The sequence below is a fragment of the Primulina eburnea genome, chromosome 9 (assembly GCF_022965805.1).
Source record: "Primulina eburnea isolate SZY01 chromosome 9, ASM2296580v1, whole genome shotgun sequence".
Lineage (NCBI taxonomy): Eukaryota > Viridiplantae > Streptophyta > Magnoliopsida > Lamiales > Gesneriaceae > Primulina > Primulina eburnea.
The window spans coordinates 28,268,007-28,412,185 of record NC_133109.1 but is presented as its reverse complement, the minus strand read 5'-3'; the positions used below and the strand labels follow the sequence as shown (position 1 = coordinate 28,412,185).

Genomic DNA, 144,179 nt, shown 5'->3' with positions numbered 1-144,179 from the left:
TATCAACAAAGATATGCTTACACGAGAAGTCTTGGAAGGTGCTCCTTCATCGTCCGCACCGATCCTCTTAGGATTCTTTTGCAATTCATCATCAACCTTCTTTTGCACCCCTTCATGAGCTCGTTTTTTTGCCTCTCCTCCTCCCCCATTTGCAGGACTAATCTCCAAAGTTTTGCTTGATGGTGAATAGTTAGTTTTCTTTTGCGAGTTAGAACCCGACCCACGGACAGGCTCAGAACGTGCCTGAGGGATACCCCTACGGATAGGGTCGCGAAAGTCATGAACAGTCCGATTCGCAGTCGCTCTACTATCACCAACAAGCGGGGAACGCCTCCCCACAGTGGCCTTGCGAGCCCAGATCATCGCCGAATCAAATCTATCACTTGCACATATACAGTTGGCCGAAAAGTTCATATAAAAGAGAGAGAATCAGCTAATTCTAGTGCGAAATAATATGGAGAATGAAGGAATAACCAACACAGAGTACAAAAAAATAAAATTAATACCAGCGGTCATTAAATTCCTAGGATTAAAAAGTTCTTCAAAAAGACCTAAATCACGATATTGAAGTTGAAGTGTGCGGTCAGCCCCTCTCATCGCAATAACTCGAACTCCCAAACTTCAAACCACAGGTATCCCCCACCCGCAGTCCTTAACATAAAAAATTGAGATTTCCAAAAGCTTCTAGGTAGTAGTGTATATATATATATATCATATATATATATACATATATAATACCTACAAGCAATACTTAGTCGAGCAAATCCAGAATTATATCGAAAAGACATATTCCGTGATGGTGGGGATGGTGATGTTCTTTTGAATCAATACAGTCAGGATACCGCCAGCAATCTCACGACCAAGGGAGAGAGGAATGACATTCAGAAGCAAACGATCATGCGCCTTCTCGTTACGTTTTGTACATTTTCTGAACAAATCCACGATTGAGTTCTGCGAATCAGTCGCATGTAATGGTGGAGTAGAAATCAATACCCTCATGGAGCGAGTGAGTCGATCTCAATAAGTGAGCTGCCTTGTCACGTGATTTTCCTGGAAACTCAAGCTCAATAGCCTTGGAAATCATCATTTTTAGTGATTAGGTCTTGTTAGTGATACATCCTCGTACTTTCGGAATTTTCGCATTCATCAAACATGTGAAGCCTGAAAATCGTTTGAGTTCCTCCGAGTACAAGATTCTTGGTGTCTTTGGTCGGATCCATTGTGTTTCCATCTCCGCTGAGTAATAACGGTGAAAGTCTGGATTATTCGTCTTCGCTTTCGCCCTAACCGATCTCTTCCTTGTGCTTTCCCTCGGCACCGCACGTGCTGCTCGCCCATGGCCCCGCTTGGGCCATCACCTCGGACAACAACATCGCTCAAAGCCCAAACACATAAATATATATTTTTTTAAATAATAATAAAACCAGAGAGGAGGAGCCTCCGAATTTTGTTCCAACCATGAGCAAAGACAAATGATTATCGGTAGCATACTAAAAAATACGAGCAGAAAAAATAAAAGATACAGTAATAATGAGACAGAAAAAAGTGCAAGCTTGAAAGCTATAAAACGACCGAAGGTAATGAAAGGAGGGAGAAGACAATGCATACCCATTTCTTCAATTAAGTTGACTCACTGCTTTTTGTTATTGTTTTCTATTCTTTTATTTTAATTCATACCTACTCGTATTTATGAGTACACGGACAAGTTTTCATCTCAATTCTATGGAAGGAGGTAATCAGTCCATTTATATATATATATATATAATATATATAAACCCCGCCGACAGATATGAGTTGCATCACGTGGAATGCCCGGGGGCTTGGGAACCAACGGGCATTCCGGGAACTTAAGCGGTTGGTTACCGAAAAGAGGCCCTCGTTACTCTTCCTTAGTGAAACACGGAGGAGAAAAATAAATAGTGTGCAATGGAAAATGCTGCTCGGTTTCATGGGATGCTTTACGGTGGATTGCGTAGGACGGAGCGGGGGAATACACACACACATGCAACTCAATCCCGAGGAAAGATAATCATTCCATTTATATAATATATATATATATATATATATATATATTTGACTAAATTAAAAGTGTACGTATGTACTATTTTGTAATACTATTCAACATTGATTTCAAAAAATCAAAATAAGGGAAAGATAAAAAACGATAAAATCAAGGGGTCACTATTTACGGTTGTTTCAATTACGCAGTCAGTATTTTCAACTGATATTCTATATAATTATAGTACGAAATCTTAGTAATAATATTTGCAAGGAAGATAAATTGAAATATAAAACAAAAATCCTGCAATATATTTCTCAAGATCTCCAAATCAACGACACTCTTGTACCAAAGTCTTGATATTTGATTGCGTGACTTTCTTATGAATTTTATACTCTCCATCACCTCCATTTATCTGTAGCTGTTCGAGAGTGGGGGGCCTGTGATGGGTATAAGACCAATTATTTGTTGGGTTAATAAAATCAATTGGGTTTAGCTCAATTGTCCAAAATATTAATTATACTTACAGAAGCCCCAGCCCATTAGATTCTCTTAAAAATTTATAAATAGAGGAGTTTCCGGAGAATTGAAGGTATGCTCTCATTTTCATAAAAGTTCTTTAGTTCTCTGAGTTTTCTTTGGACTGCTTACAAACTTGAGCGTCGGAGTGTCTACGTCGGGAACCCTCCCGACGCCCACTTGACGAGTGTTTGTGACGCAGGTGACGCCCAGCAAATTAACGATATATTGCCTACGTGGATCCGTTTACCATCCCGGTGAGCCAATTTACGGGCCCAGTAGACCAGTTTACTAATCAGTCGGATTTCGCGTGCACAGTCTACTCGACTCATTTATTTTAGCTGCATCACTAATTTCATCCTTCTCTATTTCATTAAATTAAACGAGATAATGACATATATCACCGTGGTCAGAATAAAAATAAATAAAATCCCATTTATTAAATTAGTACTCTTTTACATCCATGCTTTTTTTTAAAGCAAAAAACAAAAATATTTGCAAATAAAATGTCTGTAAATAAGTGTGATGTGTATGATCTCTTACTAATGATCATGCGCACATGATGTGTGCTATATGATTTTTGGTTTTTGGAAAAACTATTTTGGAACTTACACGATGAATATTAAACTAAATTAGTGGAAGAAGAAGAAGTTTTCCTCCTTTAAAGTTGATGATGCAAAGAAATTTACATACATAGAGTTCGGTCTGGAGAGTAAAATCGGATCTGCAAGATGCTGGTCTGGAATAGCCTGAGGCAAATCGGAATATCGCCGAGGTCCTATCTAATGTCTGCACATGCGAACGAACGTTAGAGGGGGTCGAAAGTATTTTCGACATAGCCCCTCCAATTTTATGTCAGTTCTGGATAGCAAGCTTAAGCGTGCAAAATATAGTAGTGCTTGTGTGAAGCCATCCCCCTAAATCGTAACATGTACTTGGTATTTATAGAGTTGAAACTAGGTACTTTGTATGGAAAAAACTCTAATATAGTAAGATTCCTAGTATGACAAGAATTCTAAGATTGCACGAACCCTTGCTGGGTAAGTCTCCCAAAAATACTAGATTGCATTGATTTTTGCTTTATCTCACATATTCGAACAACATATCCGTGTTCTTTTGTGATTCTTTCCTTATCATCAAATAGTCTTTCGAGAGTTCTTATATGGCTAGGACTCCGCATACTACCGAACTGATTCATACTTATCTTGGTTATTTTTAGCTTGGAACCCTTGTACTCGGCCAGTCGGATGATTATGCTCGGAAGTACATGTGATCAATTTGAAATGGACTCGGCCATTGGGGCCCATCATCTAATGTTGAGTCCACGCAGTGATGGGCTCAGACCAAAATATATCCGGGCTGGGTTGAAAATCATGGGGATATCAATAGTACATCTCTCTTTTTTGTTTAAAAGAAGTATGAAGTTTAAAACATTTAGAGTCACAACCGACCCGAACAAGAATGACATTTAATTGTGTCATCCCTGATTCTATGTTTGTTTAGACCTCATCCGATCGGTTGAAATTGGCGGGAGAGGATCCTGACCAGAATGATTCAGCAAGCACTTGGATATGTGTGTGATTTTTTGTGCTTTCGCGGTTCTCTTCCAGTTCGTACAAGTGGCCGAACACGATTTCAACACGTAACCAATTTGTTCCAACCATCCTATTTAGAACGGATGATACATATTTTCTGACCGCTGCACTTCCCGAGGCAACTACTTAGCTATCTGGCTGCATCGAGACTGCCCCTTAACTTTTGATCGTATAGCTGTGATAATTTTTCCCCCTATAAATAGAGCTTGTTTTTTCTTTATTCACATTTTATTCACTTTCACATCGTTATTCTGCCAAATTTGCTATCTGTCCCCACAAAAATTCCCATTTGAATCACCATTTGACCAGTAAATATTCTCTTAGCCAAATTTATAATGTCAAGCCCTGATCATACCATATTTGAAGTGGTGACCTAGAAAATAGATGCCCAGCAAATAGAGGTGTGGATGTCCGAGGTGAAAGGGTAGACATAACCGATCCGAAAGCCAGTTCCTCGGTCTCTGAGGATTTTGATGAGGATAGAGCTCATAGACATAGGTCGGTCGATGACCGTTAAGGCCATAGAGCACCTCCTTAAGAAAAGACAGGGACTAAAATGGTATGAGGTAGTCGGATCCTACCTTAATTATAGTAGATGTGACGTAATTTGCGAGGGCTCAAGCATGCCTGTTGGTTATGACCTGGCCATGCTCGAGGCCGAGGACCAAGCCCATACTCCACCTCCTGGTTATCACACTTTCTATACTGACCACGTGGATATGGGCCTCCGTTTCCCCATTCCCCTCGCTATCCAAGAGTCATGCAAGTACTATGGCATTTCCCTAAATCAACTCTTCCCGAACTCTTATGCCACCTTTTTATCCTAAGGAGGTATTATTAAGTTCTTCGCCATATAGATCTTAGTAGGCCTTCTTCTTATGTTTGTTTTTATTAAGAAAATGGGTCTGGGTAAATTTTACATCAGCCCTAAGATCGAACGCAAGTTTCTGGGCGACAACCTGACCTCCCATAAAGGATGGTCCAACCGATTCTTCTATGTTCGAGCTCCCGAGTCCGAGCAATGAGTATGTGACATGGGTTGGGCTAATGAAATCGCCTCTCGATCTCCTCATCCCCTTACATGAGCCCAAGTTCTCGAACTTCTTGGCCATCATGTCAGCTAAATGCTTCCGAACCACTACGTTGGTTCAAGACAATTTACTGTGTCGGTTCGGGTTTTGCAGAAAAATGGTTCCAATATATGGAGATTTAGGTAAGGTCAGGGCTTTTACCTAATCGCTTATTTATTATTATTATTATTATTATTATTATTATTATTATTATTATTATTATTATTTATTTTTACTGACCTGAATCATGATTTATTTTTCCCGTGCAGACGACAGGATGACCAAAGACGAAATGATGAATCTATGCAAGCGGAAGAAAAGTGAGGTGGAGGCTTCCGAACTAGGCTTCTTCCGAGATGGTCGAGAAACTATCTTGGAAGAGGACGACACCATCTCAAATTGTGCCGAGGCCAGAGATCATATTCTCTGTGTCTGAGGGCCGGGCATTTCAGCTTAGGGTGAAGGCTCTGCTTCGAGGGATCGAGGAAAAACCTAATTGACCTGCTGGATTCTCCAACACAAATCCCGGTTCTTGACCCCTGACCCCTCTTTGCCCCGTAGTCTCTCTAATTCAGGATGACTCGAGGCTGAACTACCCTGTACATGCTCCCGAGGTGGACCTGTTAGCCGTGCAAACGGTCACCGATCGAGAAGTGGATGAGAAGATGGCTCTTGGTCTTCTTAAGGTAAGACTTTAACATGCTTCTTTACTTTCCCGGACTTTATCTCAACTCGCTTCGGGTTGCCAAATCCCAGGCCTTGGTCCAATCCAAAATGAAAGAACTAAAGGAAGTCTGGCCCGGGATGAGTAGTTGATGGAACTACTTCGACACCTGGAGAGCCAGTCAGCAGAGGAGAGAGTTGTTTAGGGGGCCGAGCTCAAAGCATTTCGGAAAAGAGCCGAGATGGCAGAGGCAAAGGCCAATGCAAGAGCTGAGCGGGCCGGACAAGAGAGGGCCCGATGTTTTAATGAGAACTTGGCCCTGGAGAGAATTTCTGGGCCATAGGCAAGAGGCCGAGGCCTAATGGGCAAGCAAGAAAGAAGAATTCCTAAAGTCCCAATAAGAAGCCTCTGCTTATAAATTTACATGGCTCTAAACTTGTCCATCTCCAGAGGGGTATAAGTGGCAAATTGACCGAGCTGTCCAATCCGAGTGGATTATGTTAAAGGCATGGTCTCCCTAGCCAAACTTCTTTATGAGGTCGAGGCATGGACTTGGGCTTTCAATCCGTGATGTCTGCGCTTCTTCCATGTTGATGTATTTTTCATCTTTTGCCAAGAGTCAATCGAAATTTGCGGGATATTTTTTACCAATGAGTTGAAAAGATCCCCTGGTTGTAAACCTTGAGTAAAAGTATTCACAAGTAAATTAGGGGTGGCAGAGGAAACTTCCATTGCCTTAACATTGAATCTGTGAGTGTATGCCCGCAAGATTTCTTGTTCCAATTGCTTCATGCTATACAAGCTCAAAGTGGTTAAGGGTTGCCTTTTACTGCTTGCAAAGCAATAAAAGAACGTCCGACTAAAGTCTTGGAAAGTGCGGATGTTGCCGAGCTCGATCGTATTGAACCAAAGCTGAGCTGGTACTCCTAGATTATTAACTAAAACTTTGCACTTGATGTGATCAGCATATTGATGTAACAAAGAAGTATTCTCGAACCAAGCAAGATATTATTCCGGATCTCTCTTCCTAGTGTATTCCCCGATGTTAGAATATATGAAATGTTGAGGGGGTTCGGCGGCTAGGAATTCAGGGTGAGAAAGGAACATCTTAGGGTGAAGGGGATAGTGTCACCCGAACTGTCCTCAGTTGCTCCTTCTCTTCCCGCAACCTTCAAACCTCCTCGGCCTGGCCATTTGGTCCTTGTGGAGGTGATGGTGGATTATTTGCATCTCTTTGGGCTATCACATCTTCCACCGCAGAGTCACCATGAAAGTTGGTCCTCAGGGAATCCGACCAACCTTTTGTGGCTGAAATTGTTGTTTATCTGCATTGGAACATACTTTGACATAGTGCCCAATCTGACCATAGATATAACAAGACCCCTTAACTCCTATACATTGTGCACTGAAATGTATTTCACCTCATCAGTCACAGTACACAACATTGGATAACCCAACTGCACCTCCCCCTTTAGTACTGCCTGAACTGTAGGAGTTAGATTGATATTTTTTTCTTAAATTACTTGTCTTTTGCTTTGAATCATTGTTGTTTGGGTTTCTGGTATGACTATAGAGACTGGTAAGGAGGTAAACCCGCTAGCATCAGCATGTTACTTGCAGATCCTTGAGAAACAAAAACTAGAACTGGCTGTGGTTCTCCCCTAAGCAGACTTGCCTCTATTTTCTCCGCCTTCTCCACGGCTTGAACATAGGTGTTGGGCGGTCCAGTCATCACCAGAGCATGAATATTTCTTTGCATTCCATGTAGAAAACTTGAAATTTTGGACTTATCATTTTTTGCAACATGTGGTACATATGGTAAAAGAGCAGAAAACCGAGAAGCATATCCAACCATTGATTTATTGCCCTACACCAACTGGTTAAACTCATATTCCTTGGAAGAATAATATGATGGTGATGCATATTCCTGTGTAGCTAAGCACGGAATTCTTCCCAAGTAATTATTTCACCATATTCCTTGAGTGCTTCTGTGACGAACCGTGTCTTAAAATACTACTGCTTTAATATTTGTGAGAAATTTTAAAATTTCTTATTAAATAATTTATTATAAATATAACTCATAAAATAAAATACGGTCACCACTCATACAAAAATAAAGTAAATATTAAACTTCAACATTTGAAACCACAACCATAAAAATCCAAGTTTAAAAACATCCATCATAATTTGAAAATTCCAACGTACTATAAAAAGTTCAGCATACTAGTCACCAAAACCGATGCAATAAAATCAGAGTAAATAATTTTTAAAATGTGCATAAATAAATCTCGTAAGCTACAAGGTACTCGGGTTTGCACTACCACTAGCCCGAGCCTACTCACTGGTCACCACCTCTCGTCTCCTCAACAACATCATCTGCATTGATCAAGTCTAGTGAGTCTAATGACTCAGCATGCATAAACCGCGAATAACAAGTTGTACATAATAAAAATTCATGCAATTTAAACATAGATCATACATAGCATAATATAAGCATAAATAAGTATAACACGCCTTTCCTGCAAAAACATTTTCATAAAATCATATTTTCGTGCTCATCATAGTAATCATAATCATAATTGTGAATCATTTTGTATAGAGTTCTGCTCAATGCAAGTGACTTATAACATAAATCATTTTATCAAACTAACCACAGTTCTGTTCAATCGCATACCTCAAAAATAATTATTTTGCACGTCAAACATACTTACAAATATCGTAAATCTCGTTGGATTGTCCTTGGAAATGCTGCCCTAACATACTAAAATTTATAACAAAAACAGCCCCTAAGGTGCATTCGGACACGTACGACTCCCGAATTAAATAAAATCACTTAGGACGTACCAATCGACTCGGGACACGACCTATATATAAAATACATCCTAACGTACTGCCCATGGCCCCAAACGATCCGCAAACCATAACCAAACCCCGTACCATGCTCAAAGAACAATATATACACAAGTTGCCCCAAAAGCGACACTTTGGCACTTATGCGTTCCGTACAAATTCCTATGATTCCAACTCGAATCAAACCCAAACCAAGCTCTAGACTCAACCCTTAGACATAACTTAAGACTCTAGTCCAGCTCGTTATAGCCATACAAATGAACAACCCCTAAACCACACCAAAAACGAGAGCCCTAGTCGCGCATAAGCCTACCCGCACAAGTTGGTATTCACGACTCCAGCAGCTATTTCCATCCAACCGGAACCTAACCAACCCATAGTGTGTGTTATTGTGCGTTTTGTGTGTGCATGAGTTTGCTTATGATTAGGGTACGACTCTTCTTGTGTTTAAATAGAGATATTAACTAGGTGTTTAAGTTGATTAAATCACAATTTAAATTACTAATTAAGCCCTCCAACTTTCTACAATTTTTCAAATTAAGAGTCCTAAAAACTTCAAATTCTACCCTTAATTAACTACTACCTAATTTAATTAATTAAATCATAAAAATAATTATTAAAATATTTTATTTGGAGTGGACGTATTTAAATTTTTTATTTTCGAATTTTTCTAATTAAAATGCTTAATGTTTTTGTTTCACTCGATAAATTAAATTAAGCCCTTAAATGCTGAAATTTATAAATCCTTTAAAAATATTTCGTTTCTTGACTTAAAATAAAATTTAACTTTAAATTTTAACACTTTAATCGTCTCATGTCTTCTTTCTCGGTTCATCATCGAATATTTGTCTGAAACTTAAAATTCAAGTAAACATTTTAAATTGCATTATAAAATAAATATATATACATTTAAAATAATTTAACATAAAGCATGTTTCACCTAAATTATTAATTAAATAAATAAATTATTTTAATCATGCACGAGGTTTACGTGTATCGGTTTTTGGGCACTACAGCTTCTTCTGTGGCTGCCCACAGAGTTTTGCTTGGTCTTTTAGTTGATAGATGGCCAGCTTCAGTCTGACAATTTGGGAATACTCTAGCAAATTGAACGGATGGTTTATACACTTCAACAATCATGCTGCTATTTCACGACTTTCGTTGCCAAAGAATTTATGAGGAGATAATTCTTGAAATTGAGAAATTATCAACTGCATCCCTCCCACTTTTTGAGCCAACTATTCCACTTCTTGATTCATCTCCTCTTCCACATTTCTAGCGACATGGCATGTAGGACGACCACGTTTACATCTAACATTATAATTAAGTCCTCTCACATTCTGTTCTTCAAACTCTTGTACACCTTTTTCTCTTTTTTGCCTATTCCTTCAAGTTTCATTATATAAGACACATGATTTAATACCCAGACAAAATAATTTAATAAGCACGAAACAGTTAAAGAAAAACTGAAACTTAGTCTAATAGACAGTTTTTAAACTAAGTTCAAAGTCTAGTCAACTAGTAGTTCTAACTCAGGCAAGTTCAAATAAATCATAGCAAATAATTCAAATAAGAGTAAGTAGTCAAACACATACGCAATCATTTTATTTGTGTCTAGACCCAAGTGCCATAGGCTCTAATTCGAGCATATCCCAGTTACAGTCTGATACCAACTATGGGGGCTCGTGCTCCTGATTAGCGTTTAATGACCAAACAATCAGGATTCGTTAATCTAAATAGTGAAATTGATTAAAAAAAATTCTTTTGGGTCAAAAAAAATTTCGGCATGACCTCCTCGTAAGTAAGACATCCCAAAAATTTCCAAACAACACAAAAAACATTTATATACTTGAAATAAAGTCATAACATCAATTCACAAACATATAGCGGCATTGACCACGACTAACACATGCAAAGCCGACAAGGCTCGATCACACAACTATCAATCCAAGACACCGTAAAAGTAACAGTACAGCTACACATGGCATCCCTTAGTAAATGTATGACTTGATGATATAATACACACATATATATACTTATATGTTTGGGAACTCTCAACAACAACCCAACTACTGGACACCACTATCTAACACTCTACCAGACGCGTCAAAGCCTTCTGGATAACCTGCTATGACATCAAAAAATTATGAATAATATAACTGACATGAAATAAAATAAAGTAAAAAAAATGAATACAATGCGTGTCGGTAACAACGACATAACGGATACCAAAACGGAGTCCAAATGAATCGCATCAGCAACAAGAACAGTGGCAACCCGTGCCAGGAATGCTGCAACGCAACATAAAGCCGCCGCTCATCCACGCACGTACCATTGTTTGTCGGTAGCGACCCGATCAATCCTCATGCAGTCATCAGAAATGTGCTAATCTTATTACTCACTCCATCAATGGGATGTTAGGAGTGATCTAATCCTATCACTGGCTCCATCGATTACTCAACATCTCAATAAATTATTAACAATAGCAATCAACAGAGTCAAGATTCGAAATGCTATGCATGGATAATTAATATGACTAGTCGACAAATATCCCAAATATTCCTTTCAAATTAAACATATTTTTATTTGATTATTTACAAAGGATAAAAATATGAATTATTTATCAGCCTAAGCATATAAACTCAAAAAAATACGTAAATGCAATCACATTATTCACAAAAGCATATAAAGCACGCTACAACTCATTGTAAAATACTTAACGTCATCCTACGTCATTATAGATGTTATAATGAAACATTTGATGCGTATTAGAACTGATACTTAATTTACCACTTTACCACTGAAATTTCCTAAAGATTTTCCCGAAGAATATGATCATGTGGCAAGTAATTCATTTAACATCAACATCTATTTATTTTTTCAATATTCAACAATTTAGCAAAAAATTCCAAAAATCCATAATTTAGGTTTTAATATTTCTAAAATTAATATACGACAATTTTTATAGCCTCTAAACATTTAATTATTAAACACTAAAATTCGAAAACTCAATTAAATAAACCCGAATTTTTGAAATTATGCTCAAATAATTTTGAAATTTATTAATACCTCCAATCAATTCAAATATAACACCTACAATCAACAATATAACATTTATTAATTGTTGGAATTTAAAAGAATCAAATACCCAAAATCCGAAACCCTAAAATATGAATTTTTACTCAATAATTCAAATTTCGAGTACAACTACAAAATCGGTTGTCCAAACTCTAAAGAACACAAAATAGACGGCGAAGAGAAAAATCGATCGAGTCACGGTCGACCGGTTCGAACAGGGTCGCGAGAAATCCTTGCAAAATGGGTATCAATTGATATCCTTTGTTGAGAGCTTTCCAAAATGGGGGCTCAGTTTAAAATTCTGTCAAATAACGGATGAGATATCTTCGGTCAAAGTTTGACAATTGTGTTGAATTTTTTGAGACGGTGATTACAGAAAGAGATGAAAGAGGAAGATAAAGTTGATATTATTATTATTATTATTTTAAAACTTACTTATTCAAATAACTGGTCTTGGGTATATTGGCTGAGCTCTCACGTAAAATCTACAAAAATTATTAAAAATAGACTTTAAAAGTAAGGCAAAAACTTGTGTGAGACGGTCTTACGGGTATTATTTGTGAGACGGATCTTTTATTTGGGTCATCCATGAAAAAGTATCACTTTTTATGCTAAGAGTATTACTTTTTATTGTGAATATGGGTAGGGTTGACCCGTCTCACAGATTATGATCCGTGAGACGGTCTCACATGAGACTCACTCTAAAAGTAATTCGCCACTTGACAAGGAAAGTGTTGATAAAATTAATATGGGAAGGTTGATGCAATATTTCCTAAATAAAACTATATCAACATAGCTAACTCCAAGAATCAGTCTTCCTTTCGGTAGGTTCGATCTTGGGTGTGGGGGCAGTGCCCACACCCCATATGAGTGGTTGAGATTCCACTTCATGGAAAAAAAAATTTTAAAAAGAAATTAGACCATAAAAAATTCTGACCCTTGGATGTAGGATCGAATTATCCCTTACTTTTCAACTTCATTGTGGAATCTGACAGAATCCAACTTTATTTTTACAGTCGTAAGTTTCTTATTTCTCCCCTTTAGCGGCCAAATCCCAAGGACTCACCCCTCTCCTCATCCGTCGATTTATATACATCAATAACAATGAGAAACCCTTCGCTAGGGTGGACTCCATTGAGAATGCAAGTCCAAAGACACGAGCCGAAGAAAATATGGTAAGACTCTTGTTACTTAGTATTCTCATCCATCATGTGTGACGGGCCTCTTCTTGATCCACTTTGAGTCCATTCAAAGGGCTTTGGATTCCATTAGAGGAAGTATTCTTGTTTCTTGTTTTCCCTTTTGTAATACTGGTTTGTCAGTGGTCATATCTCCCCATTTGTTGATGAATCTTGGTCTTTCCCTTTTGAAGAGTGTCTTTTTTTATTGGCGCAAGGGTTGGATTTGTTGTTGAATCTTGATTTTAGTGAGTGTTGTGGTTGTTTTGATGTGGGATTTAAAAATGGTTGACTTAAGTATGCTACTTCAGTTCTCATAATCTCATTGTTTTATGAATCTTGATTTGGGAATTTGTTGGTGACCCGTTTGGCTTTTATTTTCTTTGTAGTTATTTTGCTATTTTACCCCTTTGGGTTGTAGAAATAGGAATACATATATGTTAGGCTCAGGAATGAATCTGATTACCACGATTGTTGGATTTGGTACTAGTGCAACTTTCATTATTTTTGTGTGCACTAGAATGATTTGTAAGAGGCTCCGGCGTAAGAACAAGCATTTGAGCTCGGCCCGAGAATCGATCTTCAGCTGGTATGTTTCGCACTAGTGCTTTGAGAGATACTATACAGGAATAATTTTCCATAATTGGATTTGCAGCCTATTATGTATTATGCCTATCTGGTTTTCCTAAAATCTTAAAAGAAGAGCACTGATGTCTGCCAATTGGCTGGGTAGTTTTTGGGGTAGTTCATAGAGAATAAAAATATCATCGACGTAAGCGATGTGTTTAGCAATTTGTACAACTTTATAAATGAAAGCAAGCACTGATTTTTGCTAGTGTTTTGAAATCTACAGTGTGCTTCATAAGGTAAGCTGCATGTCTTTGGTAAAGTTAAATGTTCATAAATGGCAACTGGATATAAAAGACAAGAATTCTTTTGATTTTCTACTTTGCAAGTGCCAAATGAGGCAGGAGGTTTTTCATTGTTTACCGTGAATAAAATAATAACTTAAATAAGTAACGCATACGAATAGAAATTAATAATCATCCGTATCACGCCAATGGAAAGGGCGTGATACACTTTCTTTTAGGAAAAAAATTAAAGTCACGCCGTCTTAGACGGCATGACTTGCTGTTTTTTTTTTAAAAATATTCAATGGCGTGACTTGTTGATTTTTTTTATGACGTGACTTATTTTTAAAATTTTTTTTACACGGAATTGTGGTGACAGAGTGATAGGATGTATCATGTGCAGCACAAAACACGCGAACCAATTACCACGCCCTGTTAAATGGCGTGTTTTTGACCGAATATCGAAAATTTGCTTATATAATTGGTGAACGTTTAGAGAACATTTGCTATAATTATTCTTCGTTAGTCTAAATTTTTTTTGAAGTGTATCATTCGTTTGCTTTTATCATTCTTCGAATTATTTTGGCTGATTGAAGTGATACATTTTCTTTTAGTGTTCGAATATATTTAATTGTTGGAGCAGCTCAATATCAATTTTCACTTCAACACATGAGGTAATTATGCTCTAAATTAAGTTCTTTTCAAGTTTTATTGAAATCGATAATTTATTTATTTGTGATTATTTTTTTGCAGAGAAAATTTTGATTTTGAACTTCGAGGTAAGTATTAATATAAATTATGTGAATTTAATTTGTGAATATATATTATTGTTTAATCATTATATTACATATCAAATTTATGATTAAAACGGTTAATTATGTTTCAATATATTATTATAATTACTGATTTCTTCCTTTATTTCGAAATCAAGTTGTTATTATTATTGTTTTATATTATTCAAAAACTATATATAAAAAAGTATTATTATTATTATTTTATTTCACATACATAGTATCGAAACTTATTATTATAAAAATTATTTTTTTATTATTTGTATTATTATCAACTTATAAGATACAAATAAAAAATAAGATTTTTTTATTTTAAAATGGTAATAATACTTATAATTATAATTATTATTGTTGTTGTTTTATATAGATAGTATATAAATAAAGTATTATTACAATTAAATTTTTTTGCACAAATAATATAAAATATTGTTATTTTTTAACTTATTATTACATATAAGTATTTCAATTAATTTATTTTATTTTACATACATGGTATCTAAACTTATTATTATAAAAATTATGATTTTATTATTATTAGTATTATTATTTAACTTATAAGATATAAATAAGAAATACGATTTTTTATTTTATAATAATAATTGTTGTTTTATATATGTAGTACATAAAAAAATTTAGTATTAATAGTTAATTTATTTTAGACAAATAATATAAAATTATTATTATAAAGATTGTTATTTTTGTTTTTAACTTATTAAATACATATAAGTAGTAAAATTAATTTATTTTATTATTATTGTTGTTGTTGCTTTATGTAGTATTATGTAAAAAAAAAAGCATTACTATTAATTTGTTTTGTCTATAATGTATGAAATTTATCAACATAATTATTTATATTATTATTAATTTATTAAATACAAATAAATATTATTATTATTATTAGTATTATTATCATTATTATTATTATTATTATTATTATTATTATTATTATTATTGATAGTAGTAGTATCATTAGACAATTTTATCATTATCATTATTGATAGTAGTAGTATCATTAGACAATTTTATCATTATCATTATTGACAGTAGTAGTATCATTAAACAATTTTATCATTATCATTATTGACAGTAGTAGTATCATTAGACAATTTTATCATGATCATTTGTATTATTATAATCATTAATCAGAATAAAAATCAAAGCATATGTAAACAAATTTTAGTATGTATTATTTATTATATTCCATTTGTTATGCAATTGTAATTTAAACAATTTACTATCAACTTTTTATTTTTTATGATCTATTAATATCTGTGTAAGAATGGATACAATGCCAGTTCTTTTATTGGTAGGTGGTAATGTTATGATAGGACACCACACTGTAAAATATAGTGCCACCGCGTTGAGGGAAACACGAATCTTATGATCTATCAATTTTCGTGAATGGAAGGAAATAGTGTACCAGTTGACAAATATTGAAAGTTCAAAATTTAACTTAAAATTGTCAACAAATATTCTTCAATGGACAACTCACGTTGTGTAGAAGTGCATCTTGACATCAATGATGACAACAATTTACAGTTTATGTTGGATTATAGTAACAAAATGCAGTGTGTTGAATTGTATATTGAAACGGATTCCATCAAGCATAATGTATATGTTGAGGTTCCTGAATCATAAATTCCATGTATAACTGAAGGGTTCAATCCAATGGGATTTAATGATGAAGCTGGTACTTCTACTGCTGCTTTCTCGGAACAATAGATGAAAATCATTCTAATTCGGAGTATTGTACTGGGGATTGGGATCGGTATATTATGAACACCGTAGAAGAAAATGTTTGCTAGCCGATTTCCACACGAGGATGGGATTCTGGTGCAAGAGGATGGTACTCGGTTGGCACAAATCATGCAGGTATTGATTGTTTACTTAATGCACATACTAGTGGATCGGGTCATGTATTGACACCTTTCGCGTCTGAAGAACAAAGAATGCGTGAGTTGTCATTAGATATCAGCTTGACGCCACCGAGATAGTTACTGAACCTGATACAACTGCAAGTGAAACAGATGAAGACAAGCGTGATGACGAGAATGCAAAATTTTCTGATATTGTTCAATCTGTCCCGCCTGTTGGTCCATATTTATGTGATGTATATGATGAGCAATTCCCTGATTCTGTTGGAATGTCATCTACGTCGAATTTGAGTTATTACGACGTAGATAAAGGAGAACTTTGCACGAACATGGTTTTTAAAGATAAGAAGCATTTGATTACAGCAGTTAACGACTTCTCAGTTAGAGTTGCTCGACGTGAATACCAAATTGTGGAGAGTACAAAGACTTTGTGGAAAGTTCGTTGTAAGAATAAATATTCAAATATAAACTATAGGTGGGGTTTTCGTGCATCGTCAAAATCCAAATTAGGCTATATCAAGATGACGAAATATGGTGATCCACATACATGTATGTCTAGCCAGGTGGGGTTAGACCACCATAACTTGGGCAAAAATATGATTGCACAAACACTTACCAGTATTGTTAAGTGTAATCCTTCATGTGAGATTAAATATGTCATCCAACTTGTTAAAGATCGATATAATTATCAAATCTCATATGGTAAGATATGGTATTGTTTAAAGCGAGCGGTGAAAAATGTATATGGTACGTGGGAGAGTTCAACACGTCTTTTGCCAAGATATATATGGGTGCCCTTGTAAAGTATAATCCGGGAAGTATTGTAGAGTGGAACCATTTACCCAAACAATTATGCATTCAAGGTTCCGACCATGTATAGATGGGTTCCGACATTGTCGAAAAATAATTGGTGTTGATGGTGCTCATTTGTACATGAAGTATAAGCACAAAATGCTTATAGCTGTGGATTTAGATGCAAACAACCAAATATTACCTTTATCATTTGCAATTGTCAATGAGGAAACATAAGAGTTCTGGAAATGGTTTTTGGAACTTCTATGCAAGCATGTGGTCCGAGGATCCACATGTCTGTGCTTTATCTCCGACATTGTGGCATCATAAATGATGTTGAAGAGATACCTGATTTTAGACCCACGTGGAGTACATCATTTTTGTCTTAGACATGTATGTTCCAATTTCAATACACATTTCAAAAATGTGCATCTAAAGAATCTTTGTTGGAAAGCAGGCACACAACATCAAATACGCAAATTTGATGCCATCATGGATGAAATTAAAAATCTCGACTCTGCTCTCTCTGAAATTGATAAACACAAGTGGACTCTTGCTAACGATGGGGGATGACGACGTGGAGTTATGAATACCAACATGTCTGAATGTCTTAATTCTGTTCTGAAGTGTGATCGTCGACTTCATGTGTCGGCGTCAGTTCAGTTGACATTCAATCGTTGCGTGTAGTATTTCATCGATCGTATCACACGAAGTCAGCGTATGACTTAGGGTAATCAGCCTTGGTCTGATTATGCATTTCGACTTTTTGAGAAATGGTCTGTGAGATCTAGTGAACACAGTATTGCTCGTACTGAGATAAGAGACCAATCAGCATCTGTTGTCACGGGGGGCGACAAGGTCGGGGTGAACGCGTTCAGGTTGTGACCCTTAGTCTAAATGAATGCTCAGGCAGAAAATGGACTATTTTTGGAATTTCGTTTTCACATGCAATATGTACTGCCAAATGGTATGGATTAGTTCCTACACAACATTGCAATGTTGGTTTCAGATTAGTGAATACATAGATACTACGAGGGAATATTTTGCTCGATCGCCGACAAGGAATATTGGGATGCATTGACATTTGAATTGTGCCACAACGCAAATAGGCGTCAAAGATGGAGAAAGGGAAGGGACCGAACTACAGAATGAAAAATGAGATGGACCAGCCTTCAACTCGAGAAAGGCAACGCATCCAGCGAGAAAGCTCGTGACAACAACGCCGTAATCAGAACATGTAAAAAGGTAAAGGTAAAGTTAGAAATCCTTGATCAATTATAGGTAAAGTTATATGAAAAACTGTCTATACAATTTATTTGATTTTTAATTTTGTATTTCATTCATATTGCAAATATAATCTTATATTTAAGTGTTTATGTATTTATGTTTGCATGTTTGAAGGAACACTAGAAGATTCAATATGTTACAATTATGATTGTATGCTTTTCTCTGTATTTAGTAAGTAACCGATCAGTTTGTTTTGGTTTTTATTTGATTGTATTTCATTGTTTCGCGGGCGGGTAGATTTTTATGTATTTTTATGTTCTCTATTGTGTAAAATCATTTCGTTTTGTTTTTTATTTGATAATATCACCATTGTTTCCTAATTTTAGATTATGTATAGCGACACATTTAATTAATTTTTTAATATTTAAGTTTATGTATATTTGAAGTTAATAATGAAAGTAACAACATTAGCCCTAGAGAGAGAATTTTTTGAAAAATGCTCTCCCCCTCTTGGAACTCTCAACCATTCGGGCCCTTGCATTATCCTATCAGTAACTTCATCATATAAGCCTCGCCGACTGGAACTCCCCTCCGACGCCGGTCGTCGGCCGTCGGCGGCTCCTTTTTTCACTATTTTTCTTCTTTTCGGGTTGACTGGTACGTTTCGACAATGCTTCCCAGATATCGCAACAATGTTAGGAACGCGCCTATGGGTTTCAGGTCAGATTTTCGCGATGAAGTGATTAGGATAGAACACAAGATTTTCACGCTGAGACTGGGTAATGAAGGAAGGTCTATTTGGTGGTCTGAAAGAACAAGGAACTCGACCTACATGCTGGACTTCGGGATAGAGGAAGCTTACTGGATTCAACTGAGAATCTTAGACGCCATTTCGACTTCTCCGTTTGACTCGCCTTTTTTCAGACTCCGAGGAAGGAATGCGGTGTTCACAGTGCAGATTTTTTCTAACAAGCGGGGCAGATTTCTAGAATTGTCCAAATACAATCAAAAAGGCAGGAAGCTCACTACCATCGTGCCCAGCGGCTACAAGTCGGAGGGATGGAGGAACATAGCTTCTATTTTGGGGAAGTTGAGGTCGGGGTTTAATCAGAGGGGCGTTTCATCAGGGCATTGGGGCTCAGACCAGAAAAATTTCAATAGTGTCATCAAAGAAGGGAGGCTGGGTATGAGGGACTTATTTCGAGAGGGGCTGAAATCCTTTGACAACGGAGGACTACTAACTGCTGAGAGGAACTGGGAAGAAGCTCTTATAGTTACAAAAAGAAGGGTCAACACAACTTGGGAATCTATCCAGAATGCTCTTGGGAAATCAACTAAATCGAGTGCAACTCTTTTTCCTTTTGAAGCGAACAGAGCAGTGTGGTGGCCCCCTACTGCAGCTGAGTTCTCCTACTATTTGAAATTGAAAAAAGGATTCTTTGATGATGGGATTTCGCTGGATTTTGAGGGATGGAGAAAAGACATCAACAAGCCATTTATAGTTCAAGAGTGCTGTAATAGCTGGATTAGTTTATTCGGTTTATCTTGGAATCTTTGGAGGGCGGATATTTTCAAGATTATTGGGGATCATTGCGGAGGTTTGTTGGAAATAAGTGCTGATACTATAGCAATGCGTGATCTACATGCAGCAAGAATCAGGGTCAAAGGTACTGAAGGTGGGTTTCTACAGAGCAGATTGCAAATTCATTTACAAGGAGAATTGACAGATTTAGGTATTAGGGTTGATACTTTTGACCCTCAAGCTTATCATCGGTATGAAAAGCTGACGTATGCTCAAGTGGTGGTGAATGGCAAGAGAACTGTGGCGGGGTGGGGCAACAACAACATTCAAAGGAAATTATCTCTTCAGAATGGGATCAAAGGAGGAGCCACCGAAGGGTTTCGAGAGAAGAATGATTCAACTGCCCATGCTTTAGATAAGGACTCATCGGAGATGCAAACCAGATCGGGTTCAAAATCAAGGCAGAAGGAGGATGGGCTTGATCCAAACACTCTGGAGTTAAAGCCATCCTCATCACTCACTAAGGGTGCTGACAAGATTACAGGTTCTGATTGCAAGGCGATCAAAATCCTATCGAGAGTCGTACCTAAAGAACCGTTAAGATTTCATAGTTCTCAAGTCTTCTCAACAAATTACACGCAGACGACGGGAAATATCAGCGTAGAGGGTGATGCAACATCTAAAAGACCAATGCCGACTTACGAAAAGACTTATTACAGACGCTCAAAACAAGATGCTGTTGAGCAGGGAGAGTTGATTATGGAAGAGGAAGATGACTGTTTGTTCAATGACTCACAAGATGATTTTTTAGAGGAAGAGTCCGACTCAGAAGACACTGCCAGCTTCTTCTCCGGAAAATCTAATGCTTCGGCTAAATCGTTAGGAGTGTTGGGCGATATCCAAGAGCTTTTCTCTAAGGAATCTGAGCAGCCACATCTTCCAGCGCAATCTCCACTGAGCAATGCAACTCCACCAGTGTTACAGGATGAAGAGAATGCCTTATCTCATAATTCCGCTGAAGATAAAGATGTTTTGTTCCAAATTCTGAAAGAGCCGCTCTCTTCAACAATTATGAATGTGACTCCTGCAGAGTTAGATCCTAAGGATTATGCGACATCTGCTGTGGGACAGGTACTTATCAATTTTCATTCTTCGCTCATCAATCATCCCTTCAAGTTTCATTCCAACTTTCCTGCGTCTTTCAATGCTTTGGGCTTGTCTAGAGGTCTTTTAGGAGGGGGGGGTGAGAGGAGGTTTGAATTGTCGGGTTACGGGAAAGATCTTTTCAAAGGATTACAGGAGGTAAGGACAGGGGGACAAGCGACGGATAGATTGGCAGTTTGTGATGTTGGCTTATGTGGGGTGGAGGAGAGGGGTCCAACAAACTCTTTGAAAAGAGAGTTGAACAGATTGAAGTGTGGTATCAATTATGAGAGAGGTTCATCCTCTAAGGGGCCTCGCATTTCTTTATGAAAATTTTCTCATGGAATATAAGGGGTGGAGGGACGTCGAGGAGAAGAGAATTGGTTCGTAGGATGATACGTAAGGAAAATCCCGATATTGTGGTACTTCAGGAAACTAAAAAACAGATTGTCGACAGGTGGTTTGTGACGAGTATGTGGAAATCCAGATTTGTTGATTGGGTTAGTCTTCCGTCGGATGGGCGTTCGGGGGTATCCTTGTCATGTGGGATCCAAGGGTGGTGGTGGTCGGTAGTAATTTGATAGGCGAATTTTCAGTGTCAGTTGAAATAAAGCAAAACAATGATGTCAGGTGGTGGTTCACAGCAATTTATGGGCCAGTCAAACCGGGAGAGAGGGAAAAATTTTGGGATGAATTGGCTGGGTTGAGTTCTATTTGCGGGGATAAGTGGTGCTTAGGGGGAGACTTCAATGTCGTCAGAAACACGGGAGAAAAGATGAATAGCATTTCAAACACTACTAGCATGCTCTGTTTTGATATGCTGATAGGTGAGTTGGGCCTTTATGATCCTCCTCTCTTGAATGCTCAATACACGTGGTCAAACTTCAGGGACGAACCGATTTGTTGCCGGTTAGACAGATTCTTATTTTCGATTGGATGGGGGGACTTTTTTCCAAATTTCAGACAAAATGTATTACCAAGGATTACTTCGGATCATTTTCCACTGGTACTTGACACCACGAAGGTAAAATGGGGACCAACACCGTTCAGATTCGAAAATGCTTGGTTGTCAAATCATATATTTAAAGATTTGGTCCGGACGTGGTGGGTTGAGGGGGAGGAACAAGGGTGAGAGGGTTACAAGTTTATGAGAAAACTCAAAAGATTGAAAGCTAATATCATAATCTGGAACAAAGAAGTTTTTGGCAATGTGGGTGTTAGATTGGAGGAGTTGAAGCTTAGGGTTAAGCTTTTGGACGAGCTGGAAGCCGAGGGACGATGGACTGAAGTTTTAAATTCAGAAAGAAGAGACGTGAAATGTGAGTTGGCAACTTTGAATTTTAATAAGTGGCAGTTGGATAGTCAGAAAGCGAAAGTGAAGTGGTTGAGGGAAGGTGATCAAAACTCTAGGTTCTTTCATTCATTGTTGAGCAACAGAAGAAATAAGTCCATTATAGACAAGATGGAGTTGGAAGATGGTACAGTGGTCACGGGGGAGAGAGAGATCGAGGAAAACATTGTCAGTTTCTATAAGCATTTGTATAGGAAATCGGAAGGGGAAGGTGGCGGGTTGGAGGATATGGAGTGGTGCCCCTTGGATAGCAGTGCAAGAGATGAACTGGAAGTTTCCTTTACCGAGGAAGAAATTAAAAAAGCAGTGTTTCACAGTGAAGGGTCGAAAGCGCCGGGTCCGGATGGTTTCACTTTAGCATTTTTCCAAAAGAATTGGGTTACAGTTAAGGAAGACTTAGTTAAGGTGTTGGCTGAATTCCATGGTGGGGGAGTGGTGAACGGCATCACTAATGAAACTTACATCTGCCTTATTCCCAAGAAACAAGACGCGGTTAAGATCACTGACTTCAGACCTATCAGTCTGACGACGAGTTTGTACAAAATCATTGCGAAAGTATTGGCTAACAGACTTCAAAGGGTGATGAGCTTCACAATAGCAAACAATCAATGTGCTTTTATCAAGGGAAGACAGATTTTGGATTGTTGTCTTGTTGCAAATGAAGTGGTCGAAGATTACCGAAATAAGAAAAAAAAGGGGTGGGTGCTGAAAGTTGATTTGGAAAAGGCGTATGACAATGTTGATTGGAGATTTCTGGATTTTGTGTTGGAGAAAAAATGATTCGGATTAAGATGGAGAAGGTGGATAAAAGGGTGTGTGTCTAACATATCGTTCTCGATTTTTATTAACGGTAAACCGAGGGGGAAATTTAGAGGGGAACGAGGACTTCGTCAAGGAGATCCTCTGTCCCCTTTTCTTTTTAACTTGGTCATCGATGCACTGGGTAGGATGGTTGACAGAGCTAAGGCTTTGAATGAAGTAAGAGGTTTGGTGGTCGGGAGGGGTAGTGTGGAAGTCTCGCACATTCAATTTGCCGATGACACGTTGTTCTTAGTTCAAAAGGAAACTCATGTGCGGAGACTTGTGGAAATAATCAATTTGTTTGGATTGAAATCGGGTTTGAAGATCAATTTTAATAAGAGTGTAGTCCTGGGGATCTGTTGTGAGGAAGAGGAAGTGCTTTCTTTGGCCCAGACAATTGGGTGCAAAAAAGATGACTGGCCGATTAAGTATCTAGGGCTACCTTTGGGAGGAAAACCGATGGCTATTGATTTTTGGGAGCCGGTCCTTACTAAGATGTCCAAAAAATTGTCAAGCTGGAAGAAATCGTACTTATCTAGAGGTGGACGATTGACCCTCATAAAAGCTGTGTTAGGCGCCATGCCTTCTTTTTACATGTCTCTCTTTAAAGTGCCAACAAAAGTAGCGAAAATAATGGAAAAAATTATGAGAGACTTCTTGTGGGATGGAACGGACGGGGAAAAGAGATGTCACGTCGTGGGTTGGGAAATGGTTTGCAGACCGAAGGATAGGGGAGGGCTTGGAGTGGGGAATATTGGTTTGAGAAACAAAGCGTTGTTAGGGAAATGGTGGTGGCGTGGTGTAGAGGAGAAGGGACAGTTGTGGATAAGTGTTTTTCAAAGCATTTACGGTTTTCAAGAAAATGGATGGGACTTGGGATTGGCTAGGAACACGACTTCTCGTAGCCCTTGGAAAGGTATTTCTCGTTCTTTCCCGGCAATTCAGCAGCTGAGTGGGTTGGTGTTGAGAGGGGGAAACTCCATTAGGTTTTGGGAGGATGTTTGGGGGGGAGAGGAACCTTGTTTCAAAGTGAGATTTCCTTCTTTGTTTTCGATTTGTACAGTCATCAATAAACCTATTCGTAATTTTTATGAGGTCTTCGAGTCGGGTGAGAGTCGTAACTATCGCTGGGACGTGCGTTTTAGGAGACACCTTAGTGACAGAGAGTTGGGGGAGTTTGGGAATTTGTTGGGAGTACTTCATTCGGTCAGGATCGAGTTGAATTCGGAGGATAGGAGGGTTTGGTTGGGTGACTCTTCGGGTCGGTTCTCGGTCAGTTCTTTTTACGAGTCTTTCTTCCCTTTTAATTTATTTCCTGCATTTCACCCTCATAATCAAATATGGAAAGTGCCTGTCCCACATAAGATTCAAGTTTTCTCGTGGATCGTCGCTCTGGGCAAGTTACAAACCTCGGATTCAGTGCAAAGAAGATGGCCATCTTGTGCTTTGAGGCCACAGTGGTGCTGCTTATGTCACGACCATGAAGAGGATCAGGATCATTTACTGGTGCACTGTGTGTTCTCAAGAAGTATTTGGATAAAGGTGCTGCAAGAGTTCGGATTAATTTGGATTTTTCCAAAGAGGGCCAAAGACATGTTTATCATAGATCCGGGATTTGGAAATGATCCAGTCGTCAATACTTTCTGGTATACGGTAGTTCATTACACATTCTGGACTATATGGCTTGAGAGAAATAACAGAATCTTCAATGACTTAGCAACCTCGGAGGACAGAGTGTGGGATTTGTTGAAATTCAGGGTGGCGCAGTCAATCAGAATTATCAGAGGCCTAGGTCATTTAGCTATTTCAGATGTGGTTAGGGATTGGAAGTTCGTAATGTTGTAATTTTATTTTGGTCGTTTTTATTTTTCAGCTGTTTTTATGGCGGAAAACTCTTTCGCTTATTTTGTATCAGACTATTTTACAGATTCTATATATTATTAGTTTCCTATCAAAAAAAAAAAGTTAATAATGAAAGTTCTTACATTTGAAAATCTTAAAGCTTTGTCACATTTTGAATAAATATTGAATCTTATTAATTGTGTAGTGTATATATAAATATATATCATCACATATTTATCACATATTTATCTTGGCTCATGTATCAGTATAATATAATGCAAATATTTAAAAACAAATGCAAAATTTGAAAATAAAACAAGTAAATTTACATAAATTCATAATACATAACTTATAAATTAATATATTATAATGCAAGTCAGCATTGAAATAGTTTACATTTTTTCCTGCACAAATGATGTCCAGTCCCACAATCACGTAGTTTTGGGACTCGTTTGCTTTTACGCACCAATTGTGGGGCTTGAAGTTCTTTTCTTCTTCTTCTTCTTCTTCTTCTTCTTCTTCTTCGTTAACATTTAGTCTAGCGCTGGAACCCACATCATATCAACGTTTGGAGGAACCTCGCTTGACGATAGAGGATGAGAATATCCCATGTATGAAATTGGTGATATGTTATAATTTGGGCGGATTTCCTTATTCTGATGGCGATGTCCGTCAAATAAGAGTTCCGTAAAAGAAGGTTCATAAGCATGCTGTGGAGTTTGAAATTCATGATGCGTGTGTGAAGTACCTAATCCAAAAGGTACATTAAAATCAAACCTATGTGCCCATTCAGTATACGAGGAAGGCACGGAATAATGATCATATGGAGTTCGAAATATAAATCTTGATGCAAAGTACCCTCTCCTGAAAGTTGATATATTGTTGAATAAGAACATGAAGGTGAATATAAACAAAGTACTTCGATAATAAAAACATGTACCATGTGAGGTATGAGGCCACATAAGAGTCGTGGGAGATTGTGTAGACGTACTTTGTCGGCAGTCAGTAGTCGAGAGTGATGGTTCATCATCTACATCATCATCTCTCTGTCGTCGCCTTCTATTTGCAGACCTTGCATGGCGATGATGTTGCTCCTGTTCTGAAGGACATTTCATACAATAAGTCATCGGTCTAGATAGTATTTTTTAACAACTTAAGGTAACGCATCACGCGGTTGATCGTCAACAGAAAGTCCTCGAAACAAATTCCTTAAAATTGATGCTTCATCTCTCTAAAATAAAATAAAAATAAAAAAACTTAACACATTAATAGTAAATTATAATAGTATAACGAAAAGTGTTGGAAATAAATGGTTTAACAAGCATTTACCACAACACGCATGAAATATGTATCACCAGGCTGATAACTATAATCCATTTGTTGAGGCTCGATAAAAGATATGAAACGTCGAGTTATAGAATCATACCATATCTCATAATTATATTTCATGCTGAAATTTTCTATCAATTCACTCTCAACAATCAAATTATGACGATTTTATCATGCATCCACCATTAATCTATGATGTTTGACCAAATCGTAATTTTTGCGCCTCCGCCTTGAACATTCATGTAACTGATTTACATCAAGTGCTGGTATTGGAATGTTTTGTGACATTCCAAATTGCCGTAGAACTCTATTTGGACGATGCATTTCCATAATGTGAAAACATATCAGTGGGCACACACTTCGCTAGAGAGTGAGATGTGTACATTCTAAGGGCAATGACAAAACATCCACGGGTTCGAGGTCGTATACGAGCCATTTAAACTACAATTAATGAACAAAAAGAATATGTACAAAAGTGATAATATCTGTCATATTTGAAATTTTATATTTTATACAATATAAATACATGACCATCTCCCATCTTTTCAAATACACACGAATGATCCACACAGAGTGTGTAGGTGTATGTGTCCAAGTGAATACCTGTTTCCATCTGCATGTACATTAAATTCGTAAGACTTTAAAATAAAATGACTTATAAATTTCATATCATATGTTGCAATTATTACCTTGCTCCATATGGTGGAATTGGAAGAATATTATCACCGCTGTTTTGATTTTCAGGTCGCGTAATTAGGTTGTATCCTAAGCGGTCAGGAGATAGAGGAGTCATTCTAGACCATGCCCAAATCTATAAAACAATTGAGTTTAATAAATGTGTACCAAAGAATAGTATATATTCAAATAAAAAATTGTAATAAATATACCTCTAAAATGTATGAAGGACCTGCGATTTCTTGTTTTCACGATCCAGATGTGGAATACAACTCGTGGTATAAATATGCAAGTACATCGCTTGCCCAGCTATAACTACGAACCTTATGCAAATCTTGCAGAAAATGTAAGTACAACAGTTTGACCGCGCAACCTTCAGAATCAGGTAGCATACAACCATCAACAACCAACAACGCAACACATCGGGAGTATTGTGTCACTTCTACGTATGTACTGTTTTCATCAATGACTGTTTGTGTACAGTGTAAGTACAAGTAGTCAACTTTAAACTGTTGGATCTGAAGTCTGTCTGAAGTGGCACGAAACCTAACCAATCATAACAATAAACCTGTCATACAATAAATTTGCGGAATACATCAGTCCCGATGATAGGATAATCATCAACATTAAGCCCCAAAATTATCGCAACATCTTGTAGCGTGATTATTGCCTCGCCAACTCGAAGGTGGAAAGTATGAGTTTCTCGGTGCTATGTTTCCACAAGAGCAGTTATCAAATGATTATCGTGAACACAATCATCACAACAGAGGATGTCGTAAAAGCCCATTTCGTGTAGACATGACCGAACACGATGGTGTATTATACAACTTTTCTACAATTCCCAAATTAAATTATCTGATCTACGCACTCTTAAGGTGTTATCCAAGTTGTTAGGTGTAATAAAACTAGATATATGTGTTTGTTGCTGATAAAGAACATTAACATCAACATGTCCAACATGTAATGATATCCTGTAATTAATAACAAGAATAATATATTGTTATCTAGCACAATATTGTCTAAAAAAACAACTACAACATCAATTAACAAAATAATTATAATATATAAACATTAACTATAAGTAAACCAATTTTAAAAAAATTAAAAATAATAAATAAACTAAAAATAATATATTTACAATCTACGAGTTTTGAAAATACAAAGTTATTTTAATAATAAAAATTTATATACATACCTCGATTGAAATTTTTATAATGAAATTTTAATTGCATGAAAAAATAAAAAAACAATCACGTTGAATTTATTATTAAATTCATTAATAAAAAATCACGCTGAATCAAAAAACAATCATGCTGAATCACGCTGAATTTATTATTAAATTCATTTATAAAGAATATATTATTCTTGTTATTAATTATAGCATGTCCTTACATGCTGAACCTGTTGATGCTACTGTTCTTTATCAGCAATAAACACATATATCTAGTTTTATTACACCTAACAACTTGGATAACATCCTAAGGGTGCGTATATCATATAATTTAATTTGGGAATTGTGGAAAAGTGGTATAATACATGATCGTGTTGGGTCATGTCGACATGAAATGAGCTTTTACGGCATCCTTTGTTGTGGTGATGGTGTTTACGGTAATCATTTGATAACTGATCTTGTGGAAAGATGACCGAGAAACTCATATTTTCCACCTTCTGGTTGGCGAGGCAACAATTACGCTACAAGATATTGCGATAATTTGGTGGATTAATGTTGACAGTGACTTTATCATCCAGACTGATGTATCCCGCAAGTTTACTGTGTGACAGGTTTATTGTTAATGTTGGCTAGGTTTTGTGCCACTTCAGACAGACTTCAGATCCAACAGTTTAAAGTTGACTACTTGTACTTACACTGTACACAAACAGTAATTGATGAAAACAATACAGACATAGAAGTGGCACAATACTCCCGATATGTTGCGCTGTTGGTTATTGGTGGTTGTATACTACCTGATTCTCAAGGTTGCACAGTCAAACTATTGTACTTACTTATTCTGCAAGATTTGCATAAGGTTCGTAGTTATAGTTGGGCAAGTGTTGTACTTGCATTTTTATATCACGAGATTTGTTTCGCATCTGGATAAGGAAAACAAGAAATCGCTGGTCCTTTACACATTTTACAGGTATATTTATTACAATTTTTTATTTGAATATATACTATTCTTTGGTACACATTTATTAACTCATTTGTTTTATAAATTTGGGCATGGTCTAGAATGACTCCTCTATGTCCTGACCGCTTAGGATACAACCTAATCACACGACCTGAAAATAAAAATAGCGGTGATAATATTCTTCAAATTCCACCATATGGAGCAAGGTAATAATTGCAACATATGATATAAAATTGATAAAGTCATTTTTATTTTAAAGTCTTACGAATTTAATGTACATGCATATGGAAACAGGTATTCACTTGGACACAGATCTACACACTCTGTACGGATCATTCGTGATGTACTTGACAAGATGGGACATAGTCAGGTATTTACATTGTATAAAATTTCAAAGATGTCAGATACTATCACATTTGTACATGATTCCTTTTGTCCATTAATTTTAGTTTAAATGTCTCGTATACGACCTCGAAGTTTTGTATGTTTTTTCATTGCCCTTAGAATGTAGACATCTCAATCTCTGGCTAAGTGTGTGTCCACTAATATTTTTCACATTGTGGAGATGCATCGCCTAAATCGAGTTCTTCGGCAAATTTGGAATGTCACAAAACATTCCAATACCAGCACTCAATGGAGATCAGTTACATGAATGCTCAAGGCGGGGGCGCAAAAATTACGATTGGGTCAACCATCATAGACTAATGGTGGCTGTGTGGAAAATCATCATAATTTGATTGTTGAGATTGAATTGATTGAAAATTTCACCATGAAATATGATTACGAGACAATATATGATTCTATAAGTTGACGTTTCATATCTTCTATCGAGCCTCGACAAAAGGATTTTGGTTATCAGCCCGATAATTCATATTTCAGGCGTGTTGTGGTAATTGCTTGTTAAACTATTTATTTCCAACACTTTTATACTATTATAATTTACTATTAATGTGTTTGATAAGCTTTTATTTTTATTTTATTTTAGAGAGATGAAACATCAATTTTAAGGAATTTGTTTAGAGGACTTCCTGTTGATGATCAACCACGTGAAACGTTAGCCGAAATTGTTAAAAAAACTATCCAGACCGGTGATTTATTGTATGAAATGTCCTTCAGAACATGAGCAACATCATCACCACGAAAGGTCTGCAAATAGAAGGCGACGACAGAGAGATAATGATGTAGATGAGGAACCATAACTCTCGACTCCTGACTGGAGACAAAGTATGTCTACACAATCTCCCACGACTCCTGTGTGGCCTCATACCTCCCAAGGTACATGTTTTTATTATCAAAGTATTTTGTTTATATTCACTTTCATGTTCTTATTCAACAAATGTATTAACTTTCAGGATAGGGTATTCGCATCAAGATTATATATTTCGAACTCCACGTGATCATTATTTTGTGTCTTCCTCGTATACTGAATTGCCACATAGGTTTGATTTTATTGTACTTTTTGGGTTAGGTACTTTGCACAGTGTGTTCACTAGATCTCACAGACAATTTCTCATAAATTCGAGATGCATAATCATGCCAACTGAACTAACGCTGATACAGGAAGTAAACGAGCACCCTTCAGAATAGAATTAAAATACTCAAACATGTTGGTCGTCATAACTCCACGTCTCCGTTCCCCATCGTGAGCAAGAGTACACTTTTGTTTATCAATTTCAGAGAGAAAAAAGCTCTCAAGTCGAGATTTTGAATTTAATCCATGATGACAACAAATTTGCGTATTTGATGTTATGTGCCTGTTTTCCAACATAGATCCTTTAGGTGCACATTTTTGAAATGTGTATTGAAATTAGAACATATGTGTCTTTAGATACACTTGAAACCGTAGTTAAGATAAATCAATCCCGTTGTTAGTGTAGCCCTCGGGGTGAGCGCTGGGATTGTGATATCCAGTTCTGGTTGTTTGTGTCATTCCTGTTATATATCGTTACAGTGGAGGCCGAGTTGGGGGTTTTGATTAGCACAACCTGACATATCTTGCATACTTGGCAGGGCGGTTTAGCTGGATGACGATGTAGCTCTCCTTGTGTTGCTCGAGCATTATTCTTGTTGATCATATCGTTCGTTTTGCTCTGTTTACCCCGTTGATATTGAGCCATGTTCATGCATTTCATATTTCATCTACATATATATATTGATGCATTATTTATGTTATTGCTATGTTTGTTGAACTGTTTCATACCAGAATCCTAATATCAGTTGTTTACTGGGGGGCTACTGTGGTTGCTTTTGGGCACCATGGTAGATCTCCCGAGTGGTTTTGCAGCACCATTCGGAGGTTCCGCTGACGGAGCTCGTGGTTGAGGTTGGATTGTTTGGTTTTGGTTCGTTGGAGTCTTCCAGCTAGTCTTTATGGATGTCTTGGAGTTTGTGTCAGTTTTATGTTGTATTTTGTTTTTGCCGGGGGATGCCCCGAGTATCCGTATGGGTATTTGATTTGTTATTATTTAATTTTGATCAGTTTTAGTATGTTTTAAAGCCTTGCTGGCTTAGTTGAATTGATGCTTGGGAATTGTTGACGTGCGTCTGGTCGGCACTTGCATGTAATTGTTTAAGTTTATCGTAGCGTCAGTTTTGACTCATTTTACTATTTTCTGATGCTTGAGTTTTTCGGGATGTCCTACTTACGAGGAGGTCATGCCGAAATTTTTCTAGGCCTGAGGTCTGTTTTAAAGTATTATAAATCATTTTCTGCTTCTGCTACAAAATTACTTCAAATCATTATTATTTGATCATTAATTGTCGTCAGAATAAATGAGCCTCACAGTCTTTGTATCAGAACGTAAATTGGGATACACACGGACTAGAGTCTATGACACTTGAGTTTTGGCACTAAATTGGTGTTGTTGCGCCTGTGTTTGCTACTTGACAGTGTGCTTATGTGATTATATGATTTGTTTATTTTTATTGTAATTGTTATAAATGTTATATTGTGTAGAATGGAAGGAGATGGTGAGATTCCGGTTGTTAGAGGTCGTGGTGGTGGACATGGTAGACCTCGTACCCGTGTTGATGATACTAATGCTGAGCAAGCTGATGATCAGTTAGAGCAGCTTAGAATAAATGAGTTAGATGCCCGTTTTCACTCTAAGCACCCACCTCGATTCAGTGGTTCTGAGGGAGTTGAGAAAGCTGAACTATGGATTTCTGAGATTGAGGAATTGTTTGATCTGATTGAGTATCCTTCAGAGCATCGATTAAGATTAGCTGTACATCAGTTGAAAGATCGTGCCAAAATGTGGTGGTCTACTACCTTGATGACCTTAGATGCTCAGAGAATTGTTCCATCATAGGATATATTTAAGCTGAAGTTTAAGGAGAGTTACTGTCCTCCATTGTTTTACAGCCCAAGGCTTCGGAGTTTCATAACTTGAAAGAGGGTGATATGTCGGTTGAGGAGTATGCTGATAAGTTCAATGTTATGCTGAGATATGCTCCTCATGTTGCTGCAAGTCAGCTAGCTGTTGTTGAAAATTTCATTGAAGTTTTGAACGATCTTTTGCACTCTTTTGTTTCTACTGGTAAGCCATGGAATTATCTTGAAGTAGTGGAGATAGCAAAAAAGGCCGAGGCTAGTCTAAAGAGGAGTAGTAAATGAGTTTCTACCCTACACCATCAGTCTGGGTGGCAGCAGTTAAGTCAATCTGGTTCTACATATCTCCGTCCACGTGGCAAGCAATTCAAGAAGTCTGGTTCTAGTTCTTTGAGTTCTGGGAGTTCTAGAAAGCGTGTTGGACATCGTTATAGTAGAAACTATTGTGATCTCTGTGGAGCCCAGCATTTCAGTAACCAGTATGTGGGAGTTCATGGGGTTTGCAATATTTGTGATCGCCCGGGTCATTTTGCTAAAGTCTGTCCTAATCAAACTAGGAAGTCTGCCCAGGTAGGTAGCGGAAGCTCAAGGTAATAGATTCCCAGCAGCATCTCAGTCTTTCCACCAGTCTAGTCGCCATTCACATCAGTCCAGAGGGCAGGGTGGTCAGCAGAATCAGCCACATGTTCATGTATTTGCCTTGACTGAGGATGAGGCTCAGGCAGCTCCAGGTACTGTCACTGATAATGTGGTGTTCAATGCGGTGTTGTTTCATGATGAAAATGTATTGTATCTGAATCTCATAGTACTACATATGCATGACTTTGATTGTATCGTTGGTATAAATGTTTTGACTGCAAATCGTGCCACTGTTGATTGTTATCGAGGAATAGTTCGTTTCAGGCCTAATTGCTCCTAAATGGAATTTTTATGGTCATGGTTCTCAAGCTAAAATTCCTCTAGTTTCTTCTATAGAGATGACTAGATTGTTAGATTCTGGTCATGAAGGCTTTCTTGTCTACGCTGTTGATCTATCGCAAGATAAACGACATATATATGTATCCCTCTTGTCTGTGAATTTCTTGGCGTGTTCCCAAAGGAAATTCTTGGTTTTCCACCAGATCGAGAAGTCGAGTTCAGCATTGAGTTAATGCCAGGAACTGAGCCTATATCTCGAGCACCATATCGTTTAGCTCCAGTTGAGCTAAAAGAACTGAAAGAACAATTGCAGGACCTGTTAAGTAAAGGTTATATCCGTCCGAGTTTGTCACCTTGGGGTGCTATTGTTCTATCTGTTAAGAAGAATGATGGTACTATGAGGATGTGTATTGACTATCGACAATTGAATAAGTTTATTGTCAAGAATAAATATCCACTTCCTAGGTACTTCAGTGTATTCTAAGATTGATCTTTGTTCATGGTATTATAAACTGAGAGTTAGACAAGAAGATGTCCCAAGACAGCTTTTCGCACCAGATATGGACATTTTGAATTTTTGGTTATGCCTTTTGGTCTGACCAATACTCCTTCTGTGTTTATGGACTTGATGAATCGACTATTTTGTGAATATCTCGATCGTTTTGTGATTATCTTCACCGATGATATTCTTGTTTATTCTAAGTCTGAGGAAGAGCATGTCAAACACTTGAGGATAGTTCTTCAAATTTTTCAAAAGAAGCAGTTGTACACCAAGCTATCCAAGTGTGAGTTTTGGTTAGATAGAGTTGTGTTTCTGGGCCATGTCATATCTCAACATGGTATCTCTGTCGATCTGAGTAAAGTGGAGGCAGTTCTTAACTGGGCACGACCGACTAATGTGCCAGAGATTCGTAGTTTCGTGGGTTTAACAGGTTATTACTGGAGACTTATCGAGAATTTCTCAAAGATTGCTAGACCTATCACTCAACTGACTTAGAAAAATCAGAAATTCATTTGGTTTGATGAATGTGAGTCAGGTTTTGTTCAGTTGAAGAAGAAATTGATCTATGCACCAGTTCTTACCATTCCAAGTGGTTCTGGAGGATTTGTTGTTTGTACCGACATCAAATAGAGGACTAGGTTGTGTAATGATGCAGCATGGTAGAGTTATGGCCTATAGTTCTCGTCAGTTGAAACCGCATGAGTCTAAGTGTCACGTACACGACTTGGAATTAGCTGCTATCGTTTTTGCTTTCAAGATTTAGAGACATTATTTGTTTGTTGAGCAATTTGTAATATATCCAGATCACAAAAGCTTGAAGTATCTGTCTCTCAATTAGATCTGAATATGAGATAGAGACGTTGGATGGATCTTTTGAAAGATTATGATTGTGAGATCCAGTATCAGCCGGAGAAAGTGAATGTCATTGCCGATGCTTTGAGTCGTAAGGTTGTTGAATGTTAATTTATCTTCGATGCATGTTTCTAAGTTACGTGAGGATATTTGTACTTCTGCCTGGGATTTTCAAATCCAAGGTAATGTTGTTTGTGTGTCACATATTTCTATTGAGCCAGAGTTGATTCAGATTGTCAAATCAGCTCAGAAAACTGATGATCGAGTTCTGAAATCTTATGAGTTAGTATCTCAAGGACATCAATCTGGTTTCTCAATTCACTCTCAGATGATTCTCTTCGGTTGAATGGTAGATTGGTTGTTCGTGATATTTCTAACTTGCGTACTGCCATCCTCAAAGAAGCCCATTGTGTAATCATTATAGTATCCACCCTGGAGGTAGGAAAATGTATCATATTCTACGGTCTCAGTTTTGGTTGAAGAATATGAAAAAGGATATGGCTGAGTTTGTGTCTCGTTGTATGATTTGTCAGCAGGTCAAAGCGGAACGTATGAGACCGAGAGGATTACTGCACATTTTTGAAGTTCCTTAGTGGAATTGGGAGCATGTGGCTATGGATTTTGTCACACATTTGCCCCGTACTTCTCATCACTTCGATGCCATTTGGGTAGTGGTCGATAGATTGTCTAAATCGGCACATTTTATTCCTTATGAGAGGACATATTCGTACAAGAAGATGACTCGTTTGTATATAGAAAATGTAGTGAGACTACATGGAGTCCCAGTTGCAATAGTTTTTTATCGTGACCCTAGATTCACATCCAAGTTTTGGACTAGTTTCCAAAAAGAAATGAGTACACATCTTGCAATGAGTACTGCGTACCATCCTAAGACAGATGGTCAGACAGAGCGTACGATTCAGACATTGGTGGATCTGCTTCGAGCAGTGGTTATAGATTTCAAGGACAGTTGGCAAGAAGCTTTACCACTAGTAGAATTTTCATATAATAACAGTTTCCATGTGACTATTAGTATGGCTCCTTTCGAAGCTTTGTACGGCAGACGATGTCGATCACCTCTCTGTTGAGATGAATTTGGTGAGAGACACTTGACTGGACCTAAAATTGTTCAGGAAGTGCATGATAAAGTCCAATTGATTCGTCAGAGAATGAAAGCTGCTTAGGATCGGCAAGCTAGTTATGTTAACGAACGTCGTCGACCTCTAGAATTTCAAGTTGGAGATTTTGTGTTTCTAAGAATCTCTCCGTTTAGAAGTGATGTTCGTTTTGGTATGAGAGGTAAGTTGTCACTCGTTTCGTTGGTCCCTATAAGATTGTTGAATGTATTGGGAATTGTGCCTATCGGCTAGAGTTGCCACAGTCATTGTCTGGCAGCCACGATGTTTTTCATTTTCTATGTTGCGTAAGTATGAACCCCATCCATCTCATGCAATTCAGCCTGACGAGGTTAAACTTGACCCTTCTCTATATCGTATACTAAGTATCCTGTTTGTATCTTGGATAGTAAAGATAAAGTTTTACGTAATAAAATTATATCATTTGTGCGAGTTCAGTGGTCGATGCATGCTGTAGAAGAATTAATGTAAAGCCCATGGGCCTACCTTTTTGGGTCATGCAATCACAACCCTCGTCATAGCCCACGGCAATTTACTCAAGAACTCTCCAAACCTGTCTGTGGAGTACGTGCCTGAGCCTCATGCTCAGTCAAGGCAAATACACGAACATGTGGTTGATTCTGCTGACCACCCTGCCCTCTGGACTGATGTGAAGGGTGACTAGGTTGGTGGGAAGACTGAGATGCTGCTGGGAATCTATTACCTTGAGCTTTCCTACCTGTCTGGGCTGACTTCCAAGTTTGATTAGGACAGACCTTAACAAAATGACCCGGACGACCACAAATATTGCAAATCCCATGAATTCTCACACACTGGTTACTGAAATGCTTGCCTCCACAGAGATCACAATAATTTCCACTATAAAGATGTCCAACACGTTTCTAGAACTCCCAGAACTCGAAGAACTAGAACCAGACTTCTTGAATTGCTTGTCACGTGGACGGAGAGATGTAGAACCAAATTGACTGAACTGCTGCCTCCCAGACTGATGGTGTTGGGTAAAAACTCAGTTACTAATCCTCTTTAGACTAGCCTCGGCCTTTTTTGCTATCTCCACTACTTCAAGATAATTCAATGGCTTACCAGTAGAAACAAAAGAGTGCAAACGATCGTTCAAAACTTCAATGAAACTTTCAACAACAGCTAGCTGACTTGCAGCAACATGAGGAGCATATCTCAGCATAACATAGAGCTTATCAGCATACTCCTCAACCGACATATCACCCTCTTTCAAGTTATGAAACTCCGAAGCCTTAGGCTGTAAAACGATGGAAGACAGTAACTCTCCTTAAACTTTAGCTTAAATATATTCTACGATGGAACAATTCTCTGAGCATCTAAGGTCATCAAGGTAGTAGACCACCACATTTTGGCACGATCTTTCAACTGATGTACAGCTAATCTTAATCGATGCTCTGAAGGATACTCAATCAGATCAAACAATTCCTCAATCTCAGAAATCCATAGTTCGGCTTTCTCAGCTCCCTCAGAACCACTGAATCGAGGTGGATGCATAGAGTGAAAACGGACATCTAACTCATTCATTCTAAGCTGCTCTAACTGATCATCAGCTTGCTCAGCATTAGTATCATCAACACGGGTACGAGGTCTACCACGTCCACCACCACGACCTCTAACAACCGGAATCTCACCATCTCCTTCCATTCTACACAATATAACATTTATAACAATTACAATGGAAATAAACAAATCATATAATCACATAAGCACACTGTCAAGTAGCAAACACAGGCGCAACAACCAATTTAGTGCCAAGACTCAAGTGTCCTAGACTCTAGTTCGAGCGTATCCCAGTTTACGCTCTGATACAAAGATGTGAGGCTCATTTATTCTGACGACAATTAATGATCAAATAATAATGATTTGATTTAATTTTGTAGCGGAAAATGATTTAAAATACTTTAAAACGGACCTCAGGGCCTAGAAAAATTTCGTCATGACCTCCCCCGTAAGTAGGACATCCCGAAAAACTCAAGCATCAGAAAATAGTAAAATGAATCAAGACTGACGCTACGATAAACTTAAACAATTACATGCAAGTGCCGACCAGACGCACGTCAACAATTCCCAAGCATCAATTCAACTAAGCCAGCAAGGCTTTAAAACATACTAAAACTGATCCAAAATAAATAATAACAAGTCAAACACTCGTACAGATACTCGGGCCATCTCCCCGGCAAATAAAATACGACATAGAACTGACACAAACTCCAAGACATCCATAAAGACTAGCTGGGAGACTCCAACAAATCAAAACCAAACAATCCAACCTCAACCACGAGCTCCGCCAGCGGAACCTCCGTTTGGTGCTGCAAAACCACTCGGGAGATCTACCATGGTGCCCAAAAGCAACCATAGTAGTCCCCCAGTAAACAACTGAGGTTAGGATTCTGGTATGAAACAGTTCAACAAACATAGCAATAACATAAATCATGCATCAATATATATATATATATAGATGTAATATGAAATGCATGAATAATGCTCATTATCAACAGGGCAAACGGAGCCAAACGAACGAAACAATCAAGAAGAATAATGCTCGAGCAACACACAGGAGAGCTACATCGTCATGCAGCTAAACTGCCCTGCCAAGTATGCGATGTATGTCAGGCTGTGCTAATCAACACCCCCAACTCGGCCTCCATACAGCTGTAACGATATATAACAAGAATGACACAAACAACCAGAACTGGATATCACAATCCCAGCGCTCACCCCGAGAGATACACTAACAACGGGATTTATCCATCTTAACTACGATTTCAGGTGTATCAATATAGGCCTATCAGCCTCACCCTGATCCCAAATTATACAACAGTGCGCAACGGATATCAACAACGGGCTAACAAAACGATAGGCTCAACATGAATGACGTAATTTCATGACCTATACTAGATGCCATAGGATATGCCACATAATGACCATATAAAAAACGAGGCATTTAGCAACACACATAACCCGTATAAGCACGTAAACAACAATAAAAACACGTATTTATGTTTAAAACTTAATTTATGTGTTACCAAACTGTAATATACCTATACAAACTTGACAATTCCAATTATCAACTTTACTTCAAGATTCTCGGCCTAAAACACATAACAATAAGGAGAATAATACCTCATTTTCTACGGAAGAAATCAATAAGAATTCAATCATCTAGACATGATTAAATGTCCAAAAACAAAAACCATGAAACTACATTTTGTTATAGTTCCAGATTCGACACTTCATAGCATAAAATTCATCTCCTTCAATATTGACTCAAATCAATATCCGTCAATTGGAAATGAAAGAAAATCAATTATCTAATTTTGTCAAGTTGAAATGGTATTCAAATTCTCAATCGATTGAGCCCAACATTTCATTTAATACACTATATCCAATCTGTTCTCGGACATAACATGGCAGCTGAGCAGTTTCACAAAAAAGTGCATAACTCTCTCAATTCTTGATAGATTTAACAATTCAAGTCTCATTTCGAAGATAACACATAGATCTACACTTTTTATTTGAACCAAAATTTCAGAATCCAAGTGTATAAAGGTCATAACCTTGAATTATAGTAGTCTTTCTACACAGTTCAATTGCGAATCCGGTTTTGACACATTTTTGTAGAAAAATCATATCGAATCCGTTTGTAACTGGAATTCGATGATTCCAGTGCTCAATGATAGCCAACACAAAGATTACTATATTTATTTATGTCATTTCTACAAATTCAAGCTGTAAAAATCGCAGCAACAAGAAGAACAGCTCACCAAATTGGTCAAGAAATCGCGCAGAAACAGAGCACAAGAACAGCAGCTTCGATATAACCGAATCCTTGCTCAAAATGACTTATTTATAGCTTGAATCGAAACTTAGGATGTTGGGAAGACAACCCTTCAAGAATTTTTGGGTTTCAACTTCGGTCGGAAGAGATACGACAATTCTACCGCAACCGCTACAAGGGTGACGGGAAAACAGGGAAGGGCGTGGGTCTTCTTTCTTCTTTTATTTTCTTTTGATGGGTCTGTGTGTAATATATATATATATATATATATATATATATATATATATATATATGTGTGTGTGTGTGTTAATATTAAAGGTTTACTAAAAATAGTAACTCCAGCCAATTTATCCCGGTTTTGAATTTATTTTGCTCTCTTGTGTTATTTAAACTTTATATGTATTTAAATATCGTCTATAATTCTCCGATATTCTAAAATACATATTTTTAACACACCTTCAAAAATTATTTGGCATAAATAATTATTTTAATTTAGAACTCAATAATTATTCTAATTATGCCAAATTTTCGGATAATATACTCTATGGTCTTACAATTAACGTGGGAAACAGAAGAGAAGATGAGAGCATCTTATCTATATCTGTTTGATTCGTAGTATTGAATAGTGGTATTCGCATCATGTGTAAGATGTATGTGTATAAACATAAATTTTGAGGACGAAATTTGTTTTAAGGGGTGGAGAAATGTAAGACCCTAGAATATATTATCCGGTAATTTTGCATAATTTGAATAATTATTAAGTTGTAAATTAAAATAATTATTCATGCCAAATAATTTTTGAAGGTGTGTTAAAAATATGTATTTTAGAATATCAGAGTTAATACGATATAAAATACATATAGAGATTGAAATAACACACGAGAGAAAAAAATAAATGCAAAACCGGAATAAAAAAAGAATGAGTTTCTATTCTTATAAATTAAATTTCTCTACATTATTTACATATACATACACGCCCAACTTACCTTAAGATGAAGAAAAAAGAAAAGGAAGAAGCCATTCTCGCAGCTACAGTAGCAGCCGCCGAAAAATCGTCGTAACTTCTTCGTCCGTTGTCGAAATCTCGAAATTCTTGATGGGTTTTGTTCCTCACATCCTAAGCTTCGATGCAAGCCATAAATCTTAGTTTTTGAGCAAGTTTTCAGCTGGATCGAAGCTGCTGGTTTCAGCTCATTTTTGCACAGATCTTGTACGATTCGGTGAGCTTTTGCTTCGGATTTTCGGGTTTATGTGTATTGTGCACAAAAAAATTCGACTTGTGGTTCAAAGAGAACTTGTAGATCTATTTGTTTGCTTTCTAGAGCTGAAAATGGAATTCCAATTAGAAACGGATTTGATATGATTTTTCTACCAAATTGTGTCATAATCGAATTTTGTGTTTGAACTGTGTAGAATGGCTAATGTAATTCAAGTTTTTGACCTTTTTACAGTTGGATTCTGGATCTTTGGTTAAAATGAAAGTTGTAGACCTACATGTTATCTTTGGAATGAGACTTGAATCGTTAATTTTCATTAAGAATTGAATGAGTAATGCACGTTTTACTGAAACTGCTCATTTGTATATTTATGTCCTCGAATTTCGTGAGTAGCAGCGTGTTCTTGCTAATTCTGGGATTAATCTACTGAGATTCTGAAAATGGTTTCTTCTAGGAAAACTTAGATAATTGAGTTTTCTTTCAATTCCAATTGGCGGATATTGATTTTAGTGGATATTGAGGGAGATGTGAATTTAATGCTCTGGAACTGTAAACGAAGGTAGTTTCATGGTTTCTGTTTTTGGACAGTTAATTGCGTCAAATTGATCAAACTCCTTGTTGATTTCTTCCGGTGAAATGTGGGATTATTCGGGTTATTGTTATGTGTTTTAGGCCGAAGAGCTTTAAAGATGTGCATTGATCGTCATTAGTTGGTGTACATACAACGGTAACACTTAAATTTTGTGTTAAGCATATTTATGTGTTATTATTATTGTTTATGAGATTATGTGAATTGTTTAAGTTGTTAAATGCCTTATTGATTTATATGTTCAGTTATATGGCATTCAGTCTAGGGCATACTGTTATGATATACATCTTGAGCTTCATCGTTCTTGTTGACCAGTTACTGTTATTCATTGTTATTTGGCACTGGTGGTTGTATAACTCGGGATCAGGGTGTGGCTGATAGGCCTATATTGATATACCCGAAATCGTAGTTAAGATGGATAAATCTTGTTGTAAGTGTAGCCCTCGGGGTGAGCGCTGTGATTGTGATATCTAGTTCTGGTTGTTTGTGTCATTCCTGTTATATATCAGCTGTATGGAGATCGAGTTGGGGGTGCTGATTAGCACAGACTGGCATATCTCGCATTCTCAACAGGGCGGTTTAGCTGCATGACGATGTAGCTCTCCTGTGTGTTGTTCGAACATTATTCTTGTTGATCGTATCGTTCGTTTGGCTCCGTTTACCCTGTTCATATTGAACCATGTTCATGCTTTTCATATTTCATCCACATGTATATTGATGCATGATTTATGTTATTGTTATGTTTGTTGAACTGTTTCATACCAGAATACTAACCTCAGTAGTTTTGCAGCACCAGGCGGAGGTTCCGCTGGCGGAGCTCGAGGTTGAGGTTGGATTGTTTGGTTTTGGTTCGTTGGAGTCTCCCAGCTAGTCTTTATGGATGTCTTGGAAGTTTGTGTCAGTTCTATTTCGTATTTTATTTGCCGGGGATGCCCCGAGTATCTGTATGGGTGTTTGACTTGTTATTATTTAATTTGGATCAGTTTTAGTATGTTTTAAAAGCCTTGTCGGCTTAGTTGAACTGATCTTGAGAATTGTTGACGTGTGTCTGGTCGGCAGTTGCATGTGATTGTTTACGTTTATCGCAGCGTCAATCTTGAGTCATTTTACTATTTTCTTATGCTTGAGTTTTTTGGGATGTCCAACTTACGGCGAGGTCATGCCGAAATTTTTCTAGGTCTTGAGATCTGTTTTAAAGTATTTTAAACCATTTTCCACTGCAGAATTAAATCAAATCGTTATTGTTTGATCATTAATTGTCATTAGAATAAATGAACTCACAAAAAGTATCACTTCAATCAGCCGAAACAATTCGAAGAATGATAAAAGCAAACAAATGATACATTTCAAAAAAAAAAATTTTAGACCAACGAAGAATAATGATAGCAAATGTTCTTTAGACGTTCACCAATTATATAAGCAAATTTTCAATATTCGGTCAAAAACATTTAACAAGGCGTGGTAATTTGTGTTGTTCGTGATACATTCTATCACTATGTCACCACAATTCTAATTATTATTTTTAATAATTTACATATAAAAAAAATTAAAAAAATCAAGTCACGTCATAAAAAAATCAAAGAGTCACGCCGTTGATTTTTTTTTAAAAAAAACTGTGACTTTAATTTTTTTTCCAAAAAAAAAAGTATCGCGCCCTTTCCATTGGCGTGATACGGTAGATTATTAATTTCTATTCGTCTGTGTTATTTATTTAAGTTATTATTTTATTCATGGTAAACAATGAAAAAGCCCCTGCCTCATTTGGCACTTGCAAAGCAGAAAATCAAAAGAATTCTTGTCTTTTGTATCAAGTTGCCATTCATGAACATTTAACTTTACCAAAGACACTGCAGCTTATCTTATGAAGCACACTGTAGATTTCAAAACACTAGCAAAAATCATTGCTTGCTTTCATTTATAAAGTTGTACAAATTGCTAAACACATCGCTTACGTCGATGATATTTTTATTCTCTATGAACTACCCCAAAAACTACCCAGCCAATTGGCAGACATCAGTGCTCTTCTTGTAAGATTTGAGGAAAACCAGCTAGGCATAATGCATAATAGGCTGCAAATCCAATTATGGAAAATTCTTACTGTATAGTATCTCTCAAAGGCCAAAGCACTAGTGCGAAACATACAAGCTGAAGATCGATTCTCGGCCGAGCTCAAATGCTTGTTCTTACGCCGGAGCCTCTTACAAATCATTCTAGTGCACACAAAAATAATGAAAGTTGCACTAGCACCAAAGCCAACAATCGTGGTAATCAGATTCATTCCTGAGCCTAACATATATGTATTCCTATTTCTACAACCCAAAGGGGTAAAATAGCAAAATAGCTACAAAGAAAATAAAAGCCAAACGGGTCACCAACAAATTCCCAAATCAAGATTCATAAAACAATGAGATTATGAGAACTGAAGTAGCATACTTAAGTCAACCATTTTTAAATACCACATCAAAACAACCACAATACTCACTAAAATCAAGATTCAACAAACAAAACCAACGCTTACGCCAATAAAAATATGCTACTTTAGTTCTTATAATCTCATTGTTTTACTTTTAAGGTCTATTTTTAATAATTTTTGTAGATTTTATGTGAGAGCTCAGCCCAAATTCCCAAGCCCGCTTATTTGAGTAAGTTTTTTCAAAAATAAAAATAAAACTAATAATAGTAATTATATCTTCCTCCTCCATATCTTTCTATAATCACTGTCCCAAAAAATTCAAATATCTTTCTATATTCTAACCCCACCTGGCTAGACATACATGTATGTGGACCACTATATTTCGTCATCATGAAATAGCCCAATTTGGATTTTAATGATGCACGAAGACCCCACCTACAATTGACAGTTGAATATTTATTCTTACAATGAACTTTGCACAAAGTCTTTGTACTCTCCACAACTTGGTATTAACATCGAGCAACTATAACTGAAAAGTCCTTACCTGCTGAAATCAAATTCTTCTTTTCTTTAAAAATCATGTTCGTGCAAAGTTCTCTGTATGTAATAACTCAAATTCGAAGTATATGGGATTCCAACAAAATCAGGGCATTGCTCATCATATATTGTATTAAATAATTGAAGCACATCATATGAGGATGGACCAACATGCGGGACAGATTGACCAATATCGGAAAATGTCGCATTCTCGTCATCACGCTCATATTCATCTGTTTCACTTGCAGTTGTATCAGGTTCAGTAACTATCTCGGTAGTGCCAAGGTGAATATCTAATGACAACGCACACGATCTTTGTTCTTCAGGCATGAAATGTGTCAATACATGTATGTGCATGCAATGAACAATCGATACCTGCATGATTTGTGTCAACAGAGTACCATAATCTTGCCCCAAAATCCCATCCTCGTGTGGAAATCGGCCAGCAAACATTTTCTTCTACGGTGCCCATAATATACTGATCTCATTCCCCAGTTCAATTCTCCGAATTAGAATATTTTCATCTACGAATTACATATACTTTGATTTTTATTCTGATTAATAATAATAATAATAATAATAATAATAATAATAATAATAATAATAATATTTATTTGTATTTAATAAATTAATAATAATAAAAATAATTATGGTTATAAATTTCATACAGGCAAAACAAATTAATAGACTACGTATGTGAAATAAAATAATAATAATAATATTTATTTGTATTTAATAAATTAATAATAATAAAACTAATTATGGTGATAAATTTCATACAGGCAAAACAAATTAATAGATTACGTATGTGAAATAAAATAATACTGATTTTTTTTATATAGTTTTTGAATAATATAAAAGAATAATAATAACTTGATTTTGAAATAAACAAAGAAATAAGTGAATATAATAATATATTGAAACGTAATTAATCATTTTAATCATAAATTTGATATGTAATATAATAATTTATATTCAAAAACTAAATTAACATAATTTATATTAATACTTATCTCAAAGTTCAAAATCAAAATTTTATCAACGAAAAAATAATCACAGATAAATAAATTGTCAATTTCAATCAAACTTGAAAGAAAAACTTAATTTATAGCATAACTACCTTTCATATTTCTCTGCTAAATTAGCAAAATGAATATCAAAGTTGAAGAATATAATTACATTTATATGTTTGATGGATAAGTACCATCTTGTTTAAAAACTGCATCCTCAAATTCTTGCCAATCCATGTGAGGAAATGTGTTTCCTGACACATCTATCAGGACATCCTCAAATTCTTCTTGCTGGTCCTCTGCCAACGAATCTTGCACCAAATTTTCATTCTTGGTTGTTTCCCTTGATGGGAAATAAATTTCCTGATCCGGATTTTCATTCCAATGACTCTCCGCAGTCAACGGGCTCAGAAGCAGCACCTCATTCTGCGAGTTTTTCGGCTGATCGAAAGACTTCAGAGACACTGATGTTTCAGGATTCTGATCTTCAGTACACAACACAATAGACTTCTCATCACTTGTCAACCTGTATCCCACGAACCTGAAGGCAGGTTTAGAACTCGTAGCACTGTGATCATATGTGGATGAAGTATTTTTTATTGTACTCAGAAGCATGTTCTTCGTCTGATCTCTATATATTTGGAAGCTGGGACTTAACGGACCATTCTGCAGCCAGTGATCTGTTAACCGTGATGCTCTAAAATTCGTGTAACGGTTGGTCGCACCAAAAGGATCTTTCTTCTGTGTGTCCTTGTTTTGCATGATGAATCTTCTTGTGGATTCTTCAGGATTGTTGAGCATGCATGATCTCTCGATTTCATTCATGGTGCTCGTGCCAGGTACTGAATCGAGAGAGACTTCTTGAGCTCGTTTCAGGCCATTGCGAAATTTCTGCAGAAAGATTTAATTGCCTGTTTCAATGCTTGCATGGATTTCACATGATCATTATTTATGATTTTTTATTGAGAGAGTTATTGGTGTTATACTGTCATTTATTAAAATAATTTGGGAATTTAAATGCTCATGCGATCATATCAGGTAAGCATTCAAAATAAAGATTTCATTGTAGAAGATTCTCATCTCTAGAGAACCTGTAAATGACTGGCAACGTTTTCTCTTCGAAGCCCTGGTATCCCCATAACCTCTGCGATTCTCTTTGGAACTGCTCCTGCTTCGAAAAATGTATAGAACAATTGTCACCAGAAACAATTCTCAAGAATTTTAAGGCCAAGTTTTGGTGCAAAAATAAGAGATGAAACTCACTTTCATATCCTAGAAGTTCAATGGCATCCAAGAATTTCTGATGCATCTCTTTTGTCCAAACAACTCTTTGTTTCTTTTCCATTAAAGTAGTTTCATCTGTGCTGCATTCATCAGCTGATAATGGAGTGCTCTGTGATATTTTCTTGAACTTTTCTTCCTCTGATGCAAATTGCCAGAGGTTATTAATGTCATCACTGCTCACGTTATTCAAAATGTATGCTGAGAAGAAGTTTGGTTGGGTTGTAAACTCCATCTTTGCCTTCTCAGGAGACATCACTGCAAATAACATGCGCATAACCGCTTAGTCGAGGTCGATTTCCGTTCTATACTGGAGTTAGACTCGATCAAGTAATCAAAACTTTGAGCTCAATTTTGAGATGGGCTCAGGTGAAACAAACTCAAATTTGACATGATAAAAACTAACCACTTGTATTAGATCTTTCTTCAAACTATTAGTTCTGAGAAAAAACCAAAGGTACACATTGAAAAAAGAATTCAAAATCATTATACTTCAGTTTGTAAAAACAAAAGATCTTATATCAAAAATTTGATTAATCCAAAGATTTGAAGAACAAAATGCATGCTTACATGTGACAGGAAGATGAAGCTTCTTCTTAATATGTTTCACAATCTCCATCCCATTTGGTCCTAACCTTTGAGCATTTGTCAGGACAAGTTCTATCCTCCCCTTTGTCTCCCATATAGAACTCAAAACATCTAAACCACTTCCAGTAGCCAACACTGACACACACATCACAAAAAATATCAACTAAAAGTCTAAAACACAAGTTTAAAACTTCATCCATATGACAAGTTATCAACAATTTTATTTTTGGTAGGAGTTGGGGTATGAATCTTAATAAGTGGGCAAAATCAAAATTTCAGAAATATCACATTAAAAAAATCATTTGAAAAACAACGACGGCCTCGACTGGAATACTCGATCGGTTTTCAGTGTTTGACCTTCATAGCTGGTGTGTTGAAGCATATCGGACACAATTCTAGTGCAAGTGAGATCACCATCAGCAACAAGAATGCAAATTCCTTTGTTCACCATGTATGACTTGAGATTCGTTGACACTTCAAATGTTTTGAGCACATAGGAATAAAATAATTTTCTTTATTGTTTTTTAAAAAAGAAGAAGCAGTCTTCGGCTAGGGAAGTTTTGGCTTAGACCCAAAAATAGCATATGGTTAAAACAAGTCCATATGATAAGAGAGAGATGCAACAGAGAGACTCAGAGAGCATACAACCATGTTAGTCTTAAATTAAAAGATTATCAATCTTCATACAATTATATATTAACTTTTATATATATATATTTATATACACACGCGCGCGCGCGCACGCGCGCGCGCTCATGCACACGTATATATACCATCATATCATTTCTTACATCCCATATCAAAATAAATTAATTAATAAACTTATATATGTATACACATATGCATATACATATATACATACAACATATCATTTCTTACATGCCATATCAAAATAAATTAATTAGCGTCTCATGTGTAATTATTAATTAATGAAGAGCAATCTTAACGCGTGACATGCGATAAAAAATGATGACAAAACCTGGACCGTTGGAAATCACAAGGGAGAAAAAAAAATTCTAGTTCACCAGACTTGAATCCGTAAAAAATTACATTTATTCATAAATAATAAAAGTCATTTGTGTAAATAAGTAAATCCTTTTACCAATGCACGCCACTTAGATTGCTAACAATAAATAAAAAGATTCGAGCATAGAGGCAGGCATGTATAGAGAACCATTTACTCAAGAAAAGCTGACTAGCTGATCATAAAAGATTATTTACACTTTCAAGAGTCTTGTCAAAACAAAATCCACAACCATACACGGCTCGCCTGTGGATTTACAGGTAAACAACAAACATAATAAAGTGACTTAGCCGAACAAGAGACTGGCGCGCGATAGACTTGGAATATCCTGAACCAGGGGTTCTTTCCTTTTGCCTTAAGTCAAACCATGACCATTCCCTGTGTTTTCCTCGTTCTTGTTTTGGCAAAGAATTTTGGAGGAACTATGGAACTCGGTGATGCTTAACTGAACACTTCGTGATGAGGGTGATTCTGAGTTTACCGGTTGCTGCTTCAGACCCTGACGTGCATTTCTTCTTTCGTGATTTCATTTCCTTCAGTTTCTGTCGCAGTAGACTTAACGTCATAAAACATAAAGAGTTACTCCGTTTACCCTTGAGAGGGAGGAGATGGATACAAACCTTTTCTTTGAAAAATTTAGTGGCTTTTCCGGGAAAAGCGTTATGAAAAAAAAGCTAGATATCTTCATCTGTGGACAGAAAACAACAGCCATCTTGAAGGCGAATATGAGGGACGTCTGGCTCTTCAAGAAAATCAATAGATTCATCAACTTCCCCAGATTCCTCCTCTAGTTGTATATCCGGCTCGTCAAGAAAATCAATGGATTCATCAACTTCCCCAGATTCCTCCTCTTGTTGTATATCAGACTCTTCAAGGATTGTGTGTGAAGCAGTGGCAAGCGTATTAACAGCTTTCTTCCAGTTAACAACAAAGAACTCATACCCGTCTGTGAGCTTGCCCATCTTATGGACAGAAAGTCATATGCCTCAAGGCAAAAGATATTTATCCTAGATTCACACCAAAAAACTCTAACAAACCTTTTTAAAGAAACAAAAACCTCTGTCTGCAAAGAAACATAATAAGATGCCAAGTAGAGTATTAAACAAGTGTTCACTGGCGCAATTACACAGAGCCCGATTCTTCTTATCACAGAGCCCGATCCTTCTTATTTCTTCAATGTTATTGTCACGTTGTCCTTATTAATGCATGCAATATATAGCAACTATAATTTAAAGTCACGTACCAATCCCATTGTTTTTGCTCAAATACATATGGATAATTTCATCAATACGAAAATCACTCTATGAAGCAATCTTTCAGCAAACATTAAATCTCCAAGCCTCATTTTTCTTGTTTTCTTTTTCTTTCCTGCCCTGGCATCTAACACCACACTCAAATTAAGATCAGAAGAGCAAAAGGACGACTAAGCATGAATAAAGGCCTACAAAGTCACATGATGAAACAGTCACATTTGAATCCTACTGACTTCTGCCAGCAACTCTTGCCAGCATTCAAACCGCAATATTCAAAAGAAAATTTGAGATGAGCCTTTTGTTGCCCGGATGCCCACAGTGTGAACAATGAGAATATTTAGGCTTTGGTGAATTTTCATTAGAATTTCGTGCAAGTTCACCTCCAGATTCAATATTTCCCTGAATTACCAGTGGATCTCCTTTTGCTAATTTATTCAACCTGAGCAACATGAAAGAGATTTACAAACTTCATTTTGATTCTAACTTCCAACGACTAAAAAATACCTACACGGATGTGGAAGATAGAATGCATGTGCACATGTAATTGAAGATTAACCTATCCAATATTTCTTCTTCACAAACATTTGACAAAACGAAGAGCAGTATCAAGCCCAATTCCCTGGACACCACTTAAATATTGATCACTTCCAACCAACAGAGAAACAGCGATCAAATGCTTCCTCTTAAGCCCAAGACCAGCCTCAACGTCAGCTACATGGTAGCATTCTAATGGCTCCTGCTCATACTCGAATACGAGTGTTGTGAAATTAAAATTAACACAAAAAGAACAGATACAATAACACCAACAGATACGTATTTTAAATTACTTTTTAAATTTATATTCACATGACTATTTTAAGCGCAATTGTGCAAATACAATCTACACAACCTTTAGAGGAAGTAAAAGATCCTTTCTAAATGACATTCAACTCTCCTTCACATGAGGTCTGTAACAAGAATTTAGTATGCTTCGTAAATATTTGAGGACAAAAATAAAATCAAGTTCATCTTGAAACAGATCGAATACTGGCTTTTGAGTTCGGCTGGAACCGCTTGATAACTCATTGGGCCCCATAAAGAAAGGCATCGTTGTTGGCAGTAATACAAACATCAACATGTCCTGCACTATTTAACTGTGCAAAGAGTGCTTCAGCTTCCCCTTTAACTTTTAAAACTGGCATTCCCAGGAGTTCCAGCAAATCCTATCACAAAACATTTACGAACTCTGATAAGTCCCATTTTGTGAACAACTTCTGACATTAAAAGCACTCAAGTATTAACTCACTCCATGGATAAAAGTGTGCATAATAAAATTCATGTTTTTTTCTCAAAGAAAACATCTTGAACTAAATTAAAACTATAATTTATTCGATTAAATAATAATCTGCTTGGTAATTTTGCACATGTTGACAAGAAACTTGACAAGTGATGAACAAAATGGCATTTGCATCTATAAGTAGCATTGGGATGGAAGAATTTCAAGCTTAGTTATTTCAAATCCATGCTTTAAATGGATCACATTTGTTTGGGTGCCTTTCAATTCCGTAAATTTTCAAATCCTTAAAAGATTTGAAGTTGTTGCAGTCAAAATGATTGATTCCAAATCCTTGATCTCAAATCCAAAGTTCAAATCATCTTGCAAAATGCAAAAATTTTCAATCCAATCACAACTTAAGTCACATTTCCAGTAAATTATAACTTTCACAATAAAATCCCACAACTTCATTCACAGCACATTCTTCCACGCATTTCCTAAATTCCCAGTTTCTCTCAAACGAGGCACCCTCTTCCGCCTCGAGCTGGCTGGATAAATCCAAGCCCGATGCTCTGCAATACCGTGCTATTCTTGCACGGGACTTTATAGGGGATGGAGTCCCATCAGGGACAAAAACCTGGAAGGCTCCAAACTGCAAATTAATCACATATATATCATAAATCAAACCCTAATTACCACCAAATCAATTTCAAACCCCCCCAGACAAACTTACACGCACAAGATTGACAAGGGTGCACACTGGAATCAAAACCGGTAAACTCCACTCAAGCAAGTAAATGCTTCTTCGCATATGCCACTAGCCGTGATTAGTAACATGGATCTTCACTACTTTCTGGGCCTTAAACAAAATGGACTCCTGCAAAGTTGGGCTCTTCAACTAGTTTCTATTTCGTACAGGAAATTCTTTCCCTCGACTTTTTTTTCTTTTCGAGATAGAAGCTATTTGTCAGGGATAATAATCATTCTCGTCCTTTTCATTAACCGTGTTTTCTATTTCAGTCTTTCATGATTTTTGACTGTTTAAATAATCCTTCATGTTTTCAAAATATTCCCGAATTGGTCCCTACCGTTATCCTGACGTTAAGATTAACGTTGACTCATATCACGTGCCACTCACATGATCATTTGTTTATGAAGGCAGTCAGTCGAGTATTTCTTTTCAAAATTACTCCCCCACCTGTACAAGAACCCTAATCCCCAAATCAAACGATGGAAGGAAAGGGAATGTCGAACTCGAAGAAAATGTAGCAATTCCATATTCATTGATTCTATTACAACATCTGCCATGGTAAAGGCTTTTAATTATTTTCCATGATTTTGTTGTAGCTTCTCGATTATTATGTTCGTAGCATTCGTATTTTGTGAACTTTTATGTAATTTTGAAATGGAATATGTATGTATATAATGTATGTCAACATTTTCGAATTTAAATTTCGAAGGTGGTTTATCAATATTTTGGTAAATTGTTAGGATAATGATGGGGACCAACTCGAAGGTGGTTTATCAAAAATTTTAGGATATTTGTTAGGATATTTTTCTAATTTCGAAGGTGGTTTATCAAATTTTTTCACAGAGTAGTAGCATTATTATTTTATTACAAATTTAGTTTGTATTGTGTAACTTTCTCTGTGATTTGCTTACGCGATTTTCATGTTTACTTTATGAATTTTTTTTTTAATTTTGAAATTTCTTATTTAATGTAGAGGAAAACATATGTTGTATTTGTTGGACGAAAACCCGGTGCTTACGAGAATTGGGAGGAGGCTCAACTTCAAGTGAATAAATACAGTGGAGCTTCTCACAAATCCTATTGGAGTAGAGAACAGGCACTGAAATCTTTTGACGAGTACATGAAAAAACAATATGGTGGAGCTGCTACTTTTAACTCTGACGAGGCAAAATGTTCAAGTTCAACATGTGATGCAAGTTCGAGCAGAAAACCGAAAGAGTATGAAAGAATAGCCCACTTAGTGGAGGCTCAAATGGAATTAGAACGTGAGAATCGAAAAAAATGCATTGAAAATGGAAGAGTTGTCTAAAGAGCTCAAAGAAATACTACAGTCTCTACACCTTGGTGGAGATAAATAGAGTTGTTGTTGCTTCTGTTGGTGGTGCAGCTAGTGAGGCACATCTAGTGATGCATATGTTTGTATCATTTTCGATTATCCTGCTCTTGTGTAAACACTGAAGTTTCTTTTATGTATTATGGGATTTGAATTAACAATGCTACAATCTGTCTTCAACAATGACTTGAGTAAGATGTATAATATTCATCTTGTGTTTGCAACTGTGATTGTTAATTATTTGTGTCCAAATTTTAGATGTTTGAGTACCAACACTATTACGAATAGCAGTGTCAATTCAAATGCCAGCACAACTAGCACCATTAAAATGCCGGATCAGCACAACCAGCACCATTAAGAGATTTCCCAATTCAAATACCAGCACCATTAAAATGAAGAGATTTTCAAAACTACAACATTTACTTCCACAACCAATAAAATCCAACAAAAAATAAATAACATGTCCACAACCACTACTTCCATAAAATGTAGAATCCAACAAAACAAGATAACATGTCATCAACCACTAGTTCCAAAACTATCCAAGATTTTGATGATGATCCAGTACTTTCAAGATTTTGATGATGATCCAGTACCTTTTTCCTTTGCGGCATCTTTCATTGAACGAGATCCATTTGATTCTGTCGGTGTTTTTTTCCTTTGATCATCCAATGAAGCTCTCAAACTAGACACAGTTACGAAGTTCCTTCCGCCTTTCACAATAACATGTGTTTGTTTGTTGAGTGATTACACCAAATAGCACAAACAGCAGTGCACATGGAATTCCAGTCAAATCTCATTTCCTACAACTGCAAGTCATCCTACACAGGTCAACAGAGTGCTGCTGGTGTAATCCTGTGATCTGAAAATGTGTCTCATCAGCCATCAAAGGACTAAACACAGCTGCTTCCTTGCTATTCTTTGCCAACACAACTTTAATTTTTGGACACATCACACCATCCCATTTGTCGGCCTTTTCTCTGTTCGTTTGAAACCTGACCATTAACAAATTTCTTAATGTTTCGAACATTGAAATGATTGGTTTTTCTCTTGCATCTAAAATCATGCTGTTGAAACACTCACACATGTTGTTAAGAACTATATCACATTTTGGAATCGTGCTGAAGTATGCCTTGGACCAGTTTTGTTCAGGTTTTTTGCTCAACCAGATATAGGCATCATGATTGATCTTCTTCAAGTCTTCCATCCGCCTTTTGAACTCTTCAACTCTTGTTGCCCTAGCAGCAGTCCAAAGAGCATTTTTAATCCCCACACCTCTGAAACCATCGTGTTTCATGTTGGTGTATAGATGCCTAACACAAAATCTATTTTCGGCATTTGGAAACAAATTATCAAAGGCAGGAATCAAGCCTTTTTGCTTATCAGACATGAAGGTCCAACCATCTTCATTCTCAAAGCCAATATCGTTATTCAACAACTGCAGAAACCACATCCAACTATCCTTTGTCTCTCCTTCCACCAATGCATAAGCAATAGGAAAAATGTTGTTATTTGGATCTAGGCCAACTGCTGTCAACAACTGTCCACCAATATTGGTTTTCAAAAAACATCCATCCACTCCAACCACAGGTCTACAAAACTCCTTAAAACCTTGTTTACAGGCCGAGAAGCACACATACATCCTCTGAAATCTTGGTGCATCATCTCCATCAATCAGTTTCAGAATCACAGATGCACCTTCATCGGACCATCTCAGTTCAGCACAGTAATTTCTTATTTGGCTAAATTGTTCTGCTATGCTGCCATCAACTGGCTTTAATGCTTTTTTCCGACCCAAATAAGCTTGTTTATATGTCAGGGATACATTCAAAGTAGATTTAACCTCTTCTCGAAACTCTCTGGTACCCAGGATTTGATTTCAATTTACTCACAAAAGTTTCACCTAACCAGCTTGACTTGATGTTTTTGTTCTTAACATTCCAATAGCAGTTTTTGTGCTCAGGTTTAAATGTCTTTATCTGCCAGCAACTGTCCTTATTCACTGGTGACACATGAATAACCCATTCACATCCTTCATTTTTGCACACACCTCGAAGCCTACTTTTATCATTCTTGACAAAGTTCACTACCATCCCTCGTCTGATACAATGACTTTTTATAGCAAACTTTGCCTCTTTTTTTGAATTAAATATCATACCAAGCTTCAAATCAGGATTTTCATAGTAGGCATACATTTCGAATTTTTGTGAATCTTCCTCTTGAGAATCAAATGTACTCTCTAACTCATCACTTTCTGCACAATCATCATCTCCTTCATTACCTTGCATTCTCTCAAACAAATCATTGGAAATATCACCATCAATGACTATATTTCCCCCTTCTCCCCTAATATTATCATCTTCATCGAAATCAAACTCACTATCATAAAATTTTGCCTCATCTTCATCAGTGATTCCAGCCCTTGTTTTCGGTTCCACTTCTTTGGTTTCTCTAAAACACCAGATGCATCTATCTCATTTATTGAAACAAATTTATCATGTTCAATATAAATTTCCACTTCAAAGTTTTTGGGGACGTGGTTCCTAATTTGAACCACATCAGCATCATTTTCCAAATATCTACCATTGTTCAAAGATTTACCGATTTTGTGCCAAAATCTGAAGTTATCTTTCTCCACGCATCCTACTTGCTCAGCATAACCCCAGAGTTCAATCAAGCCTATCTTATCCATATCCACAAAATCAAAGTATTCAGTACTCTTACCTTTGTACGTTTTCCTCTTGCGATTGCTGTCCATTGAACCATTGTAGTACAATTTAATTGTAACAAGAGTGGGTTCTCGCATCCAGCCTAAAATGCATAAGAGTAACACAAGTAAATGTGATAAATATCAAAACATTTATCCTCAAAGTCAGCACATTAAATAAGAGAAACATTACCATAATTCGGGGTGAATTCAAGAGACATTATACTTCTTTTAGCCATTACCGACTTCCACTTTAGCAAATATACCAAACTGTAATTTCAAAAAAGAAATCGGTGGTGTTTCTTCGAGTTCGACCTTCCCTTTCTTCGAGTTCGCCTTCCCCTTTCCTTCATACGTCTAATTTGGGGATTATGGTTCTTGTAGAGTTTGGGAGTAAAAGGTAAAGGAGTCAACGTTAATCTTAACGTCAGGATAACGGTAGGGACCAATTCGAGAATATTTTGAAAACATGAAGATTATTTAAGCAGTCAAAAATCATGAGGGACTGAAATTGGAAAAGCGGTTAACGAAAATGACGAAAATGGGTATTATCCCCTATTTGTTATAATGAAATCTCGAGTTCAATAACTCTTCTTAAATTTAGAATCTTCGTATCAAATAGATCATAATTCATTGACGAGTTCTTTAGTTTTCTAAATTTTACTTTATATCAGTGTTCTAAAAATGAAGTCATTAATGAAAATCGCGAGGATAGCTCTCAGAATCTTGGATAAAATTGAATTAAATCTCAACGGGCTACGCACTAATATATCTGAGTGAGAGCTCCTTGAGGCATGAGCCTGTCTACTACTCGAATTTCTATTGGAGCTCGGCTCGGCTCGAGAGGTCGATCGAGACCTTCTCGATCGATGCGATAATGCATTCTGAGAGGTCGGCTCGGACCATGATGGGAGTCGGCCAGGGAGCTCATCCACTTCTTGCTGATCTACGAGATTATGATTATATGAGAGTTCGGCTGGGATGAGCTCTCGGATGACCTTCTATCGAATCTGCTTAAACTGGCTTTGGCCATGAAGACGACTTTCGTAATTCTCTGAATATTGGACTTGAATTCCCATGGGCTCTCGAGAGTGGACCGAGTCTATCTCTTGAGGTATCAAAAAAGAACAAAAATTGGATTTAAGCTTGAAGAAAAATATTGATTCTAGCAAAAATGTAGAAAAAAAGGTTAAATCAAAGTTGACCATATTAAGCATGATTATACGACTCGTCAAAAAAAAAAACAGGATTATACGTGAACTTTTACAATAAAATTTTAAGTTGGAATAATTTTTAGTTTTAAGTTAACTTTAAATTTTTTTTTTTGGTGAAAATTATTTAAAATTTTCAATATTAAATATTTGATAATATATTAAAAAAAACATTATACATATACCTAAAGGTTCTTTAATGGTTACTTTTAAATGTAAAATACTTATAAGATTTATAAATTTATTCTTAAATTTTGTATTTTTTTGTGTTCCTTATTGTTTTACTTGATATAATTAAATTATAATAAAAACTAAAAATGTTTTTCATGTCTGATCTTGTATTAAATTCTTAAAATTTGATTTTTTACTTCGCATTTGTTAGAATCTTGATTTAAATAAAGTTATGAAGAATAAAATAAAATAAAAGGTTTATGTTGCACATATATAGCTCAATTTTGATATCCTGCACACTTGTGAGCACCGACGAGATGTCACTCACCCATTGGATGCGCAATTTTTTTATATTTCATCACATCCAATAGGTGAGTGACACATCATCGGTGCTCACAAAGGTGTGCACGGTAGGTGTGCAGGATATCAAAACTAATATATAGCTTGTGGGAGCAATACATGTACTTTTTATCCAACGTATGGTTGTATAAATCCTACTCCACAATCCTTGCCGAGTGGTCTATGGTTTTGCCAAAATGCTATTTATATGAATTCTTTGTGACACGGGTCTCGGACTCGATTCAACTTATGAAAAATATTATTTTTTATATCATAAATATTATGTTTTTCTCGCATATATAAACTGAGTAGATCCGTGAGACCGTAAGCAACATGAAGAAGAATAAGCTCTTGATGCCTTTGTATTCGTCTAATGTATTCACTAAAAAAAACAAACCCTCTAAATCAAAATTCCAAAATCAACGAAGAGTAGTATATATTTGTAAAGTGGGAAATTTTAGCGATAAATTTTTAGCAACATGGATTTCATGTGATTTGAAGGAATTTGGCGATTAAAATGCCTTCAAATCTTATATTATACGTTCAAAACACCCATTAATGTGAGGCCGTCTTCCATATTCTTAACCAATTTTTTTTGACGATGATGTACCGATCATAACTCCAAATAAAAAAACATTAAAATAATACAAAAATTCAGTGAGACTGTCTCACGTTAGAGCCGTACCTTTTATGAGGTCAATCAAGCGGTTGCCTTCTTTGATTTTGTAGTTTCTACGATCATAGAGACTAAAAGTGTAGTTTCTACAAGAATTATCTCCGATCAACAATATCACAAGATAGACTAAATGAGCCAACTATGTTGACGATTGAAAAAAGAAATGGTCTGACAATTGGATTACATAGATTTAATAAATATTTTCGCCTCTAAAAAACTAGACGAGTAGTATTTATGTAGTTATTTTAAATATTTATTGAGTTGTCATTGATGTAATATATTGATTTTGATATATTTATGTATTTATTAGTATATTTGTTATTTGCAAATTGAATTTTATATTTATTACTACAACAAGAGGTCTCATTTTTCAATTTTCGTTTAAGGCATCATTCAACACAGATACAGATCTGTCTCACGATAAATCTCCGACCTAACTCAACTCATGAAAAAATATTTACTTTTTATGTCAAAAGTATTATTTTTCATGATATATATGAATCGGATCGACCCGTCTTATGGATATACATTCATGATATCGTCCTACAAAATATCTACATTTCAAAATCTTTAAATTATGTGATGCATAACTAAAAAAAGATACGGAACAAATTTTTTTTTAGAAAAATGTTTCAAAGTAGGTTTGCATCATCTCGTCACTCTACATGTTGCTTTGAATTTTTTTGTTTCGGAAAGTAGTTTGTATAATTGGATCTTAAAAAGTAGATTTCGTCTTAAACTTTATGTATTTTGACTCTTTTTTTATGCATGCAATAAATGAAGACAAAATATCAATTTTTGCACATCTCGGACACATTGAGGAGAAGGCATGTCCATTATTGCTTTGATTTTTTCGGGGTTGACTTTGATTCCCCTATCAGTTACCAAAAAACCCAAAAAATTTCCACTCCTGACCCCGAACACACATTTGGCCGGGTTTAGCTTTATTCCGTACTGTTTCAGGGTGGTGAAGGTCTCGGTCATATCATCAATAAAGTGGGAGACCTCCCGGGTTTTTATTAGAATGTCGTCCAGGTACACTTCAATATTCCGACCTATCTGCTTTTGGAAGACAAGTTTCATTAAGCGTTGGTATGTGGCCCCCGCATTCTTCAATCCAAAGGGCATAACAACGTAGCAGAAGGTGCCCCCGCAGGTGATAAAATTGGCTTTATCTTGATCTTCCAGAGCCACGGGGATTTGGTGGTACCCCTGATAGGCATCCAGAAAGCTTAATAACTCGCATCCAGAGGTGGAATCTACCAGCTGATCAATCCGGGGGAGTGGATAATAGTCTTTCGGGCAGGCTTTATTCATGTCCCTGAAATCGACGCACATTCTCCACTTCCCGGTGGATTTGGGAACGAGGAGCACATTTGAGAGCCAAGTAGGGAATTGGACTTCTCTGATGTGACCAGCCTTCAACAGCTCTCCCACTTGCTCTTCAATGACTTTATTTTTTTCAGGGCCGAAGTGCCTCTTCTTTTGCTTCACAGGCCGGGATCTCGGGAGGATATTCAATTTATGCTCGGCCACTTGGGGTGAGATCCCGGCTAATTCCTGTTGAGACCAGGCAAAAACACTAATGTTAGTTTTTAAACGATGCAAGAGATTTACCGGGTGGACGCGTTGATGTCTCGGGCTACCCGGACGTGCTTTCTTGGCTCAATTCCACCACCTCTTGCTCCTCCTCCGCAACAAAATGTACTTCTCTCTCTTTGGCCACCTCCTTTTGACTCTCATTCCCCTTCCCCTCCTTTCTTGCTTTCTTCTGATCTACCCGGACGATCTCCCCATAACACTTCCGAGAAGAGGGTTGATCTCCCTTGACTTCCTCGACCCGTCCTCGAACTGGAAATTTAATTTTCTGGTGATAAGTGGAGGCCACAACTCTCATCTCGTTCATATCCGGCCTCCCCAAGATGATATTGTACGAGGAAGGGCATCCACCACTGTAAAGACTGTCATCACAGTTTTCCTCAAGTCCCCGGTTCCCAGGGTCAGTGGCAGGGTGATTTCGTCCTCAAGGTACACTGCATGTCCAGAAAAACCAAACAGGGCAGTCTCAACCGCCTCTAATTGATACTCATGCAAATTCATTTGGACCGGTGCCTCTTTAAAGATGACATTGAAAGAGCTGTCATTGTCAACAAATACCCTCAACACATCATAATTAGCCACTCGGGCCTGGATGACAAGAGCGTCATTGTGGGGTAGACTGACTCCCCTGAGGTCTTCTGGTCCGAAGCTTATAACTGGCTCATCCTTCCTCCTCCCATCAACCTCCAAGCACTCCCTCCTACTTCTCTCTTTCCGAGCCCAGTTGGAATCACCATCTGTGGACCTTCCCGAAATCATTTTTATTACTCCTCGGCTCTGGGAAGGGTCGTTCCTTTCAACTCGTCTGCTCCTTTCCTCCCGGGAACTCGTTTCTTCCCTTTTGCTTCCACTCGGGATGCTTACTGATTTGTGAGGAGTGTCTTGCCCGGGACGTCGAGATAACCAGGGTGGCTGTCTAAACTTTTCTCGGGGAGGATGAGAGGTCGGCACAGGATGCTTGCTAGTTCCTTCCTCAAAGTTCGACATTCATTGGTATTGTGAGAACATTCTTTATGAAGGGTACAAAACCCTTTCTTCTCTGGTCTTGTTGCCCTCGTCATGGGACTGAGAAGCGGGGCTATGTCTGAGCTGCATTCCTAAATTTCTCGATCCCGGGCAATTCTCAGAGGTACATGAGAAAAATGCCCCGGGCCGCTTTTCTTGGGAGCTATTTCTTCAGGCCTGATAGCCCGGTCTCCCCTTGATCTCTTCAAAGCTTCTCTCTTCTGGCTATGAGCTTCTTCCATATTGATGTACTTTTCCGCCCGAGATAGAAGATCTTCAAAGTTTTTGGGCAATTTCTTGGTCAAGGATCGAAAGAAATCTCCCTCCCACAGTCCTTGCATGAACGCAGTGGTTTTTGTCTCCGGCACACAGGTTGGGACATCCAGGGCCACCCGGTTGAATCTTTTGATATATGCTCTCAGAGTTTCGTCCTGACCCTGCCTTACTTCGAATAGACTGAAGGCAGTCTTCTTGTATTTCTTGCTACTGCTGAATTGATGCAAGAATACCTTTTGAAAGTCTTCAAAACAATGAATGCTTTGTGGTGCCAACCCTTCGAACCATCTTTGTGCAGAGTCGACCAGGGTAGTTAGAAACACTTTACACTTAATCTGGTCTCCATAGCAATGCAACATGGCCATATTTTTGAAGCGAGCAAGATGCTCCTCGGGGTTAGAACTCCCATCATAGTCCTTGACCCTGGCCGATTTGAAATGCCCGGGGAGTGGCTTCCGAACAATGACGTCAGAAAATGGGCACCCCTTGACAATTTGTACATTGCTTTTAGAAACAATTTGGCCCTCCAACACTTTCACTTTCTTCCTTAATTCTTCCAACTCCTCTGCTACAGTATGAGACTTAGAACCGGCACATGATTCCCTCTCCTCCTCTATCGTCTCTTCCTCCTGTGGCTGCTCACGTTGCTGCTCAGGGTGACTAGAATGATGTGTAGCGGTTTTCTTTGTCATGGTTGTCTTAACAGCGTCAGCTATAATTTTGGTTAACGCCTCGGAAGTTAAATGGATGGTGGGCTGAGGACCATTAGGTGGGGGGCCACCTACACCAGAAAGACGAGTGTTCTCTTCCAGGATCCGGGAGGTTTCTTGATTTGTTCTCCTGGTAGGAGCCATATCAACGCCTTAGAACTCAAATTTCCCACAGACGGCGCCAATGATGCAACCCGGGCGAAAAAGACGAGTCGGGTCGGGTACTCTGTCGGATTTGCTATTAAAATATTGAAGAAATTGTGAGTTGAACGTCTAGGCTGAACTTCTTTCCTCCCCGAGCAATTTTAGAGATCAGCAAACAAGAAAAGGACCACGTGAATGGGCGCCGGAGGGGTATCCGGCGTGATCACTCCGATGCTTAAGTCAGCAGGGAACTCAAGCAAGAAAACCAAAGTAGCCCAGGGATGGCTGTGAAATTGGTGTAGAGGGTGGGAAGTAAATGCACAATAAATGAGAGCATTCAATGTGTGAATGAATATATGAATAGAGAGTAAATGCAAGTAAAGAACCTGGTATTTATAGTAGAGGATGTAATGATGACCTCGTTCTTTGTGTTGAGCATTAAATATAGTAGGGTGGCTGATTATACCCTATTTTTCTCACATGTCAAATCTCATACTAGTCACATCCAGTTCACTCGATTTTGTCAACCATTTATGTTACTATCAGAGATAGGTCGGCTGTGCATACTCTATCAAGTCAGCGCCAATAAATGCTTCACTCATATCGAGGTGATTTGGGTAAAATTCTTCTCGGGATGTCTTGCGAGGGCCCGGTAACATCTCGGGGAGATTATGTCCCGGGCGCTCTTGTGGCCCGGCCTATTGGCTGACTGCCCACACCATAAATTCTTCAAGTCGTACTCTCCTTGTCCCGGGTAGTTCTATGACTCAGGTGTTAATCCATCTTGTTGCTTTATTGGTCCGGGAGCATTCCATCCTCCTGACCCGGGCACCCTACGTGGATATGCTCCATGGCCCGGGACGTCCCGGGAACCATCCATGATCCGGGACATCCCGAGGTATCATCAGATTTAAAATCAAATTCAAATTCCATATCCTATTTTTAAAATTTATTGACTAAACTTACTGTCAGTTTTTTTAATATATTTTAGTTGGCATTCTATATCAAGGCTTACAAATTTTTCGAAATCCCAACTCATCCCAAATCTCATCCTGAAAGTACCATGACCCGCCTTTTTTCCGACTCGTGTTGTCAGGATTTTTCCCATCCCAATCAATGTCAGGAGAAGAATCGAGAAAATTATTAATGTTCGTTGAGAAGTTTAGTACATACTTATAGATTAGTTGATTTTGATGTGTTTCCGCCCATCTTGATTGAATTTTTTTTATAGCAAAGGTTTTTACATCGTAGTTATAATGTGTTTTTCTTAGATACTCTTATATATATATATATATATATATATATATATATATATATATATATATATATATATATATATATATATATGTATGTATATGAATTTAATTTTTTTACTCGTCGAACTAACAAGTTGAGATTATAACAATATCCTGCAACTAATGCATTCACAACTTGAGCTTTTGGCATAAGAAATACAGGGAAACAAGGTTAGTGGCTCATAGATAAACACTGATTGAAAAACAAATGTTATTCATTATTCAATATACCATCATTTTATTCGATTTATTTTTAATCCTTCACTTGAATCAAACATGAAGAAAGGTCACAATTTTCCTCCAGAGATATCAAACCCTTTTCCCTTTCTACGGTGCCCGTGCCGGTGGTCGTGCACACCTGTTGTGGCACTCACGAGGACAACTAGATCCAGGAAGGGTTCCATCACCGTTGCACATGCGCATACACCTGGTAAAGCAATCAACAGGAAAATGGTGATCTGCATTTGCCACACAAATAAAGAGAACCATCACCATCACAACACACACAAGTAGCCCCAACCCTCTTCCCTTCATCATCTTTTGTTTGGCTCGAGAAAATTATATTTAGATGTTTTCTTTTATGTACCAGAATGTGTATCAAAGTATGGGTGCGTCGTATTTATAGTTGTTGGAAATTTGAATTCTTGGAATATTTACTGCATAGATTTAATATATTTTGCCTCTTTTTAAATTTATATTAAATTCATTGGAATTGTGTATAGATTATGTAATCCACTCAAGATTTATGCCTTCTTTATCAGGTTCATTGGTTTTTACTAAATATTACGGATACAGTGAATTATATCATGCAATTTTGACAGGGGGATACTTTTGGAGGAATTGTACAAACACATACTAATGAGAAATTGATATATGATAAAACGTTTGTCGCGTTACTAAATTAAAATTTTTAACTAATGATAATAGTGTAATTATTATAATATTTTTTGAATTATCATGGGCTCTCGAGAGTGGGCCGAGTCTATCTCTTGAGGTATCAAAAAAGAACAAAAAATGGATTTAAGCTTGAAGAAAAATATTGATTCGAGCAAAAGTGTAGAAAAAGATGTTAAATAAAAGTTGACCATATTAAGCAGGATTATACGACTCGGCAAAAAAAAAAAAAAGCAGGATTATACCTGAACTTTTAAAAAATTTAAGTTGGAATAATTTTTAGTTTTAAGTTAACTTTAATTTTTTTTTGGTGAAAATTATTTAAAGTTTTCAATATTAAATATTTGATAATATATATTTTAAAAAAAAACATTATACATATACCTAAAGGTTCTTTAATGGTTACTTTTAAATGTAAAATACTTATAAGATTTATAAATTTATTCTTAAATTTTGTATGTTTATGTGTTCCTTATTGTTTTACTTGATATAACTAAATTATAATAAAAACTAAAAATGTTTTTCATGTCTGATATTGTATTAAATTTGTAAAATTTGATTTTTTCTTCGCATTTGTTAGAATCTTGATTTAAATAAAGTTATAAAGAATAAAATAAAATAAAAGGTTTATGTTGCACATATATAGCTTGTAGGAACAATACATGTACTTTTTATCCAACGTATGGTTGTATAAATCCTACTCCACAATCCTTGCCGAGTGGTCTATGTTTTTGCCAAAATGCTATTTATATGAATTCTTTGTGAGACAGGTCTTCGACTCGATTCAACTTATGAAAAATATTATTTTTTATGTCATAAATTGTAGAACCCGGAATTTAGACTGCGTACAAGCCATGCATAATTCTATTATTTTAAAATTTAATTGACTTCAGTACATGTTTATTTTAATGCATTTCTTTGAAGTTAATTATTTATTTATTCAGTTCAGTAGTTGATTTTCAGCATTTCAGTTATTTCAGTGAGGCCGGACCGGAGTTGGAGTTTTGAGATAGAATTTAAGATTCGAGAAATATTTCCAGGATTTTATTTAACTAGTAAGTAAGTTAATTTAAGTTAAAAAGAAGTTTAAGGAAATTATTTTAATTATTTGAGGCGAGTAGAAAATTAGTTCATTTAAGTTTCTTAATTAAGGATCCTATTCAAGTAATTAATTTAAGGGATTAGTGAGTGTTTTTAAGAGTTATTAATTTAGTAAATATTTAGCATTTTCCTAGTCTAGAAACAAGTAAGATTTCGGCCACCTTGGGGTGAGTAATCCATTTCCTTGCCAACTCACCCTTGTTGAACCATTCTTTGTTGTTTTAGCATGCTATTATTTTTTTATATTGAGCAACCTTAATTAATTAATTTCCTAGTCTAGATATCATGGGAGATTCGGCCATTGCACCCAACAAAACACCCCAACAAATCCTTTGATATCAACCAAAATTCAAAATTCAAAATAGTGGAGACTAAGTCTTGATATTTTCCTTATATCTTGCAACCATTCCCTCACTCCCATAACCAACACTTTCTCCCCCTCCCCACCGAAATCTGAGAGCAATATCAGAGGTAAAATTAGTGGGAAAACCGTGAGGCATAGCTAGAGATTAAGGGAGAAAAATCGAGAACTAGAAGGGAAGCCACTCCGTCTCCGCGTCGCGTCGTCGTTTCGTTCGTTTCTTTTAAACGAAAAATACCAGGCATGTCTAGATCTCTTTTAAACCTCAATCAAGCCATATTAGTAAAATTATTTTTACCTCAAACTCATGAACTTACAGCATGAAAACCGAAATGTTTGACAGCAGGATTTCTGAAATTCTGCACAGATTATTTTTATCTCCTTGACAAGCTTCACGTTTTCTGTTTGTTTTGGGGTTTCAGGGAATGGTTCGACTCCAGGCTTCCAAGACTGCATCTAGGCATGTAGTAGGATGTATTAAGACCACTTTGGTCCAGTCTTGCAGCCCCCATGCTGCCTAGAAAGCGAGATGACAGCAGCTCCCCTTTGCTGCCATGTTGCTCTTCGAAATTTCAGTTTTTGCTGTCATGGGAAGAGATCTGATCTTGGCTGCCCCAGGGGCCTATAGCCATGGTTAGATCACTCCCCTATCATGTCTAAGACGTGACTAAGTCGCCCTTTTGGTGGCTTGGTCCATGGCCCCTCGGTTTTTAAATAAAACGTCACAACATCCCCTCTTTCCCCCATCGGCTTTCTCATGGTACAACACTTGGTTCGGTTTTGTGGTGATTGTGTGGATCTTGGTTGGCTTGTTAGCCATTAGCCACGGTTCACACCATGCCCCTAGATGTCTAGGTCTTGCCATGGTCAATCAATGGCCACTGGAACGAGTCGAGACAGCAAGCGACACACAACACACACACGCACGCATGAGGGCCCTCGGTAAGAACTTTCGTGTTGTTTCTGGTATGGTTCGAATTGTGGCTGGCCAAAAGCCCTTAGCCATGGTTCAAATCATTCCTTGGGACGTTGGTAAGAGTCTCTGGTCGGTGGTTCACGCCCCAATGGCCGATAGACTCGAAACCAACCCAAGACGAGCAAGTGCGCAGCTGCTGGATTTTGACAGCAAGTTGCTGCGTCGTTCAGAGGCGTCGTTTGAGTTCTCGGTTGGCTTTTAGCCCATGGCATTGGACTGGACAGTGCCTCATTGAGTTAGGAAGGTCATGTTTTTGACCGTTCGTCATTCGGATCAATTTTGAGGTCGTTCGAGAATTTACGGTGCGATGTGCCAAATTGACTCTCGAAAGAGCGTTTCATGTTTTGGCCTCCATTTCACCTAGATTTCGACCCTCATAATTTTAGGAGCATAAATTCATAATTTTAAGCGTATTTTAATCATGACGTCACGTTGGTTCAGTGTTGGTTCGGGTTGGTTTAAAGTCATGATTAAATACGAGGCCGTTAGACGTAGTTGTCGCATTTTAGAAATTTAATTGCATAAATTTGCCTAAGAAAAATCCATTGCATATTTTCATGGTATTTTTAGCTTGCAGCGAGCTTGGGGACGATCCATTCCAGTTGGTAAAATTTCAGGATATTTTCATTATCGTCAGTTAATTATTTTACGTGCATGAAAACAGAAAAATGATTATTTTTGAGATTTATGCGATATGGCTTGTGGTTCATTCACTATGTGGGAGCATTATTATTATTTATACGGTCGCCAGTGACCGCTCAGTTCAGGTTGGTACCATCGGGTCTTCAGTGACCGCCAGTTCAGTTTCAGGCTCCCCGGTAGTCAGTTACCGATCAGTTCAGCTTAGTGCAGTGGCCACAGGCGTAAAACATAATCTCAACAGAAAATTATATCAGTTATTTCAGTACAGGCTCCAAGGAGCAATTATTTTTACTGTGATTATCAGTTCAGCATGCACGTATTATAATTGCTCAGATCAGTTTATTTTTAGCATGCCTCATGACATGAAATTTTATCCCATGCATATTTCACTTCAGATTTTACTCGTTACCTACGATATATGCATGCTGAGTCTTTAGGCTCACTAGACTTGATTGTTGTAGGTACTGATGGGGTCAGGGCCGAGGGCGGGGACCAGTGAGCTAGCTTGGGTCGGCAGTAGTGGCACCCGAGGACCCCAGTGCAGCATTGTTTATTTTATTCCGCAAACTAATATTTTTATCAGTCATCAAACATTTTGAATTGTTGTTGTTGGAAAACAATTATTTTCTTCCGCTGTTTTTATTTTTAACATTGAACTCGATTCATCAGTGGATTTTATGAGTAAGGCCATTTAAGTTCATTTAAAAAGAAAATTTTTAATTTTCCGCAAATTTTAAACCGAGGAGTTTTAGGGCCTTTACAATTGGTATCAGAGCGGTGGTTCTGTATAGGGTTTCACTACTACTGACTGCGAGAAGCTCACGAAGCCACGTCTTCGGTCTGTAAGTTTTTAGTTCAGCATTTTGTTCAGCAAGTATTTAAAGCATGAATTTATTTTGTCAGCATGCTTCCAGACATTCAGTATTTCAGTATTCAGTTATAATAAATTATGGAATTATGCATGTTAGTTAAGTACGGGTTATGTATGGAACAGTATGCCCCCTAGACGCCAAGTTGGACGCCCGAGAGGTGGTGGCGAGCACCGTCGCGAGGACGATGATCAGAGACAAGAGAGGCAGACACCTCCTCCTCCTCCTCCACCTCCTCCACCGCCCCCACCGGACATGAATGCCCAGATGTTAGCTGGGATGACTCAGTTCTTCGCACAGTTTGCGGGGAACAATGCTGTGGTGACTAGGCCGACAGGGCCCGAGGCCGTCTATGAGCGATTTATGAAGATGCGCCCAAAGAAATTCTCCGGGACATCTGACCCCATGGTTGCCGAGGGATGGATCAAGTCCCTCGAGGTTATATTTGATTTCAGTGGAGCTGGGAGACGCCGACCGAGTTCGTTGTGCGACCTATTTATTTACTGGAGACGCCCGCTTATGGTGGGAAGGAGCGTCAGTAGCCCTGACTTTGGCTACACTTTCTTGGACCCGATTTACGGAGGTTTTCTACTCCAAGTATTTTACCGAGGAGGTTCGCACCAGACTGACCACAGAGTTCATGAGTCTGAGGCAGGGGGATATGTCGGTTACGGAGTTTATCCGTAAGTTCGAGAGGGGCTGTCACTTTGTGCCCCTGATCGCGAATGATGCCAGAGCGAAGTTGATGCACTTTCTGGTGGGACTTCGGCCGATCTTGCGCCGGGATGTTAGGGTATCTGACCCTGCCACTTATGAGATCGCAGTCTCCAAAGCTTTAGCCGCTGAGCAGGATCAGCGGGACATCGAGAGAGACCGCCAGGGCAAGCGCCCAATCCAGGTACCCCACCGCCCTCCTCCTCATCAGCATCAGCAGCAGCATAAGAGGCCATTCAATGGACCGCCTAGGAACAGAGGGCCCCAGCAGCAGCAGCAGCGGGGACGCCCAGCCCCGAGGACTCAGGAGTACCCAGTCTGTCCGAGGTGCTCTCGCCGCCATCCTGGAGCATGCATGGCTGGCTCAGGAAAGTGTTTTAAGTGTGGCAGTCCAGACCACATGTTGCCACATTGCCCTCAGAGGAATCTGCCTACTCAGGGCCGAGTTTTCGCTCTCCATGCCGCGGAAACCAACCATGAGACCATGTTATTGACAGGTACCTTTAAGTTTAGAATTATTATTGAATTTCAGTGTTTTGGGAATCGGGATTTAGAATTTGAACTTAGAACCGCAATAGGATTGCATGCTCTACTAAGTATTATGTTCGGGACTTAGTTAGAAGAACTTTGACCTTTGCATGCCTATAAGCTTAGCTCCTATGATCTTTGGGTTCTGCTTAGTGTTCCGAACTTTCAGGGAGAATTTTCATAGCTGGCAAAGCTACCAAGGCCTTAATAGATTCAGGGGCCACTCACTCGTTTATATCGGAGGTCTTTGCAAACTTTCTGAAGATCAAGACCATTGGGCTAGACATAGCCTTTTCAGTAGTGTTGCCGTCAGGTGAGGAGATGGCAGCCACCAATGTTATCCGAGATATAGACCTTGAGCTGCACGGTAAGCTTGTATATGCGGATCTGATTGTGCTACCGATGCCGGAATTCGACATCATCCTAGGGATGGATTGGCTACTGAAGAACAGAGTGTTGATAGACTTCCAGCGGAGATCTGTTCTTGTCCGACCGCCTGGAATGGAGCAGTTCTTATTTGAGCCGGACAGGTACTTTTCGTTACCGCGCATTATTCCATATGTTCAGGCTAGGAAACTCATGCATAGAGGGTGTCGAGCATTTCTAGCGACCTTTTTATCTGTCCCCGAGGGACCCAGCCAGTCCGCCTCAGATATTCCGATCGTCAGAGATTTCTTAGACGTTTTTCCCGAGGACGTCTCTGGTATGCCACCTGAGAGAGAGGTGGAGTTTTCCATTGAGCTGATGCCAGGTACGGCTCCGATCTCCAAAGCGCCGTACCGATTAGCACCGACAGAGATGGCAGAGCTTAAGAAGCAGATTCAGGAACTTCTGGACAAGGAGTTCATTCGCCCGAGCTTTTCTCCATGGGGCGCGCCGGTCTTATTTGTGAAGAAGAAGGATGGCTCGATGAGGCTTTGCATTGACTACCGGGAGTTGAACAGGGTTACAGTTAAGAACAAATACCCTCTGCCGAGGATTGAGGATCTGTTTGACCAGTTGCAGGGAGCTTCTATTTTCTCCAAGATTGATCTGCGTTCTGGTTATCATCAGTTGAGAGTGAGAGATGCTGATGTCTCGAAGACAGCTTTCAGGACTCGTTATGGCCACTACGAGTTCCTTGTGATGCCGTTCGGTCTGACGAATGCGCCAGCGATCTTCATGGATCTCATGAATCGCGTATTTCAGCCATACCTCGACCAGTTTGTGATAGTGTTCATAGATGACATTCTCGTCTACTCCAAGAGTCGGGAGGAGCACAGCAGGCATCTGACCACAGTGTTGCAGACCTTGCAGAAGCACAAACTATTCGCAAAGTTCAGTAAGTGCGAATTCTGGTTAGAGAAGGTGGCGTTCTTGGGCCACATTGTTTCCAGCAGTGGTATCGAGGTAGACCCCGCAAAAGTTGCAGCAGTCAGAGATTGGGTTGTGCCTCAGAATGCATCCGAGATCCGGAGTTTTCTTGGGCTAGCAGGATATTACAGGAAGTTCATTCAGGGATTCTCCTCCATTGCCGTTCCACTCACAGCACTGACAAAGAAGAATGTGAAGTTTGTGTGGAGCGATGAGTGCCAGAAGAGCTTCGATACTTTGAAGCAAGCTCTTATTTCTGCACCAGTTTTGGCCACACCGTCAGGACCTGGCAAGTTCGTTCTGTATACCGATGCTCGAAGCTCGGTCTTGGCGCAATATTGATGCAGCATGGGAGAGTGATAGCGTATGCTTCTCGACAGCTGAAAATCCATGAGAAGAACTACCCTACCCATGATCTGGAGTTAGCAGCCGTAGTTTTTGCTTTGAAGATTTGGAGGCACTATCTGTATGGAGAGAAATGTCAGATCTTTACCGACCACAAGAGCCTCAAGTATTTCTTTACACAGAAGGAACTGAACATGCGTCAGAGGCGTTGGTTGGAGCTTGTGAAGGACTATGATTGTGACATTAGCTACCACCCGGGTAAAGCTAATGTAGTTGCGGATGCTTTGAGCAGGAAAGTCGCAGTGATGGCTCATTTGACGATGCAGAAACCTCTTCAGATTGAGATGCAGAGGTTTGATCTGGAGACTTATCCGCGAGGTAGAGTTCCTCGTCTATCTACCTTGACCATTCAGTCTTCCCTTTTGGACCATATTCGCAGTGGTCAGGCCGCAGATGAGCAGTTGGCACAGTGGAAGAAGAGGGATGAAGCCAAGGGCAGTGTCTTGTATTCAGTCAGCGACGGTATTGTGAGATACCGAGATAGGATATGGGTTCCTAGCAGTGATTCTATCCGAGCAGACATCTTATCGGAGGCCCATACGTCCCCGTACTCCATTCACCCTGGGAGTACAAAGATGTACAAAGATCTGCAGCTATTGTATTGGTGGCCAGGGATGAAGAAGGACATCAGGCGTTTTGTATCCGAGTGCCTGACTTGCCAGTTGGTGAAGGCCGAGCATCAGAGACCAGCAGGTTTGCTCAAGCCTCTTCCTATTCCCGAGTGGAAGTGGGAGAACATTACCATGGACTTTGTGACCGGATTGCCGAGGTCAGCCAGAGGGTCGAATGCCATTTGGGTGATTGTAGATCGTCTTACCAAATCAGCGCACTTCTTGCCTATTAAGACGACTTTCACCATGGTTCAGTATGCAGAGTTGTATAACCGGGAGATAGTCCGACTCCATGGTATTCCAGTTTCGATCGTATCTGACAGAGATCCCAGATTCACTTCCTCATTCTGGAAGAGTTTGCATTCGACTTTGGGTACGAAGTTGCTGTTTAGCACAGCCTTTCATCCGCAGACAGATGGGCAGTCGGAGCGAGTTATTCAGATTTTGGAGGATCTTCTTCGCGCTTGCGTCATTGATTTCTCAGGGAGTTGGGAGTTTAACCTGCCACTGGTTGAGTTCACCTACAACAACAGTTTCCAGTCGTCTATAGGTATGGCTCCGTATGAAGCGCTGTATGGACGCAAGTGTCGATCTCCTGTTCATTGGGATGAGGTAGGAGAGAGAGCAGAGTTGGGTCCAGATATTGTTCAGCAGGCAGCAGAGGTAGTAGCCAAGATCCGTGATAGGATGAGGACTGCTCAGAGCCGGCAGAAGAGTTATGCCGATCAGCGGAGGAGAGACTTAGAGTTTGCAGTGGGCGATCATGTCTTCGTGAAAGTGGCACCTATGAAGGGTGTCATGAGATTTGGCAAGAAAGGGAAGCTCAGTCCGAGATTTATTGGACCGTTTGAGATCCTCGACAGAGTGGGGACGCTAGCGTATCGTGTGGCTCTTCCGCCTAATCTGGCCGGAGTACACAATGTCTTTCATGTCTCCATGCTGAGGAAGTACATGGCGAACCCTTCGCATGTGCTGAATTTTGAGCCGTTGCAGCTTACTCCGAACTTATCTTATGAGGAGCGACCCGTGCAGATCCTAGACAGACAGGAGAAGAAGCTTCGGAACAAGCTAGTTAAGCGAGTCAAAGTCAAATGGCTCAACCATTCAGAGGAGGAAGCTACATGGGAGTCTGAGCCGGAAATGAGAGATCGATACCCTGAGTTATTCGGTGAGTTCTAATTTCGAGGACGAAATTTCTTTTAAGGGGGGGAGGATTGTAGAACCCGGAAATTAGACTGCGTACAAGCCATGCATAATTCTATTATTTCAAAATTTAATTGACTTCAGTGCATGTTTATTTTAATGCATTTCTTTGAAGTTAATTATTTATTTATTCAGTTCAGTAGTTGATTTTCAGCATTTCAGTTATTTCAGTGAGGCCGGACCGGAGTTGGAGTTTTGAGATAGAATTTAAGATTCGAGAAATATTTCCAGGATTTTATTTAACTAGTAAGTAAGTTAATTTAAGTTAAAAATAAGTTTAAGGAAATTATTTTAATTATTTGAGGCGAGTAGAAAATTAGTTCATTTAAGTTTCTTAATTAAGGATCCTATTCAAGTAATTAATTTAAGGGATTAGTGAGTGTTTTTAAGTGTTATTAATTTAGTAAATATTTAGCATTTTCCTAGTCTAGAAACAAGTAAGATTTCGGCCACCTTGGGGTGAGTAATCCATTTCCTTGCCAACTCACCCTTGTTGAACCATTCTTTGTTGTTTTAGGATGCTATTATTTTTTTATATTGAGCAACCTTAATTAATTAATTTCCTAGTCTAGATATCATGGGAGATTGGCCATTGCACCCAACAAAACACCCCAACAAATCCTTTGATATCAACCAAAATTGAAAATTCAAAATAGTGGAGACTAAGTCTTGATATTTTCCTTATATCTTGCAACCATTCCCTCACTCCCATAACCAACACTTTCTCCCCCTCCCCACCGAAATCTAAGAGCAATATCAGAGGTAAAATTAGTGGGAAAACCGTGAGGCATAGCTAGAGATTAAGGGAGAAAAATCGAGAACTAGAAGGATCAAGAGAAGCCACTCCGTCTCCGCGTCGCGTCGTCGTTTCGTTCGTTTCTTTTAAACGAAAAATACCAGGCATGTCTAGATCTCTTTTAAACCTCAATCAAGCCATATTAGTAAAATTATTTTTACCTCAAACTCGTGAACTTACAGCATGAAAACCGAAATGTTTGACAGCAGGATTTCTGAAATTCTGCACAGATTATTTTTATCTCCTTGACAAGCTTCACGTTTTCTGTTTGTTTTGGGGTTTCAGGGAATGGTTCGACTCCAGGCTTCCAAGGCTGCATCTAGGCATGTAGTAGGATGTATTAAGACCACTTTGGTCCAGTCTTGCAGCCCCCATGCTGCCTAGAAAGCGAGATGACAGCAGCTCCCCTTTGCTGCCATGTTGCTCTTCGAAATTTCAGTTTTTGCTGTCATGGGAAGAGATCTGATCTTGGCTGCCCCAGGGGCCTATAGCCATGGTTAGATCACTCCCCTATCATGTCTAAGACGTGACTAAGTCGCCCTTTTGGTGGCTTGGTCCATGGCCCCTCGGTTTTTAAATAAAACGTCACAACAGCCCCTCTTTCCCCCATCGGCTTTCTCATGGTACAGCACTTGGTTCGGTTTTGTGGTGATTGTGTGGATCTTGGTTGGCTTGTTAGCCATTAGCCACGGTTCACACCATGCCCATAGATGTCTAGGTCTTGCCATGGTCAATCAATGGCCACTGGAACGAGTCGAGACAGCAAGCGACACACAACACACACACGCACGCATGAGGGCCCTCGGTAAGAACTTTCGTGTTGTTTCTGGTATGGTTCGAATTGTGGCTGGCCAAAAGCCCTTAGCCATGGTTCAAATCATTCCTTGGGACGTTGGTAAGAGTCTCTGGTCGGTGGTTCACGCCCCAATGGCCGATAGACTCGAAACCAACCCAAGACGAGCAAGTGCGCAGCTGCTGGATTTTGACAGCAAGTTGCTGCGTCGTTCAGAGGCGTCGTTTGAGTTCTCGGTTGGCTTTTAGCCCATGGCCTTGGACTGGACAGTGCCTCATTGAGTTAGGAAGGTCATGTTTTTGACCGTTCGTCATTCGGATCATTTTTGAGGTCGTTCGAGAATTTACGGTGCGATGTGCCAAATTGACTCTCGAAAGAGCGTTTCATGTTTTGGCCTCCATTTCACCTAGATTTCGACCCTCATAATTTTAGGAGCATAAATTCATAATTTTAAGCGTATTTTAATCATGACGTCACGTTGGTTCAGTGTTGGTTCGGGTTGGTTTAAAGTCATGATTAAATACGAGGCCGTTAGACGCAGTTGTCGCATTTTAGAAATTTAATTGCATAAATTTGCCTAAGAAAAATCCATTGCATATTTTCATGGTATTTTTAGCTTGCAGCGAGCCTGGGGACGATCCATTCCAGTTGGTAAAATTTCAGGATATTTTCATTATCGTCAGTTAATTATTTTACGTGCATGAAAACAGAAAAATGATTATTTTTGAGATTTATGCGATATGGCTTGTGGTTCATTCACTATGTGGGAGCATTATTATTATTTATACGGTCGCCAGTGATCGCTCAGTTCAGGTTGGTACCATCGGGTCTTCAGTGACCGCCAGTTCAGTTTCAGGCTCCCCGGTAGTCAGTTACCGATCAGTTCAGCTTAGTGCAGTGGCCACAGGCGTAAAACATAATCTCAACAGAAAATTATATCAGTTATTTCAGTACAGGCTCCAAGGAGCAATTATTTTTACTGTGATTATCAGTTCAGCATGCACGTATTATAATTGCTCAGATCAGTTTATTTTTAGCATGCCTCATGACATGAAATTTTATCCCATGCATATTTCACTTCAGATTTTACTCGTTACCTGCGATATATGCATGCTGAGTCTTTAGGCTCACTAGACTTGATTGTTGTAGGTACTGATGGGGTCAGGGCCGAGGGCGGGGACCAGTGAGCTAGCTTGGGTCGGCAGTAGTGGCACCCGAGGACCCCAGTGCAGCATTGTTTATTTTATTCCGCAAACTAATATTTTTATCAGTCATCAAACATTTTGAATTGTTGTTGTTGGAAAACAATTATTTTCTTCCGCTGTTTTTATTTTTAACATTGAACTCGATTCATCAGTGGATTTTATGAGTAAGGCCATTTAAGTTCATTTAAAAAGAAAATTTTTAATTTTCCGCAAATTTTAAACCGAGGAGTTTTAGGGCCTTTACATAAATATTATGTTTTTCTCGCATATATAAACTAAGTCGATCCGTGAGACCGTAAGCAACATGAACAAGAATAAGCTATTGATGCCTTTGTATTCGTCTAATGTATTCACTAAAAAAACAAACCCTTTTAAATCAAAATTCCAAAATCAACGAAGAATAGTAGTATATATTTGTAAAGTGGGAAATTTTAGCGATAAATTTTTAGCAACTTGGATTTCACGTGATTTGAAGGAATTTGGCGATTAAAATGCCTTCAAATCTTATATTATACGTTCAAAACACCCATTAATGTGAGGCCGTCTTCCATATTTTTAACCAATTTTTCTGAAGATAATGTACCGATCATAACTCCAAAGAAAAAAAAAACATTAAAATAATACAAAAATTTCAGTGAGACTATCTCACGTTAGAGCCGTACCTTTTATGAGGTCAATCAAGCGGTTGCCTCAGGGGCCGACCCAATAAGGGGCCCATTATATCTAACATGCATATAAATATATGAATTCTAATTGTGAATTTTTCAATATACCCTTATTCATTTAATATAGCAAATTAAAACAATAATTTTTTATGGGCCTTTTTTATAATTTATTGTCTATCTTAAATGTCTTTGGATATTAATGCATATTGAATTTATAAATATATGGCTTCTAATTGTGAATTTTCCAATATACCCTTATTCATTTAATGTAGCAAATTAAATCAATAATTTTTTTATAGGCCTTTTTTTATAATTTATTGTCTATCTTAAATGACATTGGATATTAATGGATATTGAATTTATCAATTTACCCATAATTTTTCTTTGTTGCTAACTAAAATTTGTTTTTAAAATCTAACATACATATAAATATATGACTTCTAATTGTGAATTTTCCAATATACCCTTATTCATTTAATGTAGCAAATTAAATCAATAATTTTTTTATGGGCCTTTTTTATAATTTATTGTCTATCTTAAATGCCTTTGGATATTAATGCATATTGAATTTATAAATATATGACTTCTAATTGTGAATTTTTCAATATACCCTTATTCATTTAATGTAGCAAATTAAATCAAAAATTTTTTATGGACTTTTTTTATAATTTATTGTCTATCTTAAATGACTTTGGATATTAATGCATATTGAATTTATCAATTTACCCATAATTTTTCTTTGTTGCTAACTAAAATTTGTTACTAAAATTAGTGTATTTCTTTATCGTTGCTAATGAATATTTAATATTCATATATTATCTTTTCATTTATTTTATAAATTGATTTAAGTTATAATTAAATAAATAGTTACTCAATAATTTAGCAATTTCATTTATGATTCATTATGTATTATGATAATATTTTAGATAATAATGTTTTTAAAATTAAAGTTTCTATTATTATATATTTTGTTATCAATTTTCAATTGCGTTCTAAACATAATACAAAGTATGGTTATATTAGCATTATTCTTATACGAAATCGTCATATATAATATATTGATTTGTTATCTTGTTTGTTCTTTTCAACCTATTAATTAATTTTTAATTGTACATGATGAAATTACAACATAAAAAACAATTTTTTCTCTCTTCTACATATTAGTTATTTTATCATTATATATGATGAATTTATATATATAAAAACTATTTTTCACATTTCAAAATAACAAAATTGTTATTTAATCTTACTCACTTATTAAATTAACTAAGTTATGTTTACCAATTCATTGTGCATTATTACTCTGATTGCAACTTAATAAAGCATAGGTGATGACATAGAGTGTGTTAGGATCGAGAAAGAGTTAAGAGGGGGGAGGGGGGTGAATGAACTCTTTCACAATTTCTTTTCTAAAATGTATTTTCAACCGTTTTTAGGCGGTTCGAAAAACTTCATTCTCAAACGGTTGAAAGAGGTGAACCACTAAAATGTGCGGAAGATGGTTCACTTTCTTTTGACAGATATTTCTTAAATATTTAACAATCTAAACAACAAGGATATGAATAAAAGATTGCATAAGGTAAGAGGCACAGTATTTTATGGATGTTCGGAGATTGAATACTCCTACGTCACCCCTTCTTCCTATGGTAGGAAGGAATCCACTAAAAGACTTTGACTTTACAAATCGTTTGTAACAGCCCAATCCAATCAGGACTTATCCCATTGCCTGTTTTGGAACTCCTAGTGATCACTTTACACTTCTGGATATTTAAGAACCCTTGGTTCACCAGACTTCCAAACTTCAATCAAATAACCATAGGTTATTGATATAACAGTAGATTATTTTTGGTAGCACGAAAGGATCCTTAAATGATCAAATGTATTTTTGTTGAGCTGCGTGCAAAAGAGCGATAAGAGTGTGGACTGTGAAGGCGCTCAAAAATCTCTGTGAAGGCAAGCTGAAAGACTTCTTTCAATCAGTGTTAGAGTTGTGTAGCTTGCTTGTGTAGCTTGCATTTCTTTCCAGATGATATAGCCGAGCGATGTAACGGTCAGAAAGTACAGTAACCGTAAACCTGAGCTCCTGATTCAGATGAGTCACTTTCTCATTTATGAGCAATAAATGCTCGCATTTAAACTTCCTTTTGCTTAACATAAATTTGAAGCTCTTTTCTTGAGGTTTACTCCTTTGAGCGACTGTACATTCAGCAGTAGGTTATGAAAACTGTCTCTGAACATCTTTTCTAGGAAAGAGATATAAATGCACATCTTCCTTGGAGTTGATGTGAGATCGTTGACTTCGAGAATTTGAATGCATTCAACCGGTCAGGGAATGTTGGAAAGCAATAAGTAGATCTCTTAAATGAAACGGCTGAACCATAAAGAATAGGCGGTTGAAAACTAGCGGTTGAGAATTTCTGACCACGGTTGATTTCTAATTTATCATATACCAAAATTCCTGAAATTTCATTTCTTAACAATTTCCCCCTTTTTGGTGATGATAAAACTGAGCTGAAATTCTGTTAGCCAAATCAGAGACAATCTTGCTATTTCTTGGATTCTGAATTTTTGGCTTCCTTTTTCTTAAGAGCGGCCAATTCCTTTTGAATACGCTTTTCTTGCTTTCTCTTTTCTTGCTCTTTTTCCCCTTTTTGACATCACCATTTACCAGAAAGTCCATAATTTCTGTCAGCTGAGCTCCTTGAGCATCCATCCTTTGTTCAATACGAGTGATTTGAGAGGAAAGACCAAGACACATATTGACACTTATCGAGTGATTGTTGGAAGCCTTTGAATTGATGACAGCAAAATCCTTAGCTATACTGCTCTTGATAGACTGTAAATCCTCTTTGAGATCAAAATGTTTGCGGTTAAGAGCGAGGATAGACTGATCCATATTGCCAAGTCGACTGAGCAGATCCTGATGGAAGTTTGCTTCGACAACCACTTCTTCTTCAGGGGCGAACATTTCTTGGACTTCAGGTGCTTTGGGATCATCGAGAAGTTGGCCCTTGAAGGCGATTAATTTAGATGATGTTGTTTTGGCAGAAGATGGCGAGGGGTCAATAGCAATGGGGTCATCTGCGATACTCTCAATAAATTTATCAATGTCGTCATTTGATACAAAAGCTGCTGACCGAATGAGCTTGGATTCTTCTGGTTTTTCAATTTGGTCATTAGCAGAAGAAGGTTTTGAGGAGATGATTATCTCGGCTTGCTGAATGTCTGTCAAAGAAGCTAAGGGCGGCTTGTGAAGTTCCATGCGAGCAACAACCGGGAGAGGATCTAGCGAAGATACAATAGAGTCCTGATATGGTTGAGCAGCATCAAAGTCAGAGAGAAATCGTTCTGCTTCATCGATTGAAAGAACTGAAGCTTTGACTGACTCAATGAAAGGCTGAAAAGCAATGATGCCATCATCGGAATGCGGTGACGAAACGACTGGGACTATTGAGATATCTGGACCGCATTGTTGGACGGGAAAGACAGAGTCTTCGTTCAGAGCTGGGTGGTCAGATGGTGTAGGAACCGTGTCTTGATGAGTTGATTGATTTGATTCAACGATAACCGTAGGTCGTGCAGATTTATCATGTGGAGTAGATAAAACATCTTGACAAGTGGGAGAGGATACCTGTTGATCTGACGGTTGAGTTTCCTGAACGAGTTTTAGCTCCAGCTGAGCTGTGGTCGAAATGCCTTGTGTAGGAAGTTTGGAACTAGTGCAAGGGTGTGACGAGGAAGCCTTCGGAGAAGCAATTGTGGGAACTGGTTCTGTGCTAAAGTCATCATGAATGTCCATCAAAGAATCAAATTTATTCTGTTCGGCACTGTCTGGAAGATTGAGCGAATTTCGCATGAAAGCGACTGATGTAGCAAGAGACAGAGCATCCATTTCAAGTTGAGAGATGACTGCAGAGTCATCTTGAGATGTAGGACTATTGGGATCAAAATTTTTCCTCTTTAACTGGATGATGATGCGGAGAGTGCTCTCTTTCATTTGAATTTCTATGAATTCACGTCTTTGAAGAGCGGTTGGAATGTCTGTTGTTTCTGCCCATTCCAAAATAGACCGTTCAAGCTTTGCTGCAGTCTGTATCTTCCCGGTTTCGATGAGTGAATCAAAAGAGACAGCAGTGCGATACTTTACCCATTGATCAAACTTCTTGATTTTGGACTCAACAGCTTCACAAACACGCTGACTTGTGAGAACGATCGTTGTATGAACTGCATGGTTTTGCGGAGGATTGGTACTCATAACCTGTTTGCCTTTGTCTGATGACAGAATGATTGGAACTCCTGAATAGGATGATTGGATATCTTTTTCTGTAATCTGAATACCTTTTAACTTTGGAATCGAAGCAGATGGGATAGGTGCAGGAATAAGTGGTGCAGAGATATGCTTGATTAGCTTAATCTTCGTTACTTTGGCAGGAGCGGTTCGTTTCTTTTTGAACACCTGTGAAACCGGAATGTCATCCTTAGTTTCTTCATCAGAACTGGATTTCAGAACCAGTTTTCTCTTAGTTTCCTTGGGAGTGGAGGCAGTTGCTTTCTTTTGTTTCACAAATTCAACTCCAGTTTCTGTTTTGATTTGGACGAATTCTTCATCTGTCGGTTTGTTTTTCGAGATAAATTTGTCGACCGATATCCATGAAAACAGCTTGGTTTTACCAACTTCAATCATCTCAACTGGTTGAGCACGGGCAAAAATTAACATATGGCAAATTTGAACCGCATATCCTTGAGATTGGTTGTCTTTCTTTACCATGGCCACCAGAATGTTGAAGAGGATGTCAGACCAGTTGACTCCTAATTGAGAGGAGATGGTTGCCATAACAAGAAATTTTTCCAGAGTAATCTTATCATAAGCACCAGCTTTAGCAAGAATTCCTTTAGCCACAATATCAGCTAACAGTCGATATTCAATCTTTAGATCTCTCTTTTGGCAAGTCGGATGAGAGATAGGAGAGGCAGTGAGTGAGAAATTTTGACGCCAGATATCAATATTTCCATCAGGTAGTGTGGAGAAGTCAGTGACACCCGTCGTAGGTAATTTAAACAATTCAGCAAACACCTTCTGGGTGAAAGTAAAATGTTTGTCCTGAACAGAGCAGAAAATTTCTCCATTCTTCATGTGAGCAGTTTCAAAGAATTCTTTCAGCAGTAGTTCAGAGTATGAGTGCCGGCATCCCAGAAAAGTTTGAAGCCCCGATTCTTCAAGTGTACGAAACATGGTCTTCATGGATTTGTTGGGCATAGAGAAAATAGATGAAAAGTTGATAGCCACTGTATTCTGTGAGATGGAGGCAGCCATTTTGACAATTCTTGAAAGGATTCTGTAACTTTGTTCCTGTATTGTAAGTTGTGACGAAATGGCAAGAAGAGCAATGAAATTTGAGTGAGTGTATGTATGTCCGGTTCAAGGGTGTACTAACATGTCCACGTGGAGGACTGTGAGTATAGAATCGTTTCAAAAATATTTTAAATTTTTGGACGGCGGCAAAATGAGTGTTTTTCAAATTTCAAGGAGATAACCGTCACGTCATATAGGGGCAGTCGAAAACAGTTTAGAGTGTGGTTTACGAGAATGCCGTGGATTAAATCTGTCCACATAATATGAACCGGATCATTAATATTATTAGGTGGAACCGGTTACAGACAATGATTATCATTCTTAACCATGTTCCCCCTAAACACGTGCATGAATGGGAGAAAACCGTCGGTTGCGTATGATAAAACTCTTCACATTTCCCACCAGAGTCATGATGACATAAGCCCTTGACGCTTGATCTCCATCTATAAGTAACAGCAAAGACGTTAACTTTATACTTCAAGTTTAAACACAATGGATAGAGATAGCAGTCCAGATTTGGCAGAGGAGTTCATGAGGGATATCTTAGCTTCCCGAAAAAAAAACCATTATGGACAGAGTGCATGAAAAGCCTCTGGCCATTTGGGAAAAGGTGCACACAATACAGGCCATCATTGAGAGCGGAGAGGCTCTCTCTTCCAGAAATAGGGCGGCATTGAAAAGATATCGGCGACGGCTTCACGTCGCGGATAACGCTGGAGTCTTTTCGGATGACGGTGTTTATCTTCTCATGCTGCTTAAGGAGAAGAGAGCTCTGAAGAAGGTGGCCATCTCAGAGGAGTTTTCACGTATTGCCGTAGGAGGGTTGGCTGGATGGTTAACCCTTTGGAGGTTGTACGTAGATAAAGAGATTAGGAGAGTTCTCCTCCGCCTCTGATGATGTACAAAATCTCCTTTTTTAAAAAAAAAAAAATGAAATCTCATTTTATTTTGCTTCCAGATGTTTGTTTTGTGCTTTTTGTTTTCTGCAAACGTGACCTGAACATTCATAATAAATAAACACATCATGATAAATCAGTTAAACCAAGCATATTGCGAAAATGAGAGAACTTAGCCTCGGGTAATGGTTTTGTAAAAATATCAGCCGTTTGTTGATCAGTATGGACATATTCAAGCCGTATATCTTTCTTCATCACATGCTCTCGGATAAAGTGATGTCGGATATCAATATGTTTTGTCCGAGAGTGCATGACAGGATTGTATGTTATAGCTATTGCACTTGTATTGTCGCAAAATATGGGAGATTCTGCCGCTTGAATTCCATAGTTTTTCAACTGTTGCTGAATCCATAACATTTGAGCACAACAACTTCCAGCTGCTAAGTATTCTGCTTCAGCGGTTGATGTAGCGATAGATGTTTGCTTTTTGCTGGCCCATGAAATAAGTCTTTCTCCTAAAAATTGGCATGAACCGCTTGTGCTTTTTCGATCAATTTTGCATCCTGCATAATCTGCATCTAAGTAACCTACAAGGTTAAAGCTTGAATCTTTGGGATACCAAAGACCCACATTTGCGGTTCCTTTCAAATATTTGAGTATACGTTTAGAAGCAATAAAATGAGATTGCATAGGATTAGCTTGAAACCGTGCACATAGGCATACAACAAACATAATGTCCGGTCGACTTGCGGTTAGATATAGTAGAGACCCAATTAGTCCTCTATACATTTTTGTATCCACCGAAATTCCCCCTTCGTCTTTATCCAATTTGATTGATGAGCTCATTGGAGTGCTGGCCGGAGAGCAATTTTCCATTCCAAATTTCTTTAACATATCTCGAGTGTATTTGGCTTGATTAATGAAGATACCATTTTCAGACTGCTTGACTTGCAGTCCTAAAAAATAGTTTAATTCGCCCATCATACTCATTTCAAATTGTTCCTGCATTATCTTTGAAAATCTTTCACACAGCTTAGTATTAGTTGATCCGAAAATAATATCATCTACATATATTTGAACAAACAGTAAATGATCATTTTTGGAGAATGTAAATAAGGTTTTATCGATTGTTCCAATAGAAAATCCATGATCGAGCAGAAATTTGGTTAGTGTATCATACCATGCTCTTGGTGCTTGTTTCAGTCCGTATAAAGCTTTATCTAATTTGTAAACATAATCAGGAAATATGTGGTTAACAAAACCGGGTGGTTGTTCTACATAAACTTCCTCATTTAACATACCATTCAGAAAGGCAGATTTAACATCCATTTGATATACTTTGAAATTTTTAAATGCTGCAAACGCTAGAAATATTCTAATGGCTTCTAATCTAGCAACCGGGGCGAAAGATTCATCAAAGTCTATTCCTTCCTCCTGTCTATATCCTTGAGCCACTAGACGGGCCTTATTTCTTATGATTAATCCACTTTCATTCATTTTGTTTCTATAAACCCATCTAGTTCCAATTATATTGGCATCATTAGGTCGAGATACTAAGTGCCATACTCTGTTTCTTTCAAACTGATTAAGTTCTTCTTGCATGGCCTCTATCCAGTTTGTATCTAGAAGAGCATCATCAATTTTCTTAGGTTCAATTTGAGAAACGAAAGCAGCCTGCAAAAATTCACTTATCATTTGATTTCTAGTTCTAAGAGGAGCAGTAGAGTTACCGATGACCAGCTCGAGTGGATGATCCTTTTTCCACCGGAGACATGGTCCATATTGATCTTCCTCAGTTGGTTGAATGATGTCATTTCCTTGTTCTGTTGCCTCTTCTTCTAGTGGTGTATTCTGCGGTTGATAGTTTCTCTGGATCATTTGTTTGTTGACAATTTTCTTGACCGGTTGGATTTTCTTTGGACAGTGTTTCACCTGTTCTTTGTATGTCTATTTCATCTTCATCGTTGCTAGCTTCAAGATTGGCAGCTTCAAAATTATTTATCAGATCATGCATGTTGCTATTGCTATTGTCATGACATATGGATGATTCATCGAATACAACATGTATGGATTCTTCGACAGTGAGAGATTTTTGATTATATACTCTATATGCTTTACTTACTGCTGAGTATCCCAGAAATATGCCGTTTTCAGCCTTTACATCAAATGCAGTGAGATGTATTTTGCCATTTATGTGAATAAAGCACTTACAGCCAAAGATGCGAAAATACCCCACTTCTGGTACTTTGCCGGTCCATATTTCATATGGAGTCTTTTCATGATTTTTATTAATCATAGATCGATTCTGAGTAAAACAAGCTGTGTTAATGGCTTCAGCCCAAAATCTTCGTGAGATACCGGATTCAGCCAGCATGGTTCTAGCTGCTTCTTTCAATGTGCGGTTTCTTCTTTCTGCTACTCCATTTTGTTGGGGCGATCTTGCAGCTGATAGTTCGTGTTTAATCCCATGATCTTCAAGATAGGATGATAGATATTTATTCAGAAATTCAGTTCCTCTATCACTTCTGATTCTGTTGATGTTTTCCCTCTTCTCATTGTGAAGTCTCTTGAGCAGCTTGATTAGATGATCAGCAGTTTGATCTTTGGATCCAAGAAATAGTACCCATGTAAATCTGGAATAATCATCAATGACGACCAGAGTGTATTTCTTTCCCCCTAAGCTTATTACCGGGATTGGTCCAAATAGATCCATGTGAAGAAGGTCTAGACATCTGGTTGAAGAGTTTCTACCTTTGCTCTTGAAGGTTGATCGAACCTGTTTTCCAAGCTGACAAGCATTGCATACTTTATCTTTGGCAAAGTCAACGTTAGGCAGTCCAGATACTAGCTTAAACTTACTAATGGTAGCAATGGATTTGAAATTTAGATGATTTAGTCTTTTATGCCATAGCCAGTTTTTATTTCCATTTAAAGCAACGAAACAGGTAGACGCATTTAAATTTTGATCATTCCATTCTACCTTATAGGTATTTTGACTTCGATAACCAGTCAACACAGTATAACCTGTATTGGTTTTAACCATGCATTTTTCTTTATGAAATTCAACCGTGTACCCATTGTCACAATGTTGACTTATACTGATCAGATTGTAGCATAAGTTTTCTACTAAAAGAATATCTTTGATAATAATTTTGCCATGAGTAATCTTACCCTTACCCATAGCTTTACCTTTAGAGTTGTCACCGAAAGTGATTGTTGGTCCTTTGAGATCTACAATTTCTGATAAAAGATCTTTATTTCCAGTCATATGTCTTGAGCATCCACTGTCTAGGAACCATGATGACTTTTCTACGTTTTTCCTTTTTAGTTCCATTTCATCAGTAGCTTCTTGATCTTCCTTGACCATAAGACATTCGACTCTTTCGTCTTCACTTTCACTTGAATATTCTTCAGAAGAAGACTTTTCTGATTCTGTTTCAGCCCATTTGCCTTTGTCTTCTTCTGCAACCAAAACTTTCTGATTCCTTTTCTTGATGAATTTCTTGTCGTTTTTGAATCGTTTTCTATTCTCCGGTTTCTTTTCGTCCTTCTTTGGCTTATTGCATTCTGCAATAAAATGTCCCTTCTTTCCACAGTTAAAACACCCTTGACCATCCTCAGTATGGTCCTTTTTAAAATAAGGTTTATTCATTTGAGATTGATTTTTGCGCATAAATTTACCAAATTTTTTAACAAACAGAGACATGGCTTCATTGCTTAGTTACTCAGCCGATTTCTTACTTGTGGACTCTTCGACTGGAAGAGTCACTGTAGCTGCTGCCAAGGCTTTTGTTTGTTAGGTTATGGACGGCTCTTCTTCAGTTCGTATCCCTAGCTCAAATTCATATGCCTTGAGATCAGCAAATAGATCGTGTAGTTCCAGTTTGTTTAGATCTTTGGATTCTCGCATAGCTATTGTTTTTACATCCCATTATCTGGGAAGAGCTCTCATGACCTTTAAAGCAATTTCTCTGTTGGAGTACTCTTTTCCAAGTGAGGTGAGTTCGATGATAATGCTGCTGAATCGCTCATCAAATTCTGCAAGAGTTTCTCCTGGCTTCATCTTTGCATTGTCAAATTTTTGAATAGCCACTGTCAGTTTGTTCTCTTTGGTCTGATCATTTCCTTCGCACAGTTGAGTGAGTTTTTCCCATATTTCTTTTGCAGTAGTGCAGGTCTTGATTTTGGCGAACATGTTCTTATCAAGAGTCTTATAGAGAATGTCTTTTGCTACGTTGTCTAAGTTTGCTTTCTTTTTATCTTCAGCGGTCCATTCAGATCTGTGCTTCTCTATCATTTGAGGAGCACCTTCAGTTATCCCAACAGCTGTGTTTGCTTTCATTAGCTTAATTGGTCCATCAGTAATTACAAACCACATATCGTCATCCTGAGCTGCCAGATGTGCCTGCATACGAATTTTCCAATCGTCATAATCTTCTTTGGAAAACATAGGGATTTTGTTGAAAGATGCCATATTATTCAAGATATATCAATGTTTGAGAAGAACCCGCTCTGATACCAATTGTTAGGATCGAGAAAGAGTTAAGAGGGGGGGGGGGGTGAATGAACTCTTTCACAATTTCTTTTCTAAAATGTATTTTCAACCGTTTTTAGGCGGTTCGAAAAACTTCATTCTCAAACGGTTGAAAGAGGTGAACCACTAAAATGTGCGGAAGATGGTTCACTTTCTTTTGACAGATATTTCTTAAATATTTAACAATCTAAACAACAAGGATATGAATAAAAGATTGCATAAGGTAAGAGGCACAGTATTTTATGGATGTTCGGAAATTGAATACTCCTACGTCACCCCTTCTTCCTATGGTAGGAAGGAATCCACTAAAAGACTTTGACTTTACAAATCGTTTGTAACAGCCCAATCCAATCAGGACTTATCCCATTGCCTGTTTTGGAACTCCTAGTGATCACTTTACACTTCTAGATATTTAAGAACCCTTGGTTCACCAGACTTCCAAACTTCAATCAAATAACCATAGGTTATTGATATAACAGTAGATTATTTTTGGTAGCACGAAAGGATCCTTAAATGATCAAATGTATTTTTGTTGAGCTGCGTGCAAAAGAGCGATAAGAGTGTGGACTGTGAAGGCGCTCAAAAATCTCTGTGAAGGCAAGCTGAAAGACTTCTTTCAATCAGTGTTAGAGTTGTGTAGCTTGCTTGTGTAGCTTGCATTTCTTTCCAGATGATATAGCCGAGCGATGTAACGGTCAGAAAGTACAGTTACCGTAAACCTGAGCTCCTGATTCAGATGAGTCACTTTCTCATTTATGAGCAATAAATGCTCGCATTTAAACTTCCTTTTGCTTAACATAAATTTGAAGCTCTTTTCTTGAGGTTTACTCCTTTGAGCGACTGTACATTCAGCAGTAGGTTATGAAAACTGTCTCTGAACATCTTTTCTAGGAAAGAGATATAAATGCACATCTTCCTTGGAGTTGATGTGAGATCGTTGACTTCGAGAATTTGAATGCATTCAACCGGTCAGGGAATGTTGGAAAGCAATAAATAGATCTCTTAAATGAAACGGCTGAACCATAAAGAATAGGCGGTTGAAAACTAGCGGTTGAGAATTTCTGACCGCGGTTGATTTCTAATTTATCATATACCAAAATTCCTGAAATTTCATTTCTTAACAGAGTGGTCACCCTAAAAATTAATATTTGTGTTTAAATTATTATTATTAATTAAAACTACTTTGTGTTCGATGAAATTATTTGATTAATGAGAATAAATTTGATTTAGAAAAATGATTTCTAAAATGTAAAATAACAACTATATCATATTTGTTATGTGCAATAATTGTTTATGTAAGTTATAACAATCCAAATATGACGTTTGAGTTGTTTTACGATTTTAAAAGATTTTAGTTAATGTTGCATTTTTGCCCCGATTATAACTTTTGGTAAAGCGGCAAATGCATGATCTTACAATTGATATATATATACATATATATATATATATATATATATATATATATATATAAGAGTCAAAATCATGAGATCGATTATCATAAATTACAATTAGTGTAATTATTGATATTGTTAGAGTGCAATAATTGTCCTTGTTGGATACATCGATCGAATCATGAAGATTGAGCTACTATACCGTACAAAATATTTGAGTTGATGTGTAATATCTATTTTATAAAAGGAAAAAGTTAAACAAAATTCGCAAGGAGTTAAAAGTTAGCAAAAACACAATTGATATTTAACTTAATAACAAGTTTAAGGGTTTTATGTTATAACATAATTATGATAATTTAGTTAATTAAGAGAATTTTATTTGACAATCACTATATGCACTTCATTTAAATACATCGTGATTTTGGTTTTAGTAAAATTTATTGTTCTCTTAATTTTATTTTTATTGTTTTTCATTGTGAATGATATTTGGATGAAAAATATTTTTGTTAATTTGAGAGAGCTGTCATTATGTTATAATCATGCAAATTGAAAAATGTTATATAAATAAGTGAATATATTTGATTTATCGTCATGGTGTATTTTTATTTATTGTGTTTGATATATTTAGATTAATAAATACTCATAAACAAGATGTTATTCAAACGATTTTAAAAATTAACTAAATCTCGTTATTATATTTTTCATTATTAATCACCCATGTGCATCGCACGTGATCATTCCTAGTACATAAATATATATATGATATATATTATTTGTTCTTTAACTCACTCCAAATCTCAACCCTGATTTTTGTTCTCATTCAACAAATAAAGTTTACAGTCCCCTACTTCTATTAAGCTTGAAGGTAAGTAATTTTCTTCATGCATTATGCTTTGTTTCCATTTCAAATCTTCTTTATAAATACACATTTATATTTTATATTTGTAGATTAATCTATCAAAAGATACTCACTGAAAATGAAATTTACTTGCGATATGGGTACTGTAATGTGTTTAGAGATCATATTAATTAAATATATAACTAAAGCACACATCACATTATTTAAATTCTGTCATGAGTTATAATTAAATTATGAGTTTTATATAAATTTAATGTGCGACTTGTGTAATTAATAAGTGAATAGTCTAAGGAAATAAAATAAATTGTGAATAGAGTTTGAATGTCTGGACTGTTGAAAGATGAAATTCGTTGTTTTTTGGGATTTCTTTGTCATTTTATTTTGTGGTTTGTTATTTCGACTCAAACAATTCTTTGATTTTGTAGTTTCTACGATCATAGAGACTAAAAGTGTAGTTTCTACAAGAATTATCTTCGATCAACAATATCGTAAGATATACTAAATGAGCCAACTATGTTGTCGATTGAGAAAAAAATGGTCTGACAATTGGATTACATAGATTTGATAATATTTTCGCGTCTAAAAAACTAGACGAGTATTATTTATGTAGTTATTTTAAATATTTATTAAGTTGTTATTGGTGTAATATATTGATTTTGATATATTAATGTATTTATTAGTATATTTGTTATTTGCAAATTAAATTTTATATTTATTACTGCAACAAGAGGGCCCATTTTTCAATTTTCGTTTCAGGCCTCATTCAACACAGGTACGACTCTGTCTCACGTGTCAATGTTATGAGATAAATCTCCGACCTAACTCAACTCATGAAAAAATATTTACTTTTTATATCAAAAGTATTATTTTTCATGATATGTATGAATCAAATCGACTCGTCTCATGGATATATATTCATGATATCGTCTCACAACGATCTACGTTTCAAAATCTTTAAATGATGTGATGCATAACTAAAAAAAGATACGGAACATATTTTTTTTTAGAAAAATGTTTCAAAGCAGGTTTGCATCATCTCATTACTCTACAGGGTTTTTTACCAGATTATAGCAATTTTTATTCTCCATTAACAATATACGGTAGTTTTCAAAAACTTATTAAAATATTGTAAAAAAAAAATTTTAAAAAAAGTAAAACTTTTACTCCCCCGCCCTTCCAAATGGGGGGGAGTAATTGTTTCACCTCCCCTGCCTGTAGGGGAGGCGGGGGAGGGTAGAAAATTAATTTTAAACTCTCCCCCGCCTGTGAGTTAATTATTTTTAAAATATTGTCCGCCTCTGCAGGAGGCGGGGCAGAAAAATTAATTTTAAATTTTACCTGCATTTTGCATAGGCGGGGGAATATATTTTTAAATTATAAAATTTCAAATGATTGCCCGGCTATTGCAGTGGCGGGAGAATTTAAATATTTTTAAAGTAGAATTCTTCTGTTTTTTATTACGTGTTCGTTTATTTTTTAGATATAATAATTTTGTTTTTTGTGTAATTATTGGTGGGTAATGGAAACCAACGAAACTAATATAATGTATTTTATCTAAAAAGATGATTTAACATTACTATAGAAAAAGATGGATTTGACCTCACGTGCAGAGACCATTATTATTGTCCTTCTATATGAATTGATATTGTTAAACACTTATTGATGTATATTTGATTGATAATTTTGGCTGTATCTTATTATATCTTTAAATGTCGGCATGAATATCGTGAATTTGTGTCGAATAATTAAATTTTTTGTATTTATTTGAATCACGAGTTGTCTTTAAATTTTCTTTTAAATATAGGCAATAAAGAATTCATGTATTGTTTATCTATATATGTCTGGAGTTATTTTTCTTGTTTTGCATATGATAATAAGTATTCTTTCCCGAGTTATTGTTCCGTCGGTGAATTTAAGGAGTGAAGAAATATTTGGCATCAATTAGTTCTGATTGAGGTATATCGCTAATTTTTCAAATATGATATATCGATTTTTGTTTTGATAATTACATCGATCTAAAAAATAATTTTCATACAAATAATTTATATTCATAATTATTTTTTGCTGTAGATTGAACGACGAACGAAAGATTTGTTCACGATAAAGGACATCTTTTTCGAGGTATATATCATAATTTCATAATTTAAATATTATGAGATAAATACTTCTATTATTTTTTATTGAACGAACCTAATTATATATTCCAAAAATATTTATGATCGTTGATAAAAATATATTTTATATCTTGTTTATAAAATATATGTGTGCGTATTATTTATGTATATTAAATCACGATGTATACACAATTTATTATATATATTACACACACACACACACACATACACACACATATATATATTTATATATATTATATTGTTAGTATTTATAAATCATCGTTTTTTTCTGGTTTATATCTCATAAAATTTATGAATTTCAATGTTACGAACTTTTTAATATTTATATATAGAAGAATTCTACTTTAAAAATATTTAAATTCGCCCGCCACTGCAATAGGAAAGCAAGCATTTGAAATTTTATAATTTAAAAATATATCCTCCCCTATGCAAAAGGCGGGTAAAATTTAAAATTAATTTTTCTGCCCCGCCTCTTGCAGAGGTGGGCAATATTTTAAAAATAATTAACTTTCCCCGCCTGTACGACAGGCGGGGGAGAATTTAAAATTAATTTCTACCCTCCCCCGCCTCCCCTACAGGCGGGGGAGGTGAAACAATTACTCCCCCCCCCCCCCCCCCCCATTTGGAAGAGCAAGGAGTAAAAGTTTTACTTTTTTTTATATTTTTTTACAATATTTTAATAAGTTTTTGAAAACTACCGTAGATTGTTAATGGAGAATAAAAATTGCTATGATCTGGTAAAAGACCCTTACTCTACATGTTGCTTTGACTTTTTTTGTTCCGGAAAGTTGTTTGTATAATTGGATCTTAAAAAGTAGATTTCGTCTTCAACTTTATGTATTTTGACTCTTTTTTTATGCATGCAATAAATGAAGACAAAATATTAATTTCCGTCATGTATGTATTGATTTGTCATTTTTAGTCTTATATGTTTCATTAAATCAATTATAGTCTTGTAACTGTATTTTTTTAATATCAATTTTAGCTTTTTCGTCAAAATCAAGTAACTATATGATTAATTAAATTTATAATTACGTTGTCCAACACACATACATATTTCAAGAATATTTTTTAACAACATATATATAAAAATTTAATATTAATATTGGTCATTTAATAACATTGTTTTTGAAATATTAACTAAAATTGTAAAAAAAAAGAGTACTGTAATTAATATAATGAAATATATATGATTAAAAATATCACATGTCAATACATACAGAAATAAAATTGGCATTTTACAGTTCTTGTTGCCTAACTCTTGCTTCCCAAGTGGTGTGTTCAAGGGTTGAAATCAGGTGGCCTTTAAAAAAGGCATGATGGGCTTGTACTTGATGGAGTAATATGTGTACCTAACTATCTCCTCTGTCCCCATTTTTAAAAAAGGCATAATGGGCTATTCCCCCTATCTCGATTTTTTAAAAAAAAAAACATATAAAGAGTAAGAAGATATTAAAGCAAACGAATATTTACCATTTTATTAAAAAATATATAAAATAGAGTAGGTCTCTTGTGAGACGGTCTCACGGATATCTGTGAGATCTGTGAGACGAGTCTACCCTACTGATATTCACAATAAAAAGTAATATTTTTAGCATAAAAACTAATATTTTTTCATGGATAACCCAAATAAGAAACTCGTCTCACAAAATACAACCCGTGAGTCCATCTCACACAAGTTTTTGTCTATAAAATATCATTTATTACCTATGTGGAAATATTATTTTTTTATTATTTCTTTTTATTAAAATAACATATAGAGAGTAAGAAGATATCACAATTTAAGCAAAATTTCCACTCTTTTTTGTTTATTATTAATAATTTAAGCAAACACATAATATTACTACTAAAAAAATTAATTATTTCTTTTCGTATCATTTACTAGATTAATTAAGCTTCTCGGAATGACAAATAAACTATAATAAAAATAATCACTGATCAACTAAACTTACTGTCAGTTTTTTTAAAATCTGACAGTGGATTTAAAATCTAATTCAAATTCCATATCCTATTTTTTTAATTTATTGACTAAACTTACTGTCAGTTTTTTTAATATATTTTAGTTGGCATTCTATATCAAGACTTACAAATTTTCTGAAATCCCGACTCATCCCAAATCTCATCCTGAAAGTACCATGACCCGCCTTTTTTCCGACTCGTGTTTTCAGGATTTTTCCCATCCCAATCTGTCGGGAGAAGAATCGAGAAAATTATTAATGTTCGTTGAGAAGTTTAGTACATACTTATAGAATAGTTGATTTTGATGTGTTTCCCCCGATCTTGATTGAATTTTTTTTTTTACTAGCAAAGGTTTTTACACCGTAATTATAATGTGTTTTTCTTAGATACTCTTTTTTACTTACTATATATATATATATATATATATATATATATATATATATATATGTGAATTTAATTTTTTTACTCGCCGATCTAACCAGTTGAGATTATAACAATATCCTGCAACTAATGCATTCACAACTTGAGCTTTTGGCATAAGAAATACATGGAAACAAGGTTAGTGGCTCATAGATAAACACTGATTGAAAAACAAATGTTATTCATTATTCAATATACCATCATTTTATTCGATTTATTTTTAATCCTTCACTTGAATCAAACATGAAGAAAGGTCACAATTTTCCTCCAGAGATATCAAACCCTTTTCCCCTTCTACGGTGCCCATGCCGGTGGTCGTGCACACCTGTTGTGGCACTCACGAGGACAACTAGATCCAGGAAGGGTTCCATCACCGTTGCACATGCGCATACACCTGGTAAAGCAATCAATAGGAAAATGGTGATCTGCATTTGCCACACAAATAAAGAGAACCATCACCATCACAACACACACAAGTAGCCCCAACCCTCTTCCCTTCATCATCTTTTGTTTGGCTCGAGAAAATTATATTTAGATGTTTTATTTTATGTGTCAGTGTGTGTATCAAAGTAGGGGTGCGTCGTATTTATACTTGTTGGAAATTTGAATTCTTGGAATATTATGTGCATAGATTTAATATATTTTGCCTCTTTTTAACTTAATATTAAATTCATTGGAATTGTGTATAGATTATGTAATTCACTCAAGATTTATGCCTTCTTTATCAGTTTCATTGGTTTTTACTAAATATTACAGATATAGTGAATTATATGTCATGCAATTTTAACAGGGGGATACTTTTGAAGAAATTGTGCAAACACACACTAATGAGAAATTGATATATGCATGATAAAACGTTTGTCGCATTACTAAATTAAAATTTTTAACTAATGGTAATAGTGTAATTATTATAATATTTTTTGAATTCTCATGGGCTCTCGAGAGTGGGCCGAGTCTATCTCTTGAGGTATCAAAAAAGAACAAAAAATTGATTTAAGCTAGAAGAAAAATATTGATTCGAGCAAAAGTGTAGAAAAATATGTTAAATCAAAGTTGACCATATTAAGAAGGATTATACGACTCGGCAAAGAAAAAAGCAGGATTATACGTGAACTTTAAAAAAAATTAAGTTGGAATAATTTTTAGTTTTAAGTTAACTTTAATTTTTTTTTTTTTGGTGAAAATTATTTAAAATATTCAATATTAAATATTTGATAATATATATTTTAAAAAAACATTATACATATACCTAAGGGTTCTTTAATGGTTACTTTTAAATGTAAAATACTTATAAGATTTATAAATTTATTCTTAAATTTTGTATGTTTATGTGTTCCTTATTGTTTTACTTGATATAACTAAATTATAATAAAAACTAAAAATGTTTTTCATGTCTGATCTTGTATTAAATTTGTAAAATTTGATTTTTTCTTCGCATTTGTTAGAATCTTGATTTAAATAAAGTTATAAAGAATAAAATAAAATAAAAGGTTTATGTTGCACATATATAGCTTGTGGGAACAATACATGTACTTTTTATCCAACGTATGGTTGTATAAATCCTACTCCACAATCCTTGCCGAGTGGTCTATGGTTTGCCAAAATGCTATTTATATGAATTCTTTGTGAGACAGGTCTCCGACTCGATTCAATTTATGAAAAATATTATTTTTTATGTCATAAATATTATGTTTTTCTCGCATAAATAAACTAAGTCGATCCGTGACCGTAAGCAACATGAAGAAGAATAAGCTCTTGATGCCTTTGTATTCGTCTAATGTATTCACTAAAAAAAACAAACCCTTTAAATCAAAATTCCAAAATCAATGAAGAGCAGTAGTATATATTTGTAAAGTGGGAAATTTTAGTGATAAATTTTTAGCAACATGGATTTCATGTGATTTGAAGGATATATATCATTTGAAACATCAACTACTCGTTTTTCTTAAAAAGTACTAGAAATTTTTTTTCTCCGAGAACTATACATACATATATATATATATATATACTTAAAAAATAGCCTTGCACTATTTTAAAAATAAAATCACCAATTATATTTGAAAATCCAAAAGAAATAGTTCAAACATAAAATCATCCATCGTTTTACCAAACCTAAATAAACAATATTTAAAAATAAAATCAACTCTAACATCTTCTCAAAAACCTCTCAAACGCATAATAAAGATCGTAAAAATCTTCATCATCAACTTCAAATCATAAATGTAAATCATAAACGTATATGCGGAAACTAGCGTTGGTCCTCGGGTTATGTACACCTTCAGTCCAGTCAGATCAACCATACAAGTCTCTCTCAACATTATTATCATACTCACCTGCATCGATCACACCTAGTAAGTCTAAAAACTCAGTGTTAGACATGAATTTTATTGTGGCGATGATAACTAAAACCAGTAGACCAGCAGACCAGAACAAACTTATCAGCAGCTGCTGTTCTAGTAAAACTAAACCAGTAGAAAAGGGATAACAATACAAACCAGTAGAGAACGTTTTCTAACGTTGCTATCTTAATTGTTACCGTTAAAGAGTTCCTAGTACTAGTATTAATTGCAGCATTAAATACTATACGGAGTCATTTAATGCATATTACCCAATCAAGTATAAAACAAGACTGATTGTTTTATAGCTTTTCTGCAGGAACCTGTTTCGGTAATAAAGCTGATTGTATCAGTTATCTGAAGACTTCTCTGATTGTGAACGTTGAACTCAGTCGATTATATATACTTGGATCAAATCCTTGTTCGACACGACACTTCGCATAATATCATTTTCAAGGAACAAAGCTACTCTCTTATCAGACGAATATCAGTATTCCTTGAGTATTCAAAAAGTTCAACACAAAGAAAAGTAGCACACACTTCATAGCTTATATCTGATCTTTTGTAGATCATCTTGTGCTACTAATTATTACACTCTTCACGATCTTCACTGCACTTATAATTTATCAGAAGAGTCTGTAATCTGAAAAGAGTCTTTTCAGAGCTTTGTGTTTCGCATTTTTTGTGAGTTGAGAAACTAAGAGTTTCAGTAGGCTGAGGTGTAAGTCCTTCTGAAGTGGGTGTGTACAAGTGTTGTACTGTAATATCCATAGTCTTTTAGTTATACCTTCTGGAAACAGAAGAAGGGGAGACGTAGAAGAGTTTATCTTCGAACTTCCATAAACAACCGCTGCCTACTGTTTTATTGTTTTTCAACTACTTCATCAGATTGTTTCCGCACGTTTTATTGTAATCAGGTGAAAGTATTCGTACAAGATCAACTACTATCCTTAACAAAATTTTAGTACCTCATCAGAACGAAAAACGAGTAGAGTTTATTCACCCCCCCCTCTAAACTCAACTTCGATCCTCAACAATTGGTATCAGAGCAGGTTATTCTTGTCTGTGAAAAACTACAACAAATGGCACACTTCAGCAAGATCCCTATGTTCTCTAAGGAAGATTTTGACGACTGGAAGATAAGAATGCAAGCTCATCTTTCAGCACAAGATGATGACATGTGGTATGTCATCACAGATGGTCCACTGAAAATCTTAAAGCCTAACACAGCTGTTGCTGTTACTGACGGTGCACCACAGATGGTCGAAAAATCAAGAAGTGAATTTTTGGGAAATTCAGCATAAGAGCTGTTGCTCTTATCTTCACGGTGCAACCAGTGAAGATAAGAAAAAGGCCAATCTTGATAATGTGGCGAAGGATATATTGTATAAAACTCTCGACAAGAACACCATCAGCAAGATTAAAATGTGTTCTACTGCAAAGGATATTTGGGAAAAGCTCATCCAGATATGTGAAGGAAATGAGCAAACGAAAGAAAAAAAACTGTCTGTAGCAATGCAGAAGTTTGAAAATCTGAAAATGAGAGCAGGTGAAACTCTAAATGAGTTTGATGAAAGATTCAGTAGCTTGGTCAATGAGCTAGCTGCTCTGGGTAAAGAGCATAGCAACAGAGAAATAGCCCTCAAGGTGATGAGAGCCTTACCCAGAGAATGAGATGTTAAAACAATGGCTATGAGAGTATCCAAAGACTTGAACAAGTTGGAACTGCACGACTTATTTGCAGATCTGAAGGCCTACGAGTTCGAATTGGAAGTGAGAAGTGGAGAAGAGCCTTCAAGCCTACCCACCAAGGCTCTTGCTGCTACTGCTACTGCTTTTACTGCTACTGTCTCTACCTCTTCTACTGCTGCTGCAGTTGTACCTCAGGCATTACCTGCTGTAATCATTGACAATACAATGGAGAAGACTGCTGAACAAATCAGTAGTGATGCTATGTCATTATTTGTAAAGAAATTCTCCAGGTTCATGAAGAAGAACCATCGAACCTATCAGGGTTCCAATCGCAATTTCAAGAAGGATTCACCATCTGGTGATATGGGATGCTTCAACTGTGGAAAGATAGGTCACTTCATTGCTGATTGTCCTAAACCAAAGAAGGATGACCAAAAGAGAAAGGATCACAAGAGGAATGACAAAAAGTCCAGAAGAGATCGAAAAGCGATGATTGCCGAAGATAGCAAATCTAAGTGGGCGGACTCTAGTTCTGAGTCATCCGACTCAGAAAGTCATTCCAGTGACAGTGATGCAGAAGAAGTCAAATGTCTAATGGCAGACAATGACTCAACCTCGACATCTGGAGAGGTATTTGATTTTGACTCTAATGAATTTACACGAAATGACTTGATTGATGCACTGCATGAAATGGTAAAAGAGTATTCCAGACTTTCTCAATCGTTTGAAGAAGTTAAGATTGAAAATCAGAACTTAAAGAATCAGAACAGTAAGTTAACTTGCTCGCAAGTAGACAGCTGCAATGATTTACAAGTTAAGATGAGTAAATTAATAACTGAGAATGAAAGAGCCAAAGTAGATTACCAGAAGGTGCTTTCTGAAAACCAGAAGTTGTCGCTACTGGTAAATGCTTGGAACAAGTCTTCTGTTTCATTGGAAAAGATGCAAGAATTACAAAAACAGTCAGGAGATAGGAGTGGTCTCGGTTTTTGTAATAATGAAGGCACTTTTGAAACGAATACTAAGCCAACACTGGATATGTGCAAAGGGAAATACATTCACTTTGTGAAATCCAGTGTGGTACAGGAACCAGAAGTACCTACTGCTTCAGTTGAAAGGAATGTAAATATGACGAACAGAAGAATGCACTATGGTCTGGGTTACGTTAAACCTAAGGAAAAAGTTGACCAGAGTTCTAGATTCAGAAAAGAATTCAACTCTGGAAGACAACATCCTATGAAGGTTAAAAACTACCAGTACTACAACTCTAAACCTGTTCAGAAGATATACAGACTGGAAAACAGAAACAGAAGGGAAGAACAACATTTTGGTATGCATACTGTTAGAAATAACAGACCTTCTATTGCACACACATCTTTGGATACCCGAAGTACAAAGTCACCAAGAATTGTACAAATGTGGGTTCCCAAAGGACTGATAAGGCTTGGACCCAAATAGATTTGGGTACCAGATACTAAAATTTGTGTTTGCAGGAATAGCAGAAGGAAGCAGAAATCAGTAACTCTACATGGTATGTGGACAGTGGATGTTCCAGACACATGACTGGACAAAGAAACCTACTTTCCGAGATAGTGAGCTGTACTGGACCAAAGATAACTTTTGGAGACAACTCAAAAGGTAAAACCATGGGTAAGGGTAAGATTATCCATGGTAATATATGTAGTGACCCGTTCCAGAATCACCTACTAATCAAGAACTAAGCATGCAACTAACTTAATTAATAATAATCAGAGATAACAGCGGAAATATGGCCAACGACAGTAGTTATACAACCCAATCGAAATCAGAACAATCTCAAAATATATTCGGTACAACCATAACGAAATAGAATAGTACTGAAAACTAAACCAACCAGATACTCACTGTCCTCCTCCTGCTCTTCCCGAGCCATCCAACCTGAGCCCTGCCCCGTGGGAATGGGGTGTCCAAGATAAACAAAACCGAGGACGTGAGCGATAAGAACGCCCAGTACAAAAGCATGAGTATACAAGCCTATATGAAATGCACATGCTATGATATGATACCAGGGTAGTCAAGAAACAGGAGTAACAAAGGATCTCAAAATGCTCAGTCTAGAGGCGCCAAGTGGATAGTGCCGCGCGGTACTCCTCTGGGTCACTGCATCCACTACAAGATCAGACGTGGACCTAAAATGTCCCGGATCACCGAAGCCCTCCCGACCCGTCGGCCACTGTGTACTCTCGGTGTCCATGCGTCCACAAGATAGGGCTGAGCGGCCCCACAAGATATAGCTTATCTCGAAAGAGATACAGCTCAACAGTAAAGGCTATCTCGAAGGAGATACGGCTCAACATGAAATGCAACATGCAGTAATAAACGTGACATAATAGCATGCATCATATGACATATATCAATGCAACACATAATCATGCAACACATATAAGAATGTATACTCGACCAGGATATCTCGGATAGTACTTTCGTACCTCTATCACAGCAAGCCTAGCCTTACGCAACACCGCTAATCAGGTCTAGAACAAGCCTACGCATCAAAAGCATACCCAATGAACAATACTACCATGCTCAACTAGCAAAACCAGTACTACCAAAGGTTTAGGGTTTACCTTCGTCCGTCGACAGCCCTTTGATGTCGATTGCCTCGTAACTCAGGCGTCGCTACACTACCAATCCTGGCAGCTCTTGGCTATCGCTCGACCGACAACTAACCCTAGAAACCTTCCAAACCTCTCAAAATGAGACACAACTTCAAGAACTTGCCATCCAAAATGAGGAATTCCGAGCACTATTTATAGGCTATGTTCGGATCCACCGAACCCACTTCGGAACGTCCGAACTCCTACGTGTCCATCAGCTCTTGACACCTCACGATCGGATCCACCGAACCTACACTTCGGAACGTCCGAACTCCCACGTGTCCATCGGCTCTTGACACCTCATGATCGGATCCACCGAACCTACACTTCGGAACGTCCGAACTCCCACGTGTCCATCGGCTCTTGACACCTCATGATCGGATCCACCGAACTCACTTCGGATCGTCCGAACGCTTCGGTGCTACCGAACCATCTTCGGTCCGTCCGATCATGACCACGGTCAAAATTACACATTAAACCTTCTTAATCACCATTAATCCGTTAATTACCCAATTTGGAATTCGGGCTACTACAATATAACTATCAATGATGTGTTATTAGTTGACAATCTTTGTTACAACCTTATCAGCATCAGTCAACTATGTGATAATGGGTATTCTGTGGCTTTTCAAAAGCATTCATGTATAGTTAGAGATTCTACTGAAACTACTGTGTTAACAGGAAAGAGAGAAGGCAATACTTACAGAGTCTCTTGGAACTCAAATCATGTCAATACTCCTACATGCTTAGTTGCTTCTCTTAGCAATAAACACTGGCTATGGCACAAGAAACTGAATCATCTGAATTTCAAGTCAATCAATTATCTCAAGAAGCAGAATATAGTTGATGGATTACCTGACATTAATTTCGTTAAAAATCATGTTTGTTCTACTTGTCAGCTTGGGAAACAGATAAGATCCAGTTTCAAGACCAAAGATAGCAAATCAACTTCAAGATGTCTGGAACTACTACATATGGATCTATTTGGTCCTATCCCCATCATGAGCTTAGGGGGAATGAAATATACTCTTGTTGTTATTGATGATTTTTCTAGATTCACTTGGGTAATCTTTCTCGCAGGAAAAGATCAAACCAGTAGTCTCTTGATCAAGCTTCTGAAAAGGATTCAAAATGAAAAATCTTCTACCATCATTAAAATCAGAAGTGATCGGGGCACTGAATTCACTAACAAGTATCTTGAGTTATATTTGAATGAGCAGGGGATTCATCATGAATATTCAGCTGCCAGAACTCCTCAACAAAACGGATTAGCTGAGAGGAGAAATAGAACTCTAAAAGAAGCAGCTAGAACAATGCTAGCAGATGCAGACATTTCTCAGCGCTTCTGGGCTGAAGCTATCAATACTGCTTGTTACACGCAAAACAGATCTATGGTCAACAAAAGACACAACCAGACTCCGTATGAAATATGGAAAGGGGAGAAGCCCAATGTATCTTATTTTCATGTGTTTGGTTGCAAATGTTTTTTATTAAATAATGGCAAAAATCATTTGACGGCATTTGACTCAAAATCAGATGCTGGTATATTTCTTGGTTACTCTGCTGTAAGCAGAGCTTTTAGAATCTTCAACAATAGAACTCTTAATGTTGAAGAATCGATTCATGTTGTCTTCGATGAAGACAGCAATGCTGAATTTTCTAACATATCTGATTTAAGTAACATGTTAGACAGGATTCACTTGGAAATTGAAAGTGAAGATGATGTAGAAACAAATACCAAGGATCTTCAAAATCAAGAACCAGACACACCAATAGTGGAACCAGAAGCACAGAACTTGGATCTACCAGTACCAGCAGAAGATGTTCAAGAACCTACTACTGGTTCTGTAGAAGACAATCTTAACATATCAAATCAGGAAGATGCCCATTCAAATCCGTTTATCTGGAAAAAATCTCATCCTCCATCATTGGTTATTGGTAATCCAGCAGCGCCGTTGAGAACCAGAAGGCAAATGCTTAATGAATACATGCATGCTGCTTTTATATATCAGGATGAACCAAAGAAAATTGAAGAAGCTCTTCTGGATCCTAGTTGGATTGAAGCCATGCAAGAAGAGCTGAATCAATTCAAACATAATGAAGTTTGGTTTCTAGTACCTAGACCATCTCATCAAGCTGTCATTGGAACTCGGTGGGTATTCAAAAACAAACTCAATGAAGAAGGCACAGTGGTGAGAAATAAAGCTAGATTAGTAGCTCAAGGCTTCAGACAAGAAGAAGGCATAGACTTTGATGAGAGTTATGCACCAGTAGCAAGGCTCGAAGCAATCAGAATATTCTTAGCCTTTGCTGCTTTCAAGAATTTCAAAGTATATCAAATGGATGTGAAAAGTGCTTTTCTAAATGGTCTTTTACAAGAAGAAGTATACGTCGAACAACCTCCAGGTTTTATCGATCATTTCTCTCCGCATCATGTATTTAAATTACACAAAGCTTTATATGGTCTAAAACAGGCACCTAGAGCTTGGTATGACACTCTATCACAATTTCTCATTGATCATGATTTTACCATCGGAGCAGTAGATAAAACTTTATTTACTTTAGTCAAAGATAAGCACATTCTTTTAGTACAGATCTATGTTGATGATATTATTTTTGGGTCAACTAACCCCAAATTATGTGCAAAGTTTGGAAAATTGATGCAGGATAAATTTGAAATGAGCATGATGGGAGAATTAACATTCTTCCTAGGATTACAGATTAAGCAATCAGAGACTGGAATCTTTATAAATCAAGCCAAGTACACCAAGGAGCTTCTGAAAAAGTTTGGAATGGAAGCATGCTCTGCTGCTTCTACTCCAATGAGCTCATCTATTAAGCTTGATAAAGATGAAAGTGGTATTCCAGTAGAGGTAACTCAGTATCGAGGTCTTATTGGTTCTTTATTATATTTAACTGCCAGTAGACCAGATATCATGTTTGCTGTTTGCATTTGTGCTAGATTTCAATCTAACCCCAAACAATCTCATTATATTGCTGCTAAACGTATTTTGAAGTACTTGAAAGGAACTCAAAACGTCGGCTTATGGTATCCCAATGATTCATCGTTAAATCTTATTGGATATTCAGATGCTGATTATGCAGGTTGCAAACTAGACCGAAAAAGCACAAGTGGTTTTTGTCAATTTCTTGGTGATAAGTTGATATCCTGGTTTATCAAGAAACAGACTTCCATAGCCACATCTACTACAGAAGCAGAATATCTGGCTGCTGGAAGCTGCTGCTCTCAGATACTGTGGATTCAACAACAGTTAAGAGACTATGGGATTCAAGCCTCCGAATCACCTATATTCTGTGACAATACCAGTGCAATTGCAATCACACAAAATCCAGTACTTCATTCCAGAACGAAGCACATAGACATCAGACATCACTTTATTAGAGATCATGTACAGAAGAAGAACATTCGTCTGGAATATGTTTCTACTGATCAATAAACAGCAGATATCTTCACGAAACCCTTACCAGAAAATAAGTTTTCTTACTTTCGTAATTCTCTTGGTTTAATAGATTTAACTTGACTATTTTCTGAAATCTTAGTTAAATTTCTATTATTACTTGTTTGTTATCGCATTGAACTAACAGTAAGATATTTGCAGAAAAGCAGAAGAGAAAAGTCAGATAAGCAAAACTGGAATTTTATTAGAAACCATTTCAGTACATTACACGATGCAAAAGTAAAAACAGTAGATCTTGTTTGCTATTTAACCAGTAGCGTTACTTGTAGCGTTTGTCTTCTAGGAGCTGTCTGATATTTGCTTGCAAAGTACTTCAACAGGAAAAAGATGGTCTTCTTCGAAAGAGAAAGGCCTAGAAAGAATCTAGCAAGCTTAGGTCTTGCCAGCACTAATGTAATTTTTAGATGCCTTACAGGGCATCAGAGAGGATTTCAGCATCATCAATCCACCAGCACTCTCTAATTGCATTAGCATGCTTCTGGAAGAAATCGATGCTATATTTTAAACTCAATCGAAGCAAAAGATCTGCATAACTGTGGAAACTACAACTCAAGGAGTGTATTTCAAGGATCATTACGATATTTATGATACCCTCAAACTTCTCTCTGGACAATTTTGCTTCATCTCCTGAATCTAACTCTAACTCTCCTTTTACTTGAGATTTCATTGTTCTTGTTTAACTTCGTTCAAGCTTTGCAGGTTTTTATAGAGGGAACAAAGACTCTTGTGAATCGTTAGATTGCGACTGTTCATTTTCAACGGCTCAGATTGAGAGATGACCAAGAGTCACTTGTCGCAATTATGACTACTTATTAATTGCATTTACCGAGGGGGAACAGTATCTCAGTCAGACTAAGAGTTTGACACCTTTTCAGAAAACAGATAGGATGTTTGTCTTTTCGATAAAACTACAAGTCTGCTGGTTTTGACAAATTTCTCGCATATTTCAGCACTCTGAAACTTCCAGCAGACGTTATCATAAAATGACAAATCCTTTTCTGATTTCTTTTAGTAATCGTCTGGACAGCCCGCTCTTTTTCAAAATTTTCAAAATCATTCGTCTCTCTGACAGTTTCTGCAAAACTCTTCAAACACTCAACCAAGAACATACTGACATGTGTCTTTATGTTTATTTGAAGGCTGTATATCTATTTCATATTTCACATTTTCACCATTACTGTTTCATAACTATCTCTATTCAACTACTGCTTTCTCTATATCATAACTAACTACTGCAAATTTTTCTGATCTCATCTGCATACAGAAATGGCTGGAGCATATACTCTTAACGCTTATCAAGTTAACTTTGCTTCGCTTCTCACCATCAAGGATGAGAATCTCTTGAAAATGGTTCAGGGTATTGAGAAATCGGGACTCCGGAAATTCCTGGAAGCACCAACAGTTATCTACAAAAATGCTCTCCTGGAATTTTATGCTAAAGCAACAGTGCATGAAGGAAGGATTGTTTATACTCAAGGAGATGCTTCTATCTCCATTGATGTCGCTCACCTAGGAGCAACCTTCCTCCTTCCACTTTCGGGTACGTCTGAACTTTCTGATATTTCCAAGACAGATATGTCTGTTGCACTCAGCTCTTTCTCCGCATCTGGAGAAGAAGTGTCTCCTTCCTGCCACAAGAAATTTCTCAAAATAGAGTATCAAATTCTGGCCGATATTGTGGCTAAAGCTATTTTGATCAAGGCTGGCACCTTCGACAAGTTGACGAAGGAGAAAGTTCAAGTAATGACTGCCATCACCAAGGGGATTAAGGTGGACTGGAGCCATTTTATTTTCAGAATTATGAAGGATATGGTTGTCAGGAGAAGTTCTGGTTTCGCGGTTCAGATCAGTGTTTTGCTCAAGGATGCTGGTTTCGCATCTACCAGTGATATCGATGCTACTTCCGTTACCATGATTGATGCAGCAAATGTATTGGCTCTAAGGCCTAAGCCAACAGTGGCGGAGTTTGTTGCGATGAAGAAGGAAATTGGGGAAACTGCTTCTGAGGCTCCCAAACCTCAAAAGAAAATTTCAAAGAAACGATTGATTATTTCGATGGATTCCGATAAAACAGCATCAGAAGAGTCTGCTGCTGCTGTTCGACCAGTAGGGCCAACCCCAGCCAAGAAGAAACCGCGTACCATTCTTAAGATTAAAAAGACAGCAGCCTGTCTGAAATTGAGAAAGTACCTATTCGTCAGGTCTTTCCAGAAGCTGTTCCTTCTGCTCGATCCACTGCTTTTTCGACTGCACACGCTACTGCGTCTGTTTCAGCACCCTCTACTGCTACTGCTTTTAAGCCAACATCTGGAATCGTTATTCGGGAACCAGCAAGCGGGTCTTCTGCTTTCCGACCTATTGCGCCTATTCCATCTTCTGACAAAGGCAAAGGGAAAATGGTGGAAGAACCACCTGTTTTTGGTCACAAGACCACTGTCACAACCGGCGTTGATCTTCATCTAGCCGAGATTGAGACCTCTGCAAACGATGACATGAGTTTCTTTGATGAATGGCATACTGTCCGTTTGTTTCATTCCTTTGCTTACTTCAAAACAAAAGGGGCTTATGGCAAAATGATGAATGCGGAAAAGAGAATTTTTCAGCTGGCAAAAACAGAGAATGTCATCGAGGCCTTGCGCAGAAGGAACTACATCTTCGATCAGCTGAAATGTCAGAAATTAGAATCAGTTCTGAAAGTTCTTCAATCGAATTTTGATCCTGCCGTTCCTACTGCTGTTCAGGATCAAAATGTTATTATGATTCTATCTGACAGATTAAAGCAGATGAGTGAGCAACTTCTTGCTCAAGAACAAGGCTTTGGAGAGCCTACTGTTTATCATGTTGGCCTTGTCCCGATCTTTCAGCAGAATCAGACAGTTGAGGAAAGGACTACAGCCTCCCCAAAGGCTGATGTTCTTAGTACTCCTGCATCTCCGACTAGGCCCATTCAGTCCTCATCACTATTGTCCGTGCATGAACTGGCTTCAGTTGAAGAAGTCATTGAATCAATTGTCCCTACTGTCTCTACCTCGTTGGAAGCAGCACCGGCTATTTCTTTGCCCCCTTCTGGTTCTCCTACCCCAGGGCAACAATTAGCAGAACCAGATGCTATTTCTTTACTGCCGAATTTAGAGTTGTTTTCTGCTGCACATCAAGCAGAAAAGAACGTTCTTCTGGTACAGCCTTCTGCACCTTCTATTGCAGCATCTTCAGTTTCACAGGCTGTTACTGTACCGATGGAAGAAGCTTTGGCCTCTGCCTTGGCCATTCCTACTGAAGATATTACTCTTCCTCTGGTTGTTGTTGAGCCTACTGTTTCTGCAATTCCAGCAGAAAGCACAGCAGACCCTGCTCCTTCTACTGTATTGATGGATGCTCCTCCTGTTTTTACTGTGTTGACTGTCTCCCTCCCTGTTTTGGATGCGACGAATTCTCGTCTTTCTGAGATCAAACAACGCATTCTTGAACGAACCCCTTCCCCGGAATCAGATGCTTTCAACCTCGAACATCAGATTCAGTGTCTACAAACCGATCTCAACAACATCTCTGAGTTAGTGAAACGTATGTCTTGTGAAAACCTTGCGGAATTCAGTTGTGCTAAATCTTTCCGAGAGCGAATGGGGAAATACATCTATCTCACTAAGGAGACCTCGGACAAGATGTATGCTGAAGCCTCCGTTTTCAGAACAGCTGTATCAAGAACTCACAACGCCATCATGCTTGCTCAAAATGATATACTCACTCGAATCACTGAGCATGATGATATCTTTCGATCACTGTCTACTTCTGTGGAACTTTTGGATGCCAAGATTGACTCTCAAAATCAATCTATCACTGCCTTAGATAATCGCATCTCTTCTCAGACCCCGTATCTGGAGATGCTAACTGATGGCATTCAAAATATTTCCGGCAGACTGAATGATCTCTTTACCCATGTAGTGGCCGCTGATGCCAAAAAGGGGGAAGATAGAGGAGATAGAGGAGATCAAGCAGGAGTTAGGCAAACAGAAGATGAGGCTGAACCTTCTAACAGAAGAGATCAAGAACCTCAAAATGAAGAAATCATTTACAGGGACATTGGAACTAATTGATTTGTTTACTTTAATGCATTATTAACATTATCCGTTTGTTTAAATGATTATCTGTTTTACTTAACAACTTTCTACTGTTTAGGTTTTGGCATCACCACAAAGGGGGAAATTGTTAGACATGAATTTTATTGTGGCGATGATAACTAAAACCAGTAGACCAGCAGACCAGAACAAACTTATCAGTAGCTGCTGTTCTAGTAAAACTAAACCAGTAGAAAAGGGATAACAATACAAACCAGTAGAGAACGTTTTCTAACGTTGCTATCTTAATTGTTACCGTTAAAGAGTTCCTAGTACTAGTATTAATTGCAGCATTAAATACTGTACGGAGTCATTTAATGCATATTACCCAATCAAGTATAAAACAAGACTGATTGTTTTATAGTTTTCTGCAGGAACCTGTTTCGGTAATAAAGCTGATTGTATCAGTTATCTGAAGACTTCTCTGATTGTGAACGTTGAATTCAATCGATTATATATACTTGGATCAAATCCTTGTTCGACACGACACTTCGCATAATATCATTTTCAAGGAACAAAGCTACTCTCTTATCAGACGAATATCAGTATTCCTTGAGTATTCAAAAAGTTCAACACAAAGAAAAGTAGCACACGCTTCATAGCTTATATCTGATCTTTTGTAGATCATCTTGTGCTACTAATTCTTACACTCTTCACGATCTTCACTGCACTTATAATTTATCAGAAGAGTCTGTAATCTGAAAAGAGTCTTTTCAGAACTTTGTGTTTCACATTTTTTGTGAGTTGAGAAACTAAGAGTTTCAGTAGGCTGAGGTATAAGTCCTTCTGAAGTGGGTGTGTACAAGTGTTGTACTGTAATATCCAAAGTCTTTTAGTTATACCTTCTCGAAACAGAAGAAGGGGAGACGTAGAAGAGTTTATCTTCGAACTTCCATAAACAACTGCTGCCTACTGTTTTATTGTTTTTCAACTACTTCATCAGATTGTTTCCGCACGTTTTATTGTAATCAGGTGAAAGTATTCGCACAAGATCAACTATTATCCTTAACAGGATTTTAGTACCTCATCAGAACGAAAAACGAGTAGAGTTTATTCACCCCCCCTCTAAACTCAACTTCGATCCTCAACACTCAGCTAACAATATTCTTGATAACAAATAATACGTATACAGATCACATGCAAGAGTGAAAATATTTTTACTTAAAATAACATTTTCATAATCATGCATACACATAAACATTTTAATATTATCATCGACATATTCTTATATATCATAAACATATATATTAGTTTCGTTGAATTCAGATCGTTGATTGTGACTTTCGTATTCGTATTGGGGTCGATGGATCCATCTACATGTAACCACAGTACTGGACGGCTGAGACATCAGCGACACTGTCACCCGTCAACTGAGCCTTGGTCTTACGTATTAATATATCAACGTATCATCGTATTAGTCACAATCTATTCACATCCTTCAACATTTCATATTTTCATCACTTTACAAAATCATGCATATAAATATCATTTTTATTTTGAAACCAAGTTATGCAACATGTCTTTTAGCTTTAACGTTTTATCATAAAATCTCATAAACATTTAAAATAAACATATTAACATATAAAACAACATTCAGAGCACTGTTATGACGTTTATTATTTTCTAGGTGTAAAATAACTTTTTAACCCTTAGACGTAAATCTTCTCGTTTTTTGACTTTTTCTTATTTCCATTGACTCTAGACCATCCCAAATAATTATTTAAGCTTAAATTAAATTTTTCATATTTTTATTTAGCTTAAATATGAGACTTTCTAACTTTTTCGTAAATATTAATTCGTATAACGTTTTAATTCCGAATAAATTCAAACTTCAATATAAAATTCTCAAATTCAAAACTTAGACTTTATATATTTAATTTACCCTCGTAACCATGATTCAACCCCCCGTGAACCACGGCTCAACCCTTAACCATTTAAACCCTAATTCTCGAACCTTAAGCTAAATCCTCGAACCATCTTACGTTTTCACCGAGCCACCCCGAGCCATCTTCGGACCAGACCTCCCCTGGACTCTTATGAACCTACTGTACCCCTAGGACTTTACCCTATCCCCAACCGAAGCTTCCCACATCAGTAGCAAGCAACGACCGAGAACCATGTTGCACTAGGACTCTACGTTTTCACGCCTAGTACTCTAACCACCGAGCCAGCCCTTGACCCATACCCTTGTGCACCCTCCTAGAGACCTAGCCTAGCCCAGCCCTAACCCCCTGGCCGAGCCACGAGACCCCTTGCGCAGCAGTTGAACCATGCACGCTACTCTCAGGTGGCTAGGACTCCTTCCCAGCCGCTTCTCTCAAATCCTAGCGTGGCTAGGACCCCTCTCCTGACCCATACATGACCCCACCTAGCCCTGGTCGCAACCAAGCCAAGCCATGCATGTTTTATCCCTTAACCTGATCACCTTGGCCCTAAAATGTCATCCTTGTTTCCAGCTTGTTCCATCACGTGTGCAGCCTAATACCATGCCTTTTAGGTCTCTTTCCTCGTGTAAAAACCACCCCTAAACCTTCCCTAATCATGGCAGCCACTTCATGTATGAAACCATCAAGTTTTGGGATCAAATACATGCTTCAAAAACCCATGTTTTGCACAAAAACACAAATAATAAAAAGAGTAACTTGTCTTTCATGCAATTCATAAACACTTACATATTAGGGTGTGATAGATGAGAAATGAAGGAATTATAGCGTGTCTTTGCGTAATTTACGCACGAAAATACGTTAACGATTGCGAAGAACGACGACGAACGATCTTGGCTGAATTTTCTATGTTAAAACCGATGCCTTCCTCTTGTAAAAATCGTGTGTGCCATGAAGTTTGAGGGGATAAGAATTTGTGTGTTTAGAGGGGAAGTGGGCGTGCACTTTAAATAATAATGGGGTAGGGTTTGAGCTTTGAAAGTTGATAAAATAAAATTTGTGCAAGCTTGGGCCCATTAGCATAACATAATAGGCCCAATAAGCCCACTTGTGCATTTAAAATTATTTCGTTTAGGCAAGTTCGTTAAATTATTAGCCGAGTTGTCAAAACGTTCGTATTTTTGTTGAAAATCGGATACCGATAAAAATTACGTCTCGACGTATAAAATCACCTCAAAACTCTTTATTATCAAAACAATAATAAAAAGCATCAACCTTATTTTAAATAATTAAAAGCAATTATTTAATAAAATTATTTTCCATTTTTCAGCCATCAGTCTCCGTTCCTCGATCGCATCTTGAATACAATTAAAAATACAATTTTAAACATTCATGTAGAAAAGTACATTTTAAATGTGTAAACATGCACACCATATTTAATTCATGCAATTAATGTCATTTAATTAAAATACATAAGAATTTTGATAACTTGCATGCATGTGGTTCATGTGGACTTTTAAATTTTCGGACGTTACATCATTAATCTCGAAATTAGTGTACTACAATAAATGATTGAAAACATTTAAATTTTTGAGACTTTTATTGATAGTTTTTTTTTTAATAAAGACTTACTATTTTCTTTTAAAAAAAATTCAAATGTGACTTCAATTATTGTTTGAATTGATTATATTAATTCGTTTGTTAGTTCAAATTTGAATATAATTCATTTTTATATCAATTTAAATATAATTTATGAATTATGTGTTTTTTTTTTCAAATTGAAACTGAAATTTATTGAAAACATTAATTACTTTAAATTTTTACATTTAATACATCAATTCGTTTTGTGTTCTATGATATATTTAGTTGTTATTATAAATTTTATAAATAATTCAGTCCGATTTCTGCATTACATTCAGACAATCAATTTTCAATCAGAATAAATATAAAAAAAATGAGTGCAATGTTCAGTATCACTCGTGAGGTAAATCATTTGAAAATACATTTGGCGGTTAAACTCTGATTAGCTCGTTGATACGATCTACCAGCATATGGAAACAACAAAAATTCAAGTTTAAAATATATTTTCTATTATTTAAACATTATTATATTTTTCCATACATTTTTTATTTAGGGATATTATTTATATTTTCTTTATTTTATATGGTTCACGCACACAAATATATATAAACAAAGTTTTTGTCCTATCCGTAAAGTTTTCGTCAAAAATAATATTTTATAAAAGAAAAAAAAATCATTATTAATGTATTCACCTATCGCATTAATATTTGAAATAAATACGTAATTAAATATGAATTATTTTCATTTTATTTTTAAAAATTCAAATTTAAATTTGATGTTTTTTGAAATTATAAACTATATTTAAGTATTTGCATTGATTATATCATTTTATAATTTCGATTATGGTTTTAAGTTTACTTTTAGATATTTTATATTTGTTATTCTCTATCCTACTAAGTAAAATATTTTTATATAATATTATGTTTTTCAAATTTTTTAAAACAATGTCCATAAATTATTGTTATTATTATTATTATTATCATCATCATCATCATCTTAATATAATTTTAAAATATTTATCTAAAATAATATAAGATTTTTTAAATAATTTTTTTATTCTTTTTATTAATAGAAGTTTCACTTAAACCAAAATAATAAGTCAATTTAAAGACAAAATATTGTTATCATTATTTGAGTGTTATCTTAAATGACATAAATATTTTGATATAATAATTTTTAAGATTTAAATATATTCATTATATTATCAATGATTTAAAATAATTATTCAATTGCTGTCGCACTAATAAAATATTCGTAATAAATAAGAAGAAAGTAATATATCACATCAAAAAAATATTTAACATGAAAATTGTATATCATGAATGAAAATACATATATATGTCATTGGGGAAAAAATGGGCAGCCTTTGGAGGCCGGAACACCTACACAATAAACGCAAATCCAGTGGTGAATCAGTGCAGCCTCCAAGTTCTTGAAGATTGTCCCATCAAATCCAGAACCAATTGCTGGAGGTTTTCTGTGACAATCGTTGACACTCATCAGTGAATTCCATAGATTTTTCTGTGACAATCTTCTCCGGAGGCGAACCAAGGGCCTTAAATTATGCAGAAACTCCTCCAGTCCGCAATGTTACGCTCAGTCAAACCTCATCAGTTCACTCAATTATCCACCTTCACGTCCCTTTCTGACAATACCCTGGACAATGTTAACATTGTCAATGAAGTCCTCTCCCTCATCAATTCTGTGTATTCTATGGAAATGTCCCTTAACAAATTATTCCCTTTCTTGAACTGCGAAATTATTGTTTCAGTTCTCCAATCACAGGCGCAATTGAAGAAAGATCCTCGCATCTGCTTTCGCTTCTTCACCTGGGCAGCTGGGAAAAAGGGGTTCCGTAGTGGGGTGTCACATAATTTGATTGTCGAGATGCTCTTGAGTGACGATTCATTTGATTTATATTGGAGTGTTCTTGATGATTTAAGGAATGAAAAGGCACCTGTTTATGCGGATGCTTTTGTTGTGTTGATTTTGGGATATTGGAGGTTGAAGAATGCGGAAAAAGTAGTGGAGACATTTGGGAAGATGAAAGATTATGAGTGTAAGCCCAATTTAGCTGCGTATAACGTGATTTTAAATGTTTTGGTGCAGAAAAATGTGATCAATTTGGCATTGGCGATTTATTATAAGATGGTGAAGTTAAATTGTAAAATGGGTACAGATACTTTTAATGTTTTGATTGATGGTTTGTGCAAGAATGGGATGACTGAAAATGCACTGAATCTGTTTGACCAAATGACTAGGAGAGGAATCTTGCCTAACAGGATTACATACACAATTATTATTTCAGGTTTGTGCAAGGCAAAGAGGACAGATGATGCACTTAGGCTGCTTAATTTGATGAAAAGTAAGGGATGTAGACCTGATATTATTACTTACAATTCTTTGCTTCACGGGCTTTGTAAGTTTGGCCGGGTTAATGAAGCCCTCTTGCTTTTGCAGTCGTTCAAAAATGAGGGTTATCATGTTGAGATTCAGGGGTTTAGTTGTTTAATCGAAGGTTTGATAAGAACTAAACAGATTGGAATGGCTGAAGAGTTGTTTTCGAAGGCTTTTGAGGTGAACTTAATCCCTGACGTGGTGCTGTACACGATCATGATGCGTGGGTTAAGTGAAGCTGGAAGGATGGCGGATGCAACAAAGTTGTTAAGTAATATGATTGCAAAAGGGGTCATGCCGGATACTCGATGTTACAACGTGCTAATCAAAGGATTCTGCGATGCCGGGCTCTTGGATCAAGCTCGGTCTCTCCAACTAGAGATTTCCCAGCAAAATCAGTTCCCCAATACTTGCACTTACACTATTTTTATTTGTGGTTTGTGCAGGAATGGGCTGCTTGGAGAGGCTCGACAGATTTTTAATGACATGGAAAAACTTGGCTGCTTTCCCTCTGTTGTAACTTTTAATGCATTGATTGATGGACTATGTAAGGCTGGTAAACTCGAGGAAGCTCGCCTTATGCATTACAAATTAGAGCTTGGGAGAAACCCATCATTGTTTCTTCGGCTGTCACAAGGTGCAGATCGTGTTCTTGATAGCGTAGGCCTACAAAAGATGGTGGAAAAGTTGGTTGACTCTGGGTTGATGCTTAAAGCTTACAAGATTCTCATGCAGCTTATTGATAGTGGGGCTGTGCCACTCACCAGGACATACAATACGTTGATAAATGGTATGTGCAAAGCTGGGCAAATTAATGGTGCTTTTAAGCTCTTCGAGGAGCTCCAACTCAAGGGGCTTTCCCCAGATTCCGTTACATATGCCACACTCATAGATGGACTTCAAAGTTTGGATAGAGAAGTAGACGCGTTTAAGCTCTTTGAGCAAATGAATAAAAATGGATGTGTACCATCTTTTTCTGTGTATAAGACACTCATGACTTGGTCCTGCAGGAGGAATAAGATTACTGTTGCTTATGGTCTTTGGTTGAAGTACCTGAGGAGCTTAGGGGAAGATGAATCGTTGAAATTGGTTGAGGAATGTTTTGTGAAAGGAGAATATGAGAATGCTGTAAGACGCTTGCTTGAAAGGGACATCAAATTGATTGATTTTGATTATGCACCATACAACATTTGGCTCATTGGATTATGTCAGGCTAACAGAATCGGGGAGGCTCACAGGACATTTTTAATTCTCGAGGAGTTTGGGGTTGTTGTTTCTGCCCCAGGTTGTGTCAAGTTGATTCATGTTCTCTGCTGTGAGGGAAAACTAGACCAAGCTCTTAAAATTTTTCTTTATAGCATGGAGAAAAATTATATTTTAATGCCACGCATCTGCAACCATTTACTTGAAGTTCTCTGTTCGAAGGATAAAGCAATGCTTGCTTTCGAAGTTCTAGACAAAATGAAATCTGTGGGTTATGATTTAGATTCTTACCTTCACCGCAGCACAAAAGTACTTCTATATAGTCATCGAAGAACAAGGGAATTTGAGAATATGACCACAAGTTGAATATTCTTTCGGTGTGCCATGTGAATGGGAATTTCCTAATTGCAGATGTGGCGGATCAAGAAGCAAAGATCTCTGTTGAAGAGCATATGCACGGCACAACTATTCAAACTCTCCAAAATGATCTCGGTATAGGTTTTCTACGTTACTTATTATATTTTTATTTTATTGTTTTCTTCTTGTTCTTTACATTTCTTGTGCTGTCGTTAAATACTGGCATTGGCATTTGTAGCTCTTGTTTTGGTTATTCACGATTAAATTTTGATTAATGTGTTCTTCACCTCGATGGATGTGCTGATTATATTTCCAATTAGAAAATTCGATTTATTCGATCTTTGCCTTGATGGATGTGCTGAACATATTACCAATTAGAACTTGTTAGGTTCCCAATCTGTGAAGACGAAATGGATTTCCCCTAGCTAGCAGTCCTCTACTTGTTCCCAGAAGTTTTACAGTGTTCTAGTTTCTCTATTTTCTTATTTCTTTTTTAATGAAATCTAGTGAAAAATGAAACAAGGCAAGTCAAAGAAGAAACTGTTCAGATGGCCAAGGCAAAGCAGCTGATCTGTTTGCAGATTTCTGAAAATAGTCTGAAAGTTGCTTCTCTCGAATTTGATTCGTCCACCCTCAATCAAGTAAAGCTTTTGGTTCAACAGATACTCAATATATTGATAGATCTCGGCATGTTATGTATCTATCAAACTCAATCACATTTCCCCCTCGAGAAACTGATAATGAACTTATAAATAATATTTGTCTTTTTATTCATTATATTTTTGGGATGCCTTATTGTATATTACAAGACCGAAACTGTCAATCTAAAAGGTGATGTTTAACTGAAGCTGGAGCAGACATATGAAGGCCACACTTTCAGGGTTCACCATGTGAATCAATCTGTTTTCTTTTTTTTTTCAGCTAATCCTGCTTTAATCTCACCTGGGCCACAAAGACCTATATACAATAGTGTCTCGCAAACGAAGCATGGCAGAGATATGTTTATAGTCATATCTGGTTGAAACATGATCCTGTTACTTCTGCGGTTGTGCCATGTCCTCCTGATAATTTTTCTTAGTAGTTTGATCTTAAGTAATCTGGCGACGTCCCTCGAGTAGGTACTCTTGTTGTTTCTTACTTACAGAGATTCTTCATCACTAGAGTACTCTGTTGTCTGAGTCTCACAGGTCCTAAAATTTTTCTCATCTAGGTGGTTTTTGACATTATTATAATGCTCTTTGTAACCCATGTAAGCCTGCAATGATTAACACCCTTTGATAGTCAAACCATGAGCAACAAGGTATCTATTGGGATTATATATACTTGCTCAGACACACAACAGCCTCAGTGGTTCCTCATTCAATTTCAAATCCACCTTAACCAAAAACAGTAACGAGTTTAGTAGGTTGATTTTTCTAAGAACTTGTGCCATGCGACAACTTCAAATGAAATACAAAATTGCACATTATTCATTCAAACATTTCGATCTCCAGAAAGAATTATAAGCTTAGGACTTTGACTACATGTTCTCTAGACAGTTTACAGAAAAGGTACTTTCAAGTAGGCATTTCTCTAAACACTTCCAACTAGATCTTGACCCTTGGAAGTTGTAAGGCAGCTTGCACCATTCTATGCGGATGCTAGTACACTGAATGAATTTGGAGGTTAATCGTATTTTTAAAAAGCACGTGAAAGTTACATATATGTTCATAAAAGTCCTTTATTTTCAGTTACCCTCTTCTTTTCTGTTTTAGGTAAACGTACTGAAACATAAAATCCTCAAGAACACATTTGAAAGAGTTATAATTTATTTGTATACGTTTTATAAGTCTCAACATGTCTAGAATATTAGGGAAAATTCTTCTTTCTATGGAAGAATGGAGGTTGGGTCTTGTTTTTTTCGATTCATGAATCAAACTACTCACCCTACTTCTGTCGGATCCTCTTGGCACGCAGACAATGGAGCTTATGCAACAACAAAAATTAAGCCTGTCAGCGAAACTTGTGGATAGAAGGTAATTCGAAGATCATGTATCACAAGAGAGACAATGAATCACTATATAACGGCACCATTGATTTCCAAACAGCGGGCATTACACAAAGGTTGCCGAGGATATTAGTCGAGAATTGAAAGGATGGCAGGTTTGACATCTTACTATGTAGTATCCAGATCATGCTTGCTGTATTTGTCACTTTTACAAGGCTGTGAATTTGACCATGCAGGAATGGATTGATGCTCACCAATTCGACCCAATGACCAAAGAAGGCTTAGTGGTTTCTTGAAATACCTTTTCCTTTTTGTTCATAAATCATTTATAATTAGTTAAATAATGAAATGCACAATTCTTCAGATAGTAATGTTACAACTCCCCAGGTTACTCTAAAGATTTATTGCAATATAACTTCAAAACAATAATGCATAAATTTCTGAATGAGTGCACGAGCTCAATTGCAAGATGAAGCTATCATCAGTTGCATTTAATTTTCTTTTTTGAAGCAATCTAAATGGCAAGAAAAGGATTTCTCCTAATCAAACTGTATGGTACCTCTAAGTTTAACATGATAATATGTTGAATGAATTCTGAGGTGCCACCAAAAATTAAATTTCCCGTAGTATTTTCTAGGCTTGTTCGTTAAGATTCAGTTGGTACTAAGGCATCAATTATCTTCTTTCTTACACTATTTTATAGTTTTTGGTCAAATCATGTATTCAATTTTCTTGTTTGATACTGAAGACATACCTTACCACCTCTCTGATAATCTAATCTATGTCAACCTAAACCATTGCATCGCTAGTTTTAAATGATATTGATATGAATTATGATTTGATAATTCATATCCCACTCTCAAGGAGGAACATTCGTGGAAAAATATGAAATTATATAACATGGACTTGTTAGGTGCTTGTTGCATCCTCAAAGGGCAGGTTTATTATTGATTTGGGTTGATGTTCATGCAGGTAAATGAAAAGGCAAATGGAGATGGAACTGAAGGTACATTTCAACATGTTCTGTCAAGTGAAATGTACATCAGCAGTTTCTTTCTTTTGCGGCATAAAAATGGCTAAGCTGTCAAACACAAAAAAATAAAAATAAAAAATTTAATAATAATCCATTTTAATTTTGTCAATTCCATCGAAAAGCATTTTAATTAATCACGTGTTTGTATTTATTATAAAGTGTAGTGTTCACTTGTATATGATTGATAGGGAATATTTTAACTTTATTTTTCAGTGTTAGGATGCATTCAGTTTTGTTCTAGTCAAATATGATAAGATGAACTGGACCATACTTCATTAAAAACCTATGATGAGTTTAGCTTATTTTGAGCATGCGAATTTGTCCTGTGGCCAGAGAGAAAAAGTTCAGACCATAGTTGCAATGCACTGGAATTACAGAGATCTTTCCAAATCAGAATGCTTTCTGACCTTTTGATCACGAAGATCTTGTCAAGAACCTGCAAAAATTACGTAGTTCAGTCAAGTAGCATCTAGGGCAAGAATAAACAAAATAAAGTTATTGACCAAAGTAATACATATTTTAGCTGATCCCTTGAATCACGTTATAAATTGACATTTGACGAGAAGGCAAATAGTATTTGTATGTCCATTTCTGGCACCAAAAGCACTGCTCTAAAAACACGGTGTTACGTGACAAACTGAAGTATGTTTTAGAATTCCACAAGCGCCTGGCATAGTTTGCTAAAAGAAAAAGTTGAAAGAAAAGGATAGTTTAAATAACAAATAATCTCCACAACCGTCATAGTAGATACAAATGGAGTACATACAGAAAAAGTAACGATCAATGAGAGAAATATGTAGAAATTTGGTGATTTCTTGCCTTTTTTTGGGTACAAAGTCGGAGACGATAATGTTAGGACTCCATTTCAAGGGTTGGAGTGAGTCATTTGAGCACATTTTGCGGAGGATTTCGCAGAATTTGAAAAAGGAACAACTTCGTACTGGACAATCCCACCACCACACAAAGAAATGTGGATAGAGAACCTCCATCCAGCAAAAATAAGCAGCATTGTAGCAATTTGGCAAGATTCAATAGAATACGCTTTCCAAAAATTATGAGATTCCCATTCACATGGCACATCGAAAGAATATTCAACCAGTTGTCATATTCTCAAATTCCCTTGTTCTTCTATGACTAAATAGAAGTACTTTTGTGCTGCGGTGAAGATAAGAATCTAAATCATAACCCACAGATTTCATTTTGTCTAGAACTTCGAAAGAAAGCATTGCTTTATCCTTTGAACATAGTACTTCAAGTAAATGGTTGCAGATGCATGACATCAAAATATAATTTTTCTCCATGCTATAAAGAAAAATTTTAAGAGCTTGGTCTAGTTTTCCCTCACAGCAGAGAACATGAATCACTTGACACAACCTGGGGCAGAAACAACAACCCCAAACTCCTCGAGAATTAAAAATGTACTATGAGCCTCCTCGATTCTGTTAGCCTGACATAATCCAACGAGCCAAATGTTATATGGTGCATAATCAAAATCAATCAATTTGATGTCCCTTTCAAGCAAGCGTCCTACAACATTCTCATATTCTCCTTTCACAAAACATTCCTCAACCAATTTCAACGATTCATCTTCCCCTAAACTCCTCATGTACTTCAACCAAAGACCATAAGCAACAGTAATCTTATTCCTCCTGGAGGACCAAGTCATGAGTATCTTATACACAAAAAAAGATGGTACACATTCATTTTTATTCATTTGCTCAAAGATCTTAAACGCGTCTACTTCTCTATCCAAACTTTGAAGTCCATCTATGAGTGTGGCATATGTAATGGAATCTGGGGAAAGCCCCTTGAGTTGGAGCTCCTCGGAGAGCTTAAAAGCACCATTAATATGCCCAGCTTTGCACATACCATTTATCAACGTATTGTATGTCTTGATGAGTAGCACAGCCCCACTATCAATAAGCTGCATGAGAATCTTGTAAGCTTTAAGCATTAACCCAGAGTCAACCAACTTCTCCACCATCTTTTGTAGGCTTACACTATCAAGAACACGATCTGCACCTTGTGACAGCCGAAGAAACAATGATGGGTTTCTCCCAAGCTCTAATTTGTAATGCATAAGGCGAGCTTCCCCGAGTTTACTAGCCTTACATAGTCCATCAATCAATGCATTAAAAGTTACAACAGAGGGAAAGCAGCTAAGTTTTTCCATGTCATTAAAAATCTGTCGAGCCTCTCCAAGCAGCCCATTCCTGCACAAAACACAAATAAAAATAGTGTATGTGCAAGTATTAGGGAACTGATTTTGCTGGGAAATCTCTAGTTGGAGAGACCGAGCTTGATCCAAGAGCCCGACATCACAGAATCCTTTGATTAGCACGTTGTAACATCGAGTATCCGGCATGACCCCTTTTGCAATCATATTACTTAACAACTTAGTTGCATTCACCATCCTTCCAGCTTCACTTAACCCACACATCATGATCGTGTACAACACCACGTCAGGGATTAAGTTCACCTCAAAAGCCTTTGAAAACAACTCTTCAGCCATCCCATTTATCTTCGAAGCAATCTTGCGTCTCTCTAGGAACGTATCAATCAATCAGCCTTACATATTGTGAAATTAATTTTTCAAAGTAAACCATTCATAAATTGTCAAATTGTTATGAAACAGTGAAAAGTGTAAAGACGAGAGAATGAATTGGAATACTTTATTCATCATTTGAGACCTCTATTTATAGAGCATATTTACAGAATTTGAATAGTTGATAACATGATAGAAACAAATCTTATCTTAATAATCATCAACAATATTTTATCTATAACACTCCCTCTTAGATGATTATCGACTCAACAAATTATTTCTAAGAGATGTTGGATGCGTTTCAATTCCGTAAATTTTCAAATCCTTAAAAGATTTGAAGTTGTTGCAGTCAAAATGATTGATTACAAATCCTTCATCTCAAATCCCAAGTTCAAATCATCTTGCAAAATGCAAAAATTTTCAATCCAATCACAACTTAAGTCGCATTTCCTGTAAATTATAACTTTCACAATAAAATCCCTCAACAACTTCACTCACCACACATTCTTCCACGCATTTCCTAAATGCCCAGTTTCTCTCAACCAAGACACCCTCTTCCGCCTCGAGCTGGCTTGATAAATCCAAGCCCGATGCTCTACAATACCGTGCTATTCTTGCACGGGACTTTATAGGGGATGGAATCCCATCAAGGACAAAAACCTGGAAGTTTCATGCTGGACAATCCAGTAGGACATGTCCACCGTGACCATTTTGTTTAGGGATGGCAATTTCTCCCGCGGGTTTGGGGCCCCGCGGGAAAAACCCGAAACGGGGATGGGGATCCCCGATTTTTTCGGGTTTGGGTTCGGGTTCGGGGATTTTTTAAATCCCCGATGTAGTTCGGGGCGGGTATGGGAGGATTATTTCACCCTACCCCTACAGGCACTGCCTGTAAGGGTACATCCAAGGGCCAGAATTTTTTCTGGCCCAATTTTTTATTTTTTTTAAATTTTTTTATTCCCATGATATGAATCTCAACCCTTGATCTTGAGTGTGGGCACTGCCCCCACACCCAGGATCGAACCTTCCGGTATGGGATTACTATCCCCATCCCCGAAATCCCCGAACCCGCCCCGAAAATATATTATCAATAATAAAATAATAGTATTATTAGTATTAATAATATAATTTTTAAAATATTAATAATATTATTATTGTTGATATTGATATTAATATTAATATTAAAATTATATCTAATAATAATATATAATAATAAGTTTTGGTTTGAGAAAATATCCGAATCCGTCATCGTCTTGCCATATTAATATTTTTGAAATGGGGATGGGGACGGGGATGGTAAGTTGATCCCCGAAGTTTCGGGTTTGGGGATTCCCCGAACCCGAAAAAACGGGGATGGGGGCGGGGATGGGGGTGGGGATGGCATTCGGGGATGGGGATGGGAATGGCAAACCCGCCCCCGCCCCGGCCCATTGTCATCCCTAATTTTGTTCCTCAATAAATCAAAGCCCTCGAATCCGGCGTTTGAGCGAATCCCAGAAATTAGTCCCGACTCCCATTGTATTTCTGGAGGGAAAGGACGGAAATTTGCTCCTATATTGAGCAGTATGAGATATGGGTGGCATAGTTTGGATAAAATCAAATAATTCATCGGACCGAAAAATTCGATTTAAATAGTTCGATTTTATCGGTTTTTAGGTCGATTACGGTTTCAAAATTAAATAAATTCGATGTTTCGGTTCGATTTACGATTTTGATCCTCATAAAACCGAAATAACAAACCGACCATATTATTTAATTATAGGGCTTTTTATATGATTGGGAAATATCTTTGTTAGTTTCAGTAAGTTTACATATATTTAAGTTATGTTTCAAGATTGTGATTCATAATCACTATTGTGATGAATTTAATGTCATTTTTGTTTTTAGTTTTGCAAGACAGGATATTGGAGTTTGACAATTGGAAGTTCAAATGGTTTTTGAAGCTCATATTGTTAAATGTATTGATATTTTAGATGCAAAATCTATGTGTATTTTAGAGTTTGAGAATTAGAATTTAACGACTGTGTATTTTTTTTATTGAAGAGCTACATTTTGAAATTGTATTTCAAATTGTTACTGAAGCTTAGATTGTTAATTCATAAGTGTATTGTAATTATATATGTTATACTCATCTACTGTCATTTTTTTTTATGTGTTTTGCATCCATCAAGCATCAAGTGATGTATAATTTTATTTCTTAACAAAATATTATAAAACAGTATATAACCGACCATATAAACCGAACCTTATTACAAAAAATCGGACCGAACCGTAATAAAATGGTTTGGTTTTGGATCATATATATTCAAAATCGAAAACCGAAAAACCGAACTATTGTAGAGAAAAACCGGACCGAGCCGACCGACGCCCACCCCTATTCAGAGAGCCGTTGATCGAAGTGAATTTTAGGATTTTTCTTGTTTCCATTTATTCTATGAAGAAGACGAGCACTATGCCATGGATCTTCACTACTTTCTGGGCCTTAAAACAAAATGGACTCCTGCAAAGCCCAAACAAAATCAGCTTTGGGCTCTTCAACCCATTTCTATTTACCTCGACTGTTTTTCTTTCAGATCTAGAAGCTATTTGTTACAATGAAATCTCGAGTTTAACAGCTCTTTCTAAATTTAGAATCTTCATATCAAATAGATCATAAGTCATTGACGAGTTCTTTAGTTTATTAAATTCTTGTTTAGATCAGTGTTCTAGAAAGAACAAAAAATGGATTTAAGCTTGAAGAAAAATATTTGATTTTAGCAAAAGTGTAGAAAAAGAGGTCAAATTAAAGTTTGACCATATTAAGCATGATTACGCATGGAGTAGGTCTTTTGTGAGACGGTCTCACGGATCTTTATCTGTAAGACGGGTCAACCCTACCGATATTCACAATAAAAAGTAATACTCTTAGCATAAAAAGTAATACTTTTTCATGGACGACCCAAATAGGAGATCCGTCTCACGAAATTGATCCGTGAGACCGTCTCACAAGAGTTTTTGTGTTAAAGCATGATTATATGTGAACTTTTAAAACAAAATTTAAGTTTGGATTATTTTTTAGTTTTAAGTTAACTTTTATATCTGTTGGTGAAATTATTTAAAATTTTCAATATTAAATAACAGATACTTGAAGGTTTATGTGTTCCTTATTGTTTTACTTGATATAACTAAATTATAGTAAAAACTAAAACAGTTTTTCATGTCTGATCTTGTACTAAATTCATAAAATTTGATTTTTTTCCTTCGCACTTGTTAGGACCTTGATTTAAATAAAGTTATAAAAAAATAAAATAAAATAAAATTTTTATGCTGCACGTAACATGTGGGAACAATACATGTACTTTTTATCCAACGTATGGTTGTATAAATCCGACTCCACAATCCTTGCCGAGTGGTCTATGGTTTTGCCAAAATGCTCTTTATATGAATTCTTTGAAATACCACGTACTAATTGAATCCAAGTCGATGCAAATATATTATAAAGAAAATAAAAATTGATAAGAAAATTCGAAGTTTTTTATTTCAATAATATTTTTAAGAATTTCATATCTAACAATTATATATATTCATAAAGATAGGAATGATAAAATCAAGTAGGTTTCCATATAATTAAAAAAACACAAAAAGTCTTGTGAGATCGTCTCATTGGTTAATTTTATGAGACGGATCTCCGACTCAATTCAACTCATGAAAAATATTATTTTTTATGTCAAAAATATTATATCTTTCTTGCATATATAAACTGAGTCGATCAGTGAGACCGTAAGCAATATGAAGAAGAATAAGCTCTTGATGCCTTTGTATTCGTCTAATGTATTCATTAAACAAAAAACGAAAAGAACCCTTTAAATCAAAATTCCAAAATCAACGAAGAGTAGTATATATTTGTAAAGTGGGAAATTCTAGCTATAAATTTTTAGCAAAATGGAATTCATGTGATTTGAAGGCATTTGAAGGAATTTGGCGATTAAAATGCCTTCAAATGACAAATCTTATATTAAGTTCAAAACACCCATCAACTCAAAATACATATGGAACCAATTAATTAATCTATAATGTGACGCCATCTTCCATATTTTTAACCAATTTTTCTGACGATAATGTACCGATCATAACTCCAAAGAAAAAAATATTAAAATAATACAAAAATTTTAGTGGAACTGTTTCACATGTCAATATTATGAGATAAATCTCCGACCTAACCTAACTCATGAAAAAATATTTACTTTTATGTCAAAAGTATTATTTTTCATGAATCGTATCAACCCGTCTCATAGATATACATTCATGATATCGTCTCATAAAAGACCTACGTTTCAAAATATTTAAAAGATGTGATGCATAACTAAAAAAAGATACGGAGCATATTTTATTTTTTAGAAAAATGTTTCAAAGTAAGTTTGCATCATCTCATTACTCATACACGTTACTTTGACTTTTTTTGTTCGGAAAGTAGTTTGTATAATGGAATCTTAAAAAGTAGATTTCGTCCTAAACTTAATATTCTATGTATTTTGACTCTCTTTTTTTATGCATGCAAAAGATCAATTTTAGTCATGTATATATTGAATTGTGACATATTTAGTGTTATATGTTTCGTTAAATCAATTATAGTCTTGTAACTGTATTTTTTTAAATAATAACTTTAGTTTTTTTCTTCAAAACCAAGTAACTATATGGTTAATATCATTATTAAAATGTATATATAATTATGTTATCAAACACACATGCATATTTCAAAAATATTTTTTAACCACGTACATATAAAAATTTAATGATAATATTGGTCATTTAATAACATTATTTTTGAAATAATGACTAAAATTTATTAAAAAACAGTGCTATAATTAATATAACTAAACATGTATAATTAAGAATATAAGATATCAATACATACAGAACTTTGCCTAACTCTTGTTTCCCAAGTGGTGTGTTCAAAGGGTTGAAATCAGGTGGCTTTTGAAAAAGGCATCATGGGCTTGTACTTGATGGAGTAATATGTGTACCTAACTGTCTCCTCTGTCACCATTTTTGAAAAAAAGCAATTTTTTATAAAAAAAAAACATATAGAGAGTAAGAAGATATTAAAGCAAACGAATATTTACCATTTTATTAAAAAATACATATAATTTAAATTAAAAAAAACATAAAACATCATATAAAAAATAAATTATCAAATACAACCATGTGTTTTTAAAATTTAAGCAAAAAGGTCCTCTCTTTTTTGTTTATTCTTAATAATTTAAGCAAACATATAATGTTACTACTAAATAAAAATTAAATTATTTCTTTTCGTATCATTTACTAGATTAATTTTAACAAAACGAAGAATAATAATAAATAATTAAAAATATTTTTTTTGAATTTTTTATTGAGTTAATTTAAAAATAAATAATATTTTTATTTGTTGATGATTCAGTTTTTAGAATAAAATTTGGAAAGGAGCGTTCATATGTCGTTTCGATTCGATTTTATGCAATTTATTTTATTTTTTCGGTTTTGAGAATATATAATCCGATATCCGAACCGTTTTCATTCAGTTCAGTTTTCCACTAAAATGGTTCTGTTGTTTCAGTTTTGTTTACTCGGTTTTTGTCAATTATTAAAATTTATAATTAAAGTATATTTTAAAATATAATATATTAGCTCTTTAGTTGTTTTTTAATGAAATTTTTAAATATAAAGTCTAAATATATTAAATAATATTTTAATAAAATATATAATCTAAATAAAAGTATTAATCTAAATAATTTTTGTTTTTCGATAGGTTCGGTTTTTACATATATAATCTGAAATCGAACTATATAAACTTCAGATTTAATGTTTATATCCAAATAAAAAAAAATTATGTTTCCGTTTCAATTCGATTTTTGTTTCCTTCGATTCGGATTTACGGTTTTTCGATTTAAACCAAAATTTGAACACCTTTATAAAATGCAAAACAAGAAAATAATGGGTTTTTTGCTTAGATTTAAAAAACACAGTTTTGTATGATCATTTATTTTTCTATATGAGGTTTTATGCTCTTTTTGGTTTTCATAGTGGCGACAAATAATACATTCTCGTGTAAATAATACATTTTCAAGCAAACTCAATCTCAAATAATTATTTCGTAGTTCATTAATAATAATTACTTTGCACGCGCATCGCGTGTGTGTACAGTCTTTTTTATCATTATCGATGAACTAAAGTGAAATTTGACAAATTATAAAGGGACTAAATTGATATTTAAATTATTGAAATAAAAAATAAAAATAAAAATGCGTGCTGAAATTTAAAAAAAGAACAAAAGTATAATATTATTATCATATAAATGTAAAATTAAAAAAAAATTGATGTCTTTATTAGATGATCACTATCATGTCTTCATCTTTAATAAAATATAAAATAGATAATATATTAATTTATTAAATTATTTATTTCGAACCGCTTCCAAAATCCTAGCAACGTGCTCAAATTTAGGTTTCATTTTTTTTCTTGCAGAATCTTTCGTTGTCCCCACAGACGTGATGCATCGATCCACGATATTCCACCCGATTAGCCTTCGATTTCTCCCACCTCTCTCTCCCCACGAGCCGAGCCGCTTGTTTTTGTCGTTTTTCTTTGTTCAAAGTTCAATCCATATATACAATACACAAATGAGACAAGAAATACGGCACACCGGGGCTTAAAATAGTATAAGAAGCATCCATTTTTGTGTAAATTCTTGTGTGTTGACATAGTGAAGCCGATACGCTATCATTAAACTCGCCTGTCCATTTTTTCTTACGCCTCCCCTTCCTACGAGCCCGGAAGTCAACATGCAACAACCATCGAAATCATCTCCCATAAAAACTCACTCTTGAAGCAAATTAGAGGAGAGATTCTTTTGGCACAGGAAAGTTTTTGTTTTTTTTTGTTAGTGGAGATCAAGGGAGATGAAGAACGAGGAGCAATCGCGTTCTTTGTTCGGGATTTCACTCACGGACCGGCCGAGATGGCAGCAGTTCATCATCTGTTCTTCTGGGTTTTTCTTCGGGTATCTTGTTAATGGAGTCTGTGAGGTTTGTTCAAATTTACCCTTTTCTTTCTATATATGGATAAAAAGATTGACACTTTATTTATTTTAAACATCTAAAATCACTTCTTCTTTTGCTTTTTGAAGCAAGATGAAGTTTGAAATGGTTTTCATTTGACTGTGACTGGATTGCTTAGTCCACTGGTAGTGACACTTCTTCTTTTTCTTTGAAAGGAAAAATCAAATTGTGCCCATGGTTATAGTCCATCCGGGTATTAAGGTCGCGGAACTATGTGTGAGTTCGAGACATAACTGTAACAATACTCTGACCAGCTAAAAAATATCAATTTGTGTGAAGTGAAAATTTATGAATTTGTATATGTTGTATGCACATATGTTATATTGTATAATACAAGTTCATGAAATGGTAAGCTTTTCTACTCTTTCATTAATGAAGTAATCGACCCGTTGAATTTCCAGCTCTCCTCTCCCTGCCAGTTGTTCTCGGGCTGATTGATTATGACAAGAGAGATTGAAAAGTTATTTATGTATATCTGTGTCTGTGTAGAATATATATAAACGGTAAGCTTTTATTTATTAAGTCGACCAGTTGAATTTTCTCATATTCTTGTATGTGACATGTGTTCTAATTTTGTGTTATTTGATTATAAAAAGTGATTCAAAATAAGCTATTCTGATACAATAATTGAGTTTTTTTCTTAATTGGTTTTGAGTGAAAATGGTGTTTTTGTTTGCTAGTTTGAATTCTTGGTCACTCGTGTCATTTTCATGCTATATTTATATGCATTTTGAACATTTCACTCAACTGTCACTTTATGGAAAAAATATGATTTTGAGGACATATTTGCGATTTATTTTACATCCATTAACCTGCTGTCATTTTGATTCTTACCTTATAATAAATATATGTGTCATGTCTATCTCACATATTAAAAAGAAAGATTTTGTGTAATTTTCATAGGCCGAATGTAGTCAAATCATCCCCAGTTAGAGATTTTTCGTTTGCCTCCGCCGAGATGATCTAGATGCTTTGACTTCAACTATGGAAATACTTTACATATCATGGACTCATTGTAATCTTTGTTCACACTATGCTACACCAAGATAAGATCTCTACATGTATGTATTAGCCTTTAGATAGGGTGAGAACACATGTTTTCCCCACCTCTGAACGGATGGGTCTCGACTCATCCACACTGTGGGACTACATTGAGAGATCTTCGTCTTGTGTAGCATAGTCCAAACTCTTGTGTTTTTCGTCATCTATCATGTATAGATACAAACTACAGCAAGTTTTAAAAAATTGGAGTATTATATATGGCTGTTGAAGTATATATAGATACATACTCTTAAATAATTGCAAGCTATTCATTCCATGTTACCAAATGATTCAAATGTAATATTTACATTTAGTATGCATGAATTTTCATTTTCTATAATTTTTTATTTATTGTTTTCGACAAAAATAAGGCAACAGAATATCTCCGCCATGTCAGAGACTGTTAAGAGATTATTTTTGGCTATTATGAATATGGTTAAATATGTTGGTTTGTCATGTCCAGTACGACGTTCACATTTTCTCTGTTGATACTTGTATCGAAATTCCATAGAGATATCTGAGGTATATCAACCAATAGTCTGCCCTGTCCAGAAAGTATGTGACTGTGTAAGACCAGATAGGAGTATCTGTGCACCATAAATTAGCACATGTGATCCCTTTCAATCAGACAAGCTTGTTTAGATGGTTGGTCATACGAGAACACAATGGTCTCACTTAGACTAACAAATGGAGGCTTCACTAAAGGTGAAATGCTCGTGTCATCTTTTGTTGTTCGATGGCTCATATCGAAAGTTAAAAAAAAAAATTTATTATGAGCACATCTTCTTGTAGCTGAAAGTGATCACACTTTCAGAGCACACCTAGTGATGGGGCAAACATGTTTTGTGACCTTGTGATCGTGGACCGACTTCATGTGTTTCTAAAATTAGTAAGATTTGTTTGAAACACGTGAAGACACTCATGGAGTAGGATTTGTGCCTCTGCAATTTGGCACTTGTGCTTTGTGAATCACATCAGACTAGATCATGTAATATTTGGTAATGGACTGTTGGGATTTCAAAAATTATTTCATTTCTTGAAATCTCGATGAAGGTATGTATGGTTTGTTATTTACAACATCCTCAGCCTTTTCCTAAGTTACAAATATTGACTTGGTTTTCATCCATTTTTCAGGAATATGTATACAATAGACTTCAATTCAGGTCAGATTTGGTTCTCTTGAATGTATTGAAATTTTTGTTCGATCTTGAAGTTTATCGACAAGGCTGACCAATAGGGGGCTAGCGGGGGACACCTTCCATGTTAAAAAATAATTTTCTAAAAATATAGATTAAGTTGTCTCTCATCATCTAAATTCCTGGCTCTGCCACTGTTTTTTCGGAAATGTTGTTCTGATGAGTTCTGTAATTTGTTTGAATGCAGTTATGGATGGTACTTCACTTTTGTTCAAGGATGGGTATATATCCTGCTGATATATTTACAAGGATTCTCAACCAAGCAAATGGTGAATCCCTGGAAGACTTATATTAAGCTATCAGCTGTGCTAATGGGTTCGAGTGGACTTACCAAAAGTTCTCTGGCTTTTCTCAATTATCCAGCACAACTCATGTTCAAATCGACCAAGGTAAAAAGAAGGGGTGGGGTGTCCTATTCTTAAACTCAACTTCCGTTTTCTTGGCTCATGAGTTGGCCATTGATGATTTTCGTCTCAGGTTTTACCAGTGATGATAATGGGGGCCTTTATTCCAGGTTTGAGACGTAAATATCCACCACACGAATACGTATCGGCCATACTTTTGATCGCGGGACTGATTCTTTTTACCTTAGCTGATGCTCAGACTTCGCCGAACTTCAGTATGATCGGTGTCATCATGGTATCTGGTGCATTGATCTTAGACTCGCTTCTTGGAAATCTCCAAGAAGTTATCTTTACCATGAATCCCGAAACGACGCAGGTCAGATATATATTTACTCGTAAAATCATGGATCTTGTTGTTTGTTTGTTTGCTTGTTTTTTTTTTTTTACATCTGATGCTTTGGCAGACTGAGATGCTCTTCTGCTCGACCCTTGTCGGCATGCCTTTCTTGATTCCACCTATGCTTTTCACCGGAGAATTATTTAAGGCATGGACTTCTTGTTCACAGGTATACCTTATAAGTACCGTGACGTTACTATTTACTGAATCATTTTATTGACCGTGAAAAATCTAGAAGTTAAATCTGAATTTTTATGCAGAATCTTTATGTATATGGAGTTCTTGTTTTTGAAGCCATGGCGACCTTCATCGGACAAGTCTCGGTCCTCTCCCTCGTCGCTCTATTCGGTGCTGCCAACACAGCTATGGTACATTCCCAATCTTGTGTCATTTCTTGATCATTTTTGCATCACAATTCATTCAAAATGAGTTGAATCTCAAATTATTTGCTACATTAGAACGAAAATGATGTTACTAGAGAAGATATTGGAGAAGAGAGATTTATTGGCCAACTCCAATGTAACAGGTAACCACAGCAAGAAAGGCGGTCACGTTACTGCTTTCATACATGATCTTCACGAAGCCTTTAACCGAACAACATGGGACCGGGCTGTTATTGATAGCGATGGGGATCGTACTGAAGATGTTACCCGAAAACAAGCCGCCCCAGAAAAGGGCGAATTCTCAGCGCAACGTGGAAAATGTGCCACGGACGGAAGACAGTTCAGACGACAGATTTCAAGTTGGAAGTGAGGAAGAGGAGGAAAGGAAATCTTTGGTTTGAGTCTCTTTGCCATGGTTTCATATTCTGTAAGCTAACTTTAAAAGTTACTAATGGACCGTGGCTTATTTAAAAGAGATGGAATGTTGCCAAAGAAAAATTCATTTAAGAAATTTCGGACTCAAAAAATATGAGACAAATTTTTTTTTTAAAATGGTAATTATTATAGTTTAATATCAATTGAAAGAATCTACTCCCTATATTTTGTTTTTGTATATTCAATGATATGTATAAAATAATGTCTTTTTGAAATTAAAAAAGTATTTAAAATGTATAAGTTAACATATTAAATACTTAAACAAACATTTAAAATTTCGACAATAAAATAAAAAATAATTAAGGAATTAAATTAGTTTCTAGAGAGTTTGATTATCAATTCAAATTTAATGTAACTATAATTAATTGTTTGAACTTATGTTTTTACTAAATAATCATTCAATTAATAAATTATTTTAAATATATTTATTGACCTTATATCAAGATTACAATCAAAATTCGATTTTTTTAAATAAATGAAACCAACATAAAAAATTTCTTGTAATAAATTAATATATAGTAAACTCACAAAGAAATTTGAAAAATAAAAAAATAAGCAATACAGATTACAATAGGCCCTTTTCGAGATTTGTGTGTGCGCGCGCACGTGTGTGTAGTGGGGGTTCGTTATTTTTAAAATTACTAGTACTTAAAAAATAAATTTTCATAAAATGAGATCAAATTAATTAAAGGAAAAATTTCAAAAAAATCTTCAAACCCTATTTTCATTTAGACTTTACTCTTTTACCCATCAAAAGTTAGTTTAAGCTCTCTATTTTATTTAAAAAAATTCAAAATATTTTTTGAGCCTTTTTTTTTTTTTTAAATATGTGGCGTTATTAAACACATCGAATATTTCCAAAGATATAAGGTTACACAAGATTTTCAGCATACATATATACATACATATAGTCTAACAACGCAGTCACAATAGATGGTTCTTGACGTAGATCCCTTCAACATCACTTCGCAAAACTCTGTATCGTTTCCTACCTCATGTTGTATAGTAAATAAGTTTAATATTAAAAATAATACATGACAGAGACAATAAACATTGATTCTTTTATTCAAACATACAAGATATCATTACATAGTATCCTCCTGCAGAGGTTGAGAAACTTGTTTAGCTACTTATCATAGCTGGAATTACAACACACATAAGAGGGGCTGTAGGCATTGGTTCTTATATTCAAACATACAAGATATTATTACATAACATCCTGTAGAGGAGGAGATACTTGTTTAGATACTTATCGTAGTTGGAATTACAACATACATAAACTGAAAATGTTACAAATTTTATTTTGAAAGAAAAATGAATATGTTGAATGAGGTCTTCATCTTCATTTTTTCCAGACATACATAGAAGTCTTGGTGGATTTGAAATTCGGACTTCAAACTTCTGAATTGCTTTGTCAGTTGTGGCTGACATCTTTTAGTTGGTGTACCACTAGTTAGTGGTTTGTCATGTCATGCTGGTTGAGAAGTTCATCCTTCATTAATGGGGTAGTTGGAAATATGTCTTCTTTATCTTTGCCGTTGAATTTCTTTTACTTTTGTATGATCCCCGGGGAAAACTTGACTTGGGTGGATCTTCACCACTTGGACTTGTCTCCGCATTATATTTTCGGTCAGATCTGGGCAGAAAAAATTTCCCGAATCCTGGCTCTTTCTAGTTTGGACATTCTGGGCAGATTTTTTCTAACCATCTTCTCACATGAGCCATATTGCAGAATTTCTGATGAGTTTCTTTACTCCGCGGCAGGTTGTTGTTCAACAGAAGAATTCTTTTCTTTTCAAATATTTCATCTGCAAAACTTGTAATTTTTCCTATCATGTTATTCAACATAAAAAATCCGTTTATAAAATTTTGATAAAACTTACATAGAAACTTGACTTTGTCCATACCTGTTAGACATACTCATAATTCACATGCTTGTCTAGTAGAGATGTCGTCTTCAATAAGTGATGAAACAAGAGATATTTATCTCCGAAGGATCCTTGATGAACTTATGAATGTTAATATATGGTCTTCTCAACACTTTATGAAGTGAAAGACTTTATACTGCCTTTCCCTTCTGGTTCTGGTACTACACTAACAAATTAAAGATTCAGAATATCTCAGCTTGACAAATAATCATTATTTTCCCAAGTTTCATGAGCATCTTCCTTGATCCATTTCGGTTGAGATTTCTGAGAAGCTGAGTGATATATCATGAACTGAGGCAAGAGCCCCAAATTCGTATCTTGCTCATTGGGATTGGAATTTTGTTTCATCAATATCCTAAGATACTTTTATGTTATATAAACTTGGATTGTGACTGAGTTGATACATATTCTTATTTTCGATTTCTCTCAATTCTATTGATATACCTGAAATGGAGAAACTATAAGCTCGTTAGTACCAACATTAGATTTTCCTTTGTCAGTTTGATGTCTAAGGTTGATCTCTCCCTCTTCAATCCCTGAAGTGAAGGGTTAACTTGAAGGCTCGAGATAATGATCCAAATCTTCAATTTTTGCTTTGACGACTCATCTAAAATGATCCCGACTTAGCACTTGTGCTAAGGGTACTTGAATCCCATGCTCCCAAGTATAGAGCCTTGTACTTGAAAAGTTCCATTTGGCCAGTGGGTTCTCAATAGTCTAGAGGATCAGCTTTTGCAATATAGACCATAGCTGAGTATAAGCCTATAAAAACATGTTATTTGATCAGAGACAATACTCTTATCAACTTGTTGTAGCCTTCCTGTAATTTCTGCATTTAGGACAAGCTTATTGAACTCGGTTTGAAGCGAGAATACTTTCATGGGATTTAATAATAACAATATCAAAATATAATTTTGACACAAAGTCTGCATTCTCAATAATCTATATTACTCTGATTTAGATTCAATTCTCTTTTTCAAGAAATCTTTTACACGTGTATTATCAACATTTAAGATAAATTTTTTTGCAAGTAAAAATAATGGACATTTTTCAAAAGATCTTTTTATTGCATATATTTCTTTTTCATTGATATGTCTTCTTACGGCTTCTGCATATGATAATAGTCTACTACAATACCTACATGGTTGTTCTCGTTTTGGTATGTGCTTTGTAAGAACCGCTGCCCATAAATGATCACTAACATTTGTATATAATATCAAATCATCTATATCTAGAAGAATAACCATTTTCGAGAGATTTTGCAAATATCTTTTAATTGGCTTAGTCTTTTTGTGTGTTGTTATGTCCATAGGAATCTTGCATTCTTTTTTATTAATGGACTGGACACTTTATTTTGTTTTGCTAGATTTTTTTTATGAACATTCTTACAAAGTTAACAACTCTTCAAAAAATTTGAAGTTGTTTCTTGTCTTTGAGTTTTTTTTGTTGTTGAAAAATTATGCGTATTTTCCACAATGTGTTCTTGCAGATTATTCCCGACTCATCAATTTCCATTCCAAGAAAATCAATTTCCGTGTTGCGATGCCTGCCTTCTTTTCCGATAAGACTGATAATTCTTTTTTACACACCTTGAGAAAATCTACAAATATTTAATATATTCATCCATATTTTTAGATGCTATTAAAATATCATCAATATAAACAAGCATAAATTTAAAATAATCTTTAAAAAGATTATAAATCTTTCTTTGAAATATCTAGAGTGAATTAGTCAATCACATTGGTAATACTTCCCAAATATAGTGACTTTGTGATGTCGAGAAAATTGTGAATTTCTTGATTTCTTTTTTAATCCGAATATAATAGAATTCGGACTTATAATCGAATTTAGAGATTTTTGTTTTTTTGCGTATACAACTGATTAAATATTCTATAATGTATATAAAATACTCATAAAACTCCAGAATTTTATTAGTTTCTTGATAATTAATTACTAATTTGGATTTGTTTCTTTTTATTTCACCATTATTTCTTATCAGTAAACTTGGACTGCTATATGCTGATATTCTCACTTTGATTAAACCAATGTTTAAATGTTCTTTGATGATAATCTGCATATCTTTTTGATCTACTATGTTCATTGGTATAGACTTACATCCGACAAACTCATATTCCTCACTTTCCTTAATTTTAAAGTTGTGTTGGAGTTGGTCAATGTCACACCATGCCAAAGGATCTTTATTGTCGTTTTCTTTGATCATTTTCTTGACATATTCTCGGGATACTTTAGATTCAAACTCTACATATTTCTGATGTATAGCTATTTTGAGGGAATCTATTTCTTCTGGTTGGAGGTTTTTATATACTCTTGATTGAAGCGTCGTTCTCCAAATCATCTAGAATCATTCATTTTTGGGTTCAAAAGTTTTCCTTCATCACCAAGATTGCTGCGAAATTTGATTGGCAATTTTCTGTAAAATGTCTTTCTTGGTCTCTGGACTATGACTTTGTGATCACATGATGTCTTGAACACTATTCTTATAGTTTCATTTTCTTTTGTATAATATTTAAACGTTTGCAATAAATTATTTCTTGATAGAATGTCTGCTCATGTATCATGCAAATAAATCATTGGTATTTTCACCTTATACCAAAGTATTTTTCCAGCACCTCCGATTAATATTTCCGGTATCTTAATCCATTTACGTAAGATTAAGATTAACTTGGAGAAATCTCGTACAACAATCTGAGGTAATTCTTCTAACAATTAGTTTGGAAAACTCATCTTTTTGATGTACATATTCCAGCTCCAGAATCAATATAAACAACAAAATATCATGTCTTATATTATTTAAATAACATTTTTACTGGGATGTATATCAATAATGAGCACTTGGTAATTGGATTTTCCACATTCTATCATCTGCTATGAATTACATTCCATTCATTAGACGTTTACAAGGTTTGTGTTCCTTGAGAAACTATAGCACAAGAACCAATTGATCTGTTTATTTTCCTGAGTTTCCTTTGATGTGAACTTCCAATTCAACAATATTGATCATTCTTTGGTAAGTTCTTATCACAAGTTGTTCAAATAGTATTATAAAGAAATTGATTTTTTTGTCTTATAATATCAAATACTATTTCAAATTCTCTCCATCCTTCTGGATATCTGAACTTTCTTATTGTTGAAAATTTTTTAGTACTTGTTGGGCTTCCTAGAAAGGTATTTTCCCCACACATGACTTATTATTCTATCTTCTTGAAAAGATAGTCTTTTTGTTTCTAGTATAAGACTTTGATTCATTTATAGAATCTATTTGTCTTCAACCTGGATATCTGTTTACTGTATTAAAGGAAACTCGAATATTTCTGAATAAATTTTCTGATCAACTTTTTTTCTAAATATTTTCAATAAATAAAATTATAATAAATAATGCTGAGTGATGTATATTAGATAGAATATATAAAATTTGATATGTAATATAATATGATATACTATCATATTTTATCAACTTCTTTTCTTTGAAATTTTGATGAAACATTAAAGTTCGACTGAAATCTCAATCTTTCAAGTTATATATAATTATTAGGTAAATTACTCATACAATTTTTCATGTACATAGATCTCCTAATATTTTTCCAAGTAGTCAATCTTGAAGATTACTTATTCGTTTATTGTATATAACTATATATCAATGTCAATAGGTGAATCTATTCCTTCATTAAAAGTATCTTTTACCATAATCTGGATTGATCTGACATAAACCCAGGACATGGTATGCGTTACTTCTATCTTGAATTTTTGCAATTCATCCTTAATTTCTTCATAAAGAATTAATTGCATCTCAATCCGATTTCCCATAAATTCCATCAGTATTGTCATTTCCATTCTGGAAACTTTATAGATTATATGATACTTTCTGTTTCTTAGGTAAAGATTTCCCAATAACTTTTCTACATGTCCTATAAAGAATCATTGATATCTCTGTAGGCTAAAATTTCTCTCATGATCTTTTGGACCATGTTATGAGATTTGTTGCCTGACTAAATAAAGTAGAGAAGTCTACATGTGTTTCGTATCGAAACACCTCGTCTTCAGTAATATTCTGATTATGTTTCATTAGATTTTTTCTGACCCAATATTTCTTTTTCACATATACTCTCGGTCGAAGAAATATCTTCAATTTTCATACTTGAACTAGATCTTGGTAATAAGATTCTTCTTCAATATCCAGAGTTGGTTCGAAACGTTTTATTCCCTTTCTGTCATTTTCTGGACTGTTGGTTGAAATATGACATCTTGTTTCACATGTCCAGCAATTACAATCTTTAAAACTTTATCTAGTTTGGGTTTGTGATCTTCTTAAAGTTTCCTTTTTTGGTGCATCTTGTGCTTCGAGCTGAGTTCGATGCTTGGGATGACGTCATACTTCATGATGATCCACTTTTTTGCCTATATTTATAAGATCTGGTTTTTTTTTTTTCGTCTAGACCATAATATTCTTGGTTTCCAAGAACTACTTCAACTACTCCCCCTTCTAGCATAATGATGAGATTTAAAATTCTTCATTTTTTGACTTGTGGCTTATTTCCGATGAATGTTGGATGACCGTTTACTTTACAACATAAAAGAGTACGTTTGTTAATACATCTTAATCGTTTGTAATCTTAGTATCCAATCTGGTCTTTTAGTTAATGTTGTGCATTCAACTTATTAGCCCTAATGTAAAGCACAAGGGGAGAGTCAATGTTGGCACAGTAGAAAATATACCTCCAAGTAAAACATCATATTTGAGACATGGTGATTTTCATGTTTATGTTATGCTGACAAGTACGAGTTGATAAGGGAAGCAAATATTTTATACAAGCATGAACATATTTAACTTTTTTGGTTAGAAACTGAATTAATTAATACATAAAAAGATACTATCATTTACGTATATGTTTCTGTAACAGGTTAAAGTTATAAAACTTATATATTTTATGTTTTAAAATAAAAATCTCAGATATTTCTTCTATAAATGTGTTTATTTCTATCATAGCCTTAAAATGCTGCAAGTTTGTAAGATCAGGTTGCACAAACTCCAAGGAGTGTTTGTATCTTCTGCTGACCTATACTTTCCAGCTTCCACTGCCACAAAGCATCTTTAGTAGTAAATATTTTGGGTTTGAAATGTTATCTCTACATAGATGTGTGTTTGTCTGAGTGCACTCTGTGTGTGAGGGCGGTTGAGGGTGGGGAAAGGAATCTATGTGTTGGAAATTTGAATCAAATTTAGAGTTTGAATAAAAATTATGTCTTATGAATGTGAGAGTGTCTTTTGGCTCTCCACATTGAAGGATCGTTTGCTGAGAATCTTTCGGATGCTTCAAACATAATATTCTCCAATGAGCTGCAATAGTTCGTGTTCTAAGAATGTTAACACCGATGAATTAAATCGACTTTTGTTTTAAGACCAAGTGGAAAATATTCGAAATAATCCTTCGTGAAGAAACCTGTTATATTTGAAAACGATTTAACTTAGGTAAACTGAATAACTGAAAAAGGATAGATCAGTTTTTGCATTCATCAGTTCAGTTATGGTGACAACTGAACTGACGGATACTCTTGCTGATCCAAACAGTTTGAAAAGAACAATTAATCAGTTAAATACACAAGATATGTTTATTGATATTCGGAAACTTCAATTGCTCCAAGTTCACACACACTGAGGGAAATAAGCGTCTAATCTAAGTTGATAACACGTTGAAGTGTCCATCTGGGCTGATTTCTTCTTGTAAGCTAATATGCAATATGTGAGGCCTTTTCTCTGTGTGTATTCACTCGCTCTGTTTTGGTATTCACAGATCTTATATTTATAGGCGGGAAACTTATCGTACAGTGAGACTCAATTATTGTATATGTTGCATCTTGAATTTATTTCTTGGACTATGTGTCTCGACTTTTCGACTTCCCTTCTGAAATGTTTGTCTATAATGCTCTGATGCAACGTTCATTATTGTCCTTTGACTGGACAATTGCTTGTACCTTTGTGTATATCTGGAATCCACTGAATGAGTTCGTCTTCATCTACAATTGAAAGATTCTTAACTGACGTTCCGAACTAGTCATTTGAACTGATCTTCAGTTGGGCTAGTGAAATCAATTGACTCGTCAGTTGAACTGATTTCACTCTCGTTCAGTTAAACTAGTCAGCTGAGCTCTTCATCAGTTGAACACTCCTTCGGCTGGCCAGGCTTCTGAGGTTCTCCTGTTGAACCACCTATCAACTGGAGAATTAGCTAAACTGCTCAATTGACGTAACAGTTAGACTAATTTAGTTTGTGCGATCAGTTGGTTCTTCAGTTTGCGATGTAAACAGCTCGTAACTGATCCTAGCTTCTGCACACGAAGGTAGATTAGTAGTAATACAAAATAACAAATTTTGTTAACATCAAAATCAAGATTGAGAACTTGAAAAGTTCCAACAATCTCACCCTTTTAGATGATCACAAAACTTGAGCAGTTAAGCACAATATATTCAATTCAAGGGTTAGTACATTCAAACATCGTTAAATGCTTCCCCTCAAGAACTGGATTAAAGAAGTTTTGAAAAAACATTTAAAGATAGAGGATAAAAGAAAAACTCTCCCTCCAAAACTGAATAAAAGACGGTTTGAAAAATATTTAAAAAGATAGAGGGTAAAAGAAAAAATCTCCCTCAAAAACTGAATTGAAAACCCCTTTGAAAAAAAGAAATATATATGCTCAATTGGCAAATTTCAATCATTCAAATAATGTAGGCAAGAAGTCTGAATATAACAATTAAGTCACACTGAAACTCAACTGGATGAACATGATGTTTATTTATTCACATAAAATGAGTTTTACATTTCAATACATCTGTTGAAAAGAAAATTTCTACTTCAATAGCTTTTTTAATAACATCAGTTATTAGTCAGTTTGTGTATGATAGAACTGGATACTTCAGCAACTGGTTGCCTTTATCATTTGAACAGTTGCCTGGTTGTGAGTTCAATTTGCTAGAGAAACACGTTAAACTGCCTTGAACTGGACTTCTTTGCAGGCTAACTGGACAACCAAAATCAAATTAACTCAACTGATGCTGAACCGAATTGATATGATATATCAATGAAGCTGAGAAATATTGTTGATGATTAACCTCCACTTAAATCATCTAACATCCCAGCATGGCTAAGCTTCCTTTGTATAACAGCTGAACTGGTTGGCTCGCAACTGAAATCTTGTTCACTGAAAAATTTAGCTGTGCATCTTGGCAGATAAAGCTCAATACCCTGCAGGTTGATTAAAACCCCAAAGCTAAGAGTCTAGAGAAGTGGAGACATTGTTAGTTATAGTGTCAATCCTCTCAACTCTTTACTAAAGAGAGATATATAAATATTTTCAAATAGTTTTGAAAATAGAATCAAATACTTTTAAATAGCATTTAAAACTATTTTAAAAACAAGATAATTTAAAACACAGTTTTCTTGAAATGTTCTTTTTAGAACAGCTAGCTCTGACACCAATTGAAGGATCACTTGGTGAGCATCTTTCGGATGCTTCAAACATAATATTCTCCAATGAGCTGCAATAGATCCTGTTCTAAGAATGTTAACATCGACGAATTAAATCGAGTTTGGATTTAAGACCAAGCGGAAAATACTCTAAGCAATCCTTCGTGAAGAAACCTGTTATATTTGAAAATGATTTAACTTATGTAAACTGAATAAATGAAAAAAGAGTAGATCGATTTTTGCATTCATCAGTTCAGTTATGGTGACAACTGAACTGACAGATACTCTTGTTAACAGCTTGAAAACAACAGTTAATCAGTTAAATACATAAGATATGTTTATGGATGTTCGGAGACTTCAACTGCTCCTACGTCACCCCTTCTAGCATCTCGGGTCGAATTCACTAGAAGAATTTGATTTATATAACTACTTGTACAAACCCACTCAGCTTAGGAATTACCTACTGCCTAACTGAATTCCTAGCCTAGACTGAAGGCAGCACCTTCCAGCCAACACTTCTTTAACGTCTATATGTCAAAGACTACATACACAATTCTTTGTGCAAGACTGTATTTAGGTGGTGGTGAGAGTGTTTGTGTGTGTGAAAACTGAACAGGGATGTTCTCACACACTGAGGGAAATAAGCTTCTAATCTAAGCTGATAACACGTTGAAGTGTCCCTCTGGGCTGGTTGCTTCTTGTAAACTAATATGCAATATGTGAGGCCTTTTCTCTTTGTATCTTCACTCGCTCTGTTTTGGTATTCACTGATCTTGTATTTATAGATGGGAAAGTGATCGTACAGTGAGACTCGATTATTGTATCTGTTGCATCTTGAATTCGTTTCTTGGACTTTGTGTCTCGACTTTTCGAATGTCTTTTTGAAAGTTTGTCTTTAATGCTCTGATACAACGTTCATTATTGTCCTTTGACTGGAAAATTGCTTTGTACCTTTGTGTATAGCTGGAATCCACTGAATGAGTTTGTCTTCATCTACAACTGAAAGATTCTTAACTGACTCTCCAAACTAGTCAATTGAACTGATCTTCAGTTGGGCTAGTGAAATCAGTTGACTAGTCAGTTGAACCGATTTCACTTTCGTTCAGTTGTTCATTCCGGCTATCGTATCTAATAGGCATAGTACGCTGTGGTATATCCATTCTGTAGAAAGCCTAGTCTCCTAGAAAAGATGTATTGGGTATAATACATGTCTTCTCTCTGAATTTGATGTCTGACGAACTGGTCAGCTGGGCTTTTAGTCAGTTGAACACTCCTTCGGGTGGCCAGGCTTCTGAGGTTCTCCTGCTGAACCACCTATCAACTGGACAATCAGCTGAACTGCTCAATTGACATAACGGTTAGACTGATTTTTGTTTGTGCGATCAGTTGGGTCTTCAGTTTGCGATGTAAACAGCTCGTAATTGATCATAGCTTCTGCAAACTAATGTAAATTATTAGTAACACAAAATAACAAATTTTGTTAACATCAAAATCAAGATTGCGACTTTGAAAAGTTTCAACACACATTATTGAGTTAGTTGAACAGTTTTGGCTCTTTATATTCTTGAGTTAATGGGAAGATTAATTGAGTTAATTAATGTTGCATGACACTTGGTGTGCATTATGGGCTTATAAATAGTGTGTTCGTTTCCTCATTTCAAACATATGAAAATCTTATCTCATTCAAGTATTCTTTTGCATTTCATATTGTTAGCTTTTCATTTGGCCTCCGTTAAATCTCGTTGATAAAGTAAATGTACGTTTTCAGTTCGCCGTAGTAGTGTCTCGTGCTAAGTCACTGCTGGTTGTTCCGTTGTATCCTGGGAAACAGACGTCCAAGACGATCCTCGAAGCACATACAAGAGGGGACGAATCTGTTTAAGGACACTGTAATTCGTAAAGGCCTCGGTTTAGTTTACTTTAAGCTTTGCTATACTATGTTTTTTCACCATTTAATTAATTGATTTTTAGGAAAGTGGCTGTACTTTATCGTTCGACATGTTTTGCAACAAACTTAAAACAGATTTACTCATTACGTGATTTGTTTCAGATATGGCTACTGAAACCATCATGCAAAGAGAAACTGGTCATGTTCTCCCTACTATGCCGACTCAAGTTGTCCCTCATGTTACCCCACGTGCTGCTGCGGTTGCTATCCTAGCCAGTTACGGTGAAAAACCTGAAAAGTTCACTGGTGTTGACTTCAAAAGGTGGCAACAGAAGATGCTGTTCTACTTGACAATGCTGAACCTGGCCAGATTCTTTTCTGAGAATGCTCTTAACTCAAAGAGGGTGAGAGAGATGTTGAATCTGCTAATGCGGTGAAGGCATGTAATCATTCTGATTTTTTATGCCAAAATTATATACTAAACGGATTGGCCGATTTGCTCTACGACGTGTTTTGCGAAAAGAAAACGGCTAAAGAGCTATGGTTAATCCCTTGACAGAAAGTACAAAACCGAGGATGTCGGGGCCAAGAATTTTCTTGTTGGCCGCTTTCTGGACTTTAAAATGGTGGATTCAAAGCCGGTTATCACCCAAGTTCAAGAACTCCAAGTGATTTTTCACGAGATTCACGGTGAGGGGATGACTTTGAGCCAATCATTCCAAGTGGCTGCTATTGTTGAGAAGCTACCACCAGCTTGGAAGGATTTCAAAAATTATTTGAAGCACAAGCGCAAGGAGATGAATGTTGAAGAGCTCATTGTTCGACTTCACATCGAGGAAGGAAAGACGATTGTTTTCTCCTGTTGTTGCTGAAGCAAATGTTGTCGAGCATGGTCAAAGCTCGAAAA

At 36.3% G+C, this 144,179-nt stretch overlaps 6 protein-coding genes, 2 long non-coding RNA genes and 1 pseudogene across 36 annotated transcripts in view; 4 read left to right on the top strand and 5 right to left on the bottom strand.

Moving 5' to 3' along the window:
* Positions 1-25,481: 25,481 nt before the first annotated feature.
* Positions 25,482-28,336, bottom strand: LOC140840493 (uncharacterized). The gene is made up of 3 exons (XR_012120007.1): positions 27,364-28,336; positions 27,166-27,287; positions 25,482-27,089 (listed from the first exon to the last, which is right to left on the bottom strand). It is a non-coding gene; the product is annotated as an uncharacterized lncRNA (long non-coding RNA).
* A 17,361-nt stretch (positions 28,337-45,697) lies between these two features.
* Positions 45,698-48,116, bottom strand: LOC140840491 (putative two-component response regulator ARR19). Its single transcript, XM_073207680.1, has 5 exons — positions 47,811-48,116; positions 47,436-47,588; positions 46,848-47,123; positions 46,676-46,752; positions 45,698-46,475 (listed from the first exon to the last, which is right to left on the bottom strand). The coding sequence occupies exons 1-5, from the start codon at positions 47,902-47,904 to the stop codon at positions 45,756-45,758; spliced, it is 1,320 nt and encodes a 439-aa protein (XP_073063781.1). The 5' UTR covers positions 47,905-48,116; the 3' UTR covers positions 45,698-45,755.
* Positions 46,188-46,567, top strand: LOC140840492 (uncharacterized). The gene is made up of 2 exons (XR_012120006.1): positions 46,188-46,292; positions 46,373-46,567. It is a non-coding gene; the product is annotated as an uncharacterized lncRNA (long non-coding RNA).
* A 505-nt stretch (positions 48,117-48,621) lies between the features above and the next one.
* LOC140841447 (flap endonuclease GEN-like 1) lies at positions 48,622-121,785 on the bottom strand. 16 transcript variants are annotated; one of them, XM_073208888.1, is made up of 5 exons: positions 51,719-51,948; positions 51,449-51,637; positions 49,721-50,932; positions 49,098-49,540; positions 48,622-49,019 (listed from the first exon to the last, which is right to left on the bottom strand). In XM_073208888.1, the coding sequence occupies exons 1-3, from the start codon at positions 51,794-51,796 to the stop codon at positions 50,792-50,794; spliced, it is 408 nt and encodes a 135-aa protein (XP_073064989.1). In that variant the 5' UTR covers positions 51,797-51,948; the 3' UTR covers positions 48,622-49,019; positions 49,098-49,540; positions 49,721-50,791. The 16 variants fall into 16 exon arrangements, 13 of the variants coding, with proteins under 13 accessions (XP_073064989.1, XP_073064990.1, XP_073064986.1 ...); XM_073208889.1 differs by having other exon boundaries at positions 49,098-49,484; XM_073208885.1 differs by having other exon boundaries at positions 49,098-49,857; positions 49,923-50,932.
* Positions 54,873-56,196, bottom strand: LOC140840490 (uncharacterized). Its single transcript, XM_073207679.1, has 2 exons — positions 55,970-56,196; positions 54,873-55,880 (listed from the first exon to the last, which is right to left on the bottom strand). The coding sequence occupies exons 1-2, from the start codon at positions 56,013-56,015 to the stop codon at positions 55,396-55,398; spliced, it is 531 nt and encodes a 176-aa protein (XP_073063780.1). The 5' UTR covers positions 56,016-56,196; the 3' UTR covers positions 54,873-55,395.
* Positions 112,938-118,629, top strand: LOC140841445 (pentatricopeptide repeat-containing protein At1g79540). Of its 13 annotated transcripts, XM_073208876.1 has the most exons (6): positions 112,938-115,676; positions 116,049-116,182; positions 116,463-116,659; positions 117,498-117,556; positions 117,629-117,683; positions 117,765-117,817. In XM_073208876.1, exon 1 carries the CDS (start codon positions 113,148-113,150, stop codon positions 115,548-115,550), a length of 2,403 nt encoding a protein of 800 aa, XP_073064977.1. In that variant the 5' UTR covers positions 112,938-113,147; the 3' UTR covers positions 115,551-115,676; positions 116,049-116,182; positions 116,463-116,659; positions 117,498-117,556; positions 117,629-117,683; positions 117,765-117,817. The 13 variants fall into 13 exon arrangements, with proteins under 13 accessions (XP_073064977.1, XP_073064974.1, XP_073064981.1 ...); XM_073208873.1 differs by lacking the exon at positions 116,463-116,659 and adding an exon at positions 118,501-118,543 and having other exon boundaries at positions 117,498-117,683; positions 117,765-117,815; XM_073208880.1 differs by lacking the exon at positions 116,463-116,659 and having other exon boundaries at positions 112,938-113,643; positions 113,893-115,676; positions 117,498-117,683.
* On the bottom strand, positions 118,823-121,760 carry LOC140841446 (pentatricopeptide repeat-containing protein At1g79540-like; annotated as a pseudogene).
* Positions 121,786-127,604: 5,819 nt separating the features above from the next.
* Positions 127,605-132,084, top strand: LOC140841444 (UDP-galactose/UDP-glucose transporter 2-like). Of its 2 annotated transcripts, XM_073208866.1 has the most exons (8): positions 127,605-128,146; positions 130,355-130,383; positions 130,604-130,805; positions 130,894-130,930; positions 131,009-131,136; positions 131,225-131,326; positions 131,418-131,525; positions 131,684-132,084. In XM_073208866.1, the coding sequence occupies exons 1-8, from the start codon at positions 128,021-128,023 to the stop codon at positions 131,939-131,941; spliced, it is 990 nt and encodes a 329-aa protein (XP_073064967.1). In that variant the 5' UTR covers positions 127,605-128,020; the 3' UTR covers positions 131,942-132,084. The 2 variants fall into 2 exon arrangements, with proteins under 2 accessions (XP_073064967.1, XP_073064965.1); XM_073208864.1 differs by having other exon boundaries at positions 127,608-128,146; positions 130,894-131,136.
* An 11,352-nt stretch (positions 132,085-143,436) lies between these two features.
* LOC140840858 (uncharacterized) overlaps positions 143,437-144,179 on the top strand; it is a 1,264-nt gene continuing 521 nt past the window's right edge. The window contains exons 1-2 of the mRNA XM_073208020.1: positions 143,437-143,705; positions 143,832-144,123. Coding sequence (XP_073064121.1) covers positions 143,437-143,705; positions 143,832-144,123 — 561 coding nt within the window. The remainder of the gene's footprint in view (positions 143,706-143,831; positions 144,124-144,179) is intronic.

Bases quoted from the DNA above. Each gene is read 5' to 3' on its own strand.
- LOC140840490 (XM_073207679.1), bottom strand. From the start codon at position 56,015: ATGGCTAAAAGAAGTATAATGTCTCTTGAATTCACCCCGAATTATG. The intron at 55,881-55,969 runs GTAATGTTTCTC...TATGCATTTTAG, and splicing joins TGAATTCACCCCGAATTATG to GCTGGATGCGAGAACCCACT.
- LOC140841447 (XM_073208881.1), bottom strand. From the start codon at position 51,796: ATGCGAAGAAGCATTTACTTGCTTGAGTGGAGTTTACCGGTTTTGATT. The intron at 51,638-51,718 runs GTAAGTTTGTCT...ATTAATTTGCAG, and splicing joins CCCTTGTCAATCTTGTGCGT to TTTGGAGCCTTCCAGGTTTT. The intron at 50,933-51,448 runs GTGGGATTTTAT...GTTTTGTGATAG, and splicing joins AATGTGCTGTGAATGAAGTT to GATTTGCTGGAACTCCTGGG.
- LOC140841445 (XM_073208874.1), top strand. From the start codon at position 113,148: ATGCAGAAACTCCTCCAGTCCGCAATGTTACGCTCAGTCAAACCTCAT.
- LOC140841444 (XM_073208864.1), top strand. From the start codon at position 128,021: ATGAAGAACGAGGAGCAATCGCGTTCTTTGTTCGGGATTTCACTCACG. The intron at 128,147-130,354 runs GTTTGTTCAAAT...TCCATTTTTCAG, and splicing joins TTGTTAATGGAGTCTGTGAG to GAATATGTATACAATAGACT. The intron at 131,526-131,683 runs GTACATTCCCAA...CCAATGTAACAG, and splicing joins GTGCTGCCAACACAGCTATG to GTAACCACAGCAAGAAAGGC.
- LOC140840491 (XM_073207680.1), bottom strand. From the start codon at position 47,904: ATGGTGAACAAAGGAATTTGCATTCTTGTTGCTGATGGTGATCTCACT. The intron at 47,124-47,435 runs GTAAGCATGCAT...TGTTATTTGCAG, and splicing joins GCTTCATCTTCCTGTCACAT to TGATGTCTCCTGAGAAGGCA. The intron at 46,476-46,675 runs GTTCTCTAGAGA...ATCTTTCTGCAG, and splicing joins ACGTTGCCAGTCATTTACAG to AAATTTCGCAATGGCCTGAA.